General features: G+C 38.7%; 3 protein-coding genes and 1 non-coding gene across 20 annotated transcripts; all 4 read left to right on the top strand.

Moving 5' to 3' along the window:
- Nucleotides 1–5,377: 5,377 nt before the first annotated feature.
- Nucleotides 5,378–61,986, top strand: ATN1 (atrophin 1). Of its 8 annotated transcripts, none has more exons than XM_087923011.1 (12): nt 5,618–5,717; nt 17,760–17,820; nt 46,592–46,800; nt 49,884–50,021; nt 50,384–50,497; nt 50,998–52,973; nt 53,750–53,972; nt 54,223–54,940; nt 55,986–56,129; nt 57,299–57,479; nt 58,955–59,048; nt 59,327–61,986. In XM_087923011.1, exons 3-11 carry the CDS (start codon nt 46,723–46,725, stop codon nt 59,007–59,009), a joined length of 3,627 nt encoding a protein of 1,208 aa, XP_087779137.1. In that variant the 5' UTR covers nt 5,618–5,717; nt 17,760–17,820; nt 46,592–46,722; the 3' UTR covers nt 59,010–59,048; nt 59,327–61,986. The 8 variants fall into 8 exon arrangements, with proteins under 8 accessions (XP_087779142.1, XP_087779141.1, XP_087779137.1 ...); XM_087923012.1 differs by lacking the exons at nt 5,618–5,717; nt 17,760–17,820 and adding exons at nt 35,913–36,205; nt 38,502–38,598; XM_087923013.1 differs by lacking the exons at nt 5,618–5,717; nt 17,760–17,820 and adding exons at nt 35,913–36,205; nt 36,507–38,598.
- C2H12orf57 (chromosome 2 C12orf57 homolog) lies at nt 61,831–66,369 on the top strand. 3 transcript variants are annotated; one of them, XM_087923018.1, is made up of 3 exons: nt 61,831–61,943; nt 64,763–64,939; nt 66,036–66,369. In XM_087923018.1, coding segments are annotated over exons 1-3 (330 nt in total). In that variant the 5' UTR covers nt 61,831–61,942; the 3' UTR covers nt 66,188–66,369. The 3 variants fall into 3 exon arrangements, with proteins under 3 accessions (XP_087779144.1, XP_087779143.1, XP_026569166.1); XM_087923017.1 differs by lacking the exon at nt 61,831–61,943 and adding an exon at nt 62,541–62,853; XM_026713381.2 differs by lacking the exon at nt 61,831–61,943 and adding an exon at nt 62,550–63,336.
- Nucleotides 61,869–61,929, top strand: LOC113444564 (U7 small nuclear RNA). Its single transcript, XR_003375254.1, has one exon. It is a non-coding gene; the product is annotated as a U7 small nuclear RNA (small nuclear RNA).
- Nucleotides 66,370–69,804: 3,435 nt separating the features above from the next.
- Nucleotides 69,805–106,022, top strand: PTPN6 (protein tyrosine phosphatase non-receptor type 6). 8 transcript variants are annotated; one of them, XM_026713215.2, is made up of 17 exons: nt 69,805–69,990; nt 70,779–70,835; nt 73,407–73,817; nt 74,598–74,723; nt 76,118–76,312; nt 85,441–85,651; nt 89,503–89,619; nt 90,706–90,819; nt 91,286–91,382; nt 93,493–93,572; nt 93,670–93,819; nt 94,234–94,365; nt 97,566–97,720; nt 102,137–102,204; nt 103,095–103,246; nt 103,767–103,864; nt 105,110–106,022. In XM_026713215.2, the coding sequence occupies exons 3-17, from the start codon at nt 73,813–73,815 to the stop codon at nt 105,234–105,236; spliced, it is 1,827 nt and encodes a 608-aa protein (XP_026569000.1). In that variant the 5' UTR covers nt 69,805–69,990; nt 70,779–70,835; nt 73,407–73,812; the 3' UTR covers nt 105,237–106,022. The 8 variants fall into 8 exon arrangements, with proteins under 8 accessions (XP_026569000.1, XP_087779133.1, XP_087779131.1 ...); XM_087923007.1 differs by having other exon boundaries at nt 69,812–69,990; nt 70,779–70,831; nt 74,601–74,723; XM_087923005.1 differs by having other exon boundaries at nt 69,812–69,990; nt 74,601–74,723.
- The last annotated feature ends 5,069 nt before the right edge of the window (nt 106,023–111,091 follow it).

Genomic DNA, 111,091 nt, shown 5'->3' with positions numbered 1-111,091 from the left:
CTGTGCTTTAAAGATAGATCCTGCTAAAATAATGCCAAAATATGCAGGGCAAATAAGTGAGTTCTCACTAAGCCAAAGAGAAAATATTCCCCTATTATTGCTTTCCCTAGAGATCCTGAAAAGAAGGACCTCCTGATATGATGCCGGCTTTAAAAAAAAGGGGGACCAATTCATGGAAGTTATAAGGGGGTCAATGACTGTCAGCCTTAATAGCATCATGACTCCTGCTGAGAAACTGCTGAGGCTTCCTTGTGAATGTGGTTGGCCCACTCTGGTAACAAATTGATGGCCTAGATGGGCGAGGGGGCTGATCCAGCAGGGTCCTGCTTATGTTTCTTATAATAGTAACTTATATCACAAGGCCTTGAGACCTTGAGGGATAAACATAGCCTAAGGAAGTTGGGAGAGTTGGAATTATTAAAAAGAAAACGTCCATTTCTGGGCCTGCTAGGGCTATTGATCTTTATCACTCAATGCCACTTAAAGCCCAGAGCTCAAATCAAGTGTTTGGGAGCAGATCACAAATTGAATTTGCTTTAAACATTTCTATGAGTGTACTTCAATACTGCCCTTCAGAATTACAAATGATGGCTATTTTGAGCTTAGTCAAGACAAAATCCAGCATTAAATATAGTATGTTCCTGCCTTAAAATGTATTTAAATTTTTTTAGTCCTTCCCTTAAAATACCTAAACAACAGGCCATAATTTTAAAAGATGGTGGTGTCAGGAGACCAAGAAATGGTCTCTTTCTTTTTAGTACTTTCAGAGCTCTCAGCATCTTTAGGGACTTGATAATTTATTTCAATTTTCTCTTGGTGACTTTGAATTTCATTTTTGGAAATGGCAGGTGGTATATGGTGGTGGTGCAATCACTTTTGGTTGCCTTTCCATTCCTTGGAAGTTTCCCTGGCTGCCCATATGTCCCAACTGGAAAGAGCCCTGGAGAAGATCTCCAGTGAGACTGTCTCCTTGGGATTTAACTAAAGTGAAACAAGCTAGAGAAACTCAAAATGTTGGACAGATGATTACACATAGAAGGAAGAAGATGACACATCCTGCAGAGATATAATCTGATAAATGGAGGAAGAAACACTCCAGTACAAGCATTTAACTCAATTTCTCTTCTTGAAATTGATTTCTGAAGAAAGTTTTGCCATCAGATTGAATGAAAATTGGTAGAAAATATGCAGAACCTTTTTGCCCAGCATTAAATTTAATTTAGCTCTATTTTTAAATAGCTTTATTAAATGTGAAAGCATTTTGTTATTTTTTATCATTCTAGAAAAATATGCAGATTTTTTCTGCCCAACACTAACATTAATATGACTCCATTTTAAAAATAGAAACATTATTAAATGTGAAAACATTTTGTTGATCTGCATCATTCTTTTTTATGTATCTTAAGCATCTACCAAGCAATCTGCAGAAAGAGATAAATAAAAGATTCCTCAAAATGTCTTCTCTCCAATAGACTCTTAAGCTGAGAGTTGTTGCTTAGGAACAAAGCTGGCCTTGCAATTTTTTTCAAGATCTCTTTTGCCCAGAATAGCTTGCAATTCTGTCATTTTTGTGGATGTGATTATTTGTAAAGAAAAGACCAATAGCCAATGTGTTTGATCTGATATTGTTAAGCCACATTTATTATATTTCAGTGAGTAGACACTTCTTTAAAAAAACTGCCTTTGTTGGGTTGAACATATTCTATTTCTAGACTGACTACAGATTTGGAACTAGTTGCTCCAAAGTATAGATAAGAACCTTACTTATTTTTTGCCAGTAGAAGTATAGGCAGTATATTGAACAATATGCAGTTAAACACAAAGAAACTCAAATTTGGGTCCCAGCACTACAACAGAATGGAAGGTTGGAACCATCTATAGGAAAGCAATGAAAATGTGCAAATGAAGATCAGGAATTGGAGATAAAGGTTCAAATAAGATCTGAAACCAGGCTCAGGGATTACAGACCAGGAAATATGAAATAAACCCTTTAGGTCAGGGGTCACCTACCTTTTGGATCTCAGGAACCACCAAACTCATAATTTTAAATCCCGTGGACCACTAATATGAATTTTGACTGACAGTGGCTTGCTGACGTTGGTGGAAAATTCGGTCCCATATTCCAGAGCTGCAGTAGTCACAGGACTGGCCTTTTGGTCATCCCGGAGCAGCTGCTCCTCCACCCGGGTGCACCGGCCTGCCATGGACTGGAGGAGCTGCTCTGGGGTGACCAAGGGGCCAGTCTTGTGACTACTGCAGCTCTGGAATATGGGATTGACTTTCCCACCAACATCAGCAAGCCACCCTGCGGCAGATTTCCCTCCCCGACCATTGGTGTTACCTTCTAGTTCCAGCTTGCGTGGCTCTACTCAAGGTAAGGTTTGCACTTGGCCAAAGGGTGGGGGCCAGCGGGTGGGCGGGCCATGTCAGTGGAGCACCTTGTGTTCCCATGCAGCCTGGATTAATTGCTTTGGGGGGAGTGCTTTGGATGGGACATTTATCTGCGGACCACCAAAATTTTCTCGCGGACCACCAGTGGTCCCTGGCCCACCAGTTGGCAACCACTACTTTAGGTCAAGGCCAAGTGGAATTGAAGGCAGTAGGTTGTTTGCATAGGAAAAAATGACAGCAAAGACATTCTGGAGCCCAGTAAAATAATACTAGAATGGTCTTCCTTTCATGTTTTATAACTTCAAGGAACAGTATAAGCAAACAGGAAAAGACCCTCCAAACTGGATTTCAGTGAGTACTTTGAGAAAACAATCAAGAATGAACTACAGTATCCATAGTCCATAGCTAACATTACATTTCATTACAATTACAGGATATAAATTGTACTTTTCTAAATGCTTTAGAGAGGTTTATAATAATAATCTCTCTCTATATAAAAGCGAAATACCACTCATGCATCATCACAAAATCTCCAGAACAATAAAGCCTACAAACTTGAAATTTGGCACGTATGTTCCTCTTGGCTTCTAGGTGCTCACTAAGAAAGGATTTTTCGAAATGACCATCAGAGCATTAACATTTCATATATTATTATTAACATACTCTGAGTTCTACTCCCCCTCCCCACCTGAAAAGAAATTTGTACCAAATGCAAAACACAAGCAGAGGAGAGGAGTTTCAGTTTCAGTTTCAGGGCAGCACCAGCTTTAGTACAGAATAGTTGAGCTAAGTCACGCCAGGCTCCTTGCTGTCTCCTTCTTGCTCACACAGCAAATACTGTTTCAGTTTCCAAACAGCCCTCAACTCTCTCACACACTGACAGGACCCTAGCCAGATGAATACCGATGGATGCTTGCTGGTAGGCAAAGGCATAAATTTTCCCCCCTTATTTTCCTCCCCAAAAACTAAGCCCGATTACATAGTTTTGTAGCAAAGCACGGGTATACAGCTAGTACAGAGATAAATGCTACAATCTCTAAGTGCGTGTACTTTGTTGAAAGTATTTGAAAAGAGTATGACAATTACCTCCAAATTTTTCACAATGAATCCTGCTGTCGGTTTCTTGGCTAATATTATCTAATGTGTATAAAATGGATGGGAATAGGATATAATAAAATAGAAACAGTTCTTACTCTTAGATGTTAAATAATATTACTAAACTTCAAAACATTTTTTAACAATCTTTTTTTGGATCTGTGATATTCAGGTATTGTAATGGGAAACTGCACTGTGAGAAAAAAATAACTAAGTACTAAACTCCTAAGTACTAAACTCCAAATCTAGTCAACCTATATTAATAATAATTTTCTAATGAATTACTCTTGTTTGGATAAACATTCTTTTGGTTATATTATGGATTATATGGATTATGGATGATTGTGGATTACTCCTCAAGATTACAAATTATATATACTTAAAATAATCTTACACATAATCTCATGTCTTTCTATTGTTAATCTGTTGGTATAAGTGCTGGATTTTACTTTTGTAAATATTTTTTTAAATTGTATTTTATTATAACTTTTTTGAGAAAGGATTCATTGGTATGGGCAGTTTACATATTCAATTTTAGGCAATGCTGACCATATTCTAGTATATTTTATTAACCCTATTGACAATAAATGTTACTAGAAAAGACTTTTATTAATACCTTCTTTAAAATCCCTAATACTTCAAAAATATTAATAATTTTGCATTATAGTTTGCCTTCTCCCATCCTTGAATATAAATAGATACTGATCCACCAACAACTTTCTGTGCAGAAAATCAGAATTATCTAATTAGGTACTATTACACTGAGTGTTGGATGCAAGTATTCAGATTCCATATCAAGAACATTAGCATTGCATGTGTAAATCACTGAAGTTGGACAACACACATAACATTGAAATGTTCAGCAAATGTTAAATTTGATGTATCCTTGATTCTAGCCAGGAGGGTTTTCTTTGGTGTTGAAATGAGCTACATATTTTGAACATATTTTCTATACATAACAGACATACATACATTTGAAATATTGTCTTTGGGAAGGTTCACTTTGAACTACAGAGTATATTTGTAATTCAATTATTAAAATCCATTGAACAAATATCTTGTTGCATAAAATCAATCTATATCAGAATTGTATTTGCTTAATCTCCCTCAATCCTCTATGGTCAAAATTTCAGTTTCTGCTCTAATCTTCCATGCCCCCATCATCTATATTCAGAAATTTCAGTGGATACAGAAAACAATCTAACAATGTTTGAGAAAAAATGAGTGCTCAGGCAGCTGTGGAGAAATAAAAAGACATTAGCAAAAACAAAGAGCTTTCTTTCTATTTGTTTAATGGGTTGAATGAAATGTTTATTTCTCTGCACTTTAAAATCAGTACAAAAGCCCATATTAGTGTCGGCCACAATGGCATTTTCATTGTACTGTAATCCCCAGCCCTATTTTGTTTTCCACATCGATAGACCCCAAATTTTCAAGTCACCTGGATTTATGGCAGGCACAGGTTTCCAACTTGTAGCTCCTGTTCTCTGTGCAAATCCTTGAGTGTAATCCTCAGAAATCTTCTAGACATTGCTGCCAAATTGTATTGTAATAATGTGATAGAACAGAAACATCATTAAATATGTGGGGAGTAATTATACCAACTATATTTAATTTAACTATGATTAAGCTGAAATTAAATTAAATTCCTACCAACTTCTTTGCCCTTGCCCCACCCAAGCTTTGGCATCCCCCCCACCCCCCAGCCCTTAGCCCTAAGAAATTGCAGATACAAAGTTGTTATTGGCTCATTTTTGAACTAATATTGCCCAGTGGGCAATTCTGCTCTGTTTTATAAGGTGTCACAAAGGATAATAACAAGGAGCATTCTGGGAGCTGTAGTTCAGAGAACATTGTATAAAACTCCATTTTATTTCTGTCTCAGTCTTCTCGCTTCAAAATGTGATCCGTTCAACAGGTAAGGAAATGAGGAAACGTCGTGGCAGAAGGCGAGGGACCTTGTATACCTTCCACTAGAGGGCAGAGGCATGTAAGCACAAGATTTTAAACGTGACCTAATAAAAAGGTGAAAGAGTTAATAAATGGATTGCTTTGTAATTGGCAAACCTGAAAATAAAGCGGGGACGGGGGGAAGGAAGGGGACGTCTGGGGTGGGTTTGAATATTGTCCTAGAGAGCATTGCCCGTATTTAGGGCCCTAGGCTAAATCTGAACAGTTCAAGCACTTCTAAATGGCTGTCGTTTTGGAAAAAAAAAAACCCCTAAACTAAGGTGAGGTAACAAGTCCAAATAATCCATAGGATTGAAGGGAAAATAATGCTTGATGCTGTTGTGGTATATTTGTGACAATTTTTAGAACAGTTTTGAAAGCAATTATTTTTGCAACAGAGGTTCTTGTAAGTAGCAAAAGGCAACAAAGGGATATGTGGGTCAATTCCAAGTAGTTCAAAATAAGATTTTCTGCAATAAAAATAGATTGTCTGTTGTATTTACATTTTTCTCTTCTCCCGTTGTCCCCTTGGTTAAATAGGTTTGGTAGGTTGTTATAAAAGGCTAAATAAACATGTTAGCTCTGCTTGATCAGAGCAGATAATTTAAAAAAAAAAGCATGTACAAGAAAATGCAAGTGCTCCCTGACCCTGCTTTTCATCTTGAAAACTCTTTTATCTCCTAAAGATTTTTGTGGTGCCTTTGAGGAGAAAGAAAGGTTGAATACTGCAAGAGTAATTATCCTTGTGATGTGATGTTCATCCTGTTTTAGTATTTTATAATTTTTTTAAGCTTTTGGATTGTCTCAAACTTTGCAAAAGCTGTTTGATCACAGTCATAGCTGGGACAATATTAATATATGTGCATATATCATGAGACTGCCTCTTTGAAAGTTGTTTCATCAGGTCTTCAAAACTATTGTGTCTCAGTCTGGCACATGTATAGATACACTAAAAGTACTTATATTTGGAATTAGGTCCCTGAGTGGGTCATTTTCTTCAATAACTGCAGATTTATCATATGATATGTAAACAGGAAGATGAAATGCATTCCAATGTTGATTATAAAGGAATGTGTTCTATTTTTAATGTAGGTATTCTGACATAAGCAATTTTGATAGCATGCATATTACTATTCAGAGCTTGTCTAAAACAGCATTGATAAATATTTAGGTATGGCTTTTAGACACTTCCTGTAACCCGAAGAGTTTTAAATAATTTACCATTATTCCTGCATTTTTCTACAATCATTTGCTCCAGATCTAGCGGCATCTAGATTTAGTCTTAATGTTAACTCTGCTTTACAAACATTGCTGATATGTGTGCTTGCAAACACACATACAGAGAAAAATATATATAAATTAATTTTTTTAGTCATTATTATACATTTAATGTATAATAAATTAGAGTAATACATGATAGCCCAAACATCTGAAGGGCCTCAAGTTTTTCAGTGGATTAAAGTCATTCCATCTATGCTTTTTTTCACTACTCCATGGATGCAAATATAACAACTATATAACTGATTTATAAAAATAAAAGAAGTGAATAAATAAACTAAACATTACATTAATTAAATTAATATTTAAAGTTAAATTGATAAGTAAATGCTACGAACATGACATCAAAAGGTCATTTGCTACCTTCATTTCCTGTTACTTTGCTATTTTGTAATTCTATCAATCCTTGCTTGCAGACAAATGGAATTTCTTACAGATATTCCAATGTGCCATTCTTGCTACTTGATCATGCCATTTTTGTAGTAATTTTTTGTTATCTTTCAGCAGCGAACTAGGACATTCACTGTTTTGTCAACTTCTTTGCAGAGGTGACATTTGCTGTCTGTTGCTGTCTTCTCAATTCTGGTTTTGTATGCAAGTGTTCTTAAAGCTTGGTCTTGTGCAATGGTGGGATGCTGCCGGTGTAACAACCGGTTCGCTAATCATGCGCTTGAGTCCCCAAAGTCTTCTGCAATGTCTTTGGAGATGTTCAAGGTCTGTTGTTACAATTATTCCTTGTAGTATGATTTGTCCACACATGTATTAACAAGAAGGCATAATTTAGAGATCTATCATCTTGCTTTCTATTCTTCATTATTTCATTTTTTTTCCTTGACTACTCAGAGCATTCACTGCTCAGACTTTTGATAGCTCTCCCTCTTATTTAATGATGCCAGTCCCTTGAATCAATCTGCCATATATTTCTGTTCCTATTAGAGCAGGACACTATCCCCCATTACTGGCTCTTAGAACATATGGTATTTCTTGCAATCCAGAACATAGTCTTTTCAGCACACAAAGCTCATTGCCATGTTCCCAGAGTGCACAACTTTTTCTTTACTTTTTCTTTACTTACTTTTCCCTCACTCCTTTACCAAAATGGATGACTTCCTCAGAATGTGTACATCCATGGGCAGTGGCGGATTAAGGCTCACTGGTGCCCTAAGCACTGACAAATCTTGGTGCCCCCCTCCTATGTACATACTGTACAAATGAAGCCAAGCTTAGGCTACATAAAAGTTTTTGTGGTGCCCTCTTTGGGCCTGGTGCCCTAAGCACATGCTTAGTGTGCTTAATGGTTAATATACCACTGTCCATGGAACATTTCTGTACTATTCGGATTGAATTGATAAATGTACCATTTGTTGGTCCACTTTGTAGGTTTTGGGCAGTGGTTCACAGCTATGAATGATAATGGGAGGCCTCAGGTGCACAATTGTATTTTGTTTTTCAGACTTTTGAAATGGATCAAGGATGATAATAGTGATTTGCCTCTCTGAGACCCTATCCCCTTACTTTTTGGGGGAAAAATATACTGCTTAATTTCAATTACTTTGTCCCCAAATTTCCGTATGGTAGTCTCAAGTTATTAGACCAATTGTTTGGGGGCTTGCTATCTAATGTTGGTTTAAGACCCAAACAACAAAAGAATCTTGTTTTCTATTTTATCTGACCTATTTGTTACATTCTACTGGAGAAGAGCTCTTGAGGTTTCCTATTTTGCAGGCTATTCAGCAGTCCAATAGAGAATGTACACTTGATATATGTGTCTTGTCTTTAGAATTCCTTCCCTTTGCTGTCAAAATTATTATAAATCTTATTATTATTTATCAATTTTATGTCCCCAAACTTCCAACAAGCTCTGTGTGGCATATAATTTGTAATTTTGGAAACTCTTAGTATTAATTGAAAATCTATTTGTTTTCTTCAAATGTTTTACTTGATCTATGCTATTGTGTTCCACTTCTTTATCTAGATATTGCTGTGTTGTTTTATTATTTTAATCTGAAACATTTTATTTGGCTTCACTGTTACATGAAGTTAAAGCTGCGCCCAAACTGGGATGATTTTATACTGAAAAATAGATTTTAAATTGTATGTATGTATGTACGTATGTACAGTATGTATGTATGTTTGTATGTATGAATGAATGAATGAACGAATGAACGAATGAATGAAGTGTGGTTGATAAAGTTCCGAAATGTTAACATAAAGCATTATATGTCAAAATAGTTTTCTTAATTGTCTTACAATGTATTTATTGTCACACAGTTTAATTGGAGATTCTTTTATAATGAAATGAAAATAATTTATTCCATAATTTGATAAACATAGTTCTCCAATTATCCTTTTCTCTAACTTAAAAGGACTGAAACATTTCATCCTTTATTTGTTGAAAACAGAATATTAATAAAGGAAAGCAGGAAAGGTTTGAAACGTTTGAGCATTCATCCAGATCTCGTGATCTGGGGACAAAGCATAAAGTCAAAGAATTTGCTACTTTCCCATGTACTTTTTTTAATTGGAAACTTGCCACTGCAAGAAATTAGTAACCAATTTGCTCAGGGCGTAGCTATATTTTCACCAGTTTTAACTCCTTTAAAGGTGACTCATTAACAGGTTGCAGGTATGGAGATGCTCTGCATCTATGGCCTGTCAGTATACTATTCTGATGGTCTTTTGAAAAAGCACTAAACTCATGTCCACAAATAGCTTGGTTGACATGTTGTAGATACAGAAGGAATGTGTGCAATGAAGTGGGGAAATGATTGATAACAAGCATGCTCTGTCTCCAACAAATGCTGCAAAGAATAGTAATGTGGGCAGTAAGTGGCTATGGCCAGGGCATCTAGCAATAGTTTCTGCCACCACACCATCCCAAACTAAAGATAACTTATATACACATATGCATACTAAATAGCCACAAATCTTTAAGTGGCAGAAGTGTTAAAAAATTACATAGTAGTGCTCTGATTGTAGCAAAAGAGCTTAAACCTGGATAAATAAGGAGCCTGGGTAATATTTGGAAGAGATATTTGGAAAATACAGTTGGGTCACTCTGAGGAAGCCAGGTACATGGTCTGTCCAGAGCAGAATAATGATGAATGGTAGAGCCTAGCAGGAGAAACCTAAGAGATACCTACAGTAGCCTAACATGAACAGATCCCAGGTTTTGACTGCATCAACACTGTTAATTAATTGTGCTAGCACTATCCATGGCAAACATTTTGTCAAGGAAGTAAAATGATATTTTAAAACTGAACAGATAAAGATGACTATAAGCTGCCTCAGCTGCTGCAGCTTTATGAGGCCTGCTACATTGTATAGATTTCTTGCATAAAAATGGTTGCCAAGGCCTGCTCATGCAGCAGCTAAGGAACATAGCAGCAGAGATCCCACAAAAGCAGAGATTTGAAACGCTATGCCAGCATAATATTAATGCGACACCGGTAATACCTGTAATTCTGTTGCAAACACTGATGGATGTGCTGATACTAATGCACAGATATTTAAGATCATACTCCCATCAATAATAATGGAGTTGCCATCAGAATTTTCAATAATGTAGAACCAAATTCTAAACATTTGCTAATGCAAATCTTTTAACATGTTTTAAATTGCTTGGGCTGAACTGAGAAATTGTCCTTGTAGATTATTAGGTGCTTATTAGCTGAACTAGGTCATTTCCCATTGGCAATGTGATTGTAGAATACAATATATGTCCTCTGGCTGGAGAAGATAATGATTTCACTAGATAATCTATGTAGTGGACATTATCTTTTTCACAGCATCTGACTGCTGATAAATTGATTAGTGACAGTGTATATTTGACCAAGTTACATTTGTTACTTTTGAACAGCATAAAATGTACATCCTAGCAGAGTGCTCACTTGTATTAATACCTTTCAGTTAAAGATTGCCTTTCATTGCACAGAAACATTTCTCATTGAATTATATGCTGATTTGGGGGCAAAGTATACCTTATAGTTGCGGGTTTGTCTTTACTCTAAATTGTGCTATGGTAGTTCTCAACTTATAACTGGTCACTTAATGACTGTTTACATTTATGACAACCATGGAATGGGTGCTTTATGGGCTATAAAGCACCCCTCTGGCCATTATAAATGATTTCATTGCTCTCCCAATTTTTTTTGACCAGTCATGGCATTCTGTGGCCACCTAACCGTGATTTGTGATATTTTTTGTCAGATTCTGGCATTTTTTTCAATTTGTTACTCTTATTCAAAAGAATGGTTCACTTAATGACTGCCACATTAACGAGCATGCAAAAAAGTTGGGAAAAAACACCTCCAGTCACAAGGACACCTCAGCTTACAACTATAATGATTTCTGACTAGATTTCCATTCCCATTTGTAGTCGTACTTTATGACTTTCTTCATTAGCAATCTCCAATATCATTGGAATGGTCTGGTAACCAATTTTAACCCTTGTTCACATAACAGTGATAATTTCCTGTTTTGTTTGTTTGTTTAGAAAAATTAATATGGTCGCCCACCTTAATTATATAATGCTGGATAGTTAAAATTTGAGGGGAGGGGAGGGAGAGGAAGAGAGAGATTCACAGACAAATATATAGAACTCCCCAACATCCCGGTCCTATTACTTGGGATAAAAGCCAGCTTTTAGCAGTCTTCTGGAAGGGTGAAAGATCCAGTCCTCTGAACATTGGGTGGAAGCTGTTCTATAGGACAGACCCCATGACAGAAAAGGTATGCCTCTTCAGTCCTGCAAGCTGACATGTTCATGGAGGGGACTTGGTCTATGGCATAATGAGCAGAAGCTCTTGAAAATAGGTAGCCCCACAAGTAAACTGATCTATGCCATGACTGTAAATGTGATCACCAGGACTTTGACTTGCACTCAGAATTCTTTCAGGGCTCCTTGAAGCTGTGCACCTTTCTGAATAGCCTTCCCTAAAAAAGGGAGGTTAGAGACTGGATGAAAATTGTCCAGTATTCAGAGTCAAACAACCAGGAAGGACATGATTCCCAGATCATCATTTACCCAATATTACTTTGGGTATTTCTGTATCATAAAACATTTTTTTCTCTTTAAGACATTGTGGTTGGCTGCAACATCATTATGGGAGTAATTCATGATAATTGCTATTTTATTCTTCAAAAATGTCTATATCTTAGATCAGTGATAGCTAACCTCTTTGGCACCAAGTGCCCAAAGTGCACATACAACCCCCCCCAAATGCAATGTGCGTGCATCCCCTGTGCATGCGTCCCATCCCCCTTGCATGTACCTGGCCCCCCGCATGCATGCGTGTCCCTGCATGCTCCCTGCCCACCGCATATGCACGGCAGAGACCCAAAGATCAGCTGGCTGGCAGAGGGCATGCACATATACTGGGCAGAGTTGAGCTGGGCTGACGGCTCACCTGCCTGCAGAGTGGGCTCTGAGTGCCACCTCTGGCATGCATGCCATAGGTTCGCCATCACGGTCTTAGATGATTGATATGCCATTGACTATTAATCAGCCAGAAATAATATCAAAATATTTATCTCTCCATCTTGAAGAGATGCATTTAATTAGCCAAGGAGCGTCCAAGGAAGCAGATTTCCATAGCACGGGCTGAGTGACACTCTTCATCTACCTATCATGCTATTGTTATACCTTTACTATTCCATGGTAATATAATAATACTGTTGTAAAATACTATCTTAATACAACAGAAAGATTGCACTATTATGTTTGTTATTTTTCCAAATCCATTTTTTGTTAAAACAATAGACTTTAAAATCAACCTGCAAGTCCTAGAAAGATCTTTTTATATAGTTTTATATGCAAGCATGTCCCGACAGCAAGAAAGTTAGAAGAAACAAACTTTGCTATTATCCCTACTTCTCTTCTCAGCAGTTTTTGACTTCAATAACCAACATTAATTTAACATGAAGTGAGGGCCAGTTGTAGTTATGCCTGCTTTTAACATCTAAAAGAAGGGGCAGTGTGAAAAAGCAGCCTGAATTTGGGGCAAAATGATTTTCTTCAGCTAAGCTCACAAAAAGCTTCATCTGAAAAAATCTGTTGCTTTGAGGATCCTGTTGTAAAGTCTAATGACAAGCTTTCTTATTTTCTACCAGTTTAAGTTCAACCTATACATTTCTTAATAATATGCACTAAAGCCGCTATTAATCTCATAAGGTTATGTTGCAACTTGGAAAGTAATCTAAGAAAATATATGCTTTATATCTTTTTTAATGATAGGAAAAAATAGAATTCAGCAGGATGATGCTACATGTGTTTTAATGAATTTCTTTCTTTTTTCTTTTTGGTTGACTCTGTTGCTAGAGATGTCACAGTAGATTTCAATCTGCTTTTATCAGGGAGTTCATTATGCTACTGTCTTTCCTTTTTGTCACGAAGTGAGGACAAACTAAATATTGGACACAGAAATGTGTAGTGACCTCACAACCCATTTTCTTTTCTAAAGATTATTTTAAAAAGTAAATATCCTAATTTAATGACTCTACCAACTGCAGAGTAATTTCGTATAAAAGGATCTCTATGATGCACAAATACTTTAACGCTAACTAAATAGGACTCCTTCCAACTCATTAAGCATCAGGACTATCAAGTGATTGCGGTTGGTGTAAACTCTTAGTGACTACATAGATCTTCTCTGGGAGAATTTGATTCTTCAGGTCTTCAAACAGTGCACTCATTGCCATTGTTATTGATATGACCATCTCATTTAAGTCTTTAAAATCAGCATGTCAACTCATAAAATGTTTTGTATGCACATTTTATAGTTGACAACAGAAAGAAGAGGGTGGGGGAGAGAAATTCTGACACGGCGTATCTCTAAGGGGCAACATATTCCACAGTATCAGAATCAGTTCCATAGAAAACACTGGACTTCAGACTGATGCTTCTCTTACCTGATGTGGGACAAGACATTAAGCAGAACCTCATCTGACAGAATGACAGTGTATGTGTTTTGGTAGATATACACTTTCTCTTGAGACAGGCAACAGAATTTCATTTTTAATGTGGGCCTATGTGCTCACAATAAAAAAGACAAGTTAAAACATAAAAACATCAAGCTATCTTCCATAGGTGTACAGTGTGCCGGTTGGTTTACAAATTGTTTTGTGCTTCCATTTTGTAGTCTTCAATTACAGTTACATTGCATATAATCTCATATTTTCAATCAAAAATTAAATACCTTAGTATCATTATTAATCAATCATTTGACTATACTTTTATTCATTCATGTTTTACAAGATAATCATAATTTACTTAGTTTGTTTTATAACAGTTCATATTATCATCCCAAATCTATCCTAAAATCATTTTGTAGATATAATAAGAAAAAAGTACATCTTTATATATTTATTATTTTCTACATATTTCATTACTGTATTTTATTGTCTAACCATTGATAGAATAGATCCCAAATTTTATAAAATTGCTTATCCTCTTGTTCTCTAATTTCAAATGTCAATCTACTCATTTCAGCACATTCCAATATTTTCTTAATGATTTCCTCCTGTGATGGTGTTTTCTCATTTTTCCAGTTTTTGGAAAATACAATCCTAGCCGCTGTTAATACATTTACAATCAGATATTTCAAGTCTTTACTATATATTTCAGGTAAAATTCCCAATAAAAATATCTCTGGTTTCAAGTCTATATGTTTTTTGTCATTTTTTCCAACCACATGTGTATTTTAGTCCAGTATTTTTTAGCATCCGCACAAGTCCACCACATATGGTAATATGAGCCAGGTGTCTGATGACATTTCCAACATTTTTCGGATTTATTCTTGAACATTCTTGCTATTCTTGTCAGGGGAAAGTGCCACCTGTAAAACATCTTATACAAATTTTCTTTATATGCTGTTGACATTGTCATTTTATAATTTTGAGACCACAATTTTTGCCATTAAATCAATCCCATATCCAAAATTCTTCCCCCAAGCAATCATAGTTTCTTTAACTTGTTCTTCTAATTTAATTTCTAATAAATATCCATACAATTTTTTAATCACCTTTTCATTAATACCTGTCAAAATCTTATCTAAATCAGTCAATTTATCATAGAAACCTTCCATTTTAGAATCTTTATCATACCTTGAATGTATTTGCGCATATGAAAACCAATTCATACCTTGTTCTTCTAGTTTTTGTATAGATTTGAGTTCACCCTTTTCATTCAATATTATACCATATCTAACTGTTTGTTCCTTTTTGTATATTATAGGATAAGAAAATGCTTCAACAGTCGATAGCCAGACTGCAATTTTAAAATATCATTGTCTTTTAATCTTCTCCCAGTTTAACCACAGAGACTCCCGTATATAATGTCTTTTAAAATATCCCTGTGTTTTAGTTCCTTTATACCATAAAAAAGCATGCCACCCCAACAACAGATCATATCCTTCTAATGTCAACAATCTAGTATTTCTTAGTGTTATCCATTCCTTAACCCACATCAGATTTGTAGCTTGATAATACAACTCCCAATTAGGCAAACCAAATCCTCCTCTAATTCTAGCATCTTGCAAAAGTTTTAACTTTATTCTCGCTTTCTTACCTTGCCATATATATTTCAACACAATTTTATTTAAATCTTCAAAGTAATCTTTTCCAAGCCTAATTGGAATTGTTTGGAACAAATATAAAATTCTGGGTAATATATTCATCTTGATTGTTGAAATTCTCCCTATTAGTGACAGTTGTAAATTTTCCCATTTCGCTAGATCTAGCGCTATCTGCTGTTTAAGTCTGATATAATTATTCTCTTTTAGTGTACTACATCTTGCTGTCAAATATATCCCCAAGTACTTGATCTTATTCGTGACCTGAATTTTCAATACGTCTGCCAGTTCTTCCTTTTGTCTTAATAGCATATTCTTTGTCAAGATCTTTGTCTTATCTTTATTTATTTTCAAACCAACCACCTTTCCATATGTCTCTATCTTTATGTTTTGTTTGTTTATGTTTGTTTTTAAAAACCAATAAAAACTTAAATTAAAAAAAAAGATAATAAAGTTATCTATCTTATGTGATATTGATAAATTACTGAAATTGTTTATATTGGTGATGAAGGGGGAAGTTAATGTCTTTATATATTTCTATTCTTTTTTTTACTATATCCTTATTTCATTTTTTTCAATTTTTTCTGCACCTACTGTTTTTTCTTTTTATTCTTTAATTTTTTACTTTTGCATTGTTTTTTTATAATAAATGTCATGTTTAATAAAATTACTATTAAAAACACTGCCTGTGATTATGAAGGAATCTGATAAAAGTACAAAAGATGGTTGAAACTCTTCTCTGTCCAAAACTCATTATATCTAATGCTATTCAATAAAAAAAAATCCCATTTATTTTTTGTTAGAGGCAAATAAAGAAGATTCCCTGCCCCTCTTTTCTATTCTTTTCTATTTTACAATTTAAATTATCTTTCCTAGTTCATTTCAGCAAGAGAAGGCAGGATTTATACTCCTGGTTTTCCTTGTTAAATCAGGCAGAGGGCCAGGGGAGATGCAGAGGGCTGGAGAAAAAATAGGACAAAACTGCCCATTGGACCAAACAGCAGGAAACCTCTCCTTTTAAAGCAAAGCAGGAATGAGTTGCTAGAGAAATGAGGCCCTAAAGAGAAACAATGTCTGTAGAAAATGCTGCAAAATCAGGCAGTTGCTGGCACCATCATGCACCAGTTGTGCTTGATGGACCTTTCCTGTCATTCTGCTTGATTGGAGTCCCAGCTAGGACTTAAAGTCAGAAATTGCAGGGACTTAGGGTTATGCAAGGTGTTCCATGTACAAAGGGTTCTGTGCATGGAACAGCTGACTCTGGGTGAGCTGTGGTCAACTCAGAACATGAATGTTTCAGCTGTTTTGGTCCATGCATAGAATCAAGTGTGCAAAAATGATTTTGGGTAGAGGATGCAGGGTTAAAAAAAAGGATTCCTATAAACTGGGTATTTGAAACTGGGGAAAGATATGAGAGATTTGGACAATAGAGTATACCATCCAGAGACAGAAGGAACCATAGGGAAGAAACTCAAAATAATCATGCCTTGATTTTGTTTAGTATAAGATGGGACAAGCTTTCAAGATTCTGTTATATATCCTAAAATAATAAAATTGTTTTTAGAATCCCTGCAGTGTTTGTTTCTTGATCTGGCCTGCCTTGAAGGGCTGATAATTCCCTTCCAGGAACTATCTAGCATTCAGTTCTGCTAAATTATGATTGGCCCAAAATCAGCCTGGCAGCACCTCTAGAACTAGAGCTTTTTGTTACAAGTTCAAGATACAACATTTCAATTTTATGCAGACCTGTTCTAGGCCTCCTTGTTTTATTCCTGGCATACTGTGTGTGGATGGCTTTTTATTGGACACTTATGGGTTGACAGACCCTTTGTGATATATTTGATATTATGTTGAGTCTCTGCTGTGGCTGAATAACTGTTGCAGTGTAAAAGTCTGACACTTTACAGGTTGTCCTCAGTTAACAATCTTAATTAAACTACAGACTAAGCAAAATAATTTTCAAGCGAAATGTCACAAGACTGTCCCACTTAGCGACGGCATTCCAGGCAGTCCCAGTTGTAGTCATTAAGGGAATCATTTGTGATTGTTAAGTTATCCTGTGACCACAACTTGCTGCTCCTGTTGGCTTTCCCATTTGACTTTGCTTTGTTGGAAGGTTGCAAATAGTGATCACATGACCATGGGAAGCTGTGACTATCACAGATGTGCAACTGCAATGTGCAGTTGTCAAGTGCCTGAGTTGTGACTGCGGAGATGCTGCAATGGTTGTAAGTGTGAGGACTGATCATAAGTCATCTTTTTCAGTGTTGTCATAACTTCAAACATCCACTAAACAAATGGTTATTAGGGCAAAAGTAAGTGATTATTTCTTCATTTGTAATCAACAATCAGCAAAATATGGAAGCATTGACCAAATACAACAAAAGTACTTAAAAAGTTAAGAACCATTTTTAAAAAATGAAATAATTGAAAATGCCAGAATTCCAAGATTAAGAAATTTATGCCTTCTTACAGAAATCTCTGGAGATAAAAAATGTGGCAACTCTATTGGAGATAGTGGCATCCTGGTCTGAAGGTAGGAAATAAAGCTTCTCTTTCTCACAAAACACAATCATTTCATTTCAGTTACTTCTCTTTATTTTTATTTTATGTTTTGTCATTTTTATTTTATCTAATCACTTCCCCCTTTTTTCTTTTTAAGTCTTGACATTTCAAATCATATTATAACTGATAAACTATTTTTGTTATATTTGGTCAACATGCCTGTTCGTTTTTTTTAATCTTGTTTGCCATTGCTGTAAATAAATAAATAAATAAATGGCCAGGGTTGTTTCATTTTGCTTTTTGTTTATTCATACATTTTCCTTTTGGAAATATGAAGGTTCTTGCCCAGGTTTTATCAACTTCAAATCAAGCAGGTGATTAGAATATTGGTATTATGAGCTTGTCCAATCCAAATGTGCAATGCAGCTTGGGTTTTTTATATTATTAGCTACTTATGGGGAAATGGATATGGATGAAAATGTGCTAATAATTATTCTAAATATTGTTCTTTTTTCATTGCCCATGTTCAGTCTTGATTTCTTGCTTTTAAACTTGGTAAGTACAGGTAGTCCTTGACTTACAACAGTTCATTTAGTGATGTTTCATAGTTACAACGGCACTGAAAAAAGTGACTTATGACTGTTTTTCACACAACTGTTGTAGCATCCCCCTGGTCATGTAATCAAAATTCAGATGCTTGGCAACTGGTTCTTATTTATCATGGTTGCACTGCCCTGGGCTCGCATGATCAGTTTTGCAGCCTTCTGAAAAGCAAAGTCAATGGGGAAGCCGGATTCACTTAAGAGTCATGTTACTAACTTAACAAATGCAATGAGTCACTTAACAATTGTGGCAAGAAAAGTTGTAAAAAGGGATATTAATCACTTACCAAATGTTTCACTTGGCAACATAAAATTTGGGCTCAACTGTAGTTGTAATATGAGGATTATCTATATACCAGTTTTCTAAACTATGATGAATTGGATATTAGGCAATATTCCAGTATATTGATAATGAGGGCTGAAATCAAGGAAATGACAATAACAGCTCTTTTTTCCACCAAATATAGTGAAGCTTTGTTTTGGCCCAAATTTTTATTTTGCCTTTTATATCTGAAATTGCCACTGTTGAGGATACTGATATCTGACGTTAATTTAATACATCACAATTAAATTTATGATATTACTTAATGGCACCAACATATTTGTCAGGCATATCTTTCTGCTTTCTCTTCCCGTGAGAAATTCTGTGCCACCCTCTCTGTAGATGATTTTCTACATATGTTGGCCTTTATGCAAAACTGTAGAGACAGCAGGGTATGTGGCCACCTGGTGTGGTGACAGGGACAAAGCTTCTCTGTGGGGCTTTCTGAGCTTCCTTTTCCACACATTCCTCACACGCATAGGGTGTGAGGTGTTGCTATCCCTTTTAGAGCTTTAACCAAAAAATCCAAATGGTACCACATTGTTTCACTGGTTAACATGAGATACAGCATATGGAAATGAAGGGTGGGTCCCAACAGCAAAGTGTGTTGTTTAGCTATTCCATCTTTTTCTAATAAATGGATGGGGAAGACCAGTGCAAAAGAAGGGATAAAAACAATAGGAGTGATAGTTATAGTCGGAAGGCAAAATAACTTGGATCCCTTCCTACTCTTTAAATGAGCCAGAGTACCATGAAAGCATCATCTAGGAACACACTGATAGAGCTCATCATATGGGAACAGCTCTGTCTCCTTCTGAGGCTGGACTTCTTAAATCCTCTCCCCACCAGCCTCATAATGATTTTTGCTTTTGCAAAATGTAGCCCTCTTTTCTCAAGTTAACACTTTCACTGCAGCAGCTTATTGCCAGCTCTCTCTCACTTGTTTCTGGGAAAATGCTACAGTATATATTTTTCTAGCCAAAACATTCAGTTGCTTTTACAAAACAGATACAGAGCATAGATGCATACAACTGCAATAACTGAATAGTGTGGTATCATTGGCACCTCCTTTCCAGGCACAGTTTGTAAACTTCTATTTTTACTTTTTAAGCTCATGAGCTAGACCTAGATGGCTTTTTACTCAACTGTGCGGTGCTTGGGTAACCACCCGATGTTATTAAAAGAAAGAGTGGGAATGAATCGCCCCCCTACTTACAGCTAACATTTCAGTAACATTTATAGAGTTCTAATAACATAATCTTAAAAGCATCTGGCAATATTGTAGCTGCCACCAAAAGAGTAAGAGTATTCACTCATGCGTGGCAACATTCACACCAGAACAAAGCATCACATGAGACTGAGATATCATATTGGAACTGATTGTGGCAAAAATAAATTTTATATTGGGATGATGCCTAGGATGTTCTGCAAATAATATTCATTAGTTTTCAGACCCTCGTTAATTTCACTGAGATTTATCTAGAAGAAGTTTCAGGGGGATTGGGCATAAAGTCTGCATTTAAATTGCATCAAGATTTACTATGTAGCCTCAGTTATGAGAACCTGAAGTAAACAACAGAAGGCCCTGCAACTTTTGTCTGTTTTCTTCTTATGGGAAATATCTGTGGCTACCTCTGATAATTTACTGTGTTTGGCCCAGGCTTGAAGGAGAGGAGATATGGCTCCACAAAGTTCAAAGCAGAATTATTCTGTTTGCTTTCAAACCTTGCATCTATGCAATATATTTCTATAGCTTGTAATCCTAGTAAAAAGAAAAAGATGGTTGTTGCCACATACTAGCCAGTCTTAGAACTTATTGTGGAATGGAAGCTTTGTTTAAGGTATAAATGTTAAGTTAGATGGTTACCTGCATTGTTTTTGAATGGTATACAGACAGATGGCTGTATTTTTAAAGAGAGCTACAGTTAGAATTTAATCATAGCATCCAATCATAAAAGGATCTTCTCATTAACGTTAGCATGTTGACAGTTTTATTCAGTGATGAGTAAATGCAGCCTGTACATGTTCAGATGTGCTTGGGTTAATAAGTAGCATTATATTATGCATTTCTTGTTAAAGGATCTCAGATAGAGTGGGATGATTTTTTTAAAAAATGTGCAATGCTGGAGCATGACTAAGTGATTTTACTGAAGATAACTCCCCCATTCCTCCATATATAAATTCAACGTGACAATGGTTACCGCTGTTCTAAGGGGGAAAGAATAACACAGAAGACATAACCAGAGTTTTCAGTCACAAGCTAAAACGCAGGGCCAGCCACTTTGTGCTTTTGTGCTTTCACCTATCCTACCTTCATTCTAATTTAGTAGGTGTTACTTCTTGTTATTTTCTGCTACAGAATTTTGTCTACTTGGCCTGGCTGCCCTTTGTGTAACATGATCACTGGGTGTTCTTCTTTCCCCAACAGACACCCCCCCCCCCACTTTCCCCCTTTCCCCATTTCAACTTTCAGTAGGTTCTGCTCTCAAAAATTCTGTGCTTGCTTTGCTGGAGGAGGCTCCAATTGGGTTACATTACATTCTCTTCCATTCTTGCAAGGGCTCAGGGCCCTCTCTTGGCCTCCACACTAGTTCTTTCCCTTTGTGCCGTTGCTTGGTAACCAGGAAAAAAAGGGGGGATGGGACAGGCTCCAGGAGGGAAAGATGGAGAGAAGCAAAGTAAAGGGGGGGGGGGGAGTGGAGAGAGAAAGCAATTGAAGTGTGTGCAGTTTGTGTAATCCTTCAGGCAAGGCTCTGCATGTTGATTAGTCGCAGGCCGGTAAAACCAAAGACCAGGCATGGAGTCCTGACCTGTTTGCATGGAAGGCGCAGCAAAACTAAGCAATTAGATGGGAGCCATGGGGAGAACATGTTCAGGATGGCAGGCTGTGGAGCAGGTGACTCAGTAGGGGGCACTCTCTCCCCTGAAAAGAAAGTTGACTCCAGCATGACTCACATCAGTGCTTGAAGCATTGCTGGGGTAGACTGCAGCTAAAAACCAATTCACATGCATTTGTTTTTATGCATGCCCAAAATGAGATTACACATAAATCTTGGCCACATCTTTCACTTAAAGAAGGGATTTGAGAACAACTTGTTATTCTAATATTTTTAATTTGGGTATCACATACTTTATTCTACTCTTCAATGCCCTTCTTTTTTCCTGCAGTTGACATTATGGGCCAAATGGAGCCACTTAGTGCCTATCTATTGCTTTGGTAATATGCTGTCCATCATCTTTGAACTAGCCGAAAACTATTTCTGCATAATTTGTGCTGCCTTCTTTGCTACCTAGTACCTAAGATACAACAATAGTGGGACTGGTGAAGGATGCTGTCCTTATGAACATGTTGCAGGGCAGGTTAAGGAAAATTTGGTTTCCTTGATTTTGTTTCCCCTCCTGCCTGTTGGAGGGAAAACAGCCACCAAGCACTCTATACATGTAACATGGACAGAAGTGTGTGGTTGTGCAACTATACCACTATGAAGTTGCCCAACTAAGCAGATGGGTGAAGCAGTAGGAAGCAGCTTCAGCGTTCCCATTCAATACAACTCCCCCATTTCTATAAACAATCAGTTTACAGTCAATTTCTGAGCATGGATGAAACACTTTTCTATTGCAGAGTGAAGCACAAGGTTAACACAACAAGCAAAACTCCACCTTTGCTTCATAGCTGCAAGTAACAAGTAACCAAGGAGTCCAGATCTGAATTTGTGGCTGTAGCCCTTGGTGCAACCAAAGTTAGAATGGAATATGTAAAATGGTACTGCCCAACTTTCCCCAAAATCATGAAAACATGCCAGCTGGTAAAGCCCCTTCTTGTCAGGTGCAGCGGAAAACTTGAAATATACCTGCAATGGTGACAGAACTTGCAACACACAGATGGCAAAACCAGACTTTTTAAATGAACCTTCTCTGCAGCACAGATGTAGTTCTGTTCTTTAAACACAGGTGTGAAGCCTCTCTCAAAAGAGTTTAAATATGTTTTACAAAAAGAGCATGTGAGATCTAAGAGATACAACTGGAAGTAAGTTTAATTTCATTTTAATCAGTTTTATGCAATTAGATGCCACAATGGACGCAGAGGGACGTTTCTCCTGCAGCCCATGCCAGGTGATTCTGGAAGGGCAGTTCCAGCAATCAGAACAGGCCAATTGATCCAGAAGTGGCAATCACTGGGCTGATCCCAACCTTGACTATATCAGCAGCCATAGTGCTAAGTGAAGCCAAATTATATCAGTGGCCAAGATTATGCTGGCATAAGAGGAAAACACTACTTGAAAACTTGGGAAAACTTCTATTTGCCTCATCTGCGAGCTAGAGGTGAGATGAGAACAATGGTAGAGAAAAGCAGTTTACCAGGACAGATTTGGGCAATGGCTAGGAGATGTGTAGAGAAAGAAAGATATGGCAAAGGAAATCACAGTTGCTAAATCCTAATCTAAGGTGAAGCTGCAAATAGTGGCATACTTACTAAAAATACACTGAACACACAATAAGTGTTACTCACACTTAGGCTTATATTCTGTTGGAGTAATGCTCCATTGAAAGAGAAGCACAACTTTTTTAAACTATGAAATATGCTTTACATGTAATTCATATATTACATGCATGTTAGCTATTACATATACATGTAGACTTACAACAGTTCATTTAGTGACCGTTTGAAGTTACAATGGCAAACATTGAAAAACATACGTTATGATCATTTTTCACATATTTAATCATTGCAGCATCACTATGATCATTTTTATTTTATTGTATTATTTATTTGTCAATCGCTTACAAGATAATAGGTATAAGTATAATCATGAGTAAGAATACAGGAAATAGGTACGAATAAATGGGGACAATAGGACAGGGACGGTAGGCACAATGGTGCACTTATGCACGCCCCTTACAGACCTCTTAGGAAAGGGGTGAGGTCAATAGTGGGTAGTTTGAGGTTAAAGGAGTGTGAGTTAGAGGATGTAACAACAATTTTGATCATACAGTCAAATGACTGCCATATCCCAAAGTTATGTAATTATCTTTTTTGACCTTCTGACCAGCAAAGCCAACGGGGAAGCTAGATTCACTTCACAACCATGTTACTAATTTAACAACTGCAGTGATTCACTTAACAATTGGTAAAATGGGACAAAACTCATTTAACAACTGTCTTACCTAGCAACAAAAATTTAAGGCTAAATTGTGGTCATAAGTCAAGGACTACATGTAGTTCTTGACTTATTACCATAGATGGGGCCAGAACATTTGTTGTTAAGCAGCATGGTCATTGTGAGACATCACAGGGCCACACTTAATTTTACAACCTTTTTTGCTGCGGTCATTAAGCAAGATATCACCTGACCATGATTTGCAACCTCCTGCCTGTTTCCCCATTGACTTTGCTTTCCAGATTGCAAAGGGCAATCATGTGGCTGAATATGCTGCAACTATCATAAATACCTGCCACGTGCCAAATGCTCGAATTGCAAACAGGTGACCACAGGGATGCTGCAATGGTCATAAGTATGAGGACTGGTTATAAGCCACTTTTTCCAGCACTGTCAAAACTTTGAATGGTAATTAAACAAATGGCTGTAAATCAGGGACTACCTGTAGTTGGGAACTAGTTCATTTTGGATAGGCACAAGCCTGTTTTTTTGTTCATCCCCATCCGATTTACAAACAGGGAGCGAATATTGATCTGATAGTTATCTGTCCCAATTCAAATCCATCTATTGACAAGATTGTAAGCGAGGGCAATTTGTTGACTATATATTCTCTAATTCTTTCAAGCACATCAAATACGCAGGTATCCAAGTACCTTCCATTCCTTTCTTTGCTAACCATCAACTTGTCTTAAGTAGCACTGCTATATAGACTTCAGTAATCTAGATGACCACAGAATGGAAGTAAATTTTTCTATATGTCTTTGAAAACATCTAGTGAATGTTGCAGCCAAGATATGATAGTGTTAGTATTATCAGATATTGTAATGGCATTTGGAAAAACACAAGACCCGACTCTTGAAAAAAAAGGCTAACCTTTCAATCAATTTCAATCAGGAAAGAATGCCACATTCTGCTAGTTGTTTGTTGCTGGTTCCATCTCAAATGAGGGCATTGCAGATTTTCTGTGGCTTATGCCAATGCGGGTGAGGTTGGGGTATCACGTGGCCCTATTTTCTATAGATTTTATTTGATGGGAAGAGGCCATTTGGCCTAGGGTAACATCATTTTGTGAACTCCATGCGTACTTGCTGCAAACACTGCCATTCCCCTGTAGCAATTCTGATTTGGGAAATATGGGAGATGAGCTTAGAATTCTGCCTGTTTCTTTTAGCCCAAGTGATAGGTCAGAGCCACAGCCAAGGTTCATGGTACAAATCAGAGGTAGCACCTCTGCTAGGTGATCTTCCTACTACTATCTTTCTTCTACTATCCTGGTGATCTTTCTACTACTTTTCAGCCAATTACTGCAGCTGATCTATTTCTGAGTCATGCCGAATGATCTTCTGGAAAAGTTGTAATCCCTTGTGCAAAAATAGCCCAACTAAGGAGGTCACATGCACAGAAGAGAGTTGCAAGATGAAAAGAGACACAGATCCCCAATTCTTTCACTTCATTCTATGTCTCCCTGTGAATCTGTCCATTGGGATATTTTGGGGTATATGTTTAACATTCTTGCAGAAGATATTAGCGCTGTAAGCAAATGGATCTAATGTTCTTTCAGCAATGTTTGAAAAGCTCCCAATTGACTGGCTGCAGACATATACTATTTCCGGACTTCAGTGATGGCTTAAATCCTCTCTCCAGAGTAGTTTAACCCAGCTGACTCTACAAAGTGTTAAATAAAAAGCTTTTGAGTTGATTTTACTGCTGACAGATAATACTCAATAGGAGGTAAATGAACAATAATAAAAGCATGGAAATGAAATTGGGAAATCCATCAATTATTGCCCCTTAAATTACTTCCCATTTAAGATGTAGGGACAGGGCTATCTTCAAGACTTGTTGGGGCAGAGTAGAATATGGCTGTTGATGCTGTGTAATTTATGTGAGCATGCTTTTCAACTAACTCAAGATTAGAAGAAATGCATGACAAGGCGCAGCTCCCTCAGAGCATCCCTCAGATTGATGGGAGTTTTTTTGTCTGTGGGTGGGGAGAAAACACCCCGCTCTGCTCGCTCTCTGAGCTCTGAAGTAGAGATGCCAGCGCTCTTCAGTCGGGAGTTTTCAGTGCGGGCAAGATTTTGCCACGGGCAAAAATCTTGGGTTCTCTTTAGGCTCCTTATCTGGTCACATTACCAGGTAGTCCTCGACTTAACGACCAGAATAAGAGCCTGAAATTTCTGTTGCTAAAATGAGACACGTGTGAAGTGAGTTTTGTAACTCACTTTGGAAAAATCTTCAGGTTTATGTGTATGCCTGTCAGTCTCTCGTGTTTTCTGTAGCAATGGAGATAACAGAAAAGCTTTGAGTTGGAGAGCCTTGAATTCTTGTCAGAAGGAGGCAAAAACCGGGTGGCAGAGAATGAGAGAAGAGGAAAAGGGGAAGAGAAAAGAAGTAGAATGGAATAGTACAAGAAAGAGTGATAAAAGATGAGATGATATATATTTGTGAGAAGGGTATGAATGCAGGGATGGTGTTATTTAAATTCAATTCCAAAATATTTTTTAATGTTGTAAGATGTCTGGGGTAAATTTGTATAATAAATAAACAAATACTTGATATTTGAAAAAGAGTAACAGTGTGAAATTCTACCTCTGCATACTACCAGCAAGTTGGCTTCAAAATTTTTTTTAGGGAATGCAGTCTACCATAATGTTCAATATTATTCATGTAATACTGGGTTATGAAAAGCAGTACAGTCATTCAATTCTTTGAAAAGATGTTTCCCTTGAAAACATTCAAGCAGAGCACCCCTTTGTTGTGTTAATTGATGTCTTCTAATGAACGAACAACCATTTCACTTGCCAGCAGGTACTTTGGTGTGCAGAAACTACTGCTCCTGAGAAAATGTGGTTGGTTAAAGAAGAATTATGTATCTCTGTGATGCTTTTCAACTGATGGAAGTCCTGTAGTATGCTTCCTCAAAGCAAAATATTTCTCCATAGCTCTGGATTGAGTGTATTCTCTATTCTTGCTTTCAATACTTGAAGTAGGGCTACAAAATCTCATCTGCAAAAATCACAGTATCCACTAAATAAATTTCAGGTTGTTTTGGATTATTAACCATCACATGCACTTTTTTTTACAAGTTAGTATTTGCACTGCACTTCCTAAGCCCCCATTCTGGAATAGATACTATATTTTGTGTCCTGTATTTTGATTGGTTGGTATTCTTACTGTGTCACAGCAGGTAATCCACCTTGTTGACCTCAGCTGATCCTGTAAAAGCTAAGCAGTGTCAGATCTGATTAGTCCTTGGAAGACCACCAGATCTGAAGGCTATCAATTACATTGGGAAATAGAGAAAACATTCCTGAAAAAGGCAGTGTCAAAGCCATTTATGTACTAAAGATGAATGACAAGAAAAAAAAAAGCTGTAAGAATTTCTTTCAGGAGGAAGTTGTTACAACTTGGCACAATAAATAATGAACAATTGTACATCTGTTGTCTAAAAGAGATAATCGTGAAAGGCTCTATATGGGGTTTGACAAGCATTTTTGTAACTAAAATGCATTTAATTTTTGGTTTTAAGTAGAGGAGAAGAGACTGTGGATCTTTTGACCATCAAAAATCTTAGGGTGCATGGGGAGCTTCCGGTCTGAGCTTCTTTGGCGACAGACCGAAACCGCGACTCTGTGCGGTTTCGATCCGTGCTCGCCTCTGGATCGCCCCGAGCCGGCTGGTTTTGGGGCTAAGCCACCCCGTAGAGGTGGTGAAGAAATGGGAGACTGCCTGCAGGGTTGAGGAGAGCCGCATCTCTCCTCTTCAGCTGGCCATTACTCCCTTTCCCGAAGGCGGTTGCAGCGGTGGTCAGAAATGGCCACCACAAAGAAGAACTCGACTGGAAAAGAATGTGCAGGAGGAAGATAGGAGGAGAAAGTTTTGGTTGACCGAGTCAAACAGCAAAAGCAACAAATAGGGTACCCTGGAATTTAAACTATTAAAAAAAATAATAACACTGTTCCCAAGGAAGATTTCTAAGCAGCGAAGGAGAGTGAAAAGGGAAAGGATTTGGGTTTTTTTTTCTCCTCTTCCTATACTGACAGCTACAAGACTTAAGCAAGGAATTGGAAAAAAAATCCACTTTGACATTAATAGGCATTTAATGCCGAAAATAAAAAGTCAAAGGGATAATAAAGATTTCTGGATAATCAAAAACTTTTGAAAACAGGAAAGGAGAGAAAAAGAATAAAAGGGCAGGATCTGGAAGGGAGGAGACTGCCTGGAATTAAAAAGAACTTACAGTAAAATCTCAACAAGACTTCTAAAAGATACATTTTAACTGAAACTTTGCAACTAAATAGTAACCCCAGGAAGAGAAAGTGAAAAAAAGCAAAAAAGAAACAGCTTGCGTGTATTTGGACTATTTGGTGATCTTTGGATTCTTGGTTATTATATTTGAATGACTAAAATCAATCAGGTGGTTGTTTAAAAGTGTTTAAAATGGCTCCACTTTTAGAAGAATTGAAAATGGAACTTAAAAAGTACAAAGAAGATGCACAAGAAGGGAGAGGTTCTTTTGGATTCGTATTTCAGTTCTTGGAAATGGAGATTTGGAACTATGAGAAACAACAAGAAATGCCTGCAGGACAAGAAGATTGGGACAAAGAAGAAGCCATCTTTAATGAACAAGTAATCTTAGGTGGCGGGAAAAAAAGGAAAGGGGGGAAAAGAGAATGGAAAGCTTAAGATTGGGAGAACCCCCCCCCCCCCAAATAGAGTGAAAAATAAGTGTAAAATCAGAAAGCAACAGAAGAGGGAAATGCAGAAGAGAGAATTAGAAGTAGAGAGACAAGGGGGTAAAAGGGGGAGGGAGAAGAAGAGAGGGAAGAAAGAAAGGAAAAGAAGTTATAAAGGACAGAAACAAAATATAGAGAAACAGGGCCTATTTAGAGATAATGGGTAAAAATCTAATTGAAAAAGGGATTTTGCAAAGGTACATAAGATAGTATGGTTATATTAGAAATAGAAATAATTTCAGAAAATATGAAACAATGTATGATTAAAATGTTTGATAAAATAGTTATCGTAACTTAGTGGAATGCTTGTCAAAAATAAATGTAACAAAATGAATATTTAATGACTTATAAAACATATGTGAAGAGAAATAACGGAAAATTTAAGTATGGAGATTATATGTGTCTTTAAGGAAGTATGATATTTAATTGAAAAGAAATTTTAAAGATGTTAAGACTTTAATGAATGTTAATGATAGAACTGAACTGGGATGGAATGAGGGTTTTAATTACATATATTTACAGTCTTTTTTTAAAAGAATATAGTGTGTATTATAAAAGTTATAAGAATGTACCAAGCAGAATTCAATTGGAAGTTATGTATTATGTATTATATTGAATGTCATAACCTTAAGGTATATATTGAAGTTTAAATAAGAGTTGAATGGATAAAATTAAAAGATATAAAGGTGTCATACTCCAATTAGTAACTACAGGAGAAAATTTGTTTAATGAGAAAAGATAATATGAAATTGAAACAGAACAGACAAATGTATAAATATAATGATTTGAATTGAGATGAGATAATCAAAACAAAATTGAGAAAATTAAAAGAGGGGAAAACTATATAGAAAATGCAGAATAGTAATACCCTATTTCTCCAACAATACGACCTCCCCCAATAGGAAGTCCCAGCATGTTTTATAGGCATGGAATGAAATTAAGCTCCTCCCCCCAAATTAAGGCCTATATTAAAACATGCGAAATGGGGGGGAATGGTGGGGGGGCTTGCCATTAGGAAGTACTTTTGTTGCACATCTGGATATGGTGCTGCCTACATTGACCCCGATACGAAGTGCCATACCAATGCTGAGGTCAACATCCAAGCCGTTGCCGCCCGCCCACCCAAAGATGCAAGGGGGGAGGAATTAAGTCACCCCCGAAAAGAAGCCCTAGCCATTTTTTCAGGGCTCAAAAAAAAAAAAAAAAAGACCCGGCCTTATTATATGAGAAACACGGTAAGATATGGAATAGAACACAAAAATGAGCATGAAATTGAGTTTGTGTCTGTATAAAGAAGTGCAACCTGGGACCAAGCTATTTTCAAAAAAGATGTTTTACTTGTATTTTGTGTGTGTGAAAACCCAAAGAAAGCTTTAATAATAATAATAAATATATATATATATATATATATTTATCTTATCTGTTCAACTTCATATCCTTTCCCAACTTCTCCTTACTGCTCCCTTTCCTTTTGTTTAATTGTGTTTCTTTTGCCTTAAATTATATATATTCATTATATATAGTTTCATTAGTTCTCTTCTAACATCCTTTCAAACATAAAGAAACATTACACAAAACATAAATACATAAAACTTCTTTTTGGAAAGCGGCTTACCCCGGGTTAAATCTTTTTGTACAGACATAAATCAAATTCGTGCTCACGTAATGTACTATTTCATATCTTATTTAACATTCTATATTTTCTATATATTTTCTCTCTCCTATTCATTCTTTTAATTCTGTTTTATTTATTTCATCTCAATTTAAATAATTATACTTGCATTTTTTGACTGTTCTTTTTCAATCATCTATTTTTCCTTTCTTTCTAATACAATATTTCTCCTGTAACCACTGGTTGAAGTATGACAACTTTTTATCTTTCCCCTAAATTTTATTTTACACTTAAAATAATACATACTTTCCATACTGATTCTGCTTCGTACATTCTAAGTACTACATTTCAAAATGATAAAACAAGCTAATAAAATTAAATTTAATAAGTAATAGTAAAACCAAGAAAAAAGGAATATTGAGTTTATAATATAATAAGAGCAATATTTCATAGTAAATTAAACTCTATTATCAAATCTTAAACATTTTCATAGCTTCCCTTTAATGCATTATTAATTCATATAATATTTTAATTTTCTAATTCAATTTCAAATACTAATATCTACCGTACAATCTTATGTACTTTTGCAGAATCATTTTTATAAAATTATATCTTATCCCTTATCTCTGAAAAAAACCTGTTTTTTAACATCTTGTTTAAAGCTTTTATGACTTCTCTTTCCTTTTTCCCTTCCTTTCTTATCAATTCTAGCTTTTTGACCCCCCCATCTCTCAAATTTCACTCTCTTAATCTTCCCTCTCTGTTGTATTTCTCTTTTCTGTTGCTTTCTGACATCATATCGATTTTTCATCTTATTTTTCTTTTTCTTGGTTGCTTTTTTAAGTCCTGAATTCACCATTTCTTTGCCCCCCTTACGCTTTTCTTTCCTCCACTAAGAGTATCTGTCCATTAAAGATGGCTTCTTCATCCCAGCTTTCCTGTCGCTGTTGTATTTCTTGATAGGTAGAAATCGCCATTTCTAAAAAGTGGAAAATAGATCCAGAAGAGCCCATGCCTTCCTGTTCCTCTTCTTTCAATTTTTGAAATTCCATTTGTAGTTCTTCAAAAGATAATGCCATTTTTCCGCTTTTTTTTAAAGCAACCCAAATGTCTTTAATCTTTCAAGAAATAGTTCACAAAAGTCCCAAAGTCACGAAGCAAACCAAATCAAAGCAAACAGTTTCATTTAGCACTTTCTTCTTTCTATATTTTCTCTTCCTAGGGTAGAATTCAAATACATAGTTCCAAAGTAGTCTTCTAGAGGTCGTAATACAGAAAACTCCAGAAAGAGATACAGAAAGATCACTAAAGAGATACAGAAAATATTAGCTGTATGTCAAAAGTGCTGAGGTTGGGAGATAGTTTCCTGTTGGCTAGTGATACTCAGTGAAGTGAACGGGTAAAGGCTGAGGATTTAGGGGATAGTTTTACTTAAAACGGACTGCATATCCATATCAGGATTGTCTCCAATGGCAAGCAAAGATAGAGGCTTTAAGGGCAGAATAAGATGAGAAGGGGATAGGACATTTTACAAAGAGAACAGGTTCTGCCAGATCAACTACAGGTAAACAGCATTTTAACTGAACTATGGGGAAAGGCTTTTAGTTTACCACTTGCACGACTTCCACTGTTCATGGTTTAGCAGTTATAAGAATTATAGATTGAGATAGATTGTAAGCCATGTAGGAACATACACATATTATTAATATATATGTGCATCACAATATTTGATTTACATAGCTCAGAATTCATTTTGAACATTTGCGCAGCACTTTCAAATACAACTACACTGTTTGGCCCACCCAGTAGGTTGTCCATGGAAGACTGGTTCTTCCCAACCTGCCACTACTCAGGGGCTGAGACGTAGCTGATCCTTGAGATACAAGAAGTAATGGATACAGTGAGAGACATCATTGCTCTCCAACCTGTTACCTACTGAGATCCACTCGACAACTGAAATATGGATTCTGGGAGACAGACCATCCAATTTCCAAAACATTATGACCTGGAGGAGTGTTCCCAAAGACTGGAGGGGAGGGAGTATGTTTTGACTTAGCCTGAAATGGCTGATCAGAGCTCGGTTGCTAACAACAAACTACATAAGATTTTGCATACTTTGGAAGTATTGTGACTTGCTGCCAGTTGGAGGGGAAACTACCAGTTTAATGCTGGAACAGCTAATGAGACTTTTTATACAGGTTGGGGGAGTGAGATGAAGATAGTATCTCATGAGCACATGGCAGAAAAAAAGAGACTTGGCAGAGCATGTTTGTCTTGTTTTTAGGTGCAAGTAAGGTACAAATGTGCAAGACAAGCTGTATCAGCCTTAGTTCTTTATTTGTGAAATGGGATTTAACTCTTATTCCCAGGGCTACTGTAAAAATAGCATTATTTTGCCATAGCAGTGAGACTGACAAATGATATTGTCCTTATTTAATGTAGACCAAGGAAAGGCCCTGGCATTTTTCTCGTGCCCACCAAGCTTGCTTGCTGGTGGGAAATATCAACCGCCAACTACTGTCCCTGATATAGGTTGGTTCTCAATAGGACAACTACAGGGGTCCTAGGAACAGCTTGTCTAGTGTCCTGTCAAGTTGTCTGTTGATGAAAGGTGCTAAGATAGAACATAGTAAAGCCAGAGGAAGCTCTCCAGATGCTCCTCACAAACTGCTCTGAGACAATATCATATCAATCAGACCATTTCTGAATATGAGTGGCATTCTGGAAGAGGGTAAATCCATATTCACAAATAGTTGAACTGATAGGTGCAGGCATGGAGGCACAGGCTGAAACAGAGGACGTAACTGATAATGAAGAAGTTCCATTGATTAATAGTGCAGGAGAATGTCACTGCTTTTGGCACTTCCCTTCTGACCTGATGGTGTCAGAATCCTGAAGTGGGAAGATAGTCAATAGAGAATATGCTATTATTATTAGCCCATCTATAATAACAACATCGTGGCACTTAAACGTTGCCAGGGCCAGAATGGCATAGAAGGCAAAATGACAAAGATGACATAGGTATCTGCAGGATACTGCATAAATAGCCATAGGAACTACAGCCACATGATACTGATCCCAAGATCATTGAGTGATATATGTAGCACTCATTTGTGAATCCCAGAAAATAAGCACAGTAGTAAAACTATTAAAAAGTATGGCCATGGTAAATTCCTTGTCAACAGAAAAATGGAAAACCTGTAGTGCAGTCACTGGTGATAGAAATAGCATGCAACAACTGCCAGAAAATGACTCTTTCCAGTTTAAATTGGAAACATTTAAACACTATGGTTGTTCTTTGAAGTTCTAATGAAGGTCCAGTTTTCCCCCAAAAAGAACAAATTTTTTTTCAATCTAGTTGACAGCCTTAGGATTTGCTGGTTTTCCATCAATGTCATGTCCCTCCTTCACTAATTATAACCTAAAATATAACATTTTCCCTTAATTAGTTGCATTCTTTATGCCATATTTAAGAGAACTTCTACCTTCTTATGCTGGCTTTTATAGATGGTCATGTTTGGGGAAAATAAATATGTTTATTAATTATTTGTTGTGCTAAATCCTCCTGAAAATATTTCTTACAGCTGCTTCTTTTGATCATTCACCTTGTCAAAAATATTCTTTCCCCTGCTAGCTTTTTTATGGTTGTCAAATGAAATGTGATTAAGTATCATTGAAATTTCCTGTGTAAAACTCATTGCTTGTAATGTTATATATACAATACCTATTGTATATATAATGTTACAAGGTATGGTTTCATAATTGGTCGTGTTATTACTAATGTAGATGTTTACTTATTTAATTTTTATTATCATTGGGGGAGAGCTTTGTTTTAATTGTGATTATTTATAGTTTGAGTTACCTAGAATTGTGCCTGCATTTGAAGTGGCAATTGACTTAAATGGCTGAAAGATGGGGGCAAATTTCTTAATTCAGACTTTATAACTTAAAGAATCAGAACAGTGGACCAACTAGTGCCAGTTCTTTGTAAAAGTTAATTATTTTTCTCTTACTCCACACTAATGAATATGGTGAATTATTAAATCAAAACTTTCTTACAGGCATTGATCATAAATCCAATATAATAACTAAAATGTTTAAGCATGTTGATACATAAGCAGGGTTACTGCTACAGATGACCATTCTTTCCTGTGATGCTGACTTCCTCATGATGTATCCATGTCTCTGATTAGCAGAATTTTGTCACAGAAGAGAGGATTCCATTTCTGCTCCAATGAGTCTCTTTGCACAGGGAAAAAGCAGCCAGATTTGGGAAATCCACGGTATCCCCACTTACGATGTATACTGCCCCAAGAAGAGGTGAAGATGGAGGTAGTTGGGCCTTTATTTCATGAAAGCATCCATTTGTTTTCAGATAGTGTACTTTTTGCATGGAATAAGGTGAAGTAATTGTAATCCCAAAAACTCAGGGGGGTGGGGAAAGAAAGTTTAATTTTAACCGAAGGTAACACAGTCAACTAATGCTGAAAGCAAGTCAATTAAACGTGCCAGTAGAAGTGCTTGTCAGTGTAAAACTGTCCACACTTCTTTGGCACATTTAAGAACTATTGCCGTCAAATCTTAATAGTTCCCGGGATCAAAGGAGGTACAAAAATGCATTCTAACTTAATGGCTGAATTAGTTCAAGATATCCAGCCTCTTCACACTTTTGTGGCATCCATGGTTATTTCAACAAAGGCTACGTTATATGTTCCTTCCTCTCTTTGCCTGGATTAAAAAAAAAAAATCACGAATTTGCTCATGAATCCAGTTCCTACAGGATCCAATCCGTCTCTTCCTTTTTTTAATTTTTTCCTCCCAGATTCTGTTGCTCCTGAGTCTTGCCTTGCCAAAAAAAGCTCCAGGCATCTCCCATTCCTTTGTACTGGGGATTGGGAGGGGAGAAGAAATTGGAGGAAAGCTGGAAAGAGAAAGGGGTAGGGGCTGGCGAGGAACACGGGGACCTCGATCCAGACCGCAGCATTTTCTGAGTGGCTGAAACTCGCCGTAGACGAATTAATATTCTTCCCCCATTTTTAGCCTGCCTTCCTTGCCAGCTCCTTTCTTGTTCTCAGACATTTTAAGGGCCTACACAGATTCTCTTTGAATACCCGCCTCCCCGATTTCGGCAAATGCACTGGAGAAGAGGGGGCGATAACAAAAACGACCATTATTATTCGACAGAAGGTCTCTAGGGGGCCAGAGCCCGTGCAGCTCCGATTTTTACAGAGCCTCGAGAGATGTGGTGCTAATACATTAAGCGGAAGGGAGGCGATTCTCAAGTAAATACGTGCGAATTGCAACGGGGCCTGCAAAACACACCCGCTACAGCACCGGGTTGCTTTCGACTTCCATGGAGGCGATGGCCTGGGGCGGCAGGAGCGTTCAGTTTTCGCTTCTCTTTCCTTCCATTCGCCTCCATTGCTCTGCCGTACCTTTAGGCCGCCTTGTTCACCAACAGTATCGCCCCCCGACCCCCACCCGCCATTTTCGCCTTCTGAAAGGCGTTGTATCGTGTGTCCGGGCTTCTGTGGCCTCCCCACCATTTTCCTTTAAGGAGCCAAGCTATTCTGGCCAGTGCCGTCGCCCGGTGCAATCGATGCGCTCTTGCGCGGGGGGCGTTGTTGGCAGGGGAGAGGGGGGAGAAAGAGGGGGAGGAGAGGGGAGGGGGCCGCTTGTGCGTCCTGAGCTCTTCGGAAATGGGAGGCGGCCAAGGCGGCAGGCAGCGGGAGGGCGCTGCGATGGGCGAGCGCACAGGCACGGGCGGCGGCGCCTGAACCCAGGGGCGCTGAGGGGACGCCGCTGACAGACGCCGCTCGGAGTGCGGTTCTCTTTTCCCGCTCCCCGATCTTTGAAGACCCGGGGAGAAGAAGGAAGAGGAGGAGGAAAGGAAGGAGGAGTTGGCGATTGCCACAGCTGGCTCTCTCTCTCCTCCACCACTTCTTCATTCCTCCCTTCGTTCGACCTCCCTTCCGGAGCCTGGTAAGTGCAACTCCTAGTGCCTTCTCCCTCGCTTCCTCGGTATCTATTCTCTGCTCGGGGAGGGGGGGCGCGGAGGGACGGAGATCTGTTCTCCATCTCTGTAGGAGGATTAACTGAAGGGGAGCCAGAAGAAGCAAAGGGGGCTGTCAGAAAGCTGGATGAAGTGGGCTTAATTAACAGGGCGCACCGGTGAGACGGTTTGACCCGCTTCAGGTCGTCCTATAAAGGCATTCGCATGGCGACGTTCGCGTAGATCTCTCGCTGTATCTGGGAGAAATACGACCTCTCCTTGTCCACATAGAGCGCGCTGCGGAAGACACGGGAGATCTTGGAAAATCCGAGAAGAATGTCCGATCAGCTTCCTAAAACAGAGGTGGCCAACTCTAGGGAGCCCTGCAGAACAAGTCCATCCCTACCTATCGTGGGCCTCACAAAACAAGTCGCCTTCCATCTGTTTACAAGAACAGTCAAGAGAAACTCCTGGCTCTGTAGAACCTGCTTGGTGCTATAAACGTGTCAGATGTCTGAAGCCCTCAGTGCTCTTGGAGGCCATGTAGCTCTGTCCCTTAGAATACCGTTTCTAAAGATTTTAGTCTAACAGCCCCACTCACAGATGGCAGGAGAAAAGGGAGGTCTGATAGCTCACAAATCTCACAGGCTTCATGGAACTTGTAAAACCCTTCCTTAATCGGGAGTATAGGATGAAATAGAAGAGACCCAATGCATATGTGTTTGTTGTTCTCTAAGAAGGAGGTTTCCTTACTTTAAATGAGGGTTGGGTGGCCTCTCGGTTTCTCTTCCAGAAAGGTTTCTGGTTTCATAGAAGAGACACTGACTAGAATCAAAGTGCACACACTTCTCTCTAAAGCTATTTTTTGCTGTTTCTTCCCTTTTCATATGCCTTTTCGAAAGCCTAGCAGATGTCATCTCAACTCTGAATACATAATTTAATTTTAAATTGCCTATTACATGTAGACGGTAAAGATTGTTTCATAAATGAATGAATGACTGGGGTTAAATGTGAATTTCGAGTTCCTTGGTTCTGAGTTTATACTTTAATAAACTAAACAACCAAAAAGTTCCAACCTGGGTAGACTGATGTGATGATTCCCATTGTCTACTGACTTTTGGAAAGGTCACCTCCACAAGCAAGAACCCACATTGCTTCAGAAGAAGTCAATGCCTCCACCCCTGGTTCCTTGAGCTCCTTCATTTGCCACATAAAATAAAAATACTTTTAATAAACCTGAGTGGAGGGACTAAATCTACTAGGTTATAATATCTGTCTGTTGGTGTGTTCATCTTTAAAATGGTTGTATATTTTATCCTCTCTGCTATGTGTATGTATGTCTAGATAATGCATTGTGCATGGTGGTCAAATCTGCTTTATGATCTGTTTCCCTTTATGTATTTTCTTGTTGCTCTTCTGCTTTTCTGATAAAAACTTCCATGTTACAGCAAAATTTAGAGAATAGTAGAAAAACAGGGATTGGGTTAAAATTAAAAGAAAACAAGGGAAGAAATAGAATTAACAAAATATGTTTTAGTGTTTTAAAGAGAAAATCCAAATGATGGTCATTAGTGAATATTAGTGAATAAAAATATAATAATTATGGATTGTTCGGTGCTCTTTGATAATAGTTTGAACTTGATCACTCAAGCTGAATTGCTTTACTCTTCCTTAATGGTAGTCTGGGAATTTCAGTAGTTCCTCATAGAATCAGGGATATAAGTGTATGGATTTATTGCTGTGTTGATGTTATGTGGCAGAGGAGCAAACAAACTGGAATAGAGAAGTAAGAGAAATTAGACTTTTCACTGTTGGGAACAACTACCAAAGGGGTCAGACCAAGCTAAACTCTAGACATATTGTGAAGTAAAGATAAGTGAATCTTGGATCCAAAGTAAGAATTTACTGTGCTCTTTCAGTGGGATGCGTGCAAGAGATTTTCCACAGGATAGTGTTATTGAGAGAGAGATACTACTGTAAGGATTTTCTGCTCTGTATATGCAAGTGACTTGGTTGATCCCAATTTTTTATTTAAGAAAATTTCCTCCAAACAGCACAGGGTTGGATTGGTTTCCTTTTCATTGGTTGCTTCTTATGATCCCTTCTGGTACCACTAGAGGTGCTGTTGGATAGTGAGATTATAGAGCTACCAGTGATATGCCAAACATAGTTTATCCACTGCTGTATATTATAATTTATTCATTTTATATTGAAATTTTCTGATTTAGAGTAAGAAAACTAGGATTATCAAACACAGATCATAAGATATATGGTCTCCTTTCTCAGGTTTGTTCAAGAACAGAAATGTTGGCTGTGCTAGAATATTTATCTACAGACCAAAGGATTTGATAAGATGACCAACTGGATTTTTTCTTCATATCAGGTTCTTTATGAATAAAGATTTTTTTCCTCCCATATGTCTTGTCACTGAATAGTTTCTATTGTTCATTTGTGCTCCAGAAGCACTTTAAGAAGTGAGAATGAAGAAGAGTATGCCTTGATTTCTATCAGTTTGGGAAATGTGCATATTTACTTCATTCAGACATAGTATACTAATTTAAAAATATTTTTTGTATAAATGAACTGAAGTGTTTATAGAATGTAGTGTTGCATAATCATAAAATGGTTGAGTGGGTACCTCAGAGATTCAGGATAAAGCCTATCCTCAACCATGAAAACTAACTTCATGCTTTTCAATGAATTATATGTTGTCAGCCTACCCTATCCTACAGGTTTGTTGATTTGGGGAGAGAACTGGGGAAAAAAGTTTAGTTTTCTTAGTCTCTAGAAAAAAAGGCAAATTTGCTGAATTTCCTATAAATATTTTATCTGTGTGTCTGTTGGCCACCCCTCACCCTTCACCCAAGAAAAACACAAGTTTTTAAGAAATAGTTGACAGAAGACCATGAATTTTTTTTTTCTAGCTAGGTCCTACTTTTTGGAAGGATAATTTGGTAGGTTAATTGCATAATTTGTTGGATAATTTATCTCTCTCCTGGTGACATTTGTTGAAATGTTGCTTTTAATTGTCCCCAAATAGTTTGAAGGATTTTGAGGTACCATTTATGCCATCAGCGATTCCTGATGCCACACAGAGTTTGCAGCAGGTATTTTGTTCTTTGTGACCAGTAAATGCTCAGCTCCATCCAGTCATTCAGACTCTACACCAAATTAAAGGATTACAGGATCGTAAATAGGGAGAGTTTTTTTTTTTTTTTAAAAAAATGATGCTCAGCCATGAAATTTTTATTAGTAAGATAGATCTCAGCACACTTGGCTACTGTAAGAAGAGCACTGCTCCATTTGTATGAAACTGTGTTTTATGTATATTACAGGTCAGTTAGTCTATCTTTATAGTAGTTTAAACAGTGGGACACAATCTGGAATAAGGAACCTACTTATCTGAGGCTCTAGAATAAACTACTACAAGTAAATCAGTGCCATATATAGGTGAAGACTTTGTATGATGAATATCAGAATAAGAATATTATTGTCCTTATTCAGGTAGGCAGTGAATGCCCTGGTTCAATACAGGCATACCTCAGAGAGATATTGCGTGTTTGTTTCCAACCCACCACAATAAACTGAATATTGCAATAAAGTGAATCACACATTTTTTTAGTTTCCCAGTGTATATAAAAGTTATGCTTTTACTATTATGCAGTCTTAAATGTGCAGTAGCATTATATCTAAAAATGTTCATGCCTTAATTAAAAATACTTTATTGCTTAAAAATGCTAATCATCATCTGAAACTTCCAACGAGTCATAATGTTTTTAACATTCAAGGAACCCTTGTATTTAAAAATATTAACACAAGAAAAATTATTCCTGAGGAGGCAAAACTTAATGGAGGCTCCAGGAGACTTTTCAATACCATATTGGCCACTAGCATATTATTATTACTTTCTGATTATTCCAATTATACTGTAGCCGAGGTTCATTTCTTTTTGGAAAAAGAATTCCACAGACGTTGACTTAGAAATAAGTCTTATTTATTTTCCTTTAGATTTTAAGACTAGTGATGCTTTTTAGTGTTCTCTGTATTATTTTTTCCAATTTCTAAAGAAATGCTTTTGTCTCAAATTTGTTTCTTCTATCTTTATTATGTATGGCACGATGCCTACTTGAAAGAGAAAAAGGAATATTTTTGTGGCATTATTATTTATTTCTTCTTAACATTTTATCTTAAAAGAGCCCTCTTAAGATATCCCATGAAACAATATAAAAATCATATCAGTAGTAGTTAAATTAATAGTCTCAAAGCCATTCTAAAAATAGTATGGCATACAATTTATAAACTAGGAACAAAAATGATGTAGTAATATTATTTTACTTATTACATATATGGAGCTGAAGGCAGAATATGTCATTTTATTCTCCAAACTTCATGTAATGTAGATTAAGGAGAACAGTTACTTCCTCAAGGTCACGCAATGAACTTCACGACCCAGACAATTGGAATTGGAATTCCAGTTTATTTCAGATATATTTTGAAATATATAATAAACAAATTTTAAACAAAAAAAGGAGGCAGAGGAAACAGAGCTAAATACAAGAGGAGGTTGATATAATTCTTGAGGTAAAAGAAATAGAAATTATTTAGATATTATGTGTTTCACTCTATGTGGAAAAGATACATGGAACAAAATAATTTACACTGAGTTTAAGATAAATGAACACTGTATTTGAATTTCCCATTTCTAAAATAATCACCTAGAAATTATCTTTACATATATTTCAACTTATCAGAGAGTGGCCAAATTGTGCAGACCCTTGAAAATGTTTTGTTAATCTTTGGGATTGAATGGCACTGAAGAAAATATGGGAATCCAGAAATTGTATTTCATGACTGCATGGGACCTCCCTTTATCGAACACCAAATACCTTACCCTGAGAATAATTTTAATAACAACTTCTCCAGAGCTCTTGGCTTTCAGTTTAGTGAGGGCTACACAGCTAGGGAACCATTAAACTGAATGTGGCTTTTTCTGCTGCTTGTCTGCGAGTATGGGAACTAAAGTCCAAAATATGGCAAAGTGATTTGTTGGATCACAAAGGATGCCATTTTAATCTTGGTTATCTGGTACCTTCATTGTCACAAACCTTTCTGCTAAGCCCAGGAAGTCTAAGCCCCCCCTCCAAATTAGAGTCAGCTTGTCTCCATACTAGAACGAATGGAGACATATGCAGTTTAGTTTCCCACAACTCTTTCTTTCTAGCAAAATAATAATAATTTCACTATATACCACCCTTGCATTCAATAAAATATGGTAGTCCACATTTATAAAGTCAATTCTGTAATTGTCCTGCAATTTTGGTCTCAGAAAGTACACATATTGTACATATAGCACTGCTATAACATTCTGCATGGATGTTTAAAATGACATGCTTGGTTAACACAAAGTGTGAAGGCAGCAACTACACGCTTTCAAATGAAGCTCTCAAATCTTACTATATTAACTGTTTCCATACTGCTTATATTTAATCAGCTACTCTAATGTAATGACTCTGTGCTGAATTGTGATATGAAATCCATCTGTGCTATCTGATCTATGTTGGCTCCTTACACACATTCTGGTTTCTATGGCTCATGATGCCTGCCTTAATCTATATTCACCAGATAATTTCTGCAGTGATATCCCATAATCATGGAGGCATAAATCCTAGGCACATTGTCTTGAAATAGTTTTCTGTTCCTGTTGAAAAGGTTTCCTGGAGCATTTTTCTTGAAAATATTTCATTATAATTCATCGCTAGCACTGATGATGTTACCTAGTTTGATAATGAAACATATGCAGATAAGTAACCAAACATAGACAACACCAAGGATCCCACAATTTAACCCTGAGACATTAATATTCTCTTGTATCGTAATGTCAGGAATTCTTGGAACTTCAGGCATGTAATTACAACTGTAATGAATTTGCTATTAAAAGGTAAAATTCAATTCAGGTTAGTTTTCATGGATTTAAAGCATTGAAGTGTATCTGGAAATGCGGTAGCACAGTGGTTAGACTGCAGTACTGCAGGCTACTTCAGCTCCCTGCCGGCTGCCTGCAATTTGGCAGATCGAATCTCACCAGGCTCAAGATTGACTCAGCCTTCCATCCTTCTGAGGTGGATAAAACGAGGATGCAGATTGTTATGGGCAATATGCTGACTCTGTAAAACTGTTTAGAGAGGGCTGTAAAGCACTGTGAAGCAATATATAAGTCTAAGTAGTATTGCTAAGTGCTAATACTGAAGCAGTTTTGATATTTAGTGTTAAAATAGGACTTACAGAATAACTGAAGTTTGACAATTAGAAATCATTATTAAAATAATAAAATATTAATATTCTTTTGAAACTACCTTGGCCAGTTCAAAGCAGGATTAGACTTGGCTATGGTAGTACTTGAACAGGAGATCACCAGGAAACCTTAGGTCCATAGGTTAACTTGGCAGTAAAAAAAAATAAAAATCCTACTTTCAAATTATTGCAAGGAAAAACTACATAGGACATATTCCTAAAAGTTGAATTTGACTTGACAAAGATCTTACACGTAGTCCTTGACTTACAATCACAATTGAGCTCAAAACTTATGTTGGTAGGTAAAACATTTGTTAAGTGAGTTGTGTTTCATTTTACCATTTTTTGCCACTGTTGTTAAGTGAATCATTGCAATTGTTAGTAACACGGTTATTAAGTGAATCTGACTTCCCCATTGATTTTGCTTGTCAGAAAGTTGCAAAAGCTGATCACATGACCCTAGGACACTGCAACCATCATAAATATGAACCAGTTGTCAAGCATCTGAATTTTGATCATGTGACCATGGGATGCTGCAATGGTCATAAGTGTGAAAAATAGTCATAAGTCACTTTTTTCAGTGCCGTTGTAACTTTAGTCACTAAATGAAGTGTAGGGAATGGAATGGAATGGAATGGAATGGAATAGAATAGAATAGAATAGAATAGAATAGAATAGAATAGAATAGAATAGAATAGAATAGAATAGAATAATTTATTGGCCAAGTGTGGTTGGACACACAAGGAATTTGTCTTGGTGCAAATGCTCTCAGTGTACATAAAAGAAAAGATAAATTGAGAACTACCTATATTCGTTTAGAGTGCTCAGAGTTTTTACTTACTGTATATTGTCTTTATAATCCTGACAGATTGGTACTATCTGAAAGATAGATCACTATTATCATATCCATTCCATATCATAAATAACCTTCCAAATGAATTTGTGGCACAGATAAATCTTGTATCTGGGATATTCCACATCATGGCTACTAAAGTTGGAGATTGTCATATATTAATGCTTATTTTCTTCTGCCATGCCAACCACGTTTGCACTGAAATGGTGTTGCATAACATGGAGAAACATTTGAGAGCACACCAGCCCAGCAAATGCATATATTCTAGCATGCATCATTATTACTGAGATACTGTGTAGAAACAAAGGTCCCACTTAGGTGTACACAATTGCTATTTTACACATGAAAAAATTAACTGGAGAATTTGACTGAAAAGCTTAAACAAATAGAATATGCTAGGATGAAAAGGTGTTATGTAAATTATACGAAATAAAATTAACGTCAGAAATGGAACTTTATGTCATTTTTCTTGCTCGGTTCTAATCTTGTGTTGAAGTTTTGAGGGTTCATATTTTAGCATGAAAAAGAAAATTTGGAATGGGAAGGAGCATAATGCTTAGCTGTCCACATTTTTTCACTGAGTACTACAGGTAGTGTACAATCTCTACCTGTTTTCATCTCTTTAATGTTTTGCCTGGTGCAAGTGAATCATTCTTAATGCATTGGCCTATGCATGTTTACTTAAATGTAATTGAGTTTGGTGGTGTTTCTTCAAAGGGCTGTGTGAGAAGACAGACAGGCTAGAAATAGTAAATTAGAGTGGGCATAGGATAGCACCTCAGATTAATTTTTAATGGAATAAATTTGTGCTATCCTTCTATTTTAAATCTCCTAGGACTTTTTTCAGGCAGTTGATAGTAGAACATGGTTGTGTGTTCAATTCAGTTGTAAAGTTTTGATGCAAGCTATATTAAAAGGAGAACTATTAGGCTCTTGTTTGTTCCCAGTGAACCTTGTACAGGAGAATTTCTTATTGTATAATACCCTTGTTATTGGGTTATTTGCAGATCTCTTAGTTTGTAAATATTGAGGATCAATAATAAAAGTTTCATACTTAATTGAGCAATAGTCCACTTTTAAAATGACTCCCCCCCCCCCAAAAAAAAAAAAAAACAATTTTCAGGATTCTACTGAGGAGCCCTCTGTTTCCTTAACTGTATTATCAAAATTTAAAGAAAAAGGGAGATAGAAGTGTTTGCTCCAAAATTCACACGGTCCATAAGTTCTGTATTTTAATTTGTGTTTTATGATAGAGAATAATAATGAAGCTAAATTATTGGATTGCTTGAAGAAATGTTCAATATAATACATTGTTTTAAACTATAGATTTTTCATCTGATATGACTGTTGTCTGGACTTTTAACATTGTGCCAGTAAAAACATATTGCCAGTTGAAAGCTTGCCACTTTATCACTTTATGTGAAATTTCTGTTGGCCTAATAAAATTATTGCCTCCATAGGGTTTAATGTCACTAGAATTTTTCCCTACACCTACAGACTTCAGCAGAATTGTGATTACTCTCTAATATTAACATTTGTTTTCAGAATTTCCCATTCCGTATTTTCTCCATCTTAGCTAACCTTTGTTGGCACTACTACTCTTTTACAAATAGGTTACAATACATAATTGAACTTAAGTTATATTGAAGGCTTTGTTGGAAAAGAATCAACCTCTATATGAGTATTATCACTGTCTTGCACAAACATCCTAATTTCTGAGTCTTTTTGTGCTTAGAAATTCCATCTTGAACAGTTTTTTTTATATTACCTCTGTCTTCGTTAAAAGCCTCCTTTAAAAACCATAAATACTCTTGATCCTTTAGTCTTCAACCTCAAGAAAATCTAATTGGAAAGAATCTATGTGTCCATGCTCCTCTCATAGGTTCTTCCTTCTTTAGCTTATTTTCTTTGTCAATGTAAAAATGCAGATTTTAAGCTGTTGTACCAAGTAGGAAAAGTCAATTTTAGTCAAATATATAAATTATGCATCCTCAGAGAGAATACAGTTTCCACTTGGGTACTGTAAATCTTTTTTCTCTTGTGTATGATCTCATAGCTAAATGGCTAAATTTGATATTTTCCAAGTCACACGAAACCCAGCACAAACTACATTGGCACTGGGAAAGAAAGCCCAAATCTTTCTATCTATCTAATCTCTCTTTCTCTTTCTTCCTCCCTCCTTCTCTCCCTCCCTCCTTCCCTCTCCCTATCTTAGTGGATGACTCTGGTTGGCTTACAATTCAAAAAATATATTACAGTCAAAATACTAAAAACATTTTGAAACAATAAAAACAATAGAAACATCCAAAATAAATATATATAGCAGCTGAGATACTTAGCCAGCTAGCAATATAGCCAGGAAATGGGGCCCTTGACACATTCAGTGTCCCAGGCTCGGGAACATAATCAAGTTTTTAAGATCTTATGAAAGTCTAACAGGTTTGGGGCCATTCTAATCTCCGAAGGGAGGATGTTCCATAGGGCAGGAGCCACTGTGGAAAAAGCCCATCTTCTAGTCCTCGCCAGCCGACACTCTTTGGTTGACAGTAAAAATATTGAGGTAACTGACCAATGGAAGTTTCAAAAATAGGTCCAAATATCCCAGAATTCTTCATTTGGTAATACAACATTATTGAGCATTATCATTGTTGCCAAGAAAGCCGAAGGTGTGAAGTAATATCTGAATTGCAGAGAAGAGCAACAACGATAATAAGGACAAATGGCTAAGGGAACTAGGTATGTCTAGTCTAACAGAGACTGAAGGACAAGGGGTGAATCAAGGTTATTTAGGAATTTACAAGGTTGTATGCAACATGGATTAAACAAATGTTAAAGCTACTTTGTATTGAAATTCTATATTCAGAATGAAATTGAACAAGACAATATAATTAGACTGCAAATAGCTATTATAGTAAAAGCTGCAAAATAAACATGCAGAAACAATCATAATTAAAGTGTCAGCATCTCTTGGTATTTTAAGGCATTAATAATGTTATCAGTTCTGGAGAAAATGAATTCTAAGTAAATAATATTCTGGTTTTCCTCCATTACTAATAGAAATATGTAAATTGGTGATTTTTCAGACAGAAGCTTTAGTATGCCATCTAATATGCACTTTTAAGTTTTAAATAGTTTTATTGCAGAGTCCGAGGCATAGTTAGGAAAACCTTTGTCTCTAATTCATATAACATTTTCTAACTTCTTATCTTTTTCTACAAATTCTGTGTTTTAGAAATTTCCAGGAACTCATTGCATACCTGGATAAAGTTTCTTGCTGACTATTTTTATTGAGGAGTGTAATTCTTTGAGGCTCTTACCTCAGTCCCTCAAGGAATAGCAGAGTGGGAAAAGGTACAAAAGTTAATGTTTTCATCCACCCGGACGAAGGAGAATGGGGACCCTACACCCAAAAGAATGAAGACTCGACAGAATAAAGATTCTGTAAGTAGGACGAAATAAAAATAAGAATATATAATAAGAATAAAAAGAGCTTAATTGTATTAAGAGAATAAAAGTCCCTGGTGTTAGTTAGACCAGGTGGCAGCTGCTGTTAACACTGAGGGAGAATACATTTTGAAAAAACACCCAGAAGCATTATACAGATAGTCCCCAACTTACAACAGTTCGCTTAGTGAACATTCAAAGTTACAACAGCACTAAAAAAGTGACTTCTGACCATTTTTCACACTTATACCCACTACAGCATCCCCATAATTACATGATTTACATTTGAATGCTAGACAACTGACTCATATTTATGATGGTTGCAGTGTCCCAGGGTCATGTGCAAACTTCTGATAAGTAAAATCAGTGGAGAAAACCGACTTAAACAACCATGTTACTAATTTAATAACTGCAGCAATTTATTTAACAAATGTGGCAAGAAAAGTCATAATGTTTTACTTAACAAATTTTTTACATAGCAACATACATTTTGGACTAAATTGTCATAAGTTGAGGACTACCTGTATAGAAGTATTGGCAATATTTAGGAATGTCTTGGGATTCCTAAATTCAAATAATTGGGAGCTATTGAAGTGTGAACATCTCCTTCATGAGTACAGGTAGTCCTCGACTTAACAACCACAAAGGAGCTCACAATTTCTGTTGCTTAATGAGAAACTTGTTATGTGAATTTTGCCCCATGTTATGTATGACCCTTTTTGCCACCATTAAGTAAATTACTGCAGTTGATATGTTAGTAACACAGTTGTTAAGTGAATCTGTCTTCCTCGTTGACTTTGCTTATCGGAAGGTGATCACATGACCCCAGAACACTGTAACTGTCATAAATATGAATCAGTTCCAAGCATTTGAATTTTGATCATGTGACTATGGAGATGGTACAACGGTCATAAGTGTGAAATATGGTCACAAGTCACTTTTTTCAGTGCTGTTGTAACTTTGGTCATTAGATGAACTGTTGTAAGTAAAACACTACCTGTAGGGCAGTGGTGGTTAACCTTTTTGGGCTCCTGTGCCAAAAATTGTGCACGTGCTTGCACACTCGTGCTCGCATGCCAGCACCCAGAAGGCAATGAGCATCCCCCCCACCCCCCTACTTATGCGTGAGCAATCCCCCACAGCCCCCTTACCTGCACTTCACCTCACAGCTGATTGTTGGCCTGTCTGAGGCCTTCTTCAGCCTCCCAAAGGCTTGAGGAAGGCTTGTTCAGGCTTCTACAAGCTTTGAAGGCCAAAATCTAGCGCCGTTTCATCACTTCCGGTTTTGTTTTGTTTTTGGAAAAACCAGAAGTGACAAACGGGGCTAGATTTTGGCTTACAAAACTTGTAGAAGCCTGAACAAGCCTTCCTCAAGCCTCTGGGAGGTTGAAAAAGGCCTCAAACAGACCGAAAATCAGCTGTGATGCACGCACATGCGCAGTGAGGTAAGTCTGTCTGCAGCTCGTGTGCCAGCACAAATGGCTTTGCGTGCCACCTATGACACACGTGCCATAGGTTCGCCATCACGGCTGTGCGGATTGCTGTGATTCAATCATTAAAACATAGTGGAGGAGTTTTTCCAAGTGAAGAAAAGTTTCAAGGCTTTGTGGATTAATATGTTTATATTTGATTCTGAGTGATTTATGGGGTTCACATGGAAATAAGCATTAAAGTGTCCTGTCTCTGTCATCTTGAGAATAACAATAAAAAAGTAGTAAAAAAATAAAACTACTGTTTTATTTATACTGTAGTTACAGAATTTAGATTAAGTAATAATTCATCTTTGAAGTTCTACGATAACTGCAAATTTAATATAACAAAAGACACACTCCACAAAGTTCAGTATAAAGTAATGCTACTTAGCCATTCCATAAAAAGAATTATTAATCGCTCCTAGAGGGAAAGATTTTTTTAAAAAATTCTTATTCCTTTCATTTTGTATTCATAAACCTGAACCAAAATTACCTTCAAAATGAAAGTAATATGTCCTTAAATTTCTACCATGTTTATTTTGTTAACAAACGTTGGGTTCCACCAATTAATGAATGAATGCTTTAATCATCCTCAAATATTTTTGAAGATCTTGCCTTTTGGTCTCTTGACACTGGCAAAATTCAGGAATTCATGGATTGGCCAGGTTTGAGGACCCCTCTTATGGTACACCTAGAACTGGCAGCCCACGCGCCGGATGCGTCACGCGCAGGCCATGCCCATCCCAGCTCCGCAAAGCGGAAAATATCGTGAAATGCCATGTAATGGGAACATGACAAGGCAATCTGTGACCAAGAACATTCATAGACAGGAATTGTTAGATTCTGCAAGCTAGAAGAGCAGTAAGAGGAAAGTTTTTCTGCCGTGAGCAAGTTTCAAGATCCACACAGGATCAAAGCCAGACCATTAATGATGATTAACAATTTAAATCTGATTAAAATTGACAGTTTAAGATAATTTGACTTTTTCGTTACTTTAAGCTAACCTATACAACTTAAACTTCCAAGCCTATCAGTTGTGGTACTAAGTACCTAACATTATACTGGTTTTGCAGTTTTACAGAGACAGCTTAACCAGGAAATAACTGTACATGAATGATAATCATGCACGCTTAATTTAGCAGATCACTTCTTATACAGTATTTCACTAAGGCAGGGGGAAAAAACTGTATGACACAAAACTGTTCTCCTACACTAAATCAGCGGAAAGAATGTAAAGAGAAGTAAGACAGTTTGCACTTTTTTGTACACCCCAGAGCTACAAAATTCCATTCAGATATTTTTATTTTAAATCTATACTACAAAATACTGCACAGTATTTTGCTATTAAAAATGCTTAATCTAAAGTCTTTCACTTGCCTCATCTGGCAAGCAATACTTTAGACAAACACCTGTAAAAACAAAATTATTATAGACAATGAGTTGTTCTACCTAGAGATTGTGAATCTACATACTGAGATATTTTTGATAGCTCTACACATAATGAAAATCCAAACTGAGAAGAGACAGAAAAGTTTAGACCAGGAGACAGGAAAGAATTGGAAGGAGATGTAAAAAACTGAAATAAATAATTGCCTGTTTTCTGAAAAGATGTCAATGCGGAGTGGTCGAAAGAAGGAGACTCCGGGACCCCGAGAGGAGCTCAGAACACGGGGTCGAGCGTCTCCTGGTGGTGTCAGTACTTCCAGCAGTGATGGCAAAGCTGAGAAATCAAGACAAACTATCAAGGTAGAATTTTCAGCTGTTGGCAAGATCATTTATTAAAGGTCCTTCCTCTTTAAGGCAATTATTATTTATTTGTTAATCTACAAAACCTCCACCATCAGTTGCCCTAATCTGCCCTAAATCTGCCTTAAATTGGGTGTTTAGCAGTCTGTTACTTTCTCGGCAACAAGATTATTTGTGTGATAATGGAATCACCTATGTGACCAATACAGGAAATAGTTTCAATTAACCTTACTTGCATGTGAACTATGTTACATTTTCTGTAGCTAAACAGAAATTTTAACAAGTATACTTTGAATAAATGATATTTACTCTTCTTTTTTTGCTCTGCAATATGTCCCTTCCCATGTCCATTTGTCTTGCAGAAAGGTCGTGTGGAAGAATCAATGGCACCTAAAGGAAGCAAGCAAAGTCGATCTGAGGAGATTTCAGAGAGCGAAGGAGAGGATACCAATGCTGCAAAGAAAACTAAAACAGAAGTAGGTTTTTCCTGTAATTCTTCTTCCTCAGGATGGCTCAGCTCCAAACAGTTTTCCTAAGCTCATCTAGCCAAGTATCAACCTAGAACAAAGGAGAAATTTCCTGAGAGTTAGAACTTGCCTCCAGAAGTTGGAGTGGAACTTGCCTCCAGAAGTTGTGGATGCTCCAACACTGGAAGATTTAAAGAAGAAATTGGACAAGCATTTGTCCGAAATGGTATAGGGTTTCCTGTTTGAACTGCAAGGGACTAGAAGGTCTCTTCCAACTCTATTAATCTATTAAGTATTCACCTCTGCTCTATCATGATATCTGATACTTGTGGTTGTATTTTCCATTGCTTGTCAAGATAGCTGATTATTCACACACAATTGAGGCTGCATTTCTTATACCTAATTGCAATTCTTCTTTTAACATGGCTCTATAGCTTACCTAGCAAGGTCGGTTTTAATATCCCTGAAAGAGTATCTGCTGAGTATTCATTGCTTTTCTTAAATCCTAGGAGCTGCCAAGACCACAGTCTCCTTCAGATGTGGACAGCCTAGATGGCCATAGCTTCAATGATGAGACAAGCAGTGACCCACGAGACATTGACCAAGATAATCGAAGCACCTCTCCCAGTGTCTACAGCCCTGGCAGTGTGGAGAATGATTCTGATTCCTCCTCTGTGCTTTCACAAGGACCCTCCCGCTCTTATCACCACCCCCCACTCTTTCCCCAGAGCCCCTCACCAGCTCCCCTGCCAGAGAGCCTTCCACGCCCCCCAGAATCCAACTTCAGCATGTCAGGGGAGGTTCATCCTCAGGGCCCCCCGAGTGGCTACCAATCTCAAATTGAGGCCCAGGCTTCCAGGATTTTCCAGGCACAGGGCCAAGCCCCCCCAGTTCCCACTCCTTCCACCAACTCATCCTCCTCCCCCTCTTCCTCCTCCTCTTCATCCTGCACAATGCATGCTTCTCTGTACCCCAATGCTAATGTGGTCCAACTGGGACCCAAAGTTGTGAGTGCAGGAGTGGGGATTCCAACACCAAGCGTGCGTGAGCAGGGCCTGGGTACTAAGCACAACCCACCCCCAACTACTCCCATTTCATTAGCCTCTGTGGCAGGTGGCCTGCCTCCTCAGAAGACACCTCCAAACAATTCCCCGTCAATAATTCCTTCTGCTGCTGCGACTTTCCCGCATGTGCTAGCCAATCTGCCTCCGCCTCCAGCTCTGCGCCCTCTAAATAACATGACTGTGACCTCCAGCTCACCAGGGGTGGTGGGGCAAACATTAAGTGGACATCTTTCATCGCCCCATGCAATAGGGCAGGATAAGTCACCTGTCCCTTCTCGTTATCCCTATGCCCCGCCTCCTCCTCCTCCACCCCCCAGCTCTTCTGCTCAGTATCCCCTTCCTCCCCCTTCCCAGGCATTACCCAGTTACAGTTCATCCTACGGCCACTCCTTTCCACCACCCAGCAGCCTCTCTGTATCAAGCCAACCACCCAAGTACACTCAGCCCTCCATGCCCTCCCAGCCTGTATGGAGCCAAGGCCCTCCACCGTACAGCCGCCCACTAGGGAACACTAACTCTCACCCTCCTGCCACCTTTCCTGGTCAGTCCACTCATCACCAGCAGCAGCAGCAGCAGCAACAGCAGCAGCAGCACCATCACAACCATAGCAATGGGGCTGGTCTCTCTCCAGCAGCAGTTGCCACACCCCAGACATGTAGTAGTTATTCCCACCCATTAGAACCAGGTCCACATCACCCTCCTCATGCTGCCTATGGGCTACGCCTCTACCCACCCCATAGCCATGCTACATACAGCCAAGCTCCTTCTGCATCTTCCTCCTCCTCCTCCTCCTCCTCCTCTTCCTCTTCCTCCTCCTCCTCCTCCTCTTCCTCATCCCAGGGGACCTACTCCGGACTCTGTGGCCACCCTCAAGGGCAGAGCACAGCCACCTATGCCTTTCCTCCTCCCCCTCCTCCTTCACCTGCCCATGGGGCTGGACCCCCAGTCACTTCTGCCTCAGTTACCCTCTCCACTGTCATAACCACCATGGCCTCTTCTTCTACAGCTCCCTACAAGACAGCATCGCCTCCCGTTGGAGCCCCAACGACAGCCCCCTATGGGAAGCGCACAGCTTCTCCATCTCCTACTTTCCAGCCACCAGCCCCATACAAGCCAGGCTCTCCTCCTGCATCCTCGGCATCCTCCTTCCGCGTAGCCACACCCCCAGGATACCGATTAAGCTCTTCTCCGGCAGCGGGCAGTTACAAGGCCTCCTCACCAGCCCCCATTGTCCCTCCTGCCTCTGGAAGTATGGCTGCCCCTGCCCCGCCCTTGCCTCCCCTGCCACTCAGTGCGGCACAAATCAAGCAAGAGCCTTCAGAGGAGTATGAGCCCCCCGATAGCCCAATGCCTCCAATACGGAGTCCTTCCCCAGCTCCCAAAGTGGTGGATGTCCCAAGTCATGCCAGCCAATCGGCCAGGTAGGGAACACAAGGAAACGGAGAGGGTGGGAAAGGGAGGTCAAGGGGTTGGAGGCAAGGAATTCCTCCTTTGGCCAATTGAATTTGCAGAATTCAGCCGAAGAGAATGACGATGTAGCAGGTTCCTTTCATGAAAGCTGAAAAATCAGGAAGTGGGCTTGGAATATCCCTATAGGGACAGAGGTTCCCCATTGCCCCATGGCCATGCTTATTTAATTGATTTAAATTCATATGTTACCCATTTTTAAAAACTCTGCATATGACAGGGCTTGTTAAAATCTCAAAAGTCAGAATCACTGTTGAAAAGGAATTTCTGGTGGACTTTATACGTCTGTATGGCTTCTGCATTTTGCCTTCCTTATTCAAGAAATAGAAGCAGAATTTTTCCTTTTTAAGACCCTTTAAAGCCTTTTATGGGGGTGGAGTTGGGGTGACTGAATGAAGCTGAGTGTTTATGGAGCCTTCCCGATGCCTATGTAGAATTTGCAGCAGATATTTTGTCTTTGCGTTCTGATAGAGAAACATCTTCTGGTGCTTAGGATTGAACTCTCAACCTTCTGAGTGAGAGGCGAGTCTTTTCACCTCTAGGCCACTGTGCCACTCACAAGGAATAGAAGCAGAATAAAAATACAAAATTAAAATTGTTGCGTCATTTGGTCTAATGTTTGTAATTCTTGCAGGTCAAATAATCTTGTACTATTTTTCCTGAAGAATGTGGGTTTACCCAGGGTGAGTTCATATGGAGGCTGAGATATTCAAGTTTCTCTTTCACCCAGGTTCAACAAACATCTGGATCGTGGCTTTAATTCGTGTTCACGGACTGATCTCTACTTTGTGCCTCTGGATGGCTCCAAACTGGCCAAGAAACGAGCTGATCTTGTTGAGAAAGTACGCAGAGAGGCTGAACAGAAGGCCAGGGAAGAGAAAGAGCGAGAAAGAGAGCGGGAACGGGAGAAAGAAAGGGAAAGGGAGAAAGAAAGGGAACTGGAACGAAGTGTGGTAAGTAAATGCCAACTCCTCCTCTGATTTTTGGCTTCCCCTCTGAAAAAATAATAGAATTGCAGAATCAGATATATCCCTGCCAGAGGTTTTCAAAGAGTTGCTGCCAGTTAGAGTTGACTATGCAACCTATGTTTATTAACTGCCCAAGTTTGTCAGAAGACAGACAGATGCGCTGACACATATCACACAATATCCTTGGCAAGTAAATCACAAATTGCTAAATGAGCTACTCTCTCTTCTCTTGCAGAAAGTTGCCCAAGAGGGCCGCCCGGTGGATTGCCCATCTCTTGGTCCTGTTCCTCATCGTGCGTCTTTTGAGCAAGGCAGTGCTGTGGCGACTGTCCCGCCATATCTGGGTCCTGACACGCCAGCCCTTCGCACCCTCAGCGAGTATGCCCGGCCTCATGTCATGTCTCCGAGCAACCGGAATCACCCCTTCTACGTCCCGTTGGGTGCAGTTGATCCAGGATTGCTTGGTTACAATGTGCCAGCAATCTACAGCAGCGACCCAGCCACCCGGGAGAGAGAATTGCGCGAAAGGGAAGCCCGTGAACGAGATCTCAGGGATCGCGACCTGCGTGAGCGTCTTAAGCCTGGCTTTGAAGTTAAACCAGCTGAGTTGGAGCAGCTCCATGCCGTGCCCAGTGCTGCAATGGATCCTTTCCCACGGCACGGGGGGCTGGCTCTCCAAGCAGGTCCAGGCCTCCACCCTGCTTTTCCCTTCCACCCAGGGCTGGGACACCTGGAGCGAGAACGGCTAGCCCTGGCGGCTGGCCCGGCTTTGCGCCCTGACATGTCTTATGCTGAGCGATTAGCAGCTGAACGACAGCATGCCGAGAGAGTGGCTGCTCTGAGCAACGACCCCTTGGCTCGGCTGCAGATGCTCAACGTCACCCCGCATCACCACCAGCACTCCCACATCCATTCCCATCTCCATCTGCACCAGCAGGACGCTATCCATGCAGGTGAGGAGATTCCTTGGCCTCCACCACAGTCTGGAAATAGACTTCAGATGTCTCTTTGGCACTGTTGAGAGCTCACTAGAATGCCTTTGGAATCTCTCCTGATTGGGCCCTTTCAGTAGAAACAGGTGGAACACAGGATTCCTGGGCAAGGGAATACTAGCAAGGCAGGGAGAACTCTGGGATTGAGCTGCTCCCCTTGATGTGCTCATTTTCAGCTTACATGAAAAGTTGGTGGGTAGAGGGTCTTTTAGTCATGTAACATTTTAAATCTAGAGCTGAGCTGCAAGTTTGCTTATGTCAGTAAGAATTAAGCCTTAGCCATTGTGTTAGACCTATCACTCAGAAATGTCAGTGAATTAATTATAATCTCTGTGTTTTTAACGTATGATTGATAACTAAAATTGAATTCTTGAGTACCTCAAGAAAGCTAAGGTCTCTATCCTTCCTTCCCTCTGTCCCTCCCTCCTCCCTTCTTTCTTTCCCCTTTCCTCTTTGCTTTACCTTCCATCCTTTTCTACTTTTGCTGAAATCAGGATTAGGACTGTAGGCTACATCTAAATCAGGGATGTCAAACTTGCGGCATCACATTGTCGTCACGTGACGCATCACAGCTTTTTTTCCCCTTCACTAACCCGGGGGTGGTCAATGCGTGACGCATCTGACCTGGGGGCTGTGAGTTAGACACCCCGATCTAAATCAATAAGCAAATGAGCGAAGAGGTTGAATGTTTACATATAAGTATCACCAGTAATATGAGTATTTGCAAAAAACAAAAGGCTGGCCTTACTTCAGGCATGAATTGTCTGACTGCGAGGTTAGCCACTGTTCTTTCAGAATTGGCCTTTTAAATAGAAAATAGTATTTTCATACCATATTGTAAAATTACAGAAAGGATGTTATATAATACTATATTATTAATTAATTAGTGAATTAATCTGACTACAAGGAACTAGGCTAAAGTGCATTCAAATTCCTTACACATTCAGTATAGTATTGTTCCCCTCATGCTTCCTCGTGTACCTAAAAACTAATCTCTCCTCTGCAGCTTCTGCCTCCGTTCACCCTCTTATCGATCCATTGGCTTCTGGGTCACATCTCACCAGAATACCCTACCCAGCGGGCACTATACCTAATCCACTTCTGCCTCACCCACTCCATGAAAACGAAGTGCTACGCCACCAGCTTTTTGGTAAGAACTTTAAGGAGTGGGAAGAATATGACGCTAACCAAGACAGAGAAGTATCTCGAAACTTTGGAGGGGCACGGGCAACAGAATAGCAGTAGAGAAAATGGGTGGAGAAAATGGGTGGGTCCCAAGTCTGGAACAGAAGGAATGATAAAGACCTTGGGGACTGGTTTTCTCAGATATATTCTTCATTAATTATCTGACTTTTAAAATAAGTCTGTCACCTGTTTATATTCAAACAGACTGTACAGATTATAGAGCTATCCATCTCAATCTTAACATAGGCAGCTCGGTACACGAAACAGAAGAAATAAACAACCAGAGTCTCCCCAAAATGATAATCAATCCTACTATAAATGTTGAGCTCTTCTCTTAAGGTCTCAGGTCTTCGTGCATTAGAAAAATCCAGATCGTTAAGGATTTCCAGAAAGGAGGCAGGGAGGGTCAGAGTGTCTGCATTTCAGGGGTAGTCTGATCCATAAGACAGATGCCACAACAGAGAAGGGAGGTTTCCTTGTGCTCAGTAAATAATATTTTTTTAACTGAAGGGATAGACTGTGCCTGCCCTGTCAGATCTAGTGGGGCAGACGGAAATAATCAGAGGCAGGTAATCCCAGAAATAGATTAGATTGAGCTGATGTCTGGGAATGCAAGGGACAAGTAGGTAATATTTTCCCCAAAATTACTTTCTAAGAATAAAGCTGTTGTAAGCTTTTGCCGATCCACAAATGAAAAGCTAACTGACAGCAGAACTGATTTTCACCCAGTTTCACCCAGTTTCATATAATAATGAAATAAATGCATTTAAAATTGTGAACCTATGGTGTAGGACTGGTGAGCAATATTCAAGAAAGACATTTCCCAGGTCTGGACTGGAATTTAGATGTAGTCTTGAGGAAAGATCAAAAATAGGCTCAACTGCAAAGAGAACAGCGGAGCCTCTTTTGCCTTGGAGTGATACCCGAAAGGAAACTTCTGCGCATGTCTTTTCTTTGTGAAAATTAGCCAGTGCTGACATTTACTCTTCTTTGTCCTATGAAAGGTAAAAAAAAACAAACCCTGCAATTCCTCTTTATATTACGTTTTCCTAAGCAATTATCCCATAATCCCTGAATTGGGTCCATGCTGGAACCAGTTGCAATGTATTGTTGTCTTTCTGTTTTTGTCTGCAGCTGCACCCTACAGAGACCTGCCTGGCTCTCTGTCTGCCCCAATGTCTGCAGCACACCAGCTCCAAGCTATGCATGCACAGTCAGCAGAGCTGCAGCGCTTGGCCCTGGAACAGCAGCAGTGGTTGCATGCCCATCACCCTCTGCATGGGGTGCCACTTCCCACACAAGAGGATTACTACAGGTCAGTAGCATTTTAAGATGTGCACACATCGTGTTGCTTTTCACAGGGTGAAAAGAGTCAGTTCAGTCAGGGAATTGGTGCTTCAGAAAGTGCTTTTAAATGCAGCTCCTATCTTTGCCTTAATTTGGCAGAGATTGGAGAGAAAGATGATTTTGAACGTAAAAGATTCCTGGAAACTTATTTGATTCTCCTTGATCAGACTGGTAATAGTAAACAAGCTTCTCTGAAAGAGAGCTAGAATATTATCTACTACCCAAAGTTTCCATATCTTATTATTGCATGAAAAATGATCTTTATTACACGAGTAACCTAGAACACTCTCTATGATTATCTGTAATATGCTGCTATTTCTTGGCAGATGAATTCATGTGAATTTGCTGCAAGAGAACTTTCGAAAAATAGAAATCTGGAATACTGTTGCATTATATTTCTTTCTCAGTAGATACTTTCATTGGTTGATTGGTTGGTGGTTATTATTCAGAATTGGATTGTAAAGTTCTGCTTTTCTTCTTCTCAAAAAGAAGGCAATCGATTGCACAATATGAGAAGTAAATAGTAACTTCATTGAATGTGGACTGTAACCATAGGATTGAAAACCAATTCTGGTTTCCATGATGATATTGAAGCTAGTGTTAACAGAGCTGCAGTGGCTTTTAGATTGTTTCCTAGCACCATTCAGGAAGCTGATCTGACTTTCAAAGCTTTAACTCCTGCCCACCAGTTACACTGGACACAATTCCTAGGCAGTCTTTGATCATATAGTTCAATGTTTCTGGAAAGCACCAGAAGGGAGAAGACAGATATAGAGGAGTGCATTTCTCTTACACTCACCTAACGCTTTGGTGAATATCATCTTTTGAACTCTTTTTTCATATATCTGTTTGCAGAGGTTAGATGACTGCCAGACGTTCCAGTTACGTTAGAACGTCAATTTTGGCAGATGTAGAGATGGGGAACTTTGCTGCTGAACTACAGTTTCCAGCATTACCTGCCATCACAGTTAATGAAGAATGCTGGTTTCTGTAGTTCAGAATATCTGGGGAGCCACTGGCTCTTCACCCCTATTCTGATATCTTATTGCTGCCTTTTATGCAACAAAGAAAGTCTACTGTGTTCTCAGAAGTATTTAAGTTTCCTTAAAAAAAAACTTTGTAGCTATTTTACTTTGTTTTCTTTTATTACTTTATTATTGTTATATGCTATTTAAGTCTTTATTTGGATTTTTTTTGTAAGCTAACTTTAGGGTTTTATCAGGGCGTAAATTCCTCAATTAAATATTGTAGTATTTTAATAATTTTGCACTATTGTAATTGTAGTTTGTAAGCTACTCTGAGAATCTTTTTGGGGTAAAGAAAACCAACCAACCAGAAATTAAATTGACAAGGACTGACTCCAAATGACTATCAGTCTTTCCCTTTCCTTTAACGGCCCTCCCAATACTTGTGAGGCCAAGACTGTTTTATTTTCTATGGCAGTTGCTGCTGCAGGAAGAAGAAAGAACTAAAAGTTGCAGGTTTGGGGCACAACTAAAGCTGGTAGAATGGATGGCAACTAACTCTCCCCCAATAGGTATTGGACTGATTTTTACACTATCTTATTTCAGGCCACAGTTGAAGATATGCCTGTTCATCCAGGTATTTATGGGAATACTATCTTAGGATCTGAATAGTTTATGTTATTTAATTTGCTTTGCAAACCTTTTTTTTTTCTTTTTGTGGGTTTGTCATTTATTGTTTTCTCAACACCATTATTACATAGTCCATTATATTACATAGAGATATTTTTAACTATACAACTTAATGGTGTTGTGTTCACTTTTTTCCCTCCCTTCTTTCTTGTTTTTACAGTCACCTGAAAAAAGAAAGTGACAAGCCCCTTTAAATGGACCCCATTCCCCACAATGATGTCATTGTCTGTTGTTGCTGCTTCTTCTTCTTGGAGAGGAAAACCAACTCATCCTGGATGAGGGAGAAGCTACCTAGTGACACAATTACCTAAATCATTCAACAAATCCAAACAACTGTGGCGGGAGGGCGAAGGGTAGTACAAGGGAAAATATGAAAGATCAAAAAAGGATTTTGGACAAATGGCTCAACATTCCCTTGTTTCAGTAAGAAAAGGGGTGAAGTATCACACATTCCTTTTCTCCCTGCCATGTTCCCCCCGCCCCCCCCCACCACTCTCTAGCCCTAAGGTGGATGGCACTCAAAGCATAAACACGCCTCCCTTTTTTGTACCTTGACAACCAGATGGTTTTGAGGAACACTGCATTATCAGACTTTCAAGAAGGCATTATCATGTTCCTCTTCAACCCTTGAAAGATTGGGCCACGTTAAGAGGTGCATAGCACCACAAGATGGTTTCAAGAGAGCAGCTGCCTTTTCATCAATGCCTTGAGGGAATTTTGATGATTCTGGAAAATACTGTGGAACGACAAGTGTGTTTCCCTTTCGTTTTATTAGTGAGGGAGATGAATATGGCCCCACAGTGCAAAGCATGGTTGAAACACTCTCTGATGGCAACTGCTCCTTTTCCCTTCACCCATTCCAGTCGATGTACTCATGCACATCCCGTTAGACGTGGCAGTTTTGCGTAGCAATTTGTGAATCCTTGATCTCTCCATGTGTGTGTCTAATTTCACAGTTGTATATCTTGATCTGTCCTCATATATATATATATATATATTTACATACGAACATTAAAAGAAAGTCAATTATGGGAGAAGATTCTCCCTACACAACCAGTTCCACCCAGCGCACACATGGGTGTGCAAATGCACGCACGCGCACACACACTAATTTATATATAAATGCAGCTCTTAAAGAACAAAACCAGCCAAATAGCCAAAAAAAAAAAGAGAGCCTTCCAAAAAGTTCTAATGTTTGCTTTCTGCATGCCCAGGGGCTATTATTATCAAGTAATCAAGATTTTAGAATTACATTCCCTGCTAGTTTGTTGCAAAGCAGGGAAATGAAAAAAAGATACATTGAAAACAGGATCTATTCTCTGCTGGAGTGGAAGATACTTTAATATCTTTTTCCAGTATTTTTGCAGCTTGGTAGGTCCTTGTGTTTTGGCAATTGCATGGATTTCTTGAAATCAGCACCTTGGATAATTGCAGCACCTTGTGAGTTTATCAAGGATTCATTCTATTCAGTCTGTATAGTAGAGGAGTGCATATGTGACAGCATGACTTGGTCAGCTGTACGCAGGTTTGACTTGTGGGATCCTGTTCATGGCATCCTGAGCATTGATTTATGTGGATGAGACACACTTCCATCATGTAGAGAAAATCCTTGCCCTGGTGAGGGAATGAAGCACCAGAAATGATAAATAGGAATTGCTAGCTTCCTCCCACCCCCCAATAGTACCTTTTAACAACCATATTCAGTATGCACATCCCCTACCAGTTTTTGAATTACTGATCACCTTAGCATGGTCTTTAAGTTGGTGATGAAAGATCAGCAAGAAGTGGGGAAAGACATTGGCACTGGACATTTTCTCCGCTGCTAGCAGAGAAAAAGGGCACGAGATGAAAGGGATGAGACCATACTTAATTACCTTTAATCTGAGTGTCTTTTAAGATGCTTGGTCTGAATCACATTCTTTGTGGAGTGCAAATAATTCCTCCACAGTATAAAGACATGATTTATTAGCAGGTCTGAGCTAGGGGAACGAATGAGTCAAGGGACCTTCAAGTGGAATAAATATGCTGCTGTGAGTGGGCACAATTGCCCACAGGTGGCAAACTTATAATGGCATCTCTGGGCAAAGCAAGAGGTCGGCATGAAGTCAAGCTGATACTTTGTGCCACCTGCCTTCACGGGGCAGGCCCTGGGGCTTAGAGGATTAGAAACACTCAAGAAACAGGAGGCGTGTACATAAACTGCACACACTACAGCATACTTGTATAGAAATTCCCTAGCGTGAAGCGCCCATTCAAAAACCTCAATCTACTAGATCCCCAAAAATGATGTCGCTGTTTTCCCATCCTTTCTCCACTTCAAGACACCAAAGGGGAACGATACGGCCAGAGTGGCTCGGCTTCCTCACGGAAAAAGCCAAACTGCAACTCCTTCCGGCCTCTTGAAAGTGCGGAGCCCCTTTCCGGCTTTCCCCTCCTCCCCATTTCGTCATTGGAAGGGCGCGGTCTTAAATTCTGGCCAATGAAAAACGATCTCTTTAGCATACGGCTTTTATGATGCCCAAAGCTTAAATTTTAAAGAATAAATACATAACTCCCGCAGGAAATACGGTGGGGCCTTGTGTTTTTTATAGAATTGCTTTTATACTGCCAGCGATGGGACAGGATGCGCCTTCATATTTTATTCACCAACACCTGAAACGTGTTCTGTTCTCCCTGGGCGAATGCCGCGCGCCTTTCCATCTCAGTGACTTCAGCTCTTTTTGTATTTGTCTAGAAGGCTTTCTGCTGTGGCGGAGAGCCTCACGAATTTCGTCAAAGTAAGATATGTATCTATGTAAGAAATTAAAAGGCTGCCAAGTATTTTTGCTGTCAGCTTCCATTTGTTCAGATCAAACGCGCCGGAGAATTTGAGCCTTCGTTGCGAGGCTCTTCTTGCCAATCTGGTCGGTTTCCTACGAAGCGCAAAAGGGGCGCGCTTGGTTAGTGCGGGGATGGTGGATCTGCTTGGGATTCCTGGGGCAGAAGGGGAAGTCAGCGCCGTCAAAGGCAGCGTAGATGGGTCACTTTGTACTGATGCCGAGAAAAGGCACGGAAGTTATCAGTGCGAGTTGCCAGCCTGAAAGTGACTTTAGAAGTTGCAATAGTGGTGAGGTCAAAGCAGAAGTAATTATTTTGGTGTAGCATTTTAATTACCTGTTCAGGCAGCCGTAGGCCTAATGCAATTTGCCCCAAAAAGCTACCAGGAGTCCTAAGCTTGGTTCGGTAATTTCACGAATAAATGCGTACAAAGAATTTCCTAACTTGCAATTCATTGCAATGTTACAAACCCGTTTTATTTATTTATTTAGCCCACCCGTTTATTTGGGGTGTTTTGGCAATAACCAGACTGAAGGGGAAGTGGCTTATTTTGCGCAAACTCGAGCAAGTGGATGACTTCCACGCCGCCCGCGAGAGTGGAGAGCGTGTTCGTGTGTAAATGCAACCCCGATAAATACAGCCCCACAAACGGCCGACCCTCTCCTGTTCAGCAGCCTAGGCTGGCTGAGGAACTCTGGGAGTTGAAGTCCGCTAGTCTTAAAGTTGCCAAGGTTGGAGACCCCTGGCCTAGGGCGAGAGCCTCATATCAGCGAATAGGGAAGACGACGGAGAAACGCCCATCGAGGCAATTTAAAAAGGCAGAGAAGCCAACTCGTTTCTTTTCGGGGCTCTTTCTGCCTCGCTTGGGACGTCATCATCTCGAAATACTCGCCCTCCGTGAAATGACCACAAGGCGAAGCCTTTGCCTGGCTATTCCGCTTCGTGCCCTTATGTGTGTGTGTGTGTTTTGTTTTAAAGCCTCGGCCACCCGTCCGCTTTGCAGCCCGGAAGTGGGAAAGCGGAGAGGCGGGTTCCGAAGCCTAGGAGAGAAGGAGGCTCCCGGAGGGCTGCCTGTCCGGGTGTCTTTGCAGGACAAGGCCGAGGAGGAGGAGGAGGAGGCGGGCGCCTCTCCGCCGGCCTAGGGAGCGGCCCCGCCTGGCGCTGGAGCAGCTGCCCTTGCCAGCCCGGCAGCGCGGAAGGAGGGCGCCTCCCGTCCCGTCTCGCCGTTAGAGCCCCGGCTTCTTCCCCGACCCGCCCCCCCCACCTCGGCCCACCGCATGTCGAGCCTGCAGCGCCCCCCGGCTGTTTCGGCCCAGGCCCCGCCGGTTTCCTTAAGCGCGGAGCAGGCCAAAGGTGAGGCGGCAACTCGGAAGCGGGTTTGGAGCATGCAACCCGGGGGGCTGCAGGGAGACCCGGGGATGCAACAGCAGGGGGAGGGCCTCCCTGCATGGCGGACAAGAGCTTGCTTGCTTCTCCAAAACCTGGGCCGAGGTCTGGCCCAGATTTTTCTGCCCGCTGGTGCTCGGGCTGCTCCCTGGTCCCAGTCAACGGCTAGAGAGAAGAGGGCCCTGCCGGTCAGAAATACAGGGAGATTTGCGTTGACAATAAAGAGAATGGTTTCGTTGGAAGCTGGGCAAGAATTAGACCGTTTCTATATTTAAAGGATTAAATCTAGAAATTAGGGGTTTAATTTTGGGTATCACAATTCCCCCCACCCCCACGCTTGTGCAGAGAAAGCTGTGCAACCTAATCAGGTTTTTAAAAATGGTTATCCTCCAAGTCAGGAGGCCCCAAACTTGGCAACTTTTAAGACTTCTGGGAGTTGAAGTTCGCAAGTCTTAAAGTTGCCAAGTTTGGAGACCTCTGCTCCAGGTCCTGGAGTTCTGCCTACAGCTGGAGAAATAGCTGTTTTGCCAGTTCCTTTGAAAATACATTTTTTTCCAAAGGAATTACAGAATCTTTTTGCTTCCCTTCAAAAATACGTTTGTGACAGAACTGCTTCTGCTTGGATTAAAGGAAGGTATTTTTAGTGAGCATGATTTTTGGTCCTAAAGACCTTTTCTGAATTTGTTTGTCTTTCTATTGATCTCACATTTATGTAGCTGTCTATCTCGCATAGTGGCTCTGAGCTTCATAGTGAAGCTTGGAATACTCAACCTATTATTATTTGCATGTAACAATTGACCCCATTGCTAGGCCTGGACAGGACCGATTAAAGTCTTGTTTTAAGGGAAGGAGGATGCTGGAAGGATACATTATCTCTTGAGCTGCACACCTTTGAAAACAGTTACCTTTTCCTTTTTTTTATAAAAGTGAAACAACTTTTTTAATGTCTTGATCATTTTGGCCTACAAGATATTTTCTGTGAACAAACATTATGGCCAATTTCCTCCCAATAAATCTGTTGCATCTTCTAGCAATGCTTGTCCTTGATACTGTATGGTGATATTGGCACAATAGGGGTTGGATGCTATTCTTAGCACATGCTTCCAGGAGAAAATGGCCTTTAAGATATGTGGACTCCAACATCCAGAATTCCCCAATCAACATGCTGTCTCTGGAATTCTGGGAGTTGAAGTCCAAATATCTTAAAAGTTGCCAAGTTTGAGACCATCCCTGATTGTCTCAAGATGGCTGTTTGCGCAAAGGAGAATGAAATGCAAAGGCTGTCATTCAAGTATTGTACTTCTTAGAGAAAAACAAGCTGCTTTTACAAAGGTTTACAGACTTCAACTGGTGGGAATTCTAATATGGTGCAACATTTTTGTTTTCTGTTTAGTGGTTTTGGCGGAAGTGATCAAGGCATTTGGATCTCCAGAAAATGCTCAGCGCCTGGAGGAAGCCAGGGACAATGCCTGCAATGACATGGGGAAGATGCTTCAGTTCCTGCTTCCTGTGGCTACCCAGATACAACAGGATGTGATCAAAGCTTATGGTTTCAGTAATGATGGGGAAGGTAAGTTCATGACTAAATTAATTGGCAGTGCCAGGGAGAGGTTGATTTAGTTGTGGTGCCAGCATACCCAATGATTTGGGCCATGGAATGCCTTCATTTATCAAATTTCGAACCTGCCCACCTCTCTCACAGAAAGTGATATACAAAAATATATACTGTAGTTTTTGGTGTATAAGACGCACTCCCACCACTCCAAAAATGGGTGTAAATGTCTGTGCATCTTATACAGTGAATGTTCCCAAAGCCACACCCACCCACTGGCCCTTCGGCCTCTGCCTCCCAACAATTTGCCTCCTTGCAGCAAACAGCAAATAGCCTGGTCGGCTTCAGCACAGCCTGATTAGCATAAGCAGCTGGTTGGTGGTTGGATTGGCTTCCCGTCAGTCAGATGTTTCAGACTGCAGGAATCACCATTGCCTATTGCTGCCTTCACACGCTCCATTTTTGGCCTCCACATGTCCTGTTCTTGGCCTCTGCGTGTCTCGTTTTCAGCCCATTCTGGGCGGCGGGGATCGGGATGGGCGGAAAACGGCACACGGAGGCCAAAAATGGGGTGCGGGAAGCAGTAATAGGCGATGGTGATCCCTGCAGCTTGAAACAGCTGATCATCGGGAGGCCGATCTAACCGACAATCAGCCGCTTGTGCTAATCAGGCTCTGCTGAAGCTGAAACAGGCTGTTGGCTGTTTGCTGCAAGGAGGCAAATCGCTGGGAGGCAGAGGCAGCTTTTTTTTCTTGTTTTCCTCCCCAAAAGTTAGGTGCATCTTATATTTCAGAGCATCTTATACTCTGAAAAATACGGTCTATAAACTGTAGCATTAGAAATTGTCAACTCATGAGCTACAAGCATCACAGACCCATTTTTTTGTACCCCTGGACTCTGTCCATGATCAAGTCAAGAAAATTAGCAGCAAAAGGGAAAGAAAGTGTTTCAGCTTTTTCTTTTCATGAATGAAAAAGATAATATATCCATGATAGGGAAAATTAAGGTAGCCCTTGAAGAAAGTTACCCACCTGGATTGTACAGTCCACAGAGATCCTAAGAAAAACAATGTATCAAAACTGTCTTATCAAATCAGTTTTTTTCCTTTTTCTAGGAGTCCTAAAGTTTGCCAGATTGATAAAATCATATGAGTCTCAGGATCCTGAAATTGCAAGCATGTCTGGGAAGCTGAAGTCTATATTTCTGCCTCCAATGACTCTACCTCCCCATGGAGCTGGGGCAGGAGGTACGGTTGCCACATCATGAAGCAGGCAGCCTCCGGTGGGATCTATATTATTTTTATGTTTCCACAGCAGTCTTAACTTGGGCTGAAACTTGGGCATTGTTTCTTTCGTTATCATGGAAGAGGTGTTTTGACTTTTTTCTATAGTCCTTAATATTTGTTTGTGCTTATGAATAAAAACTTCTTGTAAATATGTCCCATCATATTTCTGACTGAGAGTTTTTGTGTCAGCTTTTTCAAGTTCTACTTACTAAAATATATATTTTAATGAATGTCAGGTCTTAGGCTATTCATTCGCATTTCATAGTAGGACTTTCATGATTTTCCTGTGCTTTACAGTTGGGAAATTAGACTGACATGTTGGAATCCAAATTTGGTTCTGAAAATATCAAAATTATTAAAAAGCTACAAACAGGATTTCTCACAATTCCTATATTCATATTTTAAGACACTGAAAATTGAACGTTGTCCATCATTCTTGCTTGAAAGTGTGTGTAAATAGTTAAGCATTTTATCATTCTGGTTAATTGCCAGGCTGAGTAGATAGAATTTTTTTAAAAAAATCTGTAAAAACACAGGCTAACCATTTCTGTTCACAAATTTACTAGAAAGTGTATATGTTTCTAGTTTACTACAAATATCTGAAGCAGAACTGTATATTATTCTCATGCCAACCTCTCACAGGTTTTTTATAAAGTAATCACAGAAGTAATCTTCTGTAATCACCTTGAGCACCTTGCTGGCCCAGAAACCTATAATAGATTATTTATTCTGGTCCTGCCTTAGGCATGAAAGCTGGTTGGGTGACTTTGGGCTAGTCCCTCTCTTAAGTCCAACTCTCTTCAGGATTGTTCTTGAGGGGAAAATAGGAGGAGTATTACATGTTTGTCACTTTGAGTTACTTAAAAAGTAATAAAGATAGGATCAAAAAATCTGATAAACGCAATCAATATCTTGGTCTATAAGTAGAAGTCTGAAAGGTGTGGGGAAGAAGGAGGAAAAAGCAACTGGATTTGTTTCAGTTGGGTCTCTTTCATAAAGCCAATTGGTCAGCAGTTCTGGAGAAAGAATTTTGAAATTATCTCATTTTTGTTTTGCTTTTAATTATCAATAAGCTGCTTTGCTGGGGTTTGTATCCTGAACAGAGAGATTTTAATTGCAATAAATAATAAGGCACCAGGCTAGAAACTGGGTGACCGTGGGTGGTCGTGCCACCTAAACCATGAAAGCAGGTGAGCCATTCATTCTTTCTTAGCCCTGGGAAGAAGACAATAGCAAAATCCTTATGAAATCTTGTCAAGAAAATTAAAGGGAGTTGCTAGGAGTGAACACCGAATCTAAGGGACCAAAAAAAGTACTTTTGATGATGTATATCACTATTTTTTTACACAGTTGTATCCGATACTATTGAAGCAAATGCTTAGAAGTAGCCATGACTATTAAGGAGAGCACAGGATTGGAGACTCATTTTCAGTGCCAACACTGATACCAACATTGCTGGATGAGTAGACAATAGGGCAGTTGGGTATGCTTGTTATTACATCATTAAACATTTACATGTAAAAAATGCCTGTGAAGAAGGGCCTCTTGTGGCCAGGTAGCCAGTTAAGGTGTATTCACACTGAAAAAAACAACAACAATGGAGAGGATTACATTTACCAGAGCCACTGACCTAATTAGACAGAAAACACCCGCCCTCATACTCCAGAGAGTGAGTAAAATAAAAGCCCGGGACCACTAATGGTTCACTTGGTTGTCCTATACCAGAGGTGTCGAACTTGATTTCATTGGGGGATGTATCAGTTGTGTTGGGGCTGGGGTGGGTGTGGCCAGGGTAGGCGTTGGCCAGCTTGACATCACTCATGGGGCCACTTGTGATGGCAAAACACTCTGCCTGGAAAAATGGGCTCCTGAGCTCAGTTTTCAAACGTGACAGCCTCCTGCAGCCCTCTGGCAGTGAAAACGGAGCTCGACTCCCTGAGCTCCACACACAACCCCGCACCCTCTGAGCAGAGGCACCACAGGCTGTTTCTTCACTGTTTCTAGGGCAGCACTGCTGGCCAGATCTAAGCCTTCAGTTTGACACCCCTGTCCTATACAATCCACAAACCAGATGCTGGAGGATAACAGCCTCAGTGTCCCTACTGACGGATTTAAAAGCAGTGTTCTCAGCCTTGGCAATTCCTCAGCCAGCGCCCTGAGAGGGATGTTGCTTTAGAGAGACAATAGTCACTGCTCATGTTCTTCATTGAGTGGGAGTGCCAAGATAGTGGCTGCAACCGTGCAATTTAAGCACTGCTTTTTCCTTTTTTCTTTTGGCCAAAGATGCAGCTTTGAGTGCGGTGTCACAACTTGACTTTTTTTTGGCCCCTCTGTAGATAGATATCCCTGAATGCTCAAATCCCTTCTAAAGCTGTCCAACCTGGTAATCATTCCTATATCTAATTGATACTGTTTAGCCCTAATTTATTCAATAAGCCACAATTGGGTGAGTTTATAAAACACATTTTAGTCATAAAACATGGAAGTTAGAATGACAAATTATATTTTCTCATGATGTCTAATTTCATAGTGAACTCTATAATATAAACATGCTCCTTGAACAAAAATTTCCTTTCATTTACCCAAGAAATTGAAAACTGTTATGAGCCGAAAGATTAGCAATACATCATCTAGGATGGTGCCTTTGGAATTCTTTTTTTTTTAAATTAAATAGTTGAATCTCCTGAAGTATAACAAACTTGTGAACCCACAAAATTTCATGAGATTGGGGGGCATTAAGTTTGAAATATCCACTCATCCTAAGAAATTGCACTGTGTCACCTAAAAAAGTTTTGAGCAATGCTACAGTTTAATTGTCCATAATTCCAATTACTGTATATACTCACCAATAAGCTCAGAAATTTTGGTTCAAAAATACACTACCAAATTGGGCTTGGCTTATCCATGGATGGGTTTATTCCTGAGTATCTACAGTATGTCACTTTCGTCTGCACTAGGGGGCTCATGTTGCTAGAGGGCTCTAGTGAGCTTTTTCCAACATCCCTCTAAAATCTAAATCGACAATTAGGGAATAGACATTTCTGACTGCATTATGTGCTCGGTCCTGGGGATTGGTGAGGAACAGTAAAAATTCAATTCAAAGTATTCAGTTCAATTTTAAAAAGTATTCCAGGCGCTTTTCTTAGAACGGGGGTTATTTCTCTAACCTTAAGAGTACAGAAGGAGATGGATTCATAACTGCTCAGAAGAGTGGGCCCTAAATTATATTTACATAGACAACAAGCACAATGCCATCTTGCCTGTAGTTTAAGAAGGCAGTACAGCCTTGGGCACATTTCTATATGCCAAGAGACAAAAAATAGTTTAATGGAAAGAAACTTCCTATTGTAGGTAAGTCATGAGCCAAAGTTTTATGAATTTATGCATGAGTAGATCTACAATGAAGTGTAAACAGTGAAAGTCCTCTGAATTTAAAAAGTGTCAAAGCTGCTGTTTTGAGCAGGTTCTTCAACAACTGGCAACAGACAACTGGCTCAGGGATGAACTGGTTTTTTTTTTCCTGCTTCCCAAATCTACCCAGGGAGGGCCTCCCGGTAGGTCAGTGGGGCGGAGACAGCAAACGGCCCCTCCCTTGGTTACCTGCTGCTTGCCTCAGGTTCAGCCTCTTCCTCTCCCCGTAACCTCCTGGGTGTTTATTAACTCCAGCTCGGGAAGACATTTAGCAGGGAAAAGAATGAAGTCTTTTGTATTGGGAGCAGCTTTTTGAATTCAGCTTCCTTCCACCGCACCTATTCACTAAGGCAGAGGCTTCTGGCTCCACCAGGTAACTTTCCGGTCTCAGGCTCTTCTGTTTCAGTGCAGTGAAGTTTTTTTAAAGTATGGGCTTCTATTTTTATCATGTCTGTAATTAGCAAGAACTAAGGATGTACACAGTTCTTTCTCCAACTGGGGTTGACATGCAAATGGGCAAATGTAGGTATTCATTTCCCCCTTAATAGCTAGTGGCATTGCCATAGAGTAGGCCAGCTGTTGGTAGTTAATACTAATATAAGTGATATGGACCTTCCTGGAGGCGAGCCCACTGAATGCATGAAGGCTTAATTTTGCATCAGCATACAGTAAGTACAGAATGATGGGGCTGGCAATGTGATCAGAACAATTTTAGGAGATAAAGCTGATTTTTACCAGTAGTTTCACTCATTATTTATAAGGACTGCATTGTAAAAGGAAGTAGTTCATTAGTAATATTAAAAAGTCAATTAAAACAATGGTGATAAAGGTGAAGATTAAGGGTAAATAAAACAGGCTTATTGTATCTTGATGTTTTAGAAGAATAGGAAAATTTTGTGATGTATTGAAATGTAGAAACCATCATAACAATGCTGTTTAGTAGTAGAGTCAAGATGTCAAAGACTAAGATGTGTGTAACTTAATCTTCTAGCACTTTCAGTACTGTTTTCATTTCTAAGGCAACCAAATCAATTGATTGTAACATTGCTAACTTTTAAAAGCACCAAGATAAATAATAAATAGAGCTACAGGGTGATTTGCATATTCATCTATGGATCCTTGCATCTGCTGTCTTGTTCTCTCTGTTTTCCTTCCTTCCAGAAAATCCACTGCTACCTTGTCTTTCCAGGTTTCCTTAGGCACAACTCCATCATGTAGGTATGTCTTACCCAGCAGTCACTGTTCTTTTGGCCCTAGGCAAGCTGAAGAGCAGACTTCTCCACAGGAGAGAGGATGTGGGAAGGGATGCAGAACTTTTGAAAAACTGCATCATGAAGATCAGATGGGCTTAGTCAGAGTTGCTTTCAGGTAGCTTTCCCTACCTGATAGCTGAAAATGCAGAGCAGTGTCTCTTAGTACCTTCCAAGAAAACCTGCTTGATTCTTTACATCAAAACATTAGTCTATCCAAAGACACTGTTGAGCAAAGCGCCAATCTCCAGCCATGTTTTTAGTTCTGAAAATTCTCTGGAACCTAAAGGCCCTCATAGCTTCCTAGAAAACCACTCCTAGTGCTGTGGGCTCTCTGCTTTTGCCAGGTGAATGTTCACTTGTTGATAGTGAGCTGAGCATCCTCAGAGGGTGTAGTGTGGTAAAGAGCATTGCGGTAACCGGTTTATAGGCAGCCATCTTCTGTGAGTGGGAAAACTCACATTGTAGTCCTTTTTGCCAGTACGCTTAGAAATTTCAGGCCCCAAAACACTGGAAAATCCTATCTTTAGTTCAATGACCTTAGGTAGCAAAGCTAGGAGAGACCTTGTATTATGTTGGAGCTTTCCACTGCTGCCAGATAGAGCCAGCTGGAGTAATACTCATATGCAGTGCCACGCAGCCTCACGTCCATTCTTTCTTTACTATCAAGCGTTAAATTTCATCTGGGGAAAGCCAAATGTAAGAGTAGCAAATGAACTAAACTCTTTCCCCCCCACCTTTCCCTCTCTCCGAATTTCCCCATCAAGTGCCACTCTGCAAAAGAGCAATGCAGGGCAAAGGCAGGGAACATACAGCTCCGCCCAAGGTTTCCTGCCAAGGTTTGACCTGGGCTGATCCAAATATTTTGTTTTGGTTTAAAAAAAAATGCTGACCCACAAGCACTTGTTGCTGTATTTTAAAGCTCTGCTAGTATCCATGGCTAAGAGCATTGCATCCCCCCACTTTCCCCAGAGCAGTGCGAGAAATCTTGGGAATGCCACTGGGGGGGGTCGGGGGAGGGATTGGATGATCCTCAAGCTTTGCTATGTATTTAGCCTGCAGCTGCATAACTGATTATTATTTTCATTTGTGTGAATGTATGGAGGGGATCTACAGCACATAGGGTGGGGACAGGAAACTAAACCTCCCACTCTTTGATATATATATTTGATATCTACTGCCATTAATGGAATCTTTAAAGAAAACATCTCTAGGTCAATTTGAAAAACAAATGACTGGGCTAAGAATTTAAGCTTCCTTCACCTGTATGTGATCATCATGATCAGGACCAGACTCACACAAGCTTTCATTAGCATAAACATAAATCAGAAGAACAGCTGCACACTATGGAATTATTATATCCTGCAGTTAGCCATCAGAATTTGCGCTACTTTATTATCAGTGCCAAAAATATCTGCTAGTGGAGTTAAATATTATCTCGGTTAGGTTCAATGTTTAGAGTACAATCCCCAAGCTTTGATGTTCAACAAAAATAATTCTTCAGATAAAAACACTAATAGTAAAAAAAAAAGATTAACCATTTTAACATGTCATCTTATAGCAACACTATTTCCTCCTTTTTTAAAAACTGTCCACACTGAAGAGTCTATGTAACCAGAAAGCAGGCAAATTATGTGAAAGCAGTTGGCATGACTGAAACGCACGTAGGCACACCTTAAAATGAAATTTTAATATTTGCAAATTCTATACTTGAGACTTACATTGCGGATGTATTTTTTTTTATAAGAGCATGCTTTCCCCTCTTTTTCTATGTATGAATTTTATTCTACAGCTTCAAGTGGAGATCATTATTTAGTACACTATTTACTTAGATTGTGCAATCAAGACCTTGCCTAAAGATATATTAGAAATGCTGGATATTTGGCTCAAAGTCCTATTCTAGGCATTTCCCTTCTAGGCAGGGAGATTCAAAAAACAAATTTATTTTTTCCCCTTTTAATTTTGTTTCCCTTTTACGAAAAACATTTCTTCTTTGAGAAGAAATAAGCAATTAAAACTTTCTCCTGTCATGAAATAAGGCGTGTTCAAGGAGCATTCAAGTACCCAAATGGAAAGAAGGAAGACGGTCCAACGAAAGGACATTTTATATTAACATCAAGGGAAAAACACCTTTGCTGGATTTAAGTTGGACCAGATCCTAGTAGACAGTTTCTTGATGGTGCGAAAAGGTATTACTGTTGCATGATATAGCTATATGTCATTGTGGTGAACATCTATGAATTCCACCTCATTCCGTTGAATGAGGCAAAATAATGCAGTCTGGTAAAGGGATCTCCTATGGAAGCAAAAAGCACACAATAACGTTAAGAAAATAGAACCTGAAATGTTTAAAGCTTTCTTTCTCTGTTGCAGGCCTGAATCCCCCAAAGTCTTTTATATTTATTGATTACATACTCTTGGGATGTAATTGCCTTTAATTATGTTGCATTTAGTACTGGTGTTGAATTCTCCTGCAGTGATACTTAAATGGACTGCCTTGCACTCTTTATTGTGAATTCTTTCTCCCTCCCCCCAAAAGGAAGAAAGACAGAAATAGTTGTGAGCAGGGAAGATAGGACAGAAGGAGAAAAGGCACCCAAAAGCAGAAGCAGAAGTGCACACATTGCAACTTGCAGTGAAGAACAACGATGTTAGATATGCTTCCTGTTCCTGTGTTAGGGCTCAGCAACTTGGAACTGCCTGTTTGCCTCAGTTCTTTCTGTCCATACCTATCAACACGGACTGATCGTGGAGAGACTATGAATGTGTGATGGGCAGTGGAAACGCATGAGGTAGATGGGTAGAGTCAAAAGAGAATTCACAGCTGGAAAGTCATCAAACACTCGTTTGCTTTTATTCTCATCTTAAAAGAAACTTCTTCAGTTATTTTTTCAATTGTTTTCTTAACTGGACTTTTGATTCTGCCACTGGTCACCTGGAAAATAATGAGGTAAGGAAAAATTTAGGATTGCCTATTACAGGTTAATGTTTTCTTTCTAAGCAGATCTTGAAATTTTTCCTTGAACTGGGAGGGACAATGTTCTGTGGGAGCATGAGTGTGATACTGGAATAGGAGACAGTTGTTGGAACAGATCATTGTGTTGCCTCTGGCTGTATGGATTGGGGAATAGAGGCAGCAATTGCTGCTGAATCTTTACGTTCTAGCAGAAATGTAGCAAGTAGAGTTTCTTCTACTTGTTATTAGTGGAGGAACAGCTTCACTAGCTATACATCTGTTTTCCTTCTGCTCAGTTAGAAAGTGGATGACCCTGTCTCTCTCCATAGATTACTTGCCACTATATTTTGTGGCTGTTTTTATTGTTTTCATGTCTTTTATTTTGTTGTATTTGTTTTAGAATGTTAGAATTGTAAGCTGTCCAGAGTCACTTGGTTGAGTTGGGCAGCTATATAAATTGAATGAATAAATAAATAAATAAATAAACAAACAAACAAACAAACAAATGATGCTTAATGACCAAACACTGAATGTGCGAACTGACTGCATCTGAAAGTGCTGTGGTCCAGATGAACTGAAGGGTCAGTCTACTTTGGTTGATCTGCACTGGATGATTCTCATTGATTTGTTGTTAATTCTAAATTATGAACGTTCTAGTGGGAGTCAGTGCTGTTGGGGCAGGGGAGAAAGTGTAGGAAAAACCAATGTCCACTTTTTGAATTGTGGCATTTATGATGTCCGTCGTTTTTACTTTTCTCTCTTCCTTCCTCCAAGCAGGTGGTTTCATCGTGACCTGAGTGGCATAGATGCTGAGGCCTTACTCAAAGCACGAGGAATTCATGGCAGCTTTCTGGCTCGGCCCAGCCGGAAGAACAAGGGGGATTTTTCCCTTTCAGTCAGGTAATTGCCCCCCTCCCTCTTCCAATCCTTTAATAACATTCGATGGTTCTCCTTGAGACACACATTACTTTCCACCTCTTCAATCTTTATTCTCCAAAAGTATTCCATGTCGGTATATGCCGAAATATTTTTCCCCTTTGTAATAAATGGAGGCCATATCATAGCATGGTTTCCATGGTTAATTGTTATATATATCACTCCTAAAGTCTATGAGAGAGGGCTTCAATGATACATTTAAATGAATAATAATAAATAATATCTAGAAAATCCCAAGACACATTGGAATTGAAGGCCTGAGTGGAAAAAGAAAAGGAGGAATAGAAAGACTGCAAGTGAAGATGGCTGTTGTGAAACTTACAACTTTCCACAAACTTGAAGATGAAATCTTTCTCGGGGTTTTCCCCAGAGCCTTTTGCCTTTTGTGGGGATGGGGGGTTTGGAAGAGAGACTTGATGGTAAGTTCAGAGACTGATTCTCTCTACAACTTTCTCTGAAATAAATCTGATGATGGCATAATACTGACTTTTCCAGGAATGGGCCTCCAAACAAAATAAACAGCTCCCTAGGCTAGCGGCACAAAGCTCTTTAAAAAAATGTCCATGGTTCGAGGAAGTCATCAGACATTGGAACAGAAAGACCAGGTTCAAGCCTTTCCATAGGGACTACCTTCCAGAGCTTCTGACTCCCATGTTAAATTTCAACTGGCCTCCATTTCAGTAAAGCAACTTTATTCCTTCCTTTCTTTTAAATTGGAATTTCCAGTAACTTGAGTATTAATCTTATACAGTAAACCTTCTTCTGAATTACAGTCCTGGTTAAACATTTTGGAGTAAGTAAAAATATCAATGCCACTTCTAATTCTATTACATCTGCCTGTCTTAACATAGAAAGCATGAAAAATCAAGTGAAATTACGGTTGGAGAAATGCCACGGGGAGCCAAAGGTACAATCTTTTTAGATAGCTTCCTGCAGAATTCAGTCTTATGTATTTATTTATTTGAAAGGCAAATATGGCCACCCTTCCTATGTGTCACAATTCCAGTGGCTTACAAAAACAGAAGTAAAAAATAAAGTCAATATCCTTCCCCCAAAATAAAAACAACCCCAAATCCCAGCTTCCTAAACTCCGTGGTACATTTACAAATACAATCACTGGCTCCAGCTTCATTCTAGTCCTAATTCTCCAGTTTGGATAAAAATCTTATATTCAACTCCTATATTGTGGGGTAGATGATAAACTCTGGGTGAGAGCAAACACCAAGTAATCCATCCAAGTCTTCGAGATCCCTTATTTCGGTCTAGAATTCCTACCAGGAGTAATAGTGAAGGATAATTTCTCCTTTGTTCTTCCCTTTCTGATCAATTGATGAGAAGCTTCTGCCTCTCTCTTTTAGGGTTGGTGATGAGGTAACTCACATCCGTATCCAGAACACTGGGGATTATTATGATCTCTATGGAGGAGAGAAATTTGCTACTCTATCGGAATTGGTGGAGTATTATACACAGCAGCAGGGATCCCTGCAGGATAAAGATGGAACCATCATCGATTTGAGATATCCACTCAACTGCTCTGATCCCACAACAGAAAGGTATGAGGAAAGCACACTTGCTTCTACCTATAGCACCATATCCATCTTGACTTTCCTTTTCACATTGAGCCTCAGCGGAGGGGTGCTCACACTTTATAGTTATGCCTTTTATCATTTGTACATATGTATCTCTGCTGTGGATCTATATACTATAGATATAACTGTACATTACATATAATATATTTAGTGATTATTTATTTTCATGCACTGTCTGAATAGTCATCTAGGAGGGATGGTGTAGTGAATACTGCAGTGTGTGGGGACTAGACTTGATGATCTCTTAGGTCCTTCCATGATTTTTTTAGATCCTATAGGGTTTTCTGAATGATAGTCTAAACGCTCTACAAAGACATTCATTTACCTGGAACATATGAAAGAACGTTATGTGTTACTCCAAAATATGTGTGGCAAATATATGTGTGGCAAGCAAAATATGGTCTAAAATACTTTTATTTTCTATGTTTCTACTTAAAAAGTACACAAAGCAGGTAAGACAATAATTAAAAAGAGTATTAAAAATTCCGCTAACAATTAAGATCATGAAAATAACCAATATCTACATCTCAGCTTGAATGTAAATTTCTTCTTCTAAGAGAGGTCTTTCTCAGACAAGATGTTAAATAAAGCCAAACACTGTGTCTGTGTGTGCGCACACATATATGCATGCCCTATTCTAGTTATGCAGTTGCCTTTTAGATGAAAACTAATGGACTCCAGGAAGAGGTAACTGTTTACAAGTCCATATCAAGTTATACCTAGTACTGTCCTGGGACTCCTGAGAAGAAAGAGCAATCATTAATTGCATAATTTGAAATATAGAGAGAGATTCAATTTTTGAATTGAAAGATTTTAAGCCTAAGCATATGGTGAATCTTGCATAATTGGGTCACTTAAATATTGCTCATAAAATAATTGCTGCTTTTCTATGCAGAAATAAGCCCTGGTGCATATTCAGTAGGGAATACATAGTACTGAACTGTCTGGAAAAGTTACTACATCTGCATAAGCCATTATGCATATAATTAGTGCAGATATTCTTTTTTTAAAAAAAATTAAATGTACCTGCAAAAACAGCTTCAGGAAGTGAAATTCTAAATGAAAATAAATAATAGAAAAATAATAAAGAAGAAATGCTAACGATAATTTTAAAGATACTGGAATGGTTTATTAAAAGGAAAGAAAAAGTAAGTAATTAGTATGAACTATAAGGAAATTCTCAAAATGAAAAGAAGAAAGGAGACATAGCCACATGTGGGCAATCAAGGCCTCTTGTTCCCGGATTTTGTTGACAAACAGTTGTGGGATGCTGAGCCAAAGGGTTGGCTAAAATTTTCTCTAATGCTGTCATCTTTAGGTGCAGCTATTTGTCTTCATTTTCCATATAACTCCAGGCTCCCTCATTATTAATAACACTGGATCTCTTGTGGAAACTTCTGAAATCTGAAAAGGTCCCAGTTATCCAGCAACAGACTACACTTAATATGCTTAAATAATATTAATGCATATCCATCAGGGCATACCAATGTGTGTTCATTCCAATCACGCCTACAAATGCTGCACAACTGCTTAAGTAGAAAACCGCTTCAGGCCCTCTTACAAACAGGATGGTTTTATTCATGTAGAGAAAATTTTTGGTCCAGTATCCTTTCCGTGGTCCTCCTTGTGGACTTCTGTGGGGCAGGACTTCTCACAATGCCCGCTTTTTGTCCATGTTCAAGAGGACCCTGGAAAATTAAGATATTCACTCAAGTGGAAAGACTCCACAGATCCTGAGTATTTCTGAATGGAGGTACAGTGTAGTTCCTTTTTATAACACCTGAAAAAAGCTAACCACTGTTTAGAAGTATATAAATAAATGTGTCCTATATAATGTATGCTTACATGTCCTTTGTTCTTTTAGTATAGGATATAATGAATGATTAACTTTCCTCTCAGCATTGTTCCCCTTTTACTTTTCAAGCTTTCTTAAACTGAGAGATTCCCTAAGACAGTAGGTTATAGAGCACATACTAAATTTTGTCATGTGATGAAGTTTCAATATTGATGTGACTTATATTTAGAAACTAGGTTTCTTTTGTTTCACTGATTTGTTATTTTTGGCACATTGTTAAAATGCAAAGATTGTGGTGTCGATAACAAGCAGGTATCAAGAAAATCATTCGTCCGGGGTCACACGTTTTATTTTCGCAGGTTTATTTCGTGTTTCTTCTTTTGTTGCAAGCTTGTAAGCCTTATGATGGCATAAACCTTTGTGGAAATGTGTTTGTCATTATGATGCCCTATGACTCTTTGTTTTCTTACTGCGACCCATCTGGAAATTGTGTTAAAATGGGCGGCTTTGGTTCATATTGGTCATGGACAGTTCCAGCCCTGTGATTCTATGTTCTATGGTATGTTAAGCCATTCATGAGACAGAACTGGGTTTGTCCTGTCCCAGAACAAACTGCTGTTCCCTTGAAAAGAATTGGTCTATTTATCCTCTCTAGGTCTTTGTGTGCAGGCCTGCTCACATCCAAAGGCAGCAGTTGGCCAGGGAGCCTGCTGCTTCCTCCCTTGCGGTTGGAAAGTTCTGTCCTCCAGGCTCTTACGAAAACTCAGCCACCCTCCCCACCAACCAACCAAGATTTTCCATCACGTGGCTTCCCCTCCACTTGGTCCACTGAGCTTAACTGTTTCCTCTCTGAGAGGGAGAGAGGCTCTCTTAGCAAATGATAGCTTTGTTCATTTCCTACCCAGCAGTTCTATATTCTGGAACCTCTTTTGGAACGGACGTAGTTGTCAAAATATAGCTTCCCTCTTCTCTCATTATTACTCATTGAGGTTGCTAGGACATGTAGTTTAGCCTCTTCTGCAGGAGCACAGATTCCCTCCTCCTATTTTAAAGAAAAAATTCTAAAACAAAAGCAGTGTGATCTCTAAAATTCCCTACACTAATAAAAACTTTAGTGATTGCATTTATTGTATTATTCTCTTCAACAAAATTCATTGACCCCCCTTATCAGACCAGTGAGTTGAATGTGTAGCTTGATAAGTGCATTAAATGACCATTTATAAAACTCTGGTTAGGCTTCCAGAGTTATTAATAAATATATAAAGGATTTATCTAATCTCTCACTTTTAAAATATGATTTTTGTATAATAGCATAATTTGAGAGCGAGTTTGGTTTGGTGGGTTAAGGCATCAGGCCATGAAAACCAGCTGGGTGATTAGCCTGTCATTCTCTCTCAGTCCACTCCACCTCACAAGGTTTTTGTGGGAAAAATAGGAGGAGGAAGGTATGTTGGATACGTTCACCAACCTAAGTTACTTGTAAAATAATAAAGGCAGAATACAAACAAACAATGAGCAAATACATAAATAGGCAGGCTATGAGTGTTTATTCTTCTTTATATTAGGGTCTCTCTACATTCCTAATGGTAGAAGTGAAAAATCTAAACAATGTGATAATCTCTGACTTGCTTTACCGTTTCTTTGGAAAGTTAATTAAAATAATGGATGTAAACACAAAATGTTAATCATAAATCTCCATCCACAATTACTTTTTCCTCCACAGAAAGTGGCAAACATTACAATGTGACTCTAGTTTGTCATATTTCAGTAGTTTAAGCAAGTAAACATAACCTCCTTGGGAACCTCTCCCAATTTCATGACTCTTGCATTTTGCCTTGGCTCTGATTGTTTTGCTTCCTACTCTGATCCAGCCGAAGAACTCTGTATTTAAAAATCAAAACTGATTTCTTCATTGTATAAGAATCATGCCAAAATAAAATAGAAGCCATTAAAATGCTGTGGCCTACATAAATGCTGTTACTCATATTTTGCAAGTTAGTAATATCAGTTGAAAACATTCAAAACTACTAAAAAAATAATTCAAAGCAGTATTTAAAAATAAACCTGTTCTTTAAAACCAATATTAAATGTAATATATGCAGCAGCTAAAACCTGAGTCCAGAAAGATTGGACTCCAGAGGTGGTATTCAGCAGGTTCTGACCAGTTCTGGAGAACCAGTAAGCGGAAATTTTGAGTAGTTCGGAGAACTGGCAAATACCACCTCTGACTGGAGATTTTACAGTATCCTTCCCCTGCCACGCCCACCAAGCCATGCCCACAGAACTGGTAGTAAAAATTTTTGAATCCCACCACTGTTGGTCTTAGAATTAATTAGAAAATGAACTAAATAAAACTGGGCGAAACTGTGACATTAAGAACCAGAGGAAGTATTCTGCAGTCAAAGTGAGCGATTATCACAAAGATTCACTTTGAATGGATATCAAACTAGCTTGAATAGAAGTTTTCCAGAATTTTTATTCAGAATTCCCAGAGTTTTTTGGGAACAGCTAATCTTTAAGTAAATTGACCCCAAGTTGCTTAGTATCTTTGACAATATCCATAAGAAAACTGGTAATCAGTGTGTCATGATATGAAGTCCTGAACTTTTAGAGCCTGTAAAATCGTAGTTGTCGCATTGTGGACTGACTGAAGCATCTTGAGCCTTTCCAGGTCAACATGCTGCAGAAATGACCACAGTTTGCGTAACAGTTTAAGAACAGTATTCAACTATGTCTTTATTTATAGATTTCAACATTTCCTATAGTGTCTTTGAAAAGAGTGAATTAATTGCAAGATAACAACAACAATATAATTTAAGCTGGGGAGCAGGGTGGAAAGCTAGTTACTTTAGAACAATCTAGAAAATATATTGAAATCTGTTTTTCATTCCCTATTGTAAAAGTACCTCACAGCTAAAAGATCATTAAAAGCAAATGTTTTGTTGACATATTTGATATCTAATTAATCAAAGTATGTGTTGGCAGTTGACAGATTACTTTGTAAAACACATTGTGCAATTTAAAAATTAAAGATTTAAGATTATTTTATTCAAACTGAGAATAAGAGAGATACAATATGTGGAATATCTTATTTGATACATCATGTAAAATAGCACCTCTCTAGCACAACAAGTACAATTGCTGAAGTAAAAATTTGCTCCAGATATAAGATAAAGGAAGGGATCTTAATATAGGGAATTGGTAGCAATTAGACAAATAAAATTGCCCCATTATTCTTGTAAGTTCCACAATTTCAGGGTCTGAGATGATTTGTGGAAACAGTTTCAGTACTTATTGAAAAGTGTCCATTCAGGAGACAGGCATTTTTGTGCAATTTTTGTTTTGCCTCTTTCCAAGTTTTAACATATTACTTCGGAAAAATACAATAAAAGCTACATTTAATTGCATTATCAGATTGTGATCTTATGTAATCAGAAAACTGCATGCCTTACTGTGCAAAATAATAATGACTTACTATTATTTAAAATCTGGAAGAAAAATAAGTATCAATAGTGGATTCAGAAAAATGCTGTTGAGAAAACCGCATTTCAAGATTTTAGCTCATCTCCTAGAAGGATATTTCAAGAAAACAAAGTATTTGTTTTGTTGCAAAGTCTTTTTCCAGATGAAGAAATCTTAGATGGAATTCGGTAATCAGGGGAATGAATGGCTTCGGGTTTTAGGTGGTACCAAGTGACTTTATTTTATTAAGAAATAAAATATAGGCAATGCTGTTACAGTGAGCTCTGGGTTTAGATCGTTTGAGATGAATACTCCTAGGTCCTTGACAGAGTGAGGGTCATCTACGAGATCATGTCAGCCTTAAAAGATTAGTACTTTAAATTAAACAGTTGGCCACCAGGTAGATCTTCCAGAATAAACATCCTGTCATCTCTGTATCTTGCACTGATGAGCAGTTTAGCTGCCACATATGACACCACTTTCACTCTGGTCTTATTTAAGCAATGCCTTAAAAATCAGGCTTTCCCCCCAAGGCTCATGTCAGAGTGGGTGGTGGACCCGTCGAGATTTTTAGCAATAGAACTTAGACTTACACACCATTCCATAGTGCTTTACAGCACTCTCTGGGATGTTTTTATAATGTCAGCATATGCCCGCAACAATCTGGGTCCTCATTTTATCGACCTCAGAAAGATGGAAGGCTGAGTCAACCTTGAGCTGGTTAGGGTCGAACTCCAGGCTGTGGGCAGATTTAGCCTGCAATATTCCATCTAACCACTACATCACCAGGGTTCCTACGTAAAACTGATTTATGCAATTTTCCCAGATATCTGCTTCCCATATTATTTATATTACATTGTTCTAAATAATTTTCTGTTGTAAACTACCTAGAGTTGTAATGGAATTGGGCGATGTATTAATGTAATAAATTAATGTGGAACATGTAGTCCTTGACTTATGACCGATTGCTTAATGACCATTCAAAGTTATGATACACCCCAAAATGTAGTTATGACCTGGTTGTGAACTTCTGACAGCCATCTCTCCCCCCCTTGCCTCTGTTATTGCAGTCAATAACATGACTGCATTTCAGGCATTCAGCAACTGGGCTGTGTTTGTGGCCATTTGCAGGGCCTGATGATCATGATTTACCATTTTTGCTGAAAATACATTGTTTACTTTTGGTTTTCAGCAAAAATGCCCCATAGTGAATAATGGGTCTGCTTAATGATCACAGTGTTTGCTTAATAAGTGCCACAAAAAAGAGTCTCAAATCAGATCAGTGGCCAGGCTCCATTACAGTTTGTAAGTCAAAGATTATCATGGTTTGTATTACAGTAATACAAGAAAAAAATCCCCTCCATAAGAGGATTTTTCTCATCTTCTTGCCAATCCGTGATGCTTTATCTTAATCTGATTTTGGATTTGTAACCTTCTGATTCACTCTGAGGCAACTGATTCAAATTTATAGATTTGCAGTGAGGAAGACAATGTCAAAAAGTGTTCAGCAAAACAACGCCTTAGTGGAAACGGAGTATATAAATATTGATCTTCTAATTTCATTTCAAAATGGTGTTCAAATTTTGAAGTTCAGAAAATTTACTCTTTTGATGTAGACTAATTACTAACTATGGATACAAAATCCTCACACTCTTTAATTTTCCTACTTATAATTCTTTAATAAGGAATAATTATTTTGCTATAGAGTTTTGAAGGAATACAGAGTTAATCACATATACATACAATAAAAATATAATATATTCAGGCAGGAGACATTAAGGTTCACCAAGAAGAATTTTGATTTTCTCCTTCATTCTAAAAAGTCAACATCATCTGAAAAGGCCCTATCTATTATTAATCATGGAGTGTGCAACAGAATTACAACATTCACATTTGTTTTCTTTTTGTGCCAAGTTGGTGTGTAATTCATTGGGACTCATTAAATAAATTCTTAAGCACTTTAATTTCAGAGAAAGATCCAACATTTTAATTTTGCAGATACATTTCATGCTCAGGGAATGTTTATGTGATTTACAGTTGGGTATGAGTTGACACTAAATGAACTTAGGGGAAATATAAAAAGGGTTGTAAATTTTAGGATTTGGTCTGACCAACTGAGTTTCTGGTAACTGACCAAATGGAAATCTAATGAAGTAACAAAACTTTGTTTGCAGCATGTCTGTATTGGCAGAAGGATACAACAAGGTGAAATTGGGGTTTTCTCCTCCTACTCTTTACATAACTATTGTGTCATGGCAACTAAATTTATTACTGAAAGGAGATTGGCAGCCATACCATGCTAAGTTTCGCCTGTGATATTTCCAGAGACCCAGGAAAGGAAGACGCAGAGGGCATTTCACTTGGGAACTGAACACACCAACACACCAAAACACCAACACACACACAAATAAGTCCCTGGGGTTATTTCATTGGGCAAACTCTTGCCTGTTCACTTGACAAGGTTTTGTATGGACAACTTTTCTTGGTTACCTTTGTAAACATGGTTTTGGGAATGCTGGCATCAGCAGCTCATCCACAGTGAGGGAAGAAATGTTGTGCTAAGAGCTAGTAAGATTTTAGGCACGGTAGGAAATTTCTAGAATGTTGCTTCCTATATGCTGATTAAATGTTTAAAAAGTTGTGCCTTAGTACCATTTGCTACTGCCTTGAAAAAAATTTTCATTATTACAACTGAAAATGTAACCTTTTTTTTAAAAAAAGATTTAATTCTGTTAAGGTTTTTGTTTGGTTTTTGTAGCCCATCTGGCTAGTTCTAGTCTGAGATCCAGGCCTCTGAAAAACACTGAGATGTTGAGGTGCAGTAAAGATAGTCCTCAACTTACAGCCATTCATTTAGTGACCATTCAAAGTTACAATGCCACTGAAAAAAAGCATGACTGGTTTTCTTATGTCTGTTGCAGCATCCCCCATGGTCACGTGATCAAAATTCAGGCTCTTGGCAAGTGGCATGTCCTTATGACAGGTGCACAGTCCAAGGGTCATGTGATCACCATTTGTAACCTTCCCAGTCTTGCTTCCGACAAGCAAAGCCAATAAGGGGGAAGCCAGATTCACTTAATGACCGCATGATTCACTAAGCAACTACAGTGATTTGTTTAACTACTGTGACAAAAAAGGGTTGTTAAAATGGGGTAAAACTCACTTAACAACTGCCTTGCTTACTAATGGAAATTTTGGGTTCAATTACGGTCACTATACTGTTGTACAAAATGGTGGCAAATCCCATTAGAGAGCTTTTTCCTCACTGATTTTTTTTAATGAACTGGATCCCTGCCATTACCTACATTACCCCCAAACTAACTTGGGGTAAATCACATTGTTTTATTTTCTCCATGTAGTTTATGATGTCCTTAATACTTGCTGTCCTTTCCCATAATAAAAGTTTTTTTTCTGCTTTTTCACAGACAGGCTGTTTTTCATTTTTTTTTTAATTTACTGAGATTTGGGTAAAATACATTCGGATGAGTTTACTGAGTGCTAAATGGCAAAGCAGACAATAACAAGAACAAAAACAAAATTGCTCCTTATAAATCAACATTTTAAAATCTAGGCATGCTCGTTTATCCTATCAGGGAGGAAAATAATCAGTAAAAATAAGAATTATGGCTAGATTTGTTTTACTGTTTACATAAAAGAAAGCAAAAACTATATTTAATATCTTTTTGTTGATTCATGTAGCTTTCTTAATAATTGTTTTTCCTTTCTGTCCCTTCTTGATCATGATCCAAATTTTCCATTAGTTTAATTACATTCCAGTCACTTTTATTTTGTAGCCACTCTGCAAATCAGTTGTTTATTTCACTTCTCTTCTCAGGTGGTACCATGGACATCTTTCTGGTCCAGCAGCTGAGGCTTTGCTCCAAGGCAAGACTGCACCGTGGACCTTCTTAGTGCGTGAGAGCCTTAGCAAGCCTGGTGATTTTGTGCTGTCTGTCCTGACTGACCAGCCTAAACCTAGGACTGATGTTACTGGAGCCCACAGCCATGAACGACTCAAAGTTACCCATATCAAGATTATGTGTGAGGTGAGAAGGTGGGAGAGAAGGTGAAGGAGGATAACAGATAACAGATAATCAGAGTGGAAGGGACCTTGTAGGTCATCTAGTCCAACCCCCTGGCCAAGCAGGAGACCCTACACCATTTCTGACAAATGGCAGTCCAATCTCTTCTTGAAAGTCTCAAGTGATGGGCGCTCCCACAACTTCCGAGGGCAAGCTGTTCCATTGGTTGATTGTTCTCACTGACAGAAAGTTTCTCCTTATTTCCAGGTTAAATCTCCCCTTGTTCAGTTTCCATCCATTATTCCTTGTCTGGCTTACAGGCATTTTAGAAAATAGCAGATAACAGATAATCAGAGTTGGAAGGGACCTTGTAGGTCATCTAGTCCAACCCCCCGCCCAAGTGGGAGACCCTACACCATTTCTGACAAATGACAAGGAGATAGGACTTCACTACCTGGAATATGGTAGAGAAATCATTTTCACCTTCTTGCGTGGCTCCAGATGACAATCCAATTGGGAATTTCATGATCCTTAACAGTTTATCAATTGATTTGTAATATTCCACATTTGTATCCCTACATTCGGTATCTTTACCAATGAAAGGTTAGTTGCACTTCAAACAAAAAGGGAACCAAATTTGGCCTTGTTTGGCCATAGTAGATGACAAAGCTAGCTCTCAATTCTCTTGAGATCCAGGAGCTGGATTCTCAGAGTGGCATCATGTGCACCAAGATGTGGGCCTGGTGAAGTAGGGAAGGAATGCAATGTGTCCTTAGTCAAGGGAGAGATTGATATCTGATAGATCAAGAGAAGAGCTTGACTGTGTCTCTGGGTTTCATCTTAGCTCAAATGGAAGCCATTGACTCTGCAGTGTATAGTCAGCCTCACAGCCCAAGCATAAAATAGCTTCTTTTTTTCTTTTTTCTTTTGATACTGCCCCCATAGCTGAGTTTCTACTTATTCATCTGGAGATCCTGAGAAGGAGGTTAAAAGTCTAAAACCTCTGGTGAAACCTGGAGATTTCACTTCTCTGAAATACTTCATTACTGTCAGGCTCAAAACCAAGAATGACATTTTTCCAAGCTGAGATTGTTATTGTTTAATACTTATAGACGAAATCTTGCCAGACTGAAAATTCTGTTATCTCAATCTACTATATACCGTGCGAACCATTAGGGAGGGTCTGCCCTTAAGAGCCCTCCAAATTCAATGTTTAGTGTCCCATAAGAGACAACTATTAAACAGAAAGTAATCATTTTAATTGTTCATTAATTATACTTGATCTCTATTTAAAGAATTTAGAAGCCTAGTTTGTCACTTCCAGGTAGAGAGGCGGATTGGTTTATCAGCCAAAGCTGATAAAAAATGATCCTTTATTATTGATTTTGTGGGGATGTCCAATATTATTTGCATATTCAGGGTTCCCCAGACTGCCATTAAGTATGAGTGCAATGAAGGGGCCTGCATAAGTGCACCATCTTGCCTCCCGTCCCTGTCCTATTGTCCCCATTTAATCTACCTATTTTCTGTATTCTTACTCATGTTTATACTTATACCTATTATCTTGTAAGCAATTGACAAATCAAATAAATAAACAAATAAACAAACAAACAAATAAATCCAAAATAGGCATTTCCCCCCAGATTCTAATATGTAGCTCCTAGAATCATTAACACCTCAGTTCTGTCTATGTCAAATTCCCTGCTCACTGTAAACCTCCCCCCCCCCCCAAATCACAGAAAAGGAATGGATAATTAAGTAACAGAATAACAGAATCTTGCACTTCATTTAGTCCAACCACCTACTCAAGTATTCCAAACAAATGGCTGTCCAACCTTTTATTAAAATCTCCGGTGATGGAGCTTCCACAACTTCTGGAGGCAAGCCATTCCACTGATTAATTGTTCTATCAGAAAATTTCCCCTAGTTTTAGGTTGGTTCTCTCCTTGATTAGTTTCCATCCATTGGTTCTTATCCTGCCTTGAAAAATAGATTGACCCTCTCTTCTTTGTGGCAGCCCCTTACATATAAGTACTACATTAATAATGACAATGTCAGGTTTCCAAGTGATGAAACCCATTTAAAAAGAAAAGAACAAAGTCCATCTTCCAAGACTATTTCTTTTATTTAGGAAAGCATCAAATTGGCAAAGTCCATGGTAATTCCGGATCTGACACAACCCGGAATTACCCCACAATATTAAAAGTCATATTCTCCAATAGAAGTAATTCAACGTTGCTTGATGTCATAAATCTCCACCTCAAGGGGCCTAAGCACGGACAGCTCGTTTTCCCATGGGAAGAAGAATCACCTAGCCAAAACAACTCTCTCTACTCCTCCCCCCTTAGGAATGTGTCAAGCCCGAAACCCTTCCCCCCATGACTGCCACAGAGAAAGTAAGAAAAAGAATATATACTAAGCCTAACTAAAGTGGGCTTGACAGACAGACAACTAGCTCCAGACTTTCAAAGAATCCTTCTTAGTGGTTTGATATAGATGTTAAGTAACACCGGAGATAAAAAAGAACCCTGAAATCTTTCATTATTATTTTTCTGTAGTGTCTGGAGAAAAAGGGATAAGCAATTCATCCAATCCTCTAGATCTCCTGAATCATACTACTATATCAGTTTAAAATTCTGAAGTAACTCAAAAAATGAATATTTTGAATAGTATTGAGCTTTTATTAGGAACATACAAGAGCATTGTTTTCTAGAAAAGAAAACATTGATGTGTATTTGGTTTAGGTTGTATTAAATCTCAGGAGATGTTGGATAAACAAAGGCACAATATGAAAATTAGGTCCTAAGGAAGAATAGCTTGGAAAGAAACTGGCTCTTTGCCTTGTGGACACACAAAATAAAAGCAACCCTCACACAGTACTTCTTTCTAATAGCCATTGCTCATAGAAACCTGGATTAGATTGTATTTATACTGGGCCTTGGAAGATTTCACCTCAGCTTGGACTGGGCTTAAGATTCCTTCTTTTCCTTCCCAGCAGCCAACTACTGCTCCTGAAGAGATTCAAAGAATGAAATTTTCCTGAAGTCTTTTTCCCTTTTTATTTAGCCTCAAAGGAAAGGAAGTTTGTTCCTTTGCTCAGGGATTGGTATTCATTAGTTTTCATTAGGCTTTCCTTAGTAGCAGGGATGGGAGAAGCAGGGAGTTTACCACCTGTTCCCCTGTGGTTTCCTCTAACAGGGACATTTAAGAGCTTGCCATGATAGAGGTGCCCATCAACAAAACATTAAAAAATCATGCAAAAGAAGAACAAACAAAGAGGGAGTCTGAAATTTCAAGAGCTATTAAAAACATTTAAAAGGAGTCTGTGCAGAGTCAATGTGTTGGAGCAAAAACTTCATCCTCAAAATGGAAGTGTTAAAGTAGCTGTGCCTTGTAGAAGGCATACATGACTGTTCAGAGGTTGTCCCAGACATGCTCTGTATGGAATTTATGAGATTATCAGTATGTATCCACAAGTACCTTTGCCTGGATGGATGCCCTTTGAAGCTGCTGTACCAAGCCTTTGGTTTCTCATTGGAATGCTTTGCAGAATCACGCCCCTCCCGCTCCAAAAAGCAAAAAAAACCCATAATCTTAAGAGACCAACATTTTAATTATCCAATATTTTGTCTAAAATACATTTGCATAAAGAGATGATTACATTATTGATTCATAACCAGAGACAAAATGTGAATAAAATATTTAATTGTTTTAATTAAAGTGGTTGTGATGATTAGCTTTCCACAGGATTGAAAAGATAATAGTAAAAAATAAAATATAGCAGTAAGATTAAGTGCGTGTATGTATAGGCAGAAAGGCACCTACATATATGAGGGACTGGAATAATAATGCTTTTGTGTTCTCCATTTTTCTAGAAAGGACAGTACACAATTGGGGGTGCAGCAAGATTCCACAGTTTGACTGACTTAGTGGAACATTTTAAGAAGACAGGAATTGAGGAAGCATCTGGATTTTATGTATACTTGAGACAGGTATATAAGCTATTACTTATCAAACTTATCTCTGAATTATTCAAAAGGTAAATTTCATTATGTTGCCTAATACAGCTTGTAGAAAGATATTATGCATTATGTGTGTGTATAAATGTCATATTATTAGCATCAATAATATTATTTAACAGTCTCAAAATTGAAGACAATCTGTTCATGATAATCACAAAGCCAGCTGTGCTAATAAGGTGTGCATGTACAAGTTAAATTAATGACTTCCAAACCACACTGAAATTTAGCATCAGATACATCCATAAATCTTAACTTCATGTCCTTGATTTTTTTCATTCATCAACTACTTTTCTCAGATTCTAGTTTTGCTTTAATAGTTAGCCTTAACATCCTGTACAGAGAAACAAGTTAGATTTGCACAAGAATAAGATAGCAATGTGATTTGTTTGATTTTGGTTTTACAAGTTCTACACAGTCAGTCATTGTGGCTTATAGTTTAGTAGAATTTATGACCCCAGCCATTGTAACTTATTCAATAAAGCATGACTAAAACTATACTTAGAGTGACATGAACAGTGTAAACCTAGAATTTTTCCCAAGTTCTTTGTTGTCAAAATTTGGAACAAAATGCATATGGTGACTTAGTCAGTATGTCCAACTATAAAATGTCCATTTTCCCAGAGTCAGATTGGGAAAAGTGATTGATCCCTACAACTCTCTTTATCTTCCTTCGTGATATCCAATGGTTCTTGCAATCTTGGTCTGTCTGGACATTTATCACATTTGCAAACAAAATTCGAGGATAGCTGCAACTATGGATCTTACTTAGTTTCTAAGGAAGTTAGAGACCATCTGCAGGTTTCAGAGATATTCTTGGAAATATAACTCATCTCAGAAGCTGATGCTTTGCCTATAATCTGCTAGTTTCGTAGTATTTATTTGTTTTATAAATTTAAGAAAAGATACTAACAACATTAAATTTGATTAGAATCTGACCCACGACACGTGAAATTGACAAGGGAAATATCATGGGCACCTTGTTGCTCTTACTCTCTGTCTCAACATTCCATTTTTCTTTCTCTTCTTTCATTTCATTCCCCCTTCCCCCTCTCCAAGCCTTTCAATGCCACTCGAGTGAATGCAGCTGACATTGAAAACAGAGTGGAAATGCTCAAAAGGAGGAGTCAAACAGAAGAGGCAAACAAAGGTGGTTTCTGGGAGGAATTTGATGTGAGTAGAGTTTTCTGCAGTGACCTATTCTTTGTCTTTTAGCCTTGGGATTCAATGCTGCAATCCAAAGGTTCATCCACCATTTCTGGACCCCCTAGGAGCCCCAGTGAAGATGGCTGTAGGTAGCTGTAATTCACCAACACCTGAAAGCCAAAATTTCCTTACCCGCAATACAGTTGTAGAAAAAATTAGGACTCAGACCAAGGATGTCTCAAGCAGAAATTCATTTCCTTATCATAGAAAGCATAATTCCCCATACTTTCCTGATGTGAGGTGGCCTTAGCCAACGGGGACGTAATCAATAGTGATATAGCAATTGTGAAATACAATACATCCACTAATTGAACAATTTTAATATTTGAAGATTTATTTTTTTCCATCTCTTTTTTAAATATAGATGTGCCTCTTTTCTTTAGCTGTCAGCTACATCTGCACTACTAAAACTTCTCATCATTTCTTCCTTCAGAGCCTACAGAAACAAGAAACGAAGAATTTGTATGATCGACACGAGGGTCAAAGACCAGAAAATAAGAGCAAGAACCGTTATAAGAATATCTTGCCCTGTGAGTTTGGTGTTCAACCTTGCTTAGCCTATGCATGTAATACAATCAGATAACTGAGGTATTATCTGATTGTATTACATGCATGTAAATACTCTTCCTCCTGCAGTTGAAATATTACAACTGTATCTCTGTTTTTCAAAACAAACAATTCCATAAAAATACACAGTCAGCATAGAAGCAAAAGTCTGGTTTATTGCATGCTGAACAACCTTTCATAGATATAACAGATAATCAGAGTTGAAAGGGACCTTATAGGTCATCTAGTCCCCCCTCCCAAGCGGGAGACCATACACCATTTCTGATAAATGGCAGCCCAATCTCTTCTTCAAAATCTCAAGTGATGGAGCTCCCACAACTTCCGAGAGCAAGCTGTTCCATTGGTTGATTGTTTTCACTGACAGAAAGTTTCTCCTTGTTTCCAGGTTAAATCTCTCCTTGTTCAGTTTCCATCCATTATTCTTTGTCTGGCCTACAGGCGCTTTAGAAAATAGCTTGACCCCTTCCTCTCTGTGGCAGCCTCTCAAATATTGGAAGACTGCTATCATGTCTCCCCTGGTCCTTCTCTTCACTAGACTAGCCATGCCCAGTTGCTGCAACTGTTCCTTGTATGTTTTAACCTTCAGTCCCCTAATCATCCTGGTGGCTCTTCTCTGTACTTTTTCTAGAGTCTCAACATCTTTTTTATAATGTGGTGACCAAAACTGGATGCAGTACTCTAGGTGTGGTTTTATTAAGGCTTTATAGAGTGGTATTAGTACCTCACTTGATCTCGATTGTATCCCTCTGTTATTGCAACTTAGGATTGCATTTGCTTTTTTGGCTGCTGCTGCACACTGCTGGCTCATATTTAGTTGGTTGTCCACTAAGAGTCCAAGATCCCTCTCACAGTTACTGCAATTGAGCCAGGTTTCACCCAGTCGATATGTGTACTTTTGGTTTTTCTGGCCTAAGGACTTTACTTTTCTCTATACTGAATTTCATTCTGTTAGATAGGCCCAGTGTTGTAGTCTGTCAAGATCCATCTGGATCTTGAGCCTATCTTCTTGGGTATTAGCTATTCCTGCCAGCTTAGTATCATCTCCAAATTTGGTAAGTTCACCTTTATTCCCTCATCTAAGTTGTTAATGAAGATATTGAAGAGTACTGGGCCTAAGACAGAACTTTGTGCCACCCCATTGCTTTATATTATATATTGCCTTATGAACTAGCTTTTCTATCTATGATTTCTGATGGATAGTCAAATTAATTTTCTTCCAGCTTGGATGCCCAAGCACTCAAAGGAAAACCTTTTCAGTTTAAGCAACTTTGGGTAATTAGCAAAATTATTTAATCTTTTTTATAAAATTTGACTTGAGAATGAAAAAACGCTGCAAAGCAGAATAAAATAATATAAAACTGGCAAATGCTTTTAAACAATTAAATCTATCTATCTATCTATATATTAAATCTAAGACTATATATTAAAATCTAAAATAAACTAATGTTAAGATAAATGGGAGAAAGTTAATGGAATGTGAGTAAAATTAGAGAGGGAGGAGAAATAACACAATTCGAGCACTTTGAGTTTCTTCCATGGGGTTGGTGAGTAACCTATTTCTCATGAGAGTAACTCCTGCCAGTCTCTCTTTCCCAGGACTATGGTTCTCCAGTTTCCTCCCCACCTCTTCAGCTGTGAAGTCATCAGAGTCTTGTGGCTACAGTGGCTTTCTTTGGTATACCAGCTTTGTTTAACTGCTGTTCTTTTTGCTCACTGCTGAGTCAGGCCACAGGCTGCCTGCTGAGGGCTTTTTTTTCTATCCTCTCTCCTTCCCTGGATGGAGAAGGAAAGACACATTACCTCTGGTCTTTTCTACACGATGTTAGAATCTCCTTGAAATGAAAGAAGTAGAGGAACGGAATTACAAAATCTTGCATTCTAAGTGTTATTGAAGTCAGAGTATTTGCCAGTGCTATTTTGGAAATAAAAATTTCAGCACTGTGTTTCAGATGCTTCAAATGGGTCATAGGAAATAAAAACTGTCTCCTGCCATTTGTATCTAAAAAATTTACTAAAGTCCCTTTCACAAATGGTGTGATTCTTCAGTGACATGTTGCTTGTCTGATGTTCCAGTTGACCACTCCAGAGTTATTCTTCAAGACAGAGATGTGAATGTGCCTGGATCAGATTATATCAATGCCAACTACATCAAGGTGAGGATTAGTTTACCCTATAATATCTGGAGAAAAGAAGGGATGGGAATTTATTTCTTGAGGTTTTTTTAAATCTCATCTCTTTATTTCTTGGCAGAATGAACTGTTCAGTCCAGAGGAATGCAGTAAAACCTATATTGCCAGCCAAGGTTGCCTGGATGCCACCGTTAATGATTTCTGGCAGATGATATGGCAAGAAAATTCACGCATCATTGTGATGACCACTCGGGAAGTGGAAAAAGGACGGGTAAGTAAGCAGACAGACAGACAGACAGATAGATATGGATGGATGTAGAGATAGAGAGATAGACAGACAGAGAAAGAAAAGAGAGGGAGAGAGAGAGGGATGGATGGAGGGAGGGTGGGAGATGTTGCTAATTTCCAAAAACATTAGCTCAGCATAAAGAATCTGTACTGATGAGAAAAATTCAGGGAGAAGACCAAGCAGGACAGAGATATGCTTCATCATAATTCTTCCCTTAACATTGAACTGGACTTCCACTAAAATCACTTTGGCTACCCTAAAAACTGCTTCAAGGTTGCACTTAAGGAGAAACCAGTAAACTTGTTTAACTGCTTTGAACAAAGATCTAAATTTAAATAAAGTTCCAGTGGTGCTCTTTCAGTCCCTCTCCCTTACCTTTTTCTGGTTTCCTAATAGAATAAATGTGTCCCCTACTGGCCAGAAGTAGGAAGCAGCAAAGAGTACGGACCATATATTGTGGAAAATGTTGGAGATCGTGAGGCGATAGATTATAAACTCCGACAACTTCGGCTTTCACCAATCAATAATGTGAGTACCTGAAGACTTAGAGCATTTTCCTCACCCACCCAACTTTGACTTCAAACCGTGGTGGGAATTAACAAATGAAAAGGAGCGTTATAATACTGTTTCCCCCCACAAGTTTGGTCTGCCATCCTTTGAGCTAGTCTGAATAGGAGTCCTTTTTTTGATGATGATTTCACACGAAAGACCTTGGCTGAATGGACATCTCTTGATCTTCTTCCAGCCATTGATTGAAAGCATTCATTCTCAATGGTGTTTGGCATCTCAGTGCAAACTTTCCTAGAGGTTTCCTTCCTTCCCTCCCCCCACCCCCACCTATTTGCAAGGGCCGAATATACTGACAAATATTTGCTAGGGTTTGGGTTATGGTGGATCCTAATGTAGACAGGAGCTCAGAAGAACGGAGACATAGCCCAGAAAGCTATACCCACATCCCTAATAGGTCATCTGGAAGAACTCTTAGCTACAGAGTTTTACAGATTAACAGAGTTGGAAGGGACCTTGTAGATCATCAAGTCCAACCGTCCACCCAAGCAGACCCTACACCATTTTTGATAGATGGCAGTCCAGTCTCTTCTTGAAAGTCTCAAATGATGAAACTCCCACAACTTCCAAAGGCAAGCTGTTCCATTGGTTGATTGTTCTCACCAGAGGTGGTATTCAGTAGGTTCTAACCAGTTCTGGAGAACCGGTAGCTGAAATTTTGAGTAGTTTGCAGAACCGGCAAATACCACCTCTGACTGGCTCTGCCCCCATCTATTCTCTGCCTCCCGAGTTCCAGCTGATTGGCTGGGTCTTTTCTTGTTGCCCTGCAAAGAAGACTGAAGCTGGAAAGCAGGTGTCAGATGGTGCTCCATTCGGAATTCAAGAAAGAAATACTTAGATTCCTTAGATTAGAGAAAAGATATCTTTTACTGAATATGAAGTGGTGGCAACCATAGAATTCTGAATCTGAGAAATTAGGCGTGCAAATCACTTATACAAAGTGATGGAAATGTTCCCACCCCCAATAGTTCAAATGATTCTTCCAATTAAAAGTTGTGAATATGATCATGTGGACATCTTCAGGTGATGATGAGGCCTCTGTCCATTGGCCTTGGCATATTTTGATAAAGGTTTGCAGCTGCGCAGAGAAAAGAAAGCTAAGCGAGAAATAGAAACCTAAACAGGAATTTATACTCCCCCACTCCTCATTTTTACAACACTAGAATGTAGCACCTCCAGCTCGCTTCCCAGACTTTACCCCCTCCTCCCCCCGTTACTTATGGCAGCCAAAAGATGCAAAGCAATAGTAGAAGATCTTGAAGGCTGACAGCAGGTTAGTTGGGTGGGGAAGGAATGGGGATTTTGCAGTAACTTTCCCCCAGGAGTGGAGAGGGAATGGAGATTTTGCAGTATCCTTCCCCTGCCACGCCCACCAAGCCATGCCCACCAAGCCATGATACGCCCAGCAAGCCACACCCGCAGAACTGCTAGTAAAAAAAAATTGAATCTCATCACTGGTTCTCACTGTCAGAAAATTTCTCCTTATTTCCAGGTTGAAGCTATATCAACAGAGGGATGAAAAGGCTTCATTTTGGGCAGAAGCAGCATCTCCTGGGAAGCCACCTCTTTCTCCTTAAACCCCAGTAGCAGAATTAGTTTGTCTACAGTGTAACATGGCATCCACTGCCATATCATATGCTGAGACGAATGTGAAAGGGAAGTCACTACTGAGGAGAGAAATAATACTCCTATGTCTCATCTTTCTCCCAACCTTAGTAACTTTTCAGTAAAAAAGAACACCACCACAAAGGAAAAAAAAACCTCTGCTCTGATGGGAGGCATAATTCCTTTCAGTCCAACTGGACAATGGAGTAGAACTCCAAGCAGCCTCACTGGGGCCAAGTGCCCTGCTTTTCCTCCTTGGAGAATTATATTAAAGAGGAGAGAGAAGAGAACATGAAAATGTAAAGATCTAAAGAAAGCATATCTTCTTCAGCCATTGCTGACTGAATCTGCTCATTTTGTGGGTTCTTTGGATGCATAAAGAAGCAGGTGGAAATCAAATGGGCAGGGTTAACAAGAAGGTGTATGTAAGTGCAGAAACAGGCAGTGCACAGATGGGGAGTTTTGCATTTATCACCTTACAACTGGGCAAGACAATGTAATAGAGGGGTGACAGTTCAGTCTAGACCACATCCCCTCCAGCAGCTAACACCTAGAGAAGCAGGAAACAGCAGCAGAGGAGTGTCCTCTAATGAAGGAGCCATTAAGAAGGAAACCTGCTGTATATAAAGAACCAGCAAACCCCACTCTCCCTCTCTCATTGATGATATTACCTACCCTGATAATGAAATATCTGCAAGAAAACAATAGCTTCAGGGAGCATCAAAAACTCAACGCTTAATGAGCTGCATGGTATTCATGAAAGAGCTGCATGATACATGTGATGAAAGTCCTGTAACTATATTTTAAAAACTATTTAAATATTTTCCTTGAAAATAAGGAATATCATTTGAGGAAAATAGAAAAGGATCATTTTAAAAGTCAGAAAAAAATGAAGCAAAATTGATCTGTGCATGCAAGTGAACAATACAAGGTAGCAGGGAAAAATATTATTTTTCCCTTGGTTCCACCTCCAGCTTAATACAAGATCCATTTTTCAGTGTTACAAATCCCAGCTGGATGTTTAACATTTATTCCTCTTCCTAGCATCTTCTAGTGTTGTTTAAAAATTGAGCATGCTTCATTCAGAACACTTTGGCACAACTTCATCAAGATTGCAAGCACTGTCCTTTTGCAGGAATATTCTGCCAGTTTTGGGGGAAATGTATCTCAAGACACCCTTTTTTATTTATTTTGCTCTTGGGCACTTTATTTGGTCCAAAGCTTTAACACAGAACCTGGTATAACATTTGAAATACAGTATTAGATGAACCCGTGGTTAATGGCAATAAATAAATCATTATTAAGCCCATGCATTGAGTCCAAATATACAAGGGCTGGAACATCTGTTCCTTAATGGGACTTTGGGCAGAGGAAGTCTTCTTTGTCCTCCTGAAGTTTTTGGCTGGCTGATTGGCAGGAAAAAAAAACCTTGTCAATATCGGGAGCTTTGTGGGTGTGTTTTTTGGTTACACCGAAAGACCGAAGAGTAGGAACAGCACAGAATAGAAGAAAAAAAATAACAGACATAAGGGTGTGCTTTTGTATTGACATATTAGAGTGAGGCTGTGAGAGACATCTGGCATTACCAGTTCCTGAGCTGGCCAGACCACGGAGTGCCCAGTGAGCCTGGAGGAGTTCTCAACTTCCTAGATGAAATCAATCGGATGCAAGACAGTGTCCCAGGAGCTGGACCCATCGTAGTGCACTGCAGGTGAGTGATCTGCTGCTAATTGAGGGCATATTGTGAAATATACCACAAAGAAAACTCTGCATGTTACTGGAAATTTTAATTTATCCAGCAAAACTGACCATGTTTTAAAGATTATCTTCTTTTTAAATGTTTTTTAAAAGAAGATAAGAATCATGACTTCTGATCTTTATAGCAGCTACAAGTATAATTATACATTTACCTCTTTCTCTAAAACTACAACACATTCTTCTTTCTGTAATCTATCATGGCTAATCATCAAAATCATAAATGACACATTTATAACAGAGTTGCAAGGCACCTTGGAGGCCTTCTAGATCTAGACCAACCCCCTTCTCAAGCAGGAGACCCTATAACATTTCAGACAAATGGCTGTTCTTAAAAACCTCTAGTGATACAACACTTAAACAACTTCTGGATGCAACTTCTGGATGCAATTGGTTAATTGTTCTCACTGTCAAGAAATTTCTCCTTGGTTCTAGGTTAGATCTCTCTTTGATAAGCTTCCACCAATTATTACTTGTCTTGCCCCAAGGTGCTTTGGAGAATAGTTGAGGGCCTCCCTCCTCTCTGTGGCAGCCCCTCAAATATTTGAACACTGCTGTCATGTCACCCCTAGTCCTTCTCTTCATTAGACTAGACATATCTGGACTGGTTCTTGCAACCATTCATCATATGTTTTAGCCTCCAGTTTCCTAATCATTTTTGTTGCTCTTCTCTGCACTCTTTCTAGAGCCTCAACATATCATACAGTCTCAACATACAAGGGTGACCAAAACTTAATGCAGTATTCCAAATGTGATCTTCACATGATCTTGGTTCTGTCCCTCTGTTGATGCAGCCTAGGATTCTGTTGCCTTTCATTTCTTTTTCTGCTTTCCACAAAAAGTCTATAAGAAGGAGGTTCCATCAGTAATAAACATATTGTTTTTTTCTCTTATCAAAGAAATCCATTAGGCCTCTCAGCGAGTTCCATCATCTTCAGCAACCGTTCTTTCATTGTAAATTTTGCCAAATAACAAAAACAAATTCCCATTATTTTTTTTCCAACCATTTGTCCTTTAGATCAAAACAAAGCCCTCCAGTATGGTATCTTAATCTTTGAAATCGTGTACTGTAAATCAGCATGTTTATTTGAATCCCATATTTTCTAATCTTTTCCACCAAGTATGATAAAATGTCCTTTCTTGTTGTTTGCATTTCCAACATATATTTGAAGTGCTTTTATACATTCAATATGATATCTCTGGAGTTATAGCCCTATGGTACATCATCTTATAAAAATCCTCTTTAAGATTATAACATAATTAAATTTCAGTCCTTTTAACCATATATTTTCCCATTGCTCCATCTGTATATTATAACCCCAGATTTTAGTCCACTATCATATATTCTTTTACATTCTTCTTCTTTAATTCTTCTATTAATAAAAAAAATTATACATGTTAGTAATTACATGTTCATCGTTTGTACAATATTATATTTCAGACTTAGTCAAATCTTTTGTCTAGATTAGATTTTTTTTAATAACTGTAAATAAACCCATTGGAAGCTATGTCCCTCTGCAACCTGTTTATTTTGAATACCTCTTGACAAATTTCTGGGAGTTTATAAGTTAATCTATATATATAAAAGTGAAATATCACTAATGCAGCATCACGAAACCTCCAGAACTGTAAAGCCTACAAACTTGAAATTTGGCACGTATGTTCCTCTTGGCTTCTAGGTGCTTGCTAAGAAAGGATTTTTCAAAATGACCATCAGATCATTAGCATTTCTTTTTTATATATATAATATTTTTTTATTTTTATATTTTAAAAAAACATCTCTTTCCGTGAACAATGTGGTTCCAGATTATTACATTTCAATACAAACGTGACCATAATTACATATTCATCTTTCTTATTCAATTTCATATCACATTATTACTTATTCTGTTTTCCTTGAAATATTCTCAAATATTAAATTCATTACACTTATTTTATCCAATTCCAGTTCATATCTTAACTTATTTCATTTTTCTTAAAATATTCTCATATTTTACAATATTATCTAAGATTCTTATTTCATTTCTATATTCATTACACATATTGCTTTTATCTGTCACATTTGCAATTTTATCACATACTGTTATTTCATTCATTATTCAATAAATTTCATCCTTATTCTAATAATTCAAAAAGTTGTCCCCTTTAACTGTCAATTTGAGCTTGCCACCTATTTACCTTATACATTCCTTCAATTTATTCCCTTTAATTCATAATTTACCATAGTATAGTTATTTTTTTAATTACCACATTCTAACAATATTCTCCTATTTCATATATATTTTAAGTCAGATTCCGCATGGTATTCTTTTTCTCAATTACCTTATAAATCATCTATATATTCAAAAAATATTAATCTATTCAATTAATTGTAGAAACTGATATTAATCTTTCCATTACAATTCTCATACTTCATTTTTAACTTTATTTGTTGCTTTATTAAATATCAATTAATATTCTTATAATAAATTCCAATTTCCATATCTATTTCAATAAAATCTATATCCTGTTTAACAATATTCCTTAAAGAAAAAGAAGTCAGTTCCAAACTTATCTATTTTTAAATCCATATTCTTAATATAACGCAACAAATTACCTTGCAGAATCTCCCTCCTTATTCTTCTACCCATTGTCTCTCATCCTCCTGACTATATAATTTCTTTTTGGTCTTGTTTGCTTTCTGCCTCCCTTCATTTTCTGATCCTTTCTCTTATTTTCCCTTTTTTCCTTTAATATTTCCCTCCATTTCTTATTACAATTATTTATTTTGTCCTCTTCTCTCTCTCGATCTTTCCTCTGTAATTCCCTCTTCTGCTGTTTCCTTTTCCTTTGTTTAATTTTCCAAACAATTCCCCCTTTAATTATCACATCAAACCTCAAATTTTTAACTTTAATTCTCCCCTCTCCATTTTAATGTTCGTTGTTCCACTTGTTTAAAGCTGGTTTCCTTTTTGTTTGACTCCCCCCGGTTCTCTTTCTTCTTCTTCAATCTAATTTTTGTAGTATAATACTGTACATTTCCATGCTTTCTTTCATCATTTCCTTCATACCTTGTAGTTCCAGTCTCATTTCCCCATATAATTTCCCATTTTGTATGCTTCTTCTTCCTCCCCTTTAATAGTTATATCCAATCCAAATGTCTAGTAGTTTATTTCAACCAGCGTCTTTGTTTCCAGGTTTTTTCTGTTAATTTCTTTTCCAACTTTTTCCCAAAGTCACCAAATAATCCAAGGCAATTTCTTCATGTATCTTTTTCCCTTGTAGTATTCTAGTATTTTACTTTTCAGGGTTTTCATTTTACTATAGTGGAGTTCCTCTTATTTCCTTTTAAATTCCAATTTTAAAAAGACCAAGCACTTTGCAAAGAGTCACTGATTTTTTTTTCCTGTACCATTAGGTGGCACTCTCAGTTCTGTTTCCACGTTCCACCCTTTCTTTTCACTTTTCCCTTTTAAAACTTTTATTAATTTCGCTAATTCCAGTTATTGGCTATTATTTCTTTTTAACACATTAAAATTCCAGCATTTACTTATGCCTATTTAGTGCCAAAAGTCCAATAATTATACAGTTTAATTATTTTCCTCTAAATTTTCCACCTCCAAATTAATTCTGGTCTTGTCGCAACATCAGCCGAAAGTCCCTTGTTGATACTTCTGGAAGAAAGAGATTGAAATGGTCCTACCCTGCTCTTCAATCGACCCCAATGCCCTGGCTCTGACCCAGGCTTTGGATTAGGATGAATGGAGGATTTCTTGGAGGAATTGGTGCAAAGCTGATTGTGGCTGTTTTTCCCAGGAGAACCACAGATCTCTTCTTGGCTTATTGTTTTTTATATTCTGCATTACTGTTGTTTGCCACACAATTTTCAAGAAATTCTAATTAGTGTGATTAATAAATAAATACTTCTGAGGCTTTATTTGAAATGCTGCAGCAGTGTCTTGTCAGGGGATAAATCTAGTCATAACCCACCAAGTCTATTCTGTTCTCTCCACTCCTATTAGTACCATTTGGACCACCAAGGCTTTGGCTTCTGCGCCCACTGGTTCAGTAGATTGGTGAATACGAGAGCCACTACTTTCTCTGTGGCAACCCTCTAGATTTGTTAGATTTTGGTGCCTATTTCTAAGAAAATATAAGACATTATTTAAATTGTCTGTTCCCGAGTTAGTTCCATTTGTGCATCCTGCTCTCAAGAATGTCATTGTTGGCTCAGGTCTTGATAGTGCTTTTAATATGTTTACATAGATTTGGGCCAACCCCAGTGCTGTTTGAAGAACAGTCATAAAGTGACATAAACATATTGAAATGTGCCTATTTTGTGCCTGGAATGCACTCTGATGCCCATAATCCCCATTTCTTACTCTTTCCACAGTGCTGGGATTGGTCGCACTGGGACCATCATTGTTATTGATATGACTATGGATATGATTTCCACCAAAGGTGAGACCAGTTTGGGTATCTGACCTTGGAGATCTCTCTCTCTCTCTCTCTCTCTCTCTCTCTCTCTCTCTCTCTCTCTGCCTCTGCCTCTGCCTCTGCCTCTGCCTCTGCCTCTGTCTCATTTTTCTCAGTCTCTGTCTCTCTGTCTCTCTCTCTCTCTTTGGGCTGGGAGTGTGCTGTCCCAGTCAGTCTATGGGAATTGGATAGTTACTTAGGAATCATGAGCTGTCCCCTAAAGGGAAGGCATCATGGTAAATGTAGTTAAAGGTATCCTGGGAAATGTAGTCCATGTCACGTGGCCACATTTGTAAATCCGATTGGTCACTAATTTGACCCTCGCTGGGTTGGGGGAGTTTCCCTCACTTTTCCCTAACTCATGGCAGCTGCTTTCTATCGCTACAAGATGGGTTAGGAGATAACCATCTTTTACTACAAGGCAGATATACAAAGGATTGGTCATTAAAGAAGAACTTCATCACAAACGTGAGTTATGAGGATACCTGATGAACCAATAAATGTAATTTGTTATGAATGTCCTGCATCTGTACAGCTTCAAATCCACCTCTATGCAGAAGGCAGAAAAGGGAGACATAGCAGGAAGGAGGTTGGCAGAGCATGTCAGGATGAAGCAGAGAAAGATCCTTAATTAGCTATGACAGGGAAGTTGCTATATCTACCTTTCTGGTGATCATTATTTCTAGGCATTTAGAGCCAAACACTGCATTTAAGTAAATCAAGTGAATATGATCAAGTAAATATTCATCACTGATCAAGTAAATATTCATCTGGTAATGAACATAAACAGATCACTTCAACCACAATACCAAGTGGCTTCTGTGTGTTTTAACCTGTTTTCCTATTCCTCCTTTCTCTTTCTCATTGTGTCCCAGGACTGGACTGTGATATAGATATTCCAAAGGCCATTCAAATGGTCCGGTCGCAACGCTCAGGAATGGTGCAGACTGAAGCTCAATACAAGTTCATCTATATGGCCATATGCCAATTTATAGAGATCACCAAAAAGAAACTGGACATTATGCAGGTAATGGATTGAAGGAGGCATGCAAATGCCATTCTGTTACCTTGGGGGCGGGTATGTGTGTGTGACTGTATTTTCCTCTAGAGAAGCAGATGGCACCCATCAAGAGAGTTTGCTCCCTAGCAAAGGGACAATAGCTATGGCACATTCATCTTCTAGCAGCCACATTAGGCACACTGGTTGGAGAACCAAGCTGGTTTATCCTCACTGGCTGAGCCCTTGCCATCTTCACTGGCTGTGCAGTAATCAGTGGATTTTGACCAAGAGACTTGCCAGTCCAGGTCGCAGCAAAGGAGAGATTTCAAGTGCCTTCACAGTCAGGCTGGAGAATGGAACAAAAAGAAAAAAATGGCGGGAGAGCAGGTGTTTGTTTTGGTTGCGAGGGGAGACTTCAGCTTCCTTCTGTGCACATAGGCAGTTTCAGCTCCTTGCCTTCCATACGGTAAGAGAGTGCTCAGTGAACAACAAAACCCCCTCCCCCCTGGCTCTAGCTTTACTTTTACCCCTTTTCTCTGTGCTGCAGTTTCCGAAAGGAAGACTAAATGAATCAGAATACGGGAATCTCACCTACCCACTTGCCCAGAAGACCTCACACCCAAAGATTTCCAGAAAATCTTCCAGGTAAGACCTTTGTTCAAAGCAAACAATAATATTTATAAAGACAATTCAATGTTCTGAAAGTGGTAGGGATTAGATAATTAACATTCTTCTTTCCTGGAGCAAACTCTAAACTAGAAGCAAGTTTCAGCAATGTTGAATTTAAACTGGATAGAAGAAACTGAGAATCATGGATACTTTCCTGGTCTATATCAGTGACATACGTAACACCATCCTAAACTTACTGTGTACCACTCTTCGAAACATTCTATTTTTTTGGCGGGGGTTATTGAAAACAAATATCTCTATGAATCAAAATTTGGGAAACAATGTCCTAAGATATTGAAAGATTTAACCTTTAGGGAAAAAATAGTTAGAATTAGAGAAAAAAAAATAGAGAGTCATGATGGCAGTCTACAATAGAGATTACTTGTGTCTTGTTGCTCTAAAATTTAGAATTAATGCCAAGTGATGAAAGTTGCAGGAGTTGAATCACTCTTAGCTAAATATTAACAGAACCTCTTAGAATCTATGAAGTATTTAACAGGTCGTCTTTGAAGTATCTTCTTTGCTGATGTTATTTTAACAGCAACTTGGCAATCTGATGAATTGAAAGAATTCTGAAATTTGATCTTGTGTATATTTGAAAGCGAGTGATGTCCAAAGCCCAGTCCAACAATATAATGTTGTGCCATATATATGCTGCTTTGAAAGGTTATTTTTAAAAATGCTACATAACCTGCTCTATGTATGAAGAAGCTAAAATATTTCAAAATAGCAGAAAGCACCTTCCTTTGACTAATTGGTACCGCTATCTACTGAATGGGTACGAAATTGGATTTAAACAAGCTGTCACATATTCTCAGAATTTGAATAGCTCAAATATAATTTGAGGCCACACTCTGGATGCTCTCATTTATTTATTTCCACCCCATCTCAACCCCACTCTCCTTAGGGAATAACTTCCTTATTTTTTCATGTAAATCAAATCAAATTTGGTTTATTTATGCAAACTAATTAACTGTGAATTGCCAAACAACAATAACAATAATAACACCCCCCAGATAAACTGGTTTGAAAGCCAATATTTAATTGTTGTTTTCTTGTGGGTCATCTGATAAACAGAAAGCAGCATGTTTTTCCTTAAAGCAAGAAAGAGAGAAACATGAAAAATTTCATGAAGCTCATGCACATAGCAAGCCCATCAATGATTCAACATGATCTATGAACCTTGTCTGCCCTTTTTTTGCTCTTTTCCTCCTTATACAGGCAAAGGGAGGAACCAACCCTCTATGAGAATTTAGACAACGTGAAAGGGAAAAAAGAAGAGAAGGGTCAAAAACCATGGCCATCTGGGAAAGAAAAGAAACCTAAAGGCTCTTTGAAGAAAAAGTAACCATCATTGGCTCCATTTGCAGTGAACATTTGTCCTTGCTAATAACAATTTTGTCTAGAGGTTTACAGAATTGTACAGGACTGTCCAACACATTTTGGTCACTGCATGGAAAATCTCAGCTGGCACTTTCTCCTTTCATCACTTCATTCTCACTTGCCCCCTTACCTACATTATTTTAAATTATCATAGGCCTCTTAGGTGTTTATTTCATTTGCATGTAGAATCTTGCACCCACTGTGATTGTGCAGGTTGGGGTTCTCAGCCACCAATTTATTGCCTTGACTCCTTTATTACCTCCTAAAATGCCCCATCTTTAAGCACATCTACTAGCTATTCAGCACATCTGCTGTTTTTGAGTCCATGCAAAGTACCTTGTTCTTTAGTCTAAAAAGTAAAACATCTGCTTGTGTTCCCTAGACCTCTCCTAAGACGGCCTAATCCTTCCCATTTTTTAGAATGTACCCCTTAGTAGGTGACACAAAGCTTACTATGGATCTGGAGGTGGCAAACCTTGCACTTTTGCTTTGGGTCATTCCACTTATTGGACCCGGAGGCTGAATACAGTGCTTTTCAATAAGCATTGCTTCCTTAGCTTAAGCTTTCTAATCCAGTTTCTTCCTACTGTTTGTTTGAAATTTCATCGGATCATAGCTGACCATGTTCATTTACAAATGGGAACCACAAGCTCAACAGCTATCTGTTTATTCACCAACCTTTTGGCAATTGCACTCTGTAAATAATAGATTGGATTGCTTTACTCTGTAAATAAACCAGATATTTGTTTGGTATGTGCCTCCTCTCCTTTGCTCGATATATCTATTTAATATATTAATATATTTTAATATAGCATAGATTTTAATATAGTCATGGCCAGGAGGGCCTGTGCACAACTGTGAGTTGTATGCCAGTTATGCCCTTTCCTGGACCAACAATCCATACTCACAGTCACTCTTGCCCTACTCACCTCCCATCTTGACTCACTGTACTCCATGGGGCTACCCTTGAAAAGCATCTGGAAGCTCCAGTTTGTTCAAAATGCAGCAGCCTCCATGGTTTTGTGCAGACCTCCATGTGCACATGTGTTACCTCCCCTGCGGGAACTACATTGGTTGCCAGTTTGCTTCTGGGTGCAATTCAAGGTGCCAGTTGTTACCTTTAAAGTCCTTCATGGCTTGGGACCAGGTTATCCGAGGGACCGTCTCTTGCCAGTCACATCCACCCAACCCACTTGAGCAGGGAGGCAAGGAATGTTGAGGGTCCTGTCCCCTAAAAGGAGATACATCTGGTGGGACCCAGATGAAGGAGCTTCTCTTTGGTGGCTCCCTCTCTTTGGAATATCGTCCCTCCAGAAATTAGACTTCCCTCCCCATTTTGACACTCTTTTGTAAGGCCCTGAAGACTTGGCTTTGCCAGTCAACCTGGGGAACCCAGGGCAGGATGGAGCCCATCAACTGGCTCATTTGACTGTGTTGTAGCCAGAGGTGGATGAATGGGTGGTTATTGTTTTTATTTTTTATATATATATATTTTTCCTATATTGTGTTTTTATTGTTTGTAAATTGCCTAGAGTCACTGGGAAGCAAGTAGGTGGCTATATAAATTTTCTAAATAAATATTAACTAGAATTTGAAACAGATTCCATGAGGGCTCTTGGACAAGTATGTGAGTCAGTATCAGCTCGCAGACAAGTAACAAATCTGTCATTGGCTAAATACAAACATTTGCGCCTTCCACTGTCTTAAGTCTGCCACTTTTTGAGGTTGTTCTCCGCCCCCCCCCCCACCCCAATATGTATAAAGCTAATGAACACTGAAATCAGCGTTCATTCACCACCAGGTGGAATTGTTACATAGATATGGGCTATATTTCAGGCAACCCTGAGACATACCAGGTAATGTGTAATATTAAAAATAAAATATCACTGTATTTTTAATTTATTTGGAAACCATTTTTTTTTCTGCATAAGTTTGAAGGGTGAGGAAAAATCAAAAGAAACTTGGATTAAAATGGGCGAGGGGAATGTAGGGAACAGAAAAATGCTTTGCACCAATATTCAGGCTACATTTTACAGGTAGTTCCCCAATTTATAACCATTCATTTAGTGATTGTTTAAAGTTACAATGGCTCTGAAAAAGTGACGTGTGACTGTTTTTCATCCTTATGACCATTGCAGCATCCCCATGGTCACGTGATCAAAATCTGGTCACTTAGCAACTAGTATGTATTCATGACAATTGCAATGTCCCGGGATCATGTGATCACTTTTTGCGATGTTTTTGGAGAAGCAAAGTCAATGAAGTGAAGCCAGATTCACTTAACTGTATTACTAACTCAACAACTTGCAGTGGTTCAACAACTGTAGCCAGAAAAGCCACAAAATGAAGCAAAACTCACTTAAAAGCTGTCTTGCTTAGCGACCAAAATGTTGGGCTCCGTTATGGTTCCAAGTCCAGGCATACCCACCCAGATTCTGGTAGAATTGGGGCAGTTTATAAGTATTGAAAATAAAAATGTAAAGCATTGATTTTTTTTCTGCAGATCCAGTGATTTGGTGGATTTCCCACTGATTCCCTATCCACTTTTGTATCACAGTTCCTAAACTACAGAGCCCCACCACCACCAAGATACCATAATTCCATATTCCTTGGGAGAAGTTCATTCTATCACCACACTGCCCTCTTGTGCTGTATCTTCAGATTACATTATTTGAAATGGCTGCTTGAGAAAGTATCAAGGCGTTTTCATAGGCGTTTCATCTATTCTATAGCCACTAGTACTGAAGGTTGAGTTGGTGAAGCCCTACCCGATAGAAATAGAGACTTTTCATTTTTTTTTATCTACTACTGTAATCATTCCAATTTCCCCTGCAGAGAAAGTGTATGATTGATGTTATTATCTGGTCTGACGGGTAATTTTTTAAAATTGCCACTGCTTTACTGACTTTTTTTGGTACACAGTCTAAGATCTATTTTATCCTGAAGGTGTTCTCCTCCCCCCCACCTTTTTTTTCTGTTTAAAAATGTAATCTTAGCTCTCAGTGACTACTCATACTGTTTTGGACAAATTTCTTGAAAAATCTCTAGTGAAGGACTACCCACAACTCCAGGAAACAAACTGTTCCCTGCTCAATAGTTCTGTGAGGATATTCCTCCATATTTCCAAGTGGATTTCCCTCTGACAAACTTCCACTGCTTGCCTTACCCTCTGGTGCTATGAAAAATAAATCCAACATCCTTTCCTGTGGCAGCCCTTCTAGCTATCACATCTCCCCTTAGTCTTCTTTGTTAAGCGAAACATACCATAGTTCTGTCACCCATTCTTCATGGGATTTAAGAGTCTACACCGCCTAGCATCCTTGCTTTTCTCAGCCCTTTCTAGGGCCTCACCATCTCTTTTTTTATGGGGTTGATTAACAGTGTTCCAAATGTGCCCTCACCAGTGTGGCATAGAGCTATCACTACATGTAGTTCTTGTAGCAATAGGAAAATGGACTCACAGTGGCTCCTAAGGAGACAATGACTCCACTTTCAAGACTCTTGTAGTTTTCTGAAGTTGTCTACTCAAATCTAAGCAAGATCCAATTCTACTCAGATTTCTCAAGGTCAGCTAGTCTGGAAGGAGCTGTTGCCTATCCTGGCAAAAATCAGGCTTTAAGGAATGGTTAACATCATTTGTAAGATCAGACAACTGATGGGAGTTCAGTATATTTATTACATTTGTACACTGCCTGACTTCCAATAACTTCCAATCTCGATTCTACAATGGTGCTAAAGTCAGAAAATCTGTTCCCACCTGTACATCTTACGGTTTGCCATTATCTGGTACATGACATACCAGTACTTCCTACTTGTGTGCCAACAGGTGTAAGCGGAGTAGAGATATTTTTCATTCCCCTCTAGCTCCTGCAATCTAGATTTTGTTGACACTGCACTGAGAATCCAGGCAGGTTTGGGATCTGGCAAAGCATCCCCCAGCATATTTATTTACAAGAAATTCCCTGGGACTTGCATAAAACCTTGCAGACATGGGTATGGAATATATGTCCACCTTTGTGGGGAAGAACACAAGGTAAGCTAGAGCTTCCTGGGTACAACAGAAAGCAATTCAAGTTGCCTTCAGGTAGAATAGTTCTGACTTTTCATGCTTAATATACCAGCCATTTTGTGTTAGGGCATCTTCTTATAGCAGCCATTTTGTGAGAATATCCTTCACATGCTTTAAAAATCCTAAATATGCCCAACAGGCTAAATTACCACATAGATTATTCCTTTTCAAGGAGACACTGGCAGATTATTATTTATGTAGTGTTTTCATTTAGAGAAAATAGTATACTTATTTTAAAACAAAAACTCTGAAAACTATCTGCCAGCAAATATTTTTCTCTTAACTAAGGAAGAATTCTCCTCACCAGTTAATCAGATATTCAATCACTCTTCCTGCCAATACTTTGTTATTGCACATACCAGATTTTTAATCAAGTCTGTGTAGTAGGACATGAAGCATGACTGATCGGCTTTATGGGTGTATGGTAATGCAGTTTGGTCAAGCATCATTCAAGAATCACTCAGTTGATGGTTAAAGGCAGGTTTGAAATTGTGAGAGATTGTGAACTCTACCTTAGTGCCCTGCCTCCTTCCAAGCTAGCTGTGTGGCTATGGGCTAGTCTCTCTCTCTCTCTCTCCATCCTAGGAAAAAAGCAACGGCAAAGCATTCCAAATAGAACAGCAAAAACAGACAAAAATAAAATATTCTTGTGTGGAAGACGGAAAATGCAACTGTATTCTACTGAGAACTATAGCAATGCACTGCCACCTGCTCTCCATTTCCTCACAACTACACTCATAAACACAAGTAGGTGTTAAAGTGAACTGATCTTTGAAAGTATTCAAATGGCTAATTTTTCTCCCTTTTGCAGAAGTACTGTCTGGTGAAAGAAACCCATCCTTTAAAAATGAAAGCAAACATAGTCGTATCAGAAGTTTTGGACCTGATTTTATTTAATAAAGATGTGAATCACAAGGCAACCGAAGTTACATAGATAAAGTCTCACAGCACTTGCAAAAGTCCTGTGACCCATCTATTCCTGAGATGAGATGTTCAATAGGGAACAGGGAATGGAAAAGTAAGTCAGAAATGAAAAAATGGAAGAGCCAGGGATTTTAAATGTAAGGCATGACACAGACCCTTCAGAAACTTAACAGCAACAATTTGATCTACTTTAAAAAAATCAGCCCAGATAGAATTGCACAATGTAACCCTCTTTTGTTTCTCCCAGTAAACATCTGATCCTGCTGGATGGGATTAAGTATCTAAGGGACCTCCATTCAATAAAGAGTTCAAATAAAATTAATTAGGGCAATCGCTGGAACCCTGACACTGATTCCTACTGTTGGCGTTCTCAAAAAAATGGTGCCACATTAGCTAGAAAAGGTCCTTTAGTGAGGGATGAGTTGGGAAGTTGACAAGGGTGAAGATGACAACTGAAAAGAAATCCCAAGAGAATATTTATGGGCCTCAAAGGTGCAATATCCAAAAGCCCAGAATTCCCATTCTGTCAGTCATCTGCGTGATTCAAGGAGGCAATCACTGTTTCATTTCTTTATCTGTTTGATGAGAAGACTGTCGCTGGAAGAGAAACAAAGACATAACAAAGAACTTTGAGAAACATACCATAATATGTGCTTGGGAACCAAGCATGAAATCAAGCATTAATTTTTATGGTTAACACAGAACAAGAGTAATTACGGGTTCAAACATATATATGTATTTGGTGGATTAATTCCTTGAGGCAGAAAAGCAGGTCTGTCCTATGTTTGTGTTTAGTTTCTACAACATTTTGTAATTGTTGTTTGGAT

This window comes from Pseudonaja textilis, chromosome 2 (assembly GCF_049901715.1).
Source record: "Pseudonaja textilis isolate UNSWEBS1 chromosome 2, rPseTex1.2, whole genome shotgun sequence".
Taxonomy (NCBI): domain Eukaryota; kingdom Metazoa; phylum Chordata; class Lepidosauria; order Squamata; family Elapidae; genus Pseudonaja; species Pseudonaja textilis.
The sequence above is the reverse complement of the archived record's forward strand: the minus strand, read 5'-3'. Positions and strand labels throughout refer to the sequence as shown.

Excerpts from the sequence above, each read along its gene's own strand:
- PTPN6 (XM_026713215.2), top strand. Across the intron at positions 91,383-93,492 it reads TTATAAGAATATCTTGCCCT|TTGACCACTCCAGAGTTATT; the intron begins GTGAGTTTGGTG and ends CTGATGTTCCAG. Across the intron at positions 93,573-93,669 it reads TCAATGCCAACTACATCAAG|AATGAACTGTTCAGTCCAGA; the intron begins GTGAGGATTAGT and ends ATTTCTTGGCAG.
- ATN1 (XM_087923011.1), top strand. The coding sequence starts at position 46,723 with ATGTTTTCATCCACCCGGACGAAGGAGAATGGGGACCCTACACCCAAA. Across the intron at positions 46,801-49,883 it reads CTCGACAGAATAAAGATTCT|ATGTCAATGCGGAGTGGTCG; the intron begins GTAAGTAGGACG and ends TTTTCTGAAAAG. Across the intron at positions 50,498-50,997 it reads CAAAGAAAACTAAAACAGAA|GAGCTGCCAAGACCACAGTC; the intron begins GTAGGTTTTTCC and ends CTTAAATCCTAG.
- C2H12orf57 (XM_087923017.1), top strand. The coding sequence starts at position 62,556 with ATGACTTCCACGCCGCCCGCGAGAGTGGAGAGCGTGTTCGTGTGTAAA. Across the intron at positions 62,854-64,762 it reads CTTTCTGCCTCGCTTGGGAC|TGGTTTTGGCGGAAGTGATC; the intron begins GTCATCATCTCG and ends TTTTCTGTTTAG. Across the intron at positions 64,940-66,035 it reads TTTCAGTAATGATGGGGAAG|GAGTCCTAAAGTTTGCCAGA; the intron begins GTAAGTTCATGA and ends TCCTTTTTCTAG.